Source organism: Lepisma saccharinum, chromosome 2 (genome assembly GCF_977018435.1).
Source record: "Lepisma saccharinum chromosome 2, izLepSacc3.1, whole genome shotgun sequence".
NCBI lineage: Eukaryota > Metazoa > Arthropoda > Insecta > Zygentoma > Lepismatidae > Lepisma > Lepisma saccharinum.
The window spans coordinates 177,303,913-177,427,670 of record NC_139230.1 but is presented as its reverse complement, the minus strand read 5'-3'; the positions used below and the strand labels follow the sequence as shown (position 1 = coordinate 177,427,670).

The 123,758-nt window shown below is 38.4% G+C and overlaps 2 protein-coding genes across 2 annotated transcripts; both read left to right on the top strand.

Moving 5' to 3' along the window:
• The first annotated feature begins 5,357 nt into the window (after positions 1 to 5,357).
• LOC145980654 (uncharacterized) lies at positions 5,358 to 82,043 on the top strand. The gene is made up of 6 exons (XM_083113708.1): positions 5,358 to 6,376; positions 19,581 to 19,697; positions 48,220 to 48,296; positions 65,876 to 65,994; positions 75,460 to 75,597; positions 81,835 to 82,043. The coding sequence occupies exons 1-6, from the start codon at positions 5,592 to 5,594 to the stop codon at positions 82,009 to 82,011; spliced, it is 1,413 nt and encodes a 470-aa protein (XP_082969834.1). The 5' UTR covers positions 5,358 to 5,591; the 3' UTR covers positions 82,012 to 82,043.
• A 15,578-nt stretch (positions 82,044 to 97,621) lies between these two features.
• On the top strand, positions 97,622 to 98,746 carry LOC145983768 (zinc finger MYM-type protein 1-like). Its single transcript, XM_083116818.1, has one exon. The coding sequence runs from the start codon at positions 97,622 to 97,624 to the stop codon at positions 98,744 to 98,746; it is 1,125 nt and encodes a 374-aa protein (XP_082972944.1).
• The last annotated feature ends 25,012 nt before the right edge of the window (positions 98,747 to 123,758 follow it).

The following is a 123,758-nucleotide window of genomic DNA, read 5'->3' as shown; positions in this document are numbered from 1 at the left end:
ATTTCTCTCACTTTGAGTACGTAAACTACAGACTGACAAAATCCTGATACACTTGTAGCCAGATAATTATTATCTGGAGTTCAGAGATCTGCTCCCTTCGGAACAGATACTAGATAATATGGAAACCGGATATTCTTCATTCGAATTTGCTGACCATGCTTACAACGATGTTTGGATTTTTTATTTGATTTGATTTATTCGCTTTTTTGTGCCACTTTTGGCTAATTTGCGAAGATGAGGATGAGTGATGACATGATAAAATTGATGAATGGACACTCACAAACATCCATGCCCAGGCCAGGATTCGAGCCCGGGGACTCCTGGCGTCGTACCGCGATGAGCTAACCACTCCGCCACGGGGGCCGGTCCTACAACGATGTGACGTGATGGTAAGACACATTTCATCATAAATGCATTCGCCAAAAAAACATGCGCCGATTGTGAGGAAGGATCATCGACCAGAAAAATACAAGGAAATTAGTGTAAAAAGAGCCATTTTTGACTAAGGAATGGTAAGATAATAGCCACAGGTTGCGAGTGAGACTCGTTTTCCAAATATTATCCACATTTCCTGTGTAATTTACATGTTCTAATTCTACATTTATTCATATATTTAATATTCATATTTGTTTTTAGCCGATAGCTGCGTAAATACTCTATTCCGACAAAATTAGTGTTGCTCACGGGACGAGACGGGACAGGCTTTTAAAAATTCGAGACGAGACGAGATTGATCATGTGTCCCGAGACAAGCGAATATTTTCGAGACGAGACAGCATTTCACAGCATTTCCACGAGACGAGACAGGCCAAAGTCTCGTCTCGTGGGCAACACTAGACAAAATGTTCGTAGGAACTTCAATCACTGTTTTTAAGAGCAGTGAAGTGGATCCTCCTTGTTTTATTACATCAATTGTAAACGTAATTACATTCTCTCTAGTTTTTGCAAGTTGTAATCTGTTCTAGTCATTGTCATTACTTATTATTGTCGTACACTACACGATTTATTTATTTTTCTTATTTTTTCTGAATTTACGTTGTTTTCTTTCTCGCCTAATCGCGACGATGGGAATGCATGATAGATGTTACTGATTGAAGGACTCTCACCAAGATTCCCACGCCAGGATTCGTATCTGGAACATGAGATCGCGAGACGGTGAGCTGAGGTTCTACGATTGATGCTTAACACTCAACTGCCGAGCGTGTTCACATAGACGTGAAATTAATTGAGATAAGGTATAATTTTGGTTGATTTATATGATACATATTATGTGAAATATAACATTAACAATCAAAATTAATATAGTAGAATTTATCTTGAAGAAATAAGAATATTGAATAGCTACAAACCCAATAACAAAAACATAAAGGTTGCGACGACTGTATAAATACCAGCACACTAATCAAAATCATTAGATTATTATTGACTGATTTATGGATTTGGTATTTTAAGTCCACTTTATGCACAGTAAGGCTAATCGGGACTGGATTAGTGTTGCCCACGGGACGAGACGGGACAGGCTTTTAAAAATTCGAGACGAGACGAGATTGATCATGTGTCCCTTTGACAAACGAATATTTTCGAGACTATACAGCATTTCACACCATTTCCACGAGACGAAACAGGCCAAAGTCTCGTCCCGTGGGCAACACTAGACTGGACCTACAATTTAAAGTGGGATCCAAACCACTGTGTGCCTCCACTGGGTATCGAACCCGGGACCCCATTAGATTATTGCATATAATTTATAATTATATTGTAAATCACACTTTAAACTGTAGATCCAGTCCCGATTAGCCTTACTGTGCATAAAGTAAACTTAATCAATCATTATAATCGTATTTTAAAAATAATATATTATTTATAATATATTGCTATTACAAACGAATATAATAGATTATTCATAATATTATACTAGTATATGTGAAATGTCTGTTTAGTTCATGGAAATTAAAGAATGAAAGTCATCATTTATTTGCTGAATCAAACCCGAAAGACCTTTAAACTCCATCTCTAAAATTGTTAGCAACAGATGTTTCAATGCTTGTTTCAATCAAACCTCCGCCTGTTGGCGACATATGCTCCATTCATGCATTTCAAAAAGGCAAAGTTCATCCAAAGTGTACATTTATGTAGAGAGAATCGATATAAAATAACTTGTTGAAGTGCAAAGCATCGTTGCAAGTTTAAATCTTGTTTTGATTTGAATTGAGTTTTGTTATTTAGTGTCGATTTTCTGTCACTATTGGCTAATCGCAACGATGAGGATGAGTGATGATATGATGAAAATGATGAACGGACACTCACAAAGAACACTCAGGTAAAGCCTAGGATTCGAACCCGGGACTTCTGGCATCACAGCGCGCTGTGTTACCTGGTCCTCCACGGAAGTCAACTTCAGTAGCAAATTATTTACATCATATATTAACTGTGTAGTTAAACGTTCGTTTATTCTGTGACAGGAAATTTTCCACCTATTTTTCTCGGAGTATGAGAAACGATATTTGGAGAAAGGCCAAACCATTAATAAGCACCGCTCATCCATATTTACATTGATTACGACTCAGACAGGTGGTTAGGGATGTTTCGAACCGATTCCAGCCATTGAGATTTTATGCCAACAGATGGCAGCACAGCAGTTGAGTAAACTAGTTAGTTTACAGTACTGCAAAAAACATCTGGCTACAAACCTATGTATATAACTTGTTTCAATCGATTACAGGAATAAAATATACTTTCTAAAAGTGTTTCAAGCTTTATCCAGAACTTGTTTCAATGAATGTGCAATACATTACAATCCACGCATAACTAATTCACGAATAAAAAATGAAAGTACTTGTAATATAAACAAACACATAAATAACTCATCAGTACTAATTCTTCACTTACTAACTTCTAATTAATTATATGATACTAATTGCAATTAAGCAGTATTAACCAACTTCTAATTAATCATATTCTCATATCAACAAAATTAATCACCGTTCTGGCTCCAAGAGTATAAATTCAAATGTGTAAAATCTCACAAACAATATTGTATTACCATGTTTATTATTATAATTATTATTGTATAGTGTGTTGTATATTTTGAATAATAAACAGAAAAGAATAGAGAAAAAGGCGGGGGAATCGTTTAAATTCAGAGAAACTGACATCCTGGTTTATTTAAAGGCACCAGGACAGTAAGCGCTTACCCTCCAATGTATGCGGGCTTACTTCGGGGGTTCTACCCCCCTTGTAATGAATGAAATACTTAAAATATATTGGTTATTACTGAAGTGTTTTTCTTTCTTTCATAAAACAAGATTAAGCTGTTAACTGTGGATGAATCCCATGTACGTACCGTACACTTGCCCGGTGATTGATTTCATACTCAAGTAGTATATACCAAAATAGTACTTATAGCATTTTATACGAGTGTCAAGACAAAACACGTGCATGCGTACATTAAGAAGTCGCACACTCATAGATTACTAGACGTCCTCATCTCCAGTCTCCTACAATTTAGCATCCTGCATCGGGAGGAATTTGGAATTTTAAATATCCTAGATTTGAGCATCACATAATTCGCATTAAGAAAACGCGTCATTCAGTTAGAAAAAACAAACGTATTGAGAAAAAAAAAGCTCTTCGGAGAAGTACCTTTGAAAATACGTATAGTGATGTTCTTGATTTTACGTTTGGAAGTTGTTTACTCAAGAATTCTTTCAAAATTCTTCATTTTAAAACTGAAAATGTGTCAATGTTACATTATTTGCTAGCATTTCCCATTATATTTGCTGTGAATGATTGAATTAGATGGCGAGACAAGCAAGGTATTTTTCCAGGGGGGGGGGGGGTAGTCAAACGAAGCATATTTCCACCCACAGTAGCGTAGCATAAAAAAAAAACATTCCTTCAGTTTGAAGTTATCATGTTTCTGTAATGTCCCTATAATAATTAACATAAATTACTGTAAATTTTATGATATACGTGTGAAATGTATGATTTTACGTTGACATTCATTTTCCATGGAGGGCGTGACATCCGCCCCCCCCCCCCCCTTTACCCTTCCGAACGTCCATGTTGATTTACATGTTTTACATTTTGGAAAAGTATGTCCTACTTTGCTTATAGTGATCCAGTTGCCGCCTTACATATTCACTCGTTGATTCGATTCCCACCAAAATATTTCAAGCTGTTTAGGGCCTCTCCGATGGCGGGTGATAACGCTGTTGCCTTGTAATTAAGGGATTCGGTTCCCAGTGGTTCACATTCCAAAAAGTAGGTCCAGTCCCAATTAGCCCATCTGAACAGATAGTATGATACAAAGAAAAACATATTCTTGTAGTCTATACTGGGGCCCAGAACTTTCTAGAAATTTCAGTGCACTACTCTTGGTAACCAAGGGCAACAGAATTAATGCTCGCTAAACAAATTTGTGGAAAGTTATATGTCGCCAGCCCCTGGTCCAATGAATAATACTGCGAAATTAGATCTTATTGTCACAAAAGACATTCATGTTAACGCATGTTCTGACATCCTAATTTAGGTTGTACTTAGCCAGATGTTTTTTACAGTAATAGTTCCCCTTATTCGTCGCTAGCTTTCATGGACGAACATTTTATTGAAACCCAAAGTGCTAAAATATTTAGATTAATTTATGGTGTTCGAGAGCCGCGGTGGTCTAGTCGGTAGGGCGTCCACTCGGGAGACCGGGGTTCGATTCCCGGGGTGGGTGGTCCAAGGTCGGAAGCAGCTCTGGGGCTCACCCAGCCTCAAATCAATGGGTACATGGGAGAGGGGGGCAAAGGCGGCGGGAGCGTGGCGCTGATCACGTCACCTCCGAAATGGCCGAGATCGAGAATGTGGGGCCTACCCCCACATCCCCTGATGGCACGGTGCTGTAGGCAGGAGGAACGTTACTTTTTCTGGTGTTCCCAGTGCTGTAGAAAGCAAGCATGCTTAAAGAATCAAAATAGCGGTGCACTTAATGTGTTGGCAAAATGATCACATAAGCAGATAAATCAGGTTTGTTCTTTATATTGATGACCCCGTCCCTTGATCTTCCATCAGCCCAGCTCTTCACTGCAACAAAGTGGCACGCAACGGTGACGTAATGTTAAACGTTTCTGCACTCGCGTAACTTTTTCTGAACATGTGTATTTCTAATTTCGAGAGACACGCAGCCATTTTTACAGTTGCCGACGTGTTTGTGTTGGCTGCAACTTTTTTTTCTTTCTCTCTCTGTCTCTGGGGTGCCGCGATGTGTTCTTGCTCTGATGGAGGTGTGGCGTGGGGGCGTTAGCGAGAGAGAGAGAGACTTCTGCTAGATCTTTCTCCCGACTTCATTTCCTTGCGGGAACTCGCGCGCAGCACATCTCGGCGACCGAGGGGGAACCCGTCTGACAACTAACGATCGAGTTCCGCAACACCCTGGGTGTGAAACGAGGTAAACAACGGAGGCGTTTGCTTGCGCCCCGGCAGAAGAGACCAGATTCGACAAACGTTCGCGAATTAAGCCGTTGCCTATCGGAATACTTAGCGTCGACCGTCGGCAAGACCAACTTAATCCACCCCCTGCCGGATCGCGCCGCCAGGACCCAACGTTTTATGCAAACCGTCCTCAAAGTGTCGCGCCGGTACAACGCCCTGGACAATCTCGCTCGCCGGGACGGAACCGTAATCTCACGTACCATCCCGAGAAGGGATGGATCGAACGCGGAAGAAGATGGTGCGAAGGAGGTCGATAACGACTCGGGAACCGTTGCAGACATGAGTGCTTCGAGAATAAAGGACTTGGAAGACAAGGTGTCGGCGCAGGAACAACAGATCCACTGCCTCAATGAGGTGATCCAAGATCTGAGGAAGTCACTGCAGCAGACGAGTGTGCAGAATCTAGCCCTTCAAGTCATGTTGAAGAAGATGAGTTGCGTCAACTCTGAAGACGAACCTCAACAAACCGAGAACGGGAGCGGCGAAACTGACAACCCCGTGGACGACGAGGTGTTGAGTTCACTCCCTCTGAAATTCAACCCAGAGCTGAGTCTTGAAGACGAGCTGCAGCAGACTTTCGAGGCGCTGAAAAGAGCACAGAGAGATTTTCAATCAACCCAACGGAAACTTCGTCAGACGATTCTCAAGCTGAAGAACAATGAACGCGAGCTGCGGAAAAGCCAAGAGTCCTTGCACGAAGCCCACGACGCGCTCGACAGGTACCACCTGGAAACCCATCTTCTCCAGTGCGAACTGGAAGACACTCATGTAACGCTCGAGGGCACTCGCTCCGAACTCGAATGCAAGTCGGAGCAGCTGGAAGAAACTCGGGTCCAACTCAAAACCAAGGAGCACCAGTTGATATCCTCTGAACAACAGCTGTTGTCCCTCAAACAAAATAGGTAAGTGTCTCATTCCAATTCATTCTTTGCCCTATATATAAGTGTGGTGCTTGTAATTTGATCTTAAAAAACAAAAAGGGTTTTCAGTGTTGAAGTGAACCTTAGTGTGCGATGAGCACCAGTCAGGGGCTTCTCCATAATTTTCCATCTGGGGAGGTGCAAATTCGTGTTTATAGGTGTAATCGCAAATTTTGAGCAAAAATAACCATAAACTGGGCCTTTGTGAACATTTTATGGGGTGTTGAGGAAATTTGGAGGAATAATAAGGGGGTGTGGCACCATCAACACATGTTTGCCCTTGATCTCATAAGATTGGGAGACTGTAGGGTGGCTTAATTTTATTTTCAATGTAGCGGCCATAATAATAATCATTGGTTTCATCGATTTGTTATTTTACGTCGCATTTCTTCCAATTTTGGCTAATCGGGACAATGAGGATTAGTGATTATATGATGAAATTGACGAAGGACACGCACAAAGAACACCCATGCCCTGGCCATTCAAACCCGGGACCCTTGGTGTCGTAGCGCGCTGTGATAACCACTCCGCCATCGTGGTCGGCTAAAACTCATTAGGATCCAATCAATGTCGCCCACAATAATTTCGATCACTACATTGAATTCATGTATTTTAATATGTTTAAGCCTAAACCAGTACGACAGAAAGAGAAAACTATCAATTCGTTCAAACTTGGCGATGAAGTGTTTGGAATAACGTGGTGTGATCAAAGGTGGCATAGTAAGTCATGTGCCCCATCCATTCCATCACTCCCAGTTCATTGTTATTATTAACTTAAAGATATGAAAACAACGTGGTATATAATATAAATGCAACTATCAGTTCCTTAGTAACAGGAAAGTTTCGTCTCGCTATTATGCGTGCTTTTCTGCCACTTCTGGCTAATCGCGATGCTGAAGATGAAACTTATGAAGGAACAGTAACAAAGAAATACCCAGCCCGGATCCTCTGGTAACGAGAGCGTCGTGAGTTGACTGCTCAACGCGTTCGGCCACCAAAGTGGCACCGAAGAAAGTGTTGAATCTTTGGTTCTTTCACATTCGAATTTTAGAGCATCCGTTGGCCGTCTGTTTTATTTAACAATATTAAATATTTTACTAAATTATGGCTATTATATCTTTATTACACAAGCAACAGTTGTAGTAGATGCGTCGAGTGGTCCACTCACGAAATTGTCATCTAAAGTTTCTCGTTCGAATCCAGGTCATTGATTTCATCTAACCATCACTCATCATGATTGGCGCGATTAACTTACACGGGCAGAAAAGCGACATTAAAGAAACGCCAAAATTTAAAAATAAATTAACAATAGATACACTGATGACTGAAAAATTGTAACAACTTCAAAATGCCCTGCAATAAAAATAATTAAATAATATTTTATATCGTACTAAGCTTTACTACTACAAACTGGAAGATACTAATGCGAGAAATTTTCCCAAGACTTTAAAATGTCACAGTTCGATGTCTACAAGCCTTTCATAATGTTTATTCTCGCTCGTTTTCTCTTGTTGACTTTACAATTCTCAAACCGTGCCGTTCACCATGTGTACGCATACAGCATAGTCATGGACACTTCTGAACAGGGCCAGACTAACCCACAGGGGCACTGGACAAAATCCCAGCGCGCCCACTTGTCTTGGCGCCATGCCACGATGAGAGGGCTGAGAAGATGCACACATACGTCATATAAATATATGTAGGAAGCCTACATGTTGTTAATTCTTTTAACAGTCAGTTCCAGACGAGGTCTGTCCGAAAAATTTCTGAACTTTGTACATGTGCCCACTTGCCTTAGAAGTAGTGACAACCAGAGAGGGAGGGCAGGGTGGACACCCCCAGTCGAGCAGTCTGCCCTCTCCAGCAAGCTAGAAAAACTACGACAATAAATTTTTTTTTAGCCAAAATGTATAATAATTAGTACTATATTAAAATTATCTGCCCCCCACACTGTTGGAAGTTACCGCCAAAATCTTACAATATTCTACCGTTAAAATTTAACAGTCTGCCTATTAATTTACAAAATCGAGGAACCGTTGTTTCCCATTTACATGTGAATATTTTATCACGCATGTAGATAGTCATAAATTGCAGCTGAGTTCTCATTAAAATTTCACTAATTAGGTTAATTACGTCATGGGCGTTAAGACTTTAAAAACTGTCATGGTCATTTTTACAGTATCTGAATGACAGTAATTTTTCTGATCAAAGTTTACAGTGCACTGTTTTCTTCCCCTGGCGCTGCACTGCTTAGAAGATTCGGCCTTGTTGCATTCAAAATATACCTACATATTTCACTCCTCTGTGTATACACCACTGTCAGCCGTTGCTTTCATTCATCAAAACATTTCTGGAACGCTTCTTTCGACACACTGTCTAGTATCGCTAGTGAATATACAGAGTCAATCAACTCCAAGTCTAGACCAGTCAACCTTATTTTATTTTGACGAATAAAATAAAAAATGTTGGTGATAGATCAGGCGAGTGGGCAGGTTGTGGAATTTCTCTAATATTTGCAACAATTTCATCAGATTTGGATGTTGATTGTCATCCTGAACGACGATCATCATCAACTGAAATTCGGGCATATTTTGAAAACATTTCCGTAGCTTGCATGTTTGAGTTCGGCTTAAAGCCTCATTTCCAAATACTCTTTGTAATACTTCAAATGTCTCTCTATAATATTTTACTAATTTCATAGAAACCTTCACAGAAATTCGTTGCTTTTAAAGATAACTAATTTTTTATTGAAACGAAAATCTCCATATGTACAGTCACCGGCAATAAAAATGGGACACCTAGATCCTGAAATACTCACTTCCCTGCTTAGTGTTATGTGTGGTGCCCATCATTACGACTATGGTAGAACTTGTCATTGAAAATTTCTTATCAAAATCTACTCATCGCCGTCGAGTTAGGCAGCACGTATAACGCACTGTAGGAAAACGAGTATTTCACATTTTTATTGCCAGTGACTGTACCTCACATGTGTTAACACAAACTGAGGACGTACGAAGACTAAGAACACCATCACGTTGCTGTTTTTGCTTGGCTACTTGTCATCAACGTTGGCCTCTAGATTGGAACAATCATGTAGGGCCTTCCGGATGGCGTAGTGGTAACGCTGTCATCTGAGAATCAAGGTGTTACTAATTCGTTCTCCAGTGGAGGAACATTTCACAGTGGTTCGGACCCCACGTCTCGATCCCAGGGCCAGTCTCGATTAGCCTATCTGAGCACAAAATAGATTTAAAACAAACTCTATCTCCTTGTGGCGTGTTGGTTCAAATGTTCGGGACCCGACCTTCGTGGTAAAGTGGTTATCACAACGCACTACGACGCCAGGGGCCTGGGTTCGAATCCCGGCCTGGGCATGGGTGTTCTTTGTGAGTCTCGCTTCATAAATTTCATCATAATTATCATCACTCATCCTCATCGTGTCGCCTTGTAATCAAGGGGTCCCGGGTTCGATACCCGGTGAAGGCACATTGCACAGTGGTTCAGATCTTACTTTAAACTGTAGGTTCAGTCCCGATTAGCCTATATGTGCATAAAGTGTACTTAAAAAACAACTCAGTTCAACTCAACTAATCCTCGTCGTCGCGATTAGCAGAAAAGCTACGTAAAATAACCTAATTCAATCAATCAATTAATTAATCAAATGTTCAGAAACTTTGTGGAAAAACTTTAAAAAAAAACCTTCTCAGATTTCACTTTAAAATTCAATCTTAATTTATCATATAATATTTTTTTTTTAGTAAAACTGAGTCACTGGGTGTGAATAATGTCTGAGAACAATGTTGTTTATTATCCAGTTAACTAACTAGGAACGAAACTGGAAGTATTATACTGATACAAATCTGTTGCCATGATTTACCAATTTGGTAGTCTATCGTCGACCATAATGCGTCTGCATCCTTTCTTGAATCCTGCTTATAGTCTTTAGTAACATCTCATTTCCTATTGTCATTGTTCATATTTATGCTGCAGAACAAAACAAGCCGGTTCACCCGTATATTACGAGCGAAGATGAAAGAAATGCAGATGAGACACCAAAGCCTCTGAATAGTTCTTTGTATCGCACCTCGTAAGACTCAACGCGTCGGTTGACATCTTTATGATCATTCCTTCACATTTTCGAGTTTATCGTGTCTCAATGGAGGAACGAAGTCAATGGGAGACGCAAGGAAAGGCAAAGGGGCACGACAAGGCGCAAACTCTTGAGCAACGGGTCATATGAAACGAAACTTGAATATGTCTGTCAAGCAGAGACTCCTAAATCAGAACGTTATGCTCCTGCGAGCTTTACGTCGGTCGTAAGAGAGTGCTACGCGGAAAGCCAAAGCATGTTTTCAATACGAATCGTTTGTGGTGATGAAAAACACTTGAGCCTTCGCCAACCATAAGGTACGGGTCTTCCTCACCGAGACTTTTGATTCTTCTTCGCTCCAAAGTTTTTTGACTTGCGGTAGGTAGCTCGCTGCTAATAAACTCATCTGGATAGTGTCGACCGGATTTTACTTGCCGAGGACAGGGGCATGTGGAGAGGTTATGTTGCAAACGGCAATGCACGTTGGGCTTCGGGATGCCAGAGTGAGAGGCTATTTAAAAATGAGGACGTCAAGCCAAACGGTTCGGATGTAACACTTTCAGAATGCGAGATTTTCCAGCTGGCTGTGGTGTTTGTTATGCTTTTGTGTCAGTATATTTTGATACATGTCGGAAGGATCCAAACGACGAGAATTTTTCTTTATCATAATCATCATAATCTATCTTCTTAATTGCTAACGTACACAAAGAACCCCCCAAGTGTCAAATGACACAAAGCTATTGACCCCAGTAACGCATTATGACCGCTTTAGTCGGAAGCTAAGCCTTTAACATTTTGGTAGCATAAATGCTTCCAAGAATTTACCATCTTTTTTATAGCAGACAGTACAAGCATTTCAAGTAACATTCCTGTTAGCATTTCCAGTTGCAATGTGAAGCGTGCAGAAACATTGGATAATATATACAACACAAAGGGTACATTGCACCAATGAAATTTAATAATTAATACATTTAAAGAGGAAGGAGTGTAATTTAAGAGAGGGAATGGTTATTTAATTAATGAGATATCGTGTAAATATTTTCTTGTAATCTTAATTAACCACCAAGCTCACCTATATGATGAGATATTTCTGCCCATGAGCCAGTGCCCAGTGTTTACAATTGAAATATCTAATGCATTCTTCCATACTTGTATTGTATGCGCTATGAAGTATGTATCTAAGTAGCGGCATTGATTTGTACCTAAAAATCTTTCAAAGAAAACATTTTCCCTCTTGGTTAAGCAGTTAACGGCTTTTAAAAATGTGAAGTGATATATTGTTTACATCGCACTCGGCCGCTATTACATATATGCACTTGTGAAATTGTAACATTTACACTGAACTTTACACGGTAGAGTTCAATCGTAGCAGAAATGTTAATGAAAATACTAAGAAAAATGCATATGTCTAAAGTGGGCCTTACTGCTAATGGTGTTCTTTGGTACGCTCCTGTTCACATAAAGTGGCAATTTTTCTAGGGTTGAACAGTTGAAGTACGTACCACTTTATCTGACCAGGAGTGTACAACAAAATGCACAGAGAAATGCATCTGTTCCGTATGGTGCACTAAAATTCATTAATTGAGAAGATCAGACACGATCATTTCGAATAAATCAAAATTACACGCTACGTCAACTGGAGCACTAAAAGTTACAGGCGCACCCAGGAGTTTTCTATGGGGGAGGGGTTCAACCAAATAATAATAATAATAATAAATAAAAAAAACTGATGAATTGTAAGCCCTACAAAAGGGTGCAACGATTGATAAATGCTGCTGTGTCTTTCCAAATAGTGATTCCTGTTATTTGAATATGATATAAGGATGAGAAATTTTCCATTATAAAATTGTTGGGAAAAAGTAATTTGCTGTATTACATGATGGCCCAATGGGAAAGGGGGTTGGGTTCTGACCTCCATAATCCCTCCTTCTGTGCGCCCATTTTAAAAGTGTAGAGCCTTGATTTGATGTACTTCGAGTTTTGTGTGCAGCGTCCTTTCAGACCAAAAACATATTCGGATCTCATTTCCACCAGAGGCGGATATAAATTGACACCAGCCCTGGGGCAGTGTATAAATGTCACCCCTCCGACACTTTGGTTGATTGTGCATATGCTACGTTATTGTAAAGATAAACGCGCATATATAAAAAATGAACCAAACACAATTTCCATAACTGTTAGCCGGTATCCGTGCCGAAGTGGTAAGCACTGAGTGCTACGACGCAAGGGGTCTCGGGTTCGAATCCCGGCCTTGGTATGGGTGTTTGAGTGTGTCCCTTCACCAATTCCATTGTATCATCACTCACCTTCATCTTCGCGATTAGCCCAAAGTGGCAGAAAAGCGAAGTAAAATAAACGAAGTCAATCAATCAACCACAAGTGTTAGAATTTACAAATACTCCTAAATCAGGCTTTGATTTACACCTCATATTTCGAGTGCAATTTTAAGAGAGATTTGCACAAATATTTACAAGAGATGGGTAATTGTCACGTAAAAACAATCTGCGATTTAAGAAATATGCTCATATGTAGACCTGGAAAAGTCTCATCCTCATTTCCAGAAATATATGGCTCATTATCTGACAACTTGGTAGGTTTATATATATACAGAGGATATTCTGGGCTGATGTATAATTTTACGAATAGTTCGACCACGTAATTTCGAGCTGGTTTACAAACTTACTAGAAATTACCTGGTTACTTTCGAGTTTCGTAAATTAAATAATATTTTTAACTTCAACCAAAAGTAATGACTTATTTTTACACATTCACATTATGTTATTTGATACATCACTTCAACTATACATCATTCATGTCGCAAGGACTCTTAAAATTCCGTAATATATGTTATATAAGTGGGGCAATTCCTGAAATATGAATGAGACTTTGTGTGCTGTACGCGTAAGTTGTCAATGTTGATAAAAAAATTCTTACACAATTTATCTGCGATTTGAGGGCAATGATATCCTTTGTAACGACGTCATTATATTGCATAACAATTTGACTGCTGATTCATCTTTTTCAAAGCACGAGGGAATGAAAACAAATTTTCTTCTTCTATGAAGGCGTTTCCTGGTCTACACAGTCATTAGTTGAGTCTTGATGGTGTTTTTTATTATTTAAAAGTGAAATCATCATCTTGCTGAATAACTCATGATTCATCGTTTTTGATTGGTATGCCATTATTCTGAATGTGAAAAGCTTACTTCATAATATCTCTTAAATGTTGACAAAAACACGCAGCTGGGCCTTTTCGATGGCGCAGTGGCATCGTCGTCGCTTTGTAATCAAGGAGTTCCAGGTTCGATACCAGGTGGAGGCACATAGTGTTTTGGATCCCTCTTTCAACTGTAGGTCCAGTCCCGATTAGCCTTCCTGTGCATAAGTGGACTTAAAACACCAAATCAACCAGCCAAAAGCAGGAAACTAAACTCCTTGTCTAAAGTCAATAAATCGTATAAACTCTATTATGAGTGTTCTTTTCTTAATGCTCTGACAAATGTGTTAGACACACATTTTTTTTATCAAATAGGGGTTATGACGGTATGAGACTTAACAGGTTCGTCAATCTCTCAGCAGAAGCAAAGGCAAATTATTATTATTATTATCATTGTTATTAATAATAATAATTTTGTACTTACTGAGTATATGAGTGAAAAAAGTTTGATTCGATGTTAACTGTTCTGGACCTAGAGTATAAAACGTTATCCTCAACACTTAAATGCAGTTTTAAGGGGTGACCTTCTCTGAAGGCACAAAAATGTCACAGTTTCTTCCACGTTGTACACTGTCATTCATATGCGTTTGTGATTGTCCCATCATCCAGCTTACCGTCGCGATTAGCCAAAATAAAAGAAAAGCGGCGTTAAATAATCTAATTTAATCAATCAGTACTGTAACGTGCCCTCCTAGAATGGAATCCTGGATACTTTAATTTAAAGCCGACAACGTTATCCTTAACGCTATCGGGAAAACGGTGAGGAGATTATAGCAGCAGATACTGCCACAGACAGGTTGGTTTAAGTCCTTGGGTTGTGTGCCTCTCCGAAGAAGTGATGTAACGGTTGATGATAACATTTATGTCACCGAGCCGCATTATCACTCAGTTCACGTGCGCAGTGACTCACTATAGTTTCAAAAACCATTTCTCACCCATTTGCCTCGGAAGCGCAGCGGGTTGTTTCCGTAGCTTTGGAGCTCTAACAAGATCCACTCCAAGATGACCAAAACGAGAAGTGTGGCCGTAAACACTGTCACGCGAACAAACATTCCTCCACTCCCACTAACTGCTTAGTAATCTAGTCCTTAAAGACACAATTACGTGTCTCTATGGAAACATGATGCTTATCCCGCCGGAGAAATCTTCGTCCCACTTCTTTCTCAAGAGTCTTCTGTGTTTTCAATGACAGACAATGGACAGCTAAGCTGGGAGTGAACTGGAGATACTAAAATATTCTGATTAAACTTAAAACATTATGTCAATTTAAATTCTGGTCCTTTACGTCACTTTTCTGCCTTTCTAGGTTAATCACGACGCTTCATGTATTTCATAAATTCCTCTAACACAATGAAACATCCATGCCTTTCGCAGGATTCGAACCTAGAACCCTTGGACACGAGGCCCCCTTAACAAAAAAAGAATACCGTCATACATACAATGAATTAAAACAAGTATTTATGAACTATTTTCTTTTTTTACATGCTCAACATAAAATCTTTGAACTGTGAAATTAAATCGCCTAGCTGAATAAACTTATTTTCTCCTTGAGTGTAGATTTTGGCACAATTTTCACTGTTAAATGTCAACTTTGCATTATGTTCGAATGTGCCCTGAATAACACAGTTGAATAAATTATTTGCAAGCAGTATTAACTTGCACGTACCTGCTTGAAAATACATAATTTGACTATATTTATTTTTATGTTTCTGAGTTTTAAATAATTGAGAAGAGAGTTTTGGAAAAGATATGTGGACTCGAACTAAGCCCAATATCCTCGTGGACATACCTGAAGTGCAGTACATGAACAACATAATGAAGAACTTTTTATGGCAAAAACAAATGTATCTTACCTGTTGTTGCTTCCAAAGCTTGCAAGTGTGAATCTTAAGTTGACACCTGATTTATTACTGCAATGGTTACAAGGAACGCAGGCTCCCCTTTCTTTAACTGAGCCTGCACCTGTCTCCACACTCATTGAAGGGAATTGCCTCATAATGCAAGTCTGTTCTGTACACACGCACATTAACTAGGATTGCACCTGCAATTTCAAGTGAGATTCGTTCTATAATTAGATTGATCGTTTACCTCCCTCCCTCCACCTTTGCTTACAAGGTGTGGAAAACCCTTATGATATGTTAATTTGGTTATTTGAGTTGGTGTTTTAAGTCCACTTTATGCACAGTAAGGCTAATCGGGACTGGACCTACAGTTTAAAGAGGGATTCGAACCACTATGTGCCTCCACCGGGTATCGAACCTGGGACACCTTGATTTATGATATGTTGAATTACAATTAAATGAGCTTAAAAATATAATCAAAATTAACAAAACCATACCCGGAATTTAAATTAAGGTCCTCTGTCTTTGCAGTTGGTGCTCTAACTTCCAGATCATGGTCATGACCACAAACAGATCAGATCAAACCCTGTTCAGAATTTGGTATATGTTCATTATGTGAAATCTATATTGTAAGTAAATGTTTTAGCCGGCCCCCGTGGCAGAGTGGTTAGCACATCGTGCTACAACGCCAGAGGTCTCGGGTTCGAATCCTGACCTGGGCATGGATGTTTGTGAGTGTCCATTCATCAATTTCATCATATCATCACTCATCCTCATCTTCGCAAATTAGCCAAAAGTGGCACAAAAAGCGAAGTAAAATAAAGGAATTCAATTAATCAATCAATTAAGTAAATATTTTAACGAATTGCTTTTCTTTAATTCAGTGTTTCTGGTACCCAGCGGTTAATGGTCATTGCTTCAAGTCTAAGGATTCCCGGTAAAGTCTTGTTTTTTTGGTATCAGGCAAAACTGAGGATTCACTTCATACTATCTCTCTTTTGTAAGAGATTGCCATCATTTATTCAATCAGCATTCAATTGAAAAACAATTTTTGTTGTCTACCCCGCCCGTTAGTTAAAAACAAAGCCTAATCAACTCACTTAATAGTGAAATTGGTGACTTCCGTTATGATGTTTTCTGAATTGACATTTTGGTTCCTCGGTCTTGCTTGTGACTTACGTTTCCCTACTTTCAATTAAAATCATCGGTAAAAAAAAAGAGTAGAAAGAAACGTCTGATTGAGTATCTCATAACGTGCACAGCTTTGAAGTACCGATACGTTGTTGTTATGCAGCGCAGTTTCATTTGTATGTGCCCATAAGTGGAAAGGTATACACTAAGGATTCATGCTGCATTCAGAAAGTATGTCGAGAGCCTTATGCTTTGTGCTTTGCAGGTGAATGTTGGTGAAGCAAAGCACGTCGTTAGCATTATAAACTGTAGGAACGCAAGCTTCCTGGCACATCTTGCGGATGTTTGGGTCGATGGCCTCTTGGACAGTGTCCCCAAAACAATAACCCATCGATAGATCAAAACTGTATGGATGATATTGATTAATTAATTAGGCTTTTTTTCACTTTGCCTTTCTGCCGCTTTTGGCTAATCGCGAAGCTAAGAATGAGTGATGATGTGATAAAATTTATGAAGGGACACTCACAAACAACACCCATGCCCAGGCCGGGATTCGAACCCGAGACCCCTGGCGTATTATATTCAATTGTTATGTGGTAACATTTTAATAATTATAATTTATTATGTGTGATTATTAATAATTATCATCAGATGATATTTTTTCTATACAATTTATATGAAAATTTGTATTGATGTATATTAACCTTCTAGCTGGCGCGTTCATAATCGTGTCACCAGCGGGCGCGTGACGCATTTTTTACGTCATTTAGTATCATTCATTATGAGCAAGGATTTTTATAATATAAACGTAAATTGTTTTGGGTCTACATTTATTTATATCATATCTGAGGTTAATATAAATGAGACATATTGAAATACAAGTTAGAATGCTGAAAAAAATTTAAAAAATACAGCACGTAACGTATTACATATTTATAGCGCACCACGCTTTTCATGAGCAGGCGCGTGTCGTACTTTTTACGACAGATATTCCTGCTGAAAACCTAAATGTTACAAGTGTTTTTTTAATTTTTTTCAGCATTCTAACTTGTATTTCAATATGTTTCATTTATATTAACATCAGATATGATATAAATAAATGTAGACCCAAAAAAATTTACATTTATATTATAAAAATCCTTGCTCATAATGAATGATACTAAATGATTCACTGTCATATTGATTGACTTCTATATATTCGTCACTTAAGTCACTATCACTGTCCAATTCATGTGATCTCTCTTCATCAGAAGAAAGTTGAAGGATACGCTGAATTTCGCTCGCGTCTAGGTTTTGTCGACTCATTTTCAACAATGACCTGACGAAAAAATTACAGAACAGGAGCAGGCGCGCAGCGCAAACTTTACGACACGGTGTTCTGATCTGAAATAAACAACAATTGACAGAGTATAACATATGGATTAGTAACAATGACTGCTAATATGCAACACAAAATACCTCTTTGAGGAATACATAAAAAGCATAGGTCAACGAATTCAAAGGAAACACAAGAAAATTAAAGAAAATTAGTTTTGGCGTAAATTTTGCGCAGGCGCGCCCGCTCGAAGGTTAATTATATCATCCATTATATTGTTATTTTACACAGAAAAAAATGAGTGGTCAGCAGAAGGTATGAGCGGGAATATCTTTGGAAGAGCACCAACTGTAATACAACTCTACACATGGACGTCCGCGGGATTTTTTCCAGGGAGGGGCAAGGAAGGTATTTTTTTCCAGGGGGGTAAACAAGGCACATTTTCCCCAATAATAGTGTTGTTCCCTCAAAAAACATTGCTTAAATTTCAATTTAGCATGTTTGTGCAATAATTATCACATATTATTGTGGCTGAAATGAAATTATATGTGTGAAATATATATAATTTTTTGTTGACTTCCATTTTCCAGGGGGGGGGACATGCCCCCCTTCCAGATGCCCATGATTCCGCATACTATAAAATACTAAAAGAGCATGTATTTTTCTAGTTTTTCTTTCTTGCTGTAGCGATGGGGAAGGAAGGCGGGTAGGGAAGGAAGGCGGGAAGGTGAACTGATTGTGTTCGCCCCATTGCCTCCCTCCCTCTGGTGTCGTCACAGTTTTTACATTTATGTTATAATTATGCTCTTGATTAAAATTTTACAAATTATCATTGTGCATTTGTTCCAAAACGATACGGTTAATTAAATGGATATACCTATCATATACATAGGCTTAAATTATGAAATAGTTAAATTAAATTGGAATTGACGAAAAACGACTAATTCATGTGATATCCATGGGCCATCTAGGTAAGTAAAGCTATCCCATGTGCATTCACAAGGCCATATGGAGAGTGTGGAAGTAAGGCTCTACACATTCTCGATCTCAGTCAAGGACCATCTAGTAAGTCGTAAATGAACACTCCATAAAATCTGTTGGAATCTCGTCTTTTGACTAGTGTGGCATCTTGTTGACTTGACTGTATAATGAAACCAATGGGAGAAAGTTTAGGCCGGTTAACCTTCAACCCCCTTATTTACGACCACGTGTGAGGTGATTAAATTAATATAAGTGACATGCTCTCGTGTTTGTTCTTCGCATATAGGCTTATTTTTAGTGTTGCCCACGGGACGAGACGGGACAGGCTTTTAAAAATTCGAGACGAGACGAGATTGACCATGTGTCATAAGACAAACGAATATTTTCGAGACGAGACAGCGTTTCCACGAGGCTCCACGAGACGAGACAGGCCAAAATCTCGTCTCGTGGGCAACACTACTTATTTTCCCTAAATTAGTGTGATCTCATTTCTTATGGCTGCTTGTTGCTTTAGTATACATTAAGATATATGGCATTATTGAGAGTAACATTGAAGTTTACTTGCACTTGGAGAATGTGTTTCTTTACTTACAGCCGAATATTTGTTGCAGGTGGAGGTTGTTAGGTGGGCTAAGATCCACAAGAGGTCTTCTGGCTGTAGGAGTAGAGAGAGTGCGAGGATTAGAAAAGAGATTGGACAACCTCGAAAGATTGCAAACCAAAGACAGGTAGGTTAATTTTCTTGTCTTTTAGTCACCGGTACTCGTCTTGGAACATCAAACGCAAAGAGTAACCTAACACAAGTATCGCGTTATTGAAGTTACATAATATTCACTTTATTTGAATTGTCTTGTTAAATTCAAAATTGACCAATTTCTTTTCTGGACCAAAACCTCATAACGTTAAGTGCTTGGTGGTGGTTTTACTCTTCTCAGATACAGATACCATTTCCTGACTGACTGACAATTTTTTTTCTCGTGGGTCAAGGGTATAGCGTATGTATATATGTGGTTTGTTTACTTGAAATTTCTTATATATTTATCAAAATTGTATGACAAAGTAAGGCGTTACTTTGGGTACAGTAGAGACAACATGTTGCTTTCAGAAGAGAAATAAAATAACGATCTACTTTTCTCGATTAAACTCTCTATGATGTATACATATTTTAGTTAATTTTTTGCATAGTTTGATTGCCAAAAGAGAGAAATCCCTTTATTTATGGGTCATATGACTCACAAGGTTTTTAAGATCCACTGAAAATGGAGCAAATGTGATACCTCAAATAAAGAGAAACAACAAAAACCAAATTTACAATTTCACTATTACAATACTTAACGATTCCATGTAAGCGATTTAAATTGCTAAGGGATCTAGTTAGTATTATCTGATCTAGCATTGCCAAGATTGTGTATGAGTAGACCCTAATTCAAAAATAGCAATAATAAAACATTAAAAAATCCACACACACTGGTCCACCGTTGAGAATAAAGTTCTGATTTTTATTTGTGGACAACAACTGAATCACTTAATGATAACATCAAGGGTCCTAGGTGCGAATCTTGGCTATGGGATTGATGCATTGTGTTTGACACCTTATTAATTTCATCATATCTACATTCATCCTCGCCATCGCGATTAACTCGGAGTTAGAAATGGCGTAAAATGACTTTTAAAACGGGAAAGACACAAGAGTCGAGAGAGCTACACATTCTCGACGGAGTTCAGAAATTCAAATGCTGTTTCATTCAAGGTATCTAGACTGGACAGTGAATTATTCCCAGCAAAAATTTCCAAATATTACAGGATACGAACTATTTTTTCTCACAAAGTCCTAATTTATGGTCATTTTTCTTTACAGCCCCCTACAAATCGTGTTCGCACACTTCTCAGACTGAAATTCTAAATAAATGAAAGAGCCTGTCTTGGACTTATTGGACATGGGATTATCGTGCCCGGGCTCATCCCGAAATTGTGCCAAATTACACTATTCTACAAAGTTTTTTTTTTTTACAGAAACAAAGGTGGTCATAATTTATTCATAGATTTTTGTGTGCTGAATTAAGAAAAGACATGAACTGTTGTTGATTGGCCATTGCTTGTTTCATGTTATGCAAGAGAACGTACCTGACACCGCCCTCAAATGTATCGTATGTTCTATACATAAAGAAAGGTAAAGTGCTCCTCTGTGCTTTGCACCACGCCATGAAGGCGTATAGGGGTGTGGAGTTAGGGCCCCACACTTTCTTGATCACGGCCGAAGGTGGGCTCTATACATAGAGACCTTATTTTCAAAATCATGATAATACGAAAAATATTAATATTTGCCTAAAACTGCTTATAACGGGATAAAATGGCATGGTAACGCATTGTTTATTCATAATTAAGTCATGAAATGATGTAAATTTAGAATTGTGCGTTATTTATGGCGTTTCTCGCGAATTTAACATTTTGCACATGTTCTGAGAAGAAAACCGCCAAAATTGACAGTTTCATGCTATGTAAGTTAAATGTGTTTGAAAACCTTTTGATACAGTAATTGCAATTTATATACATAGTCATGAATACGTTGCAAATTGCAGTGGTCGAGCACGTGAAGTGGTAAACTTTCGATCTGGCCACCGAAGTTTCCGGATTCAATTAGTCCAAAGTGGAAGTAAAGCGACACTAAATAACAAATAGAAATACATTACAAGTTGCTATATCAGTATGATTTTACCCCAAGCAATTCCCCAACACAATTTATCGAAGGAAGGTCACCACCCCGAAAAAAAAATCCTAGCTACGCCCCTGCTTACACTGTTGTTTCCTGACAATTATCACGTCTTCCTAATCAAGGCCCTCTTTGATAAGATAATGATAATGTAATCAAGGAGTCCCGGATTCGATACCAGGCGGAGGCACATGGAGGTTCGGATCCCCCAATACCGATTAGACTATCTGTGCATAAAGTGGACGAACTCAGATCTTCCCAATCAAGTATTTTTTTAAAAAATCAAGACAATACCACTGCGTATTAACTGGATTTTTTCAAGGACATCAAACACTAAAGAACACGTCGAATTTGTAAATAGAAAATTCTGGAAACGTATTCAAGTCAGTCTGATTCAGCTCAAAGAGTCAATCATACCTGTCCAAAACTCTTGCGCTAAACAATGTTGTTTTTTCACCCCACAATCGAGCATGAATTTGGCATCGAGCGGTTCCAGCATTTTACGTCCAAGAAGAAAATAAGTCTGCCTCATCTTCCCAAACGATCTAACCGTTTCCGCCACGCTGCATTTTGGGTGTGCCAAACAATTTGACGTCACAAGGTCGCACCGGCGTCGTCCCACAACTCTTTCATCGGCTGTAATCATCTGGCAGCCAGAGAAGGAAATGCTGGGAGTAGGATCTTCCCCAGCAAGGTCAGCTACTTATACATTGATCACGGATTATCTAACTTTCTTGTGGCGTTTTTTCTTCCCTCCGCTGACCTCCCAGTTGGATGGTGGTATCATTATACACAAACTGGACAACTGCGTAGGTTTTTTTAAGAAAGGGGGAAGGGAAGAAGACATTACCTTTTCGGAAGACACTCAAAATTCAATCTTTCTTCTTAGTACACCCTGGAAAGTGCATTGTTGTAGGCTGACGGTTACATGGTGCCTGGAAAAGCAGCCAGCCAGAAATATTTGTTGGGATGTTGTTCTTGTGTATGCAGTGGCCCAATATCTCACAAATATAAAAAATAAAGTTCTATTGCTTGTGAGCTCATCTACGTTAGTTTTGGTCAAGACAGAAGTTATTTCAGTTCGCTCATCTGTGGTAGTTTCGCGCTGATCAAAGCTTCAACTCGAAACGGATAGTTTTATCTCAGCACATCTGGGGATGTACTACGTGTAAATTTGAGCGAAAATGCAGGCTCTACCAGGACTCGAATCCAAGTCTCTGGCATACCCTGCCATTGCTCTACATATAGTTTTCAATGTATTCTGTTGTTAAGAAAACATTTTCTACTTACGTCTAAAATATATTTCTATATTTCAGTGTAGTAAATATATCCAACGTTTGATAAAATTCTCATACTGACAGCTACTGATAGTCCTCCACCACCTGGACGTATTTTTCATTCCAAAGTACTTGGCGGTTTCTATACGCTTACTCCAAATTGCTAGTAAGTTAATAAACATAGAAACTGATGGGGAAGGGAAGCATCCGGGCCGCACTATAATTTCCCGCCTCAACTTCATGCACCCTTTAGATTATTTTCAACCGCCACAAGTAAACCAACCTAGGCACTGACCATGTGTGGGAAGTGATATGAAAACAAGACATGTTTAGAACAAACGACGATACTATAATCTGTCCCGGGAATCTGTGGAGCAAAGTCGCGCATAACTGTAGAGAAGGTGAGAAAGTGAGTGGGCGGAGGAAACCAGTACGCGCTGCTGCTAAATGCTGGTAGCTGCAGGCGCATTTTCCTCTTCATGCACTCACTTCCCCTCTAACGCGTTCATTGGTCGAAATCTCTCTAGTCACTACTTGCCCAGAGACTTGTTTTCCTTCGCTAGCTTCAGAGATTTCCGAGAGTATAGTCGAGGTACAGTCACGGACACTTCTGGGTTGTAACAACCGGTGTCAAGAGAGGGAGAAAAAATTGACTTTACTTATTGCGATAATTATCACTTCTAATGCATACATGGGAAATCGCCAGCCTTGTGAAATTCTCTCTTAGACACCTCAACGACAGTGTGTTGAGTGGTCGCACCACGGTCTTACCAACGAAGTCCGCGACAGACTGCGGAACTTTGCCCTCAGCTGAGAGCTTGAAGTTGCGTGAGAAATCACGCTCCCTGTATGTTGGTGACAATTGCTTTAGCATTCTGGAACACACAATTGCTAGAATTAGACTCGTCTATGTAGTGCATGTTGGACGAGTAAATGCCACCGTGTTAGGAATCTATATAGTAGGGCAGCTTATCATGAAAATGTGGACACATCGGACAAAAGCACCAATTTTTTTCCAGGTTCTACTTAGGTGCTTAGCTTTCAATTTTTGATAGGAACCAACTCCTCCGTCGGCCATCTTGGATTTTATAGCGGCCATTTTGAAATATATGTATATTATCAATATCTCTGCTTCTAAATCACTTAGGACCACAAACTTGGTGTCTAAGTATACATATTTGGGGTCAGGGAATACGACTACACAATTTTTAAATGTATCAGACTATATATTTATTCACTAATATATGTACCAATTACAAACTATTCACCGATTAACAGTTTGGAAAATTAACAAATTTATACAATCGTATGAAAGAAGTTTAAATGCGGCATTCACTACACATATTACTAATGATATGCTACCATTTACAAACTATTCACCAATTGAAATAATACATGAAAAATTACATAAAATACATAATTATACAATTAAAATACAATAAATCGTATTACGAAATCGTATATGAAAGATTTTGAATTATATGAAGGATTGCTGTTATATGAATTGCTTATGTCGTATTCAAACATTTGCTCAGTTTAGTACAATTGCAAAGAGCAGTTTTGCAAGCACACCTACCAGTGCAGCCTCTTTGACTCTTACAATTACATTTAACCAATTCAGTACATGCCTTTGAAGCAATAGGTAATGTGTTCCATACAGGAAACCATGATGCACTGTCTACTTTCTGAGTCCAGCCCCAGCCTTCCGGATTAGGAGCATGCTGTTGACTGTGCTCACTGGTACACCATACTCCTGACTGATATACAGCCCGCTTGGAGTGTTGGAGTAGTGCGTCCTTCGTTGGTGGAAGTTTCTCCATTGATTTACTCTTCTGACAAAACAACTCCTTCCTGGATTCATTCACATTGTCTAAATCACAGTCCTTATCATACAATATCACGGTGAAGGGTTCTAGTAGTTTAAAATTTTCATTATCAATATCAAGTTCTGTGTGAGGGTGGAGTGCAATGTAGGTAAAGGCATGTGTCACTTGAAGATAACAGTTCCATGCCTCCGATGCAGATTTCTTGCCTCGTCCAAAAAATGATGTGGTATCGCATCCAGTGAAACTGTGGAATACAGAGGGCAAAGGATTTCTCTACACCCAGCTTCTCGTAGATAGCATTAATGTCAATTTAAGTAAATGTTTTGCCTATACCAAAAGCAACACAAATCTTCAAATCTGCACACAAGGTCATCAGGTGATGGAACTTGCCAATGAGGATCACCACTACGTCCGTGTCAACAGTACGCACTATACAATTACTACAACCATTCAAAAGTGCAACCTGTAAGTGGATAATCAGTCTGGTGTCCGCTTCCTCATGCTCACATGATGGCATGGACCTATCAGTCCCTCGGAGAATAACTATGGCATCACATGTGACAACAATTACCTTGCTTTCGGCACATTCAACATTTGCCAATTTGTTTTAAAGGAATGCAAAAAGTTCCTGTTTGTTGGTGGGGTCTTTTAAGAAATCGGTCCACTTAATTGGGAGCTTGTTCCTTCCTTCACACTTTCTCCTAACAACCTTACCTCGCTTTTCTCTAGTGTCTTCTTTGAGGCTTGTCGGAATGTATTTGTCCCACACAACATCAACTCGTTTGCAGCTTTCTAATTGTTTATTGATGTGTGGAATGAATACGTGATCAGCATAATCATCAAATGTGACAATGTTGGTAGTTGGGGGAGGAAATGCACAACAGCGTCTAGAAGTTTCACATAAACATAATAAAGAGGATTATTTGGGGAATTCTTGTTCAGAATGTTCATAAAATCTGACTTCTTTCCGAAGCGCAGACTTCCATCGTCAGATAGTGAAGGGGAAAATTATGATTCTCATGGCTGAAGAATGTAGACATGTCACTCTCCCTATGCTGCTTCACTATGTACAGTTGAGAGAACAGAGAAACATCTGTCTTAAGTAATGATATGTTTCTCTTATATTTTGTCTTTATCTTTTGTATAGGAGTTCTGAATAAAGGAAGTGATTTTTTTTATTGGTTCATGAATGGAGCGAGTACAATCACTGATAACGGATTTGCAATACTTGTCATACTGATCCTGGCCTACACTCTGAACTGTCCGCACCGTATTTACTACACTTTCAACTAAAACATTTCGTGTGGCAAGAGTCAATAACTCGTCATTGTCATCCATAAAGGGATTTCCAAAGTCTTCTATGACTGTATATAGACTCAATGATTGTTCCTTAAATGTTTTCTGTATGGCAAATCCCTCTTCATGATGATGATAACTTTTGTCTTGATAGGGATGTAGTTATCTTGAACCTCCTTCAATAACCTAGCTTCTTCAGGCCCTGAAACCATCCATTTTCTGAAGGCTGAAGGATTTTCGGTCAGACCAACAGCACCTCCTAAACCCTTGACGACCTTATTATTTTGCTCATGTGCTTGGTCGATTGATATACTTGAGAATCGGTTCTTGGTTTTGTGGATAACCCAGTGACCCTGATGCGTAAACTCCTCAAGAATGGAAAGTGGAAGATTCTCCAAATCTCGGATGTGTATTGGGATCCATCGTGCATAATTCTGATGGTCGAGAGCGAAGAACCAAGGTGCCAGGGCCTTGAGGCTTTCCACATACAGATTAAAAATCCCCTTACCCTACGATCTGATGAAAATGAGGCCCAGGAGCTAGTAGTGCTATTGGGTTGTTTCAAAATAGTACTTAGTAGGTATCCTCTTTTTTTATCAATCGAATATCACTTTTTGACATACTTTGACAATTTTTTGTCCATGTTTTAGCGTTTAGCGATGTTTTAGTACAAATTTTCACTATACTCATTTTTTCCCCACTCGTACTTGGTAGGTATATCATGATGTTACGTGATACAACTTAACCTATCTTTTTTTTACGATTATTTAATTTTTTTATGATCCTAAGTGATATAACTTAACCTATCATTTTTTTTATTTATGCACTGTTTGAACGTCATTATTTGAGGATCATATTTTGTAGGTATTTTTTTTTATCAATCGAATATAAGTTTTTGACATATTTTGACAATTTTTTTGTCGATGTTATAGCGTTTAGCGATGTTTTAGTACAAATTTTCACTGCACTCATTTTTTCCCCCACTCGTACTTGGTAGGTATATCACGATCTTACGTGATACAACTTAACCTATCTTTTTTTTTTACGATTTTTTAATTTTTTTTACGATCCTAAGTGATATAACTTAACCTATCATTTTTTTATTTACGCACCGAACTAACCTACAAGGGGGACTCTGTTTGTTTTAATATTTCAGTATTATAAGGTTTTCACAAATTTTATATAACCTAAAATGTGTTGCATGTTGATTTTTAGTATGTGGCAATTTTTTATGAATTTTAAAACTGTTCCGTGACCCTCTCGTTCTTCACGTCGTAGGCGAAGGACTTCTCCGCAATCAGGATGACACTGCATAGGGTATCCTCGGGCAAGGCATCGTGGAACTTGCAAACACCCACTCTACAAAAATTCTACTATATGATCTTTCACTGGCTAAGCTAACCTACAAATAGGAATTGGCAGCACTGACTTATAAACCCACTGGGTCTTCTTGGCATGTTTTTTCATGATGTGTTGCCAGGCTATTGGGCATCTTGGCGTATACAATGTATATATTTTGAGAGGGGGGTTATAGCTTTTTATGCTGTACGAATACTAAAAACTTGACAGTGACAACCAACAGAGTAAATAAACCTACATGCAGAAACTAACAACACTAGTTTCTGACAGTGAATTTGAAATAAAATATTAAACAAAATACATGAGTAAGCACTGTGATTACAAATAATACCAGTGTTATGCCCTCCCAACTCCAACTGGACAACTGGGGAAAATAATTGTACAACAATTTGTACCTAATTGTACAATACTTGTACCTAATTGTACAACATATACACAGACATAAAAGAGAGAGCCTTCTCGCAACTTACTTCATGCACAATTTATATGATTTTACAACTGTGAAAAGAAAGCATATGTGTTCTGTATGCACACATTCATTCTTATTTTTCGAAGTTGAATGAAGCATGTGTTTTTACGTTCTCGTAATACTGACCTTGCCCCAGTGATTTTAAATTGCTTCCATCCGGTTTTTTTTTCTGTGCTATTTCCGCGTGCACGCAACATTCGCTTTCAATAGTTTAATGAAATACAGAAGGAGTTTTAGTATAGCAGGCTCCGAGTTTTACAATTTATTAAATTAAACAATAATTTATGTAAGAATATACTTGTACTTACCGAACACAAAATAATAAAAGCACATGTGAATCTTTGCGTGCGTTCATGTTATATGACGGCTGAGTAAAAAATAATGTTGACTCCCCGAAAGATAAAAGTTCCCGGTTCGACACCAGATGCATACAAATTTTATGTTTTGCTCTCCAAAATCTTGATTTTTATGTTTGTGCTATTTGTCATACAGCAGAGGAGAAGAGGGGAGAGGGGAGGGGAGGGCGTACTATTAGCGCCATCTATTAGCAAACAATAGAAATAAAAAAGTAGGGTCAAACTTTTTCAACACCCAAAAATTTTAAACGTCCTCGTTTAGTAATACGATCAGCAGAAGACGTTTGAAAGAGTACTCTTAGTCGAGAAAGCTAATTGCTAGGGCCCATATATTGCTAAAATGTTCTTTGATTTGCATATTTCTCATACCGCCATATGTTGTTCTAGTTGACTTCTTCCAAAAAAATGCTAATTAGCGAGAGTTAATTAAGCCAGGCAAGTAAAAGAAGCAAATAGGGCAACATGTGGCGGCGTGGAAATATGTAAAAATTCGAATTAAAATTGGAGGATATTTTGCATTTTTTTCCTATAATGTACAAAACATTTACCATACATAATCTTTTCTATTTACAACAGTATAAAATAAGAGGAATGTGCGACAATATCCATATTAATTAGGAAGGTGTGTTGTATGCCAGGTTAGCTAATTGTGTCTTCTACAGCTTCACTCTATAGAGGAAAAATGGAAAAAGAGAGCTCTACAAAAATTAACGCTCTTAACAATATTGTACGCCCCGTGAAAATTATATATAAATAAGGCATAAGCGTATTATCTGCTTTCATGTCAGATTTTCCCGACCTGTGAGCTGTAGTGTTTAGGCGACAAGCGGCTCGCTCAAATATTATACCGTTGACAATATTGAACGCCCCGTGAAAATTATATATAAATAAGGCATAAGCGTATTATCTGCTTTCATGTCAGATTTTACCGACCTGTGAGCTGTAGTGTTTAGGCGACAAGCGACGTGCTCTAATATGATACCGTTGACAATATTGAACGCCCCGTGAAAATTATATATAAATAAGGCATAAGCGCATTATCTGCTTTCATGTCAGATTTTCCCGACCTGTGAGCTGTAGTGTTTAGGCGACAAGCGACGTGCTCTAATATGATACCGTTGACAATATTGAACGCCCCGTGAAAATTATATATAAATAAGGCATAAGCGTATTATCTGCTTTCATGTCAGATTTTCCCGACCTGTGAGCTGTAGTGTTTAGGTGACAAGCAACGCACTCAAATATGATACCGTTGACAATATTGAACGCCCCGTGAAAATTATATATAAATAAGGCATAAGCGTATTATCTGCTTTCATGTCAGATTTTCCCGACCTGTGAGTTGTAGTGTTTAGGTGACAAGCAACGCACTCAAATATGATACCGTTGACAATATTGAACGCCCCGTGAAAATTATATATAAATAAGGCATAAGCGTATTATCTGCTTTCATGTCAGATTTTCCCGACCTGTGAGCTGTAGTGTTTAGGCGACAAGCGACGTGCTCTAATATGATACCGTTGACAATATTGAACGCCCCGAGAAAATTATATATAAATAAGGCATAAGCGTATTATCTGCTTTCATGTCAGATTTTCCCGACCTGTGAGCTGTAGTGTTTAGGCGACAAGCGGCTCGCTCAAATATGATACCGTTGACAATATTGAACGCCCCGTGAAAATTATATATAAATAAGGCATAAGCGTATTATCTGCTTTCATGTCAGATTTTCCCGACCTGTGAGCTGTAGTGTTTAGGCGACAAGCGGCCCGCTCAAATATGATACCGTTGACAATATTGAACGCCCCGTGAAAATTATATATAAATAAGGCATAAGCGTATTATCTGCTTTCATGTCAGATTTTCCCGACCTGTGAGCTGTAGTGTTTAGGCGACAAGCGGCCCGCTCAAATATGATACCGTTGACAATATTGTACGCCCCGTGAAAATTATATATAAATAAGGCATAAGCGTATTATCTGCTTTCATGTCAGATTTTCCCGACCTGTGAGCTGTAGTGTTTAGGCGACAAGCGACGCGCTCAAATATGATACCGTTGACAATATTGTACGCCCCGTGAAAATTATATATAAATAAGGCATAAGCGTATTATCTGCTTTCATGTCAGATTTTACCGACCTGTGAGCTGTAGTGTTTAGGCGACAAGCGGCCCGCTCAAATATAATACCGTTGACAATATTGAACGCCCCGTGAAAATTATATATAAAATAACATACCTGAAAATTATATTCACAGTAGATTTATTTTTTGAGTTTTGTAATTACCCCAAGAAATTCTATATAAAATAACATACCTGAAAATTGTATTTACAGTAGATTGAATTCTTGAGTTTTTGTATTCGCACACAAGAAATTCTATATAAATAACATACCTGAAATTCTATTTACAGTAGATTGAATTTTTGAGTTTTGTAATCACTCCAAGAAATTCTATATAAAATAACATACCTGAAAATTGTGTCGCTATATACTAGACTTTTTGATTTCTGTGATTTTGGAGAAAGTAATGGCATCCACCACCAGTTTCAATCGTAAAAATGATAAAACTGAATGTGTTACTTGTGGGAAGCTAATCTCAAGAAACAATTTATCGGTACACAGGGCAAGATGTAGCGAAACAGGTTCGAGAATTAATCGTTCGTTACCTTCTAAGCCATGTGCTCGATGCGGAAAGATGATTAGCATTACAAATTTAAGTAAACATCTCAAAATTTGCAAACCATCGACCGAACAAGGAACATCGAAAAGGAAAATCGATAATTCAGAAACGGAAGCTTCCACTTCCAAGCAAATTAAATTATCTAATGAATGCAAACCAATTAGATCTGCATTTAACGACCAACTCCAGGATTTTTCAATTAAGTCAGAACCAGGTCGTGACATTCTTAGTTTCTTGGATGAAACGAAAACATCTGTACTAAATATTTTAAAAGATAAACTTGAAAACAACTCTATAAAAGTATACGTTGTTCTGTTTTCTGAATACAAGAAAGTTGATGGCACAACGAGTATTTTTTATCATCGTATAAAAAACCAGACTCTTTATTTGGCAGACGTCGAAAATTTGGACAACTTCTATTATAAAGTTTCCAACGAGCTGGTTAAGAAACATGACGATTTCGAGGCTAAAGGGTCGGGATGGTCTCTATGTGGAAGTCCTCACACGTTAACTGTTTACGTGAACCGATTCTCGCCTCTTCGCGCTTCCAGCTACGTTCCTCTTCCACCGAACATTCAACACAAGAGGGCTGTGTTAAATATACAGAACAGCGATAACAAGTGTTTCCTTTGGTGTATATTGGCTGCACTGCATCCTGTTCATTGCAAAAATAATCCACAGTGGGTTGGACATTACAAACAATACGAGACCGACTTTCAAAGTGTAATGTCTGACATTGAATACCCGGTGACATTGTCGGATATAACAAAATTCGAAAATCGTGCAGGAAAACGCATCGCTATTAATGTGTATTCCTTCACGTCAGATAAATATCTTGTACATCCCGTCAGGATAAGCGATATCGACGATGACGATGCTCGTGTGATTAATCTCCTTCTAATTTCAAACGAGGATGTTCATCATTACACGCTAATTCGTTCACTATCACGTTTGGTCAGAAGTCAATCAACCAAGCATGCAAACAACATCGAAGTTTGCCCGAGATGCCTAACCATGTTCGACGATCGTGACCGACGTGATCATCAAAATCTTCATAGTCGTCAAATTGCTATCGAGAAACTTGCCGAACATAAAATTTACTGCGGTGACAACAGACCAACTTGCATGTTGATGCCGAAATCAAAAGAGGTCGAAGAATTTAGGATGCATAAGGCATTGTTCGAACATCCTGCAATCATCATTGCTGATTTTGAGTCTTTTCTCAAACCGTTGTCGTACTGCGAACCAGACCCCGAGCTTTCATCCACAACACCGTATCAGTTGCACGAAGCCTCGAGTTTCGGATATGTTGTCGTGCGACAGGATAGGATAGATGAACCGTATGTTTATCGAGGACCAGACGTAATCAAACATTTTTTTGAAAAGATGGTTGAAGAGGTTGAGACCATTGGCAGCCTCTTACGCGAATCGAAACCAATGCTTCCATTATCCAGCGATGAACTTCAATCTCACAATAACATTGAAACGTGTCCGGTGTGCGATCAACGTTTCACCGACGAGAACCGGAAAGTATTTCACCACAATCACTTCACCGGAAACTACATCGGTGGAATCTGTAACACGTGTAATCTAAAAATCCAAAAACCTACGTTTGTCCCCATATACCTTCATAATGGCAGCGGTTACGACTTCCATATCTTAATTCGGAATCTTGGATATGATAGACAAAAGATAAATATTCTAGCAGAGAATGAAGAAAGGTACATCAGTGTCAGCAAGCGAGTATTGATTCCGGGAACAAACGAAACTGTGGAGATGAGATTTTTAGATTCTTACAGATTTTTATCTGCGAGCTTGGACGCTCTTGCAAGCAAACTTTCGGCTGAACAATTTAGAATAACGAGAGCTAATTTTCCCACCGTAGACATAGAAATGATTAGACGTAAAGGGATTTATCCTTACGAATATGTTAGCGATAATTCTAAATTTAACGACGACACTCTTCCACCTCAAAAAGAATTTTACAGTCGACTCAGAGAGAAAGGAATCACGGATGATGAATACGAACACGCGCAACGGATGTGGGACAAATTAGGATGTAGGACACTCGGCGATTATCACGATGCCTACTTGAAACTGGACGTGACAATACTCGCGGATGTTTTTCAAGCATTCAGGAAAACGTCGGCGAATATTTACAAATTAGATCCTGCATATTTTTACGGTCTCTCGGGCTTAGCGTGGTCTGCCATGTTATTACAGACAAAAATAAAACTCGAATTGATACCGGACGTGGACATGTTATATTTTATCGAGAGGGGGATACGAGGTGGAATGGTGCAATGCGTACAGAGACATGCAAAAGCAAATAACGTTCACATGACAGAAGAATACGATCCTAACGAACAATCGAAATACATATTTTATGTGGATGCAAATAATTTATACGGACATGCTATGATACAAAAACTTCCTTACGGCGGGTTCGAATGGGTGGATACCACTTCCATTAACATTAATAATTTCAACGACTGTGAATTTGGCTTGTTTATAGAGGCGGACCTCGGATTCCCCGACCATCTACACGATTACTTCAAAGATCTACCTCCTGCACCCGAACTAAAATGTTCGCCTGATTCAAATCAACGTAAGCTTCTGTTAACATTGGATAGGAAAGAGAGATACGTTCTCCATTACAAAAATCTTCAATTCTTAATTGAGAAGGGAGTTCAAGTAATAAATGTGAGAAGAATAATGAAATTCAAACATTCCGAGTGGTTAAAACCTTACATTGAAAAAAATACGTATCATAGAACACGCGCCACGTCAGATTTAGATAAAGATTTTTTTAAACTCATGAATAATGCTGTTTACGGAAAAACAATGGAGAATGTCAGGAAGCACGTGGACGTGAGATTAGTTCCCGATTCAAATAAATGTAGAAAATTGATAGCATCGCCGACATTCAAATCACGAAATATATATGATGAAAACCTGGCCCTGTTTGTGATGGATAAAAAAATAATCAAGTTCAACAAACCAATCTACGTGGGGGCGACGGTTTTGGATTTATCTAAACTGCATATGTTTGAATTTCATTATAATGTCATGAAACCCTTCTATAACGAAAATATAACACTTTTGTACACGGACACGGACAGTTTTATTTATTCCGTACAGACATCTGACCTCTACAACAATTTGAAACAACCGAAAATGATTGATCATTTCGACACATCTTCCTTCCCTCAACCAAACAGATTTGATCTCCCTTCTCGCAATAAAAAAGTGCTTGGTAAAATGAAGGATGAATGCAACGGAGAAATCATTCTGGAGTTCGCCGGCTTACGTTCCAAAATGTATGTGGTGAAAACAGAAACCAGCATCACCAAAAAAGCCAAAGGTGTTGGTAAAAATACCGTGAAAAACAAGCTTGTGTTCGAGGATTACATCAATTGCCTCTATTCACAGTCGAGGATTCTACGTTTGGAGACAAGGATACAAAGCGTAGACCACGTGCTTACCACAAACAAAGTTAAGAAAATTGCGCTGGATCCGCATGACGATAAAAGATGTATTTTGTCTTGCGGAATCCACACGTTGCCTTGGGGGCACTGTCGTTTAGAAATTAGTAAAAATTGTAGGCAATGCAATTGAAAAAAAAAATAAACTTTAGCTGTCTCACATACACGATAAATAACTAGCAAAGGACAATGAATCTTTTTGGTTTCCGAAAGCAAACAATGGAGGCTGTACACCGCACGACGACAGATCATGAATTTCTACCTTCCGTGTTACCTAAACTCAACGGTCTGTTGATCATTCACCTCAACAGCATTTGGACGAAACTGAATGACGATGTGGGCAAGATGTTTTATGTTTTTAATAACAATTTACATTTCTACGAAATTCCGATCGACGGGAAACTTCAAATCACCGTGAATCCGGAAAACGCAGGCGAAATCAAAATTTCTACCGGCAAGAACATTTTTCGAATCAAGCACGACAAGATGCTTTCTAACATTACGTACGATGTGTCCGCAGGAGATTATCTTTACATGGAACTCCTCGGAGATTACGACAAACTTATTCCTCTCTTCGTAGAATTACGAATCGTCTATCCTATTATAAATAACCGTTAACCAAAAATGCCTAACGACATTTTCGGCAACACCAAGCGTGTGGACCACGCAGAAGAGATTCTCATGTTGGACATTCGAGTTAAGAAGTTGAGGACCGATTTGATCGCTTTGCAGGAAACCTTAAACAAAAGTTTAGAGTCGGAAATCGCTACGCTCCAAACGCAATGTCTTGACCCCATTCTGAAAATCGATTCCGAACTGAAAACGCTCATAAAAAATTATGTCGACGTACCTTCTTACGACAACGTTCAAAATATACAGTTGAGCGTGGATTCGCTTCAAAATGATTTGGCCAAATTACAGCAATTTCAATCGAAAAATGAAGATTTGGAAAAATTGAAACTCGAAATCGAAGAACGAACTTCCGCAATAGAAAAGAATTTCTCTGAACTTCAAACCGTCGTGAACGATATAGACGCAGAACGCTTGCATGTCGTCGTTTCCAAATTACAAGAAGAATTCACCAGCACGTTGGAAGAAATTAAATCCAAGTTGCAGACTTTGGAAGATACAATGACGAACCTACCATCGTCGGACGAACTGCAGGTCATCGGTAAAAGCGTCGCGAACATAAAAATTCAATTGGAGGCCTATCAAGATTTCGAACACATTCAAACCACCATCGCTACGCTTCAGGCGTCCTTGGAATTGATCAACGAAGAAATTAAAAATATTCACGCTGAAGCGAGAGCGTTGACGAGCATTCAAGACACGTTGAGCACGGTTCAGCATAAAATCGAATATTTAGAAAATTTGAACGTCGAAACGAATCTCGCTCATTTTCATCACGTACTGGACAACATACAGGGTGACTTGGAATCGTTACGGACGAGCGTGCCTTCGAGCGAAGATTTGGAAAAATTGAAAACGGCGGTGACGGCACTATCCGATTCGAGCGACATCAAAAGTTCATTGAGCGATCTCGAGAGTAAAGTGGCCAATCTCCCCACCTCCAAAGAATTGCACGCTTTGAAAAGGAACATATCTCGAATGCTGAAACGACTGGAAACGGAAACGGCGAACGTGGAACAGATTCGAGACGAAATTAGTTCGCTGGTGTCGACGCTGCCCACTTCGCAGAGCGTCGCCGACCTTCACGCGCAGTTTACAGAGATGCGAAGCATCGTGAACGATCTTACCGAGAAGAGCTCGAAATTGAATCAAGTCGAGAACCTTCAGAACATCGTCGTCAACATCAGAGATCAAGTCGGAGTGCTGGAATCCACGCAGGAATCGACGCTGGCCTCTTTCGGTGCCAAGTTGCAAGAACTCAACGAAAACTACAAGCAGTTGAACGTGGAAGTGAAAATCAAACCGTCGTTTTCTGCCGTAACGGATGCCATAATCGAGCATTTGCTGCCCATCGAAAATAAACTCGGACAAGTTCACAGTAATCTGCTCGGTGTCGACACTAAATTCGCTAAACTGCATTCTCTGCAAGCCATCGAAATCAACAGCGTACCCAATCAACAGAGAATCTCCACGTTCGTCGAAGGTAACAAACTGTACATGTTGCATCCTTATCATCCGTACTACAAGTTTCTCCTCGATGGCACGATTCAGATAAACGAATTTTCGTACTGGTCTCACGGTAGAAAAGCTAGCGTTCCCACCATGACTTTGATATCGAATCGTGGTGTCCAGAAAGCAGGAAACATTCCTCTGGCACGTTGGAACGAAACGCGCAACATATATGAAATACACGAAGACGAAGATCTCACCGTTTTCGACGTGAGTGCCGGCGATAAGCTGATCATTCAAAACACGAGCGAAGTGCCGCCGTCTTTGAATCCCATCACGCTGGTGCTTCTCTTGAAACGTAATCTCTAAGAAAATGTCTAGGCAAGCCATCGTCGAAGAATTGCATAAACCTGCACGCCGTAACTACGAACGTTTGGCTGTGGTAACCAAGGGCATCGACGACCTCTGGCAAAGCGACCTCGTGGAGATGAGTAGCGGCAATTTGAAAAACGTACATAAATTGAACAAGGGCAACAAGTACCTCCTCACCGTCATAGACACGTTTTCGAAATTCGCATGGGCTCTACCTTTGAAGGCGAAAACGGGAACGTGCGTCACGGAAGCATTCAAATTAATTTTTCGCGAAAGCGGTGGCAGACGACCACGGTTTCTGCAAACGGACAACGGTAAAGAATTTTACAATGCCGTATTCCAAAAGTTTATTCAAAAACACAAGATTCGACATTATTCGAGCTTCAGTCACATCAAAGCCAGCATCGTGGAAAGATTCAATCGAACCTTGAAAACACACATGTGGAAACGATTCACGCTTCGGGGAAATTACAAATGGGTCGACATCCTGCCGGAACTCGTCGACACCTATAATCACACGGCACACAGAACGATAGGCATGAAGCCAGCCGACGTTACCAAGTCCGACGAGCAGCGTTTAATTTCTACAGTTTACTGTCCAAAGTACACACCCACGACAAAAAAAGCTAAATACAAAATTGGAGACCAGGTGAGGATCAGCAAATTCAAACGCACCTTCGAGAAGGGGTTCACAAAAAATTGGAGCACGGAACTCTTTACGGTGGTTCGAGTTCTACCTGGAAACCGACACACGTATATAATAAAAGATAGTAGCGGCGAGATTTTGAAAGGAAGATTTTACGAAGAGGAACTCTCTAAAACGAAACACCCCGACACGTACCTCATCGAGAAAGTATTGCGTAGGAAAGGTGACAAACTGTTTGTCAAATGGCTGGGACTTCCGGAAAAGAGTTGGATCGACGCGGACGAAGTGATCTTGTGAGTACGTGGAACGTGGTGAAGCGTCTACCGGATCCGGAAAGTCAAACGAAGAAAAAGAACGGCGAGTTGCTTCCCGACAGCATCCGCTGTCTGATCGTAGGTCCTTCGGGGTGTGGGAAAACGACACTGCTCGTGGACAATTTTCTCCTCGCACCGAATTGGTTAAATTGGAAGAACAGGCACCTGTACGTGTTCTCGAAAAGTTTGGAGCAATCCAAATACCAGCAACTGATGAAACTGTACGATGGTCTGGACATTGCAACGTTCGCCTCGGAAATAAAACCACTCGACGATTGTCGTGAAAATTCAGTTGTTGTGTTCGACGACGCCATCCTGGAAAATCAAAATGAAATTCGCAACTTTTTCACGCAAGGTCGTCACAAAGGAATGGATTGTTTTTACCTAGCTCAAACGTTTTCCAAAATTCCAAAACAGTTAGTACGCGACAACGCCAATTTCATATGTTTGTTTCGTCAAGATCACACCAACCTCAAGCATGCGTACGATGACTACGTAGGCGGAGACATGAACTACAATCAATTTTCGGAAGGCTGCTCTACTTGCTGGAACGGTGACGATTTCGGATTTGTGACGATCGACATGACGAGAAAACCCAACGACGGAAAATACAGAAACAAAATCAACGATTTTCTAAACGTTGCAACGTTGTGAGAAACGACGTATATAAATAACGTCATGACGAAACGAAAAATCGAAGACGAAAATCTCAAGCTTCGCGATTACCTCGCGAAACGCTTCAAAGGTTGGAAATCCGAGAATCGCGGATTCTACGAAGAGAAGAAACGTCAGGATCAACCTGTGATCGATGCCATCAGCAGTCTAGGTAAAGAAATTAAAAGTGTCACGGAACAAAATAAAAATTTGATTAATGAACTCGTACCGCTCGCAGCTAAAAGTTACGCCGTACCCACACCCATTTCGAGCATTCCTTCGACACCGTTCGAACTGAAGGATGCACCGACACGACGTCGAGCCATAGGTAGCACGTCTTCGGATAAAATCGAGTTGGGACCTTTGGCACGAGACTACCTGAGCACGGGGAAATTCGACAAGGATGAAGTGTTCGGATTGTATCCCAGCATGGAAACCAGCGAAGGCGGCGGTGTGGTGTGGAAGATTGGGAAATCGAAGGTGACCTTCGAAGGCAACGACATTAAAGTCAATTTAGGCGACAAGGATAGTTGGAACAGGTATCCGGGTACGGTGGGACTGTGGGAACTCGTCGCCAAAAAGCAGCCGAAAGATTACACCGACGAAGATTACCAAAGTTACAAGGAAATTCTGATCATGACGGATGCCTTGTACCAGAACAACGACGCCTCGCAGAATAGGGTGAAATCGAGCAGCGGCGAGAAGTACAGGAATCTCATCAAACCGATTTGGAACCAGGTCAAAACAGGCAGCGGCGTCAAACGCTACAACACGTTACCCAAAGAATTCGTTTGGGTGGACGACGTGAGGAAACTCGTGGACCGATTGTTGGTGATAGCCGGCGAAGAGAATGCAGGCAACCGTAATTTCTACAACGAGAAGGTTGGCATCGTGGACATGATCAGCACGAAACTTTCCAACTTCATCGTGAACGACGACAAGGGCATAGGTTACCTGATCAAAATCATCAACACGCTGCCTCCGAAATTTTGGAACGTGGCCGAAGGAAAAGGACTCGTGAACGACATCATCAACAAGTTACCTTTCGAGATGCATCTACCTGGCTACCAGTACTGCGGGCCGGGTACCAAACTCGAGAAAAGATTGGAGAGAGGAGACAAGGGTGTGAATCCGTTGGACGCCGCATGCAAAGATCACGACATCGCTTACAACACTACGCAGACGGATCTGGATGCACGTCACGAAGCAGACAAAAAATTGGAACATGCAGCTTTCGAAAGATTCGTGAGCAGAGATGCATCGTTGGGTGAACGGGTCGCCGCACTGGGCACCACCATCGCCATGAACACGAAACAAAAATTGGGGTGGGGTATATAAATAACATACAGTAAAAAAAAACAACATGGCTTGCATAACTGATTTGCCACCCGAGCTACTATCTAAAATATTCAAGAAAGTAGTAAACGGAGATGTTAATAAACTTGTAATCATAGCAAGAACAATGCCGGAATTTCGCATCCCTTGTGAAATGGTTCTCAAGGACCTTCTTCGGGAGATCAGCGGCTTGAGGTGCAGTGATCTCAACATTCTGCTTTCGGCTGCAGGGGAAAAATTGAACGATAGGTCGGACGAACTGTACGAGGCGATGCAGGGAAGAAGATGGTATACTGATGATTGGTACAAGTCTATGCAGGAGAAGGAAGATATCCTTACGCACATCCTCGCGTTTTCGGAAGCACGGACTTTCTTCCTCTGTTAAAAAATCTTCGATACAAATCGTGAAAAAAAAAAAACTTGATATATAAATAACACACATCGTGAAAAAAAAATAATCTTCGGTATATATAAATAACACACATCGTGAAAAACAATTAAATTTCTCTCTAACACTTTGAAATTTTTCTTGATATGACGACCGAAAAAATAAGTGATCTCCAAGCATTAAAACAAATGCTAAATTTGTCAGTCGAGTATGTAAAAATTCAGGAATTGGAAGTCGACAAACCTTACACGATAACTTCCGGTTCAATCGTTTCTACCCAGTATGGTCCCAAGGTACGCCTGTTGCTCAACGCACAATACAGTCTATTTTTACCAGATCGATACGCTAACATGTTATCCGACGAGAAGCTATCTATTTTAATCGAGAACAAAACTCGAATCGTGTACAAGGGGACAAAGGAACTTCTTGGCAAGAAAACAAAGCACGTAATAGAATTTGTGTAACGACTGCGAGGCCTTGAAAATATATAAATAACATACCGTAAAAAACTACACAAGAAAAAATCTCAGAATATATATATAAATAACATACCGTGAAAATAACACATAGAGCATCAACATGAAGCCCAAGGGTGTCGTGTACCAGATACCATACTCCAATCTTAAAAATCTAGGTGCTCTCGATGGGTTACTCACCAAGAAACAACGCGAGAAGAAACGTTCTTGCTTGTCGAAAGGACACGGAATGAAATTGCTGCTCAGCACACCTCAATTGAAAAGATTGCAGCGTTCGCGGAAACAGCAAAAGATCGGAGGTTTCATATTCAGCATCCCGGCCATCCTGGCAGCATTGGGGGCCGTTGGAAGTTTGGCCGGCGGAAGTGCTGCCATCGCGAAAACCGTCATCGACTCGAAGAAGAACAAGGCGGAATTGGAAGAACAGAAACGTCACAACCTGGCCATGGAGAAGAAAAAGGGGAAGGGCGTGATGAGAAAGTTTAAAAAAAAGAAACAGAAGCACTCACCAACCGAGACATTGAATCTCTGATCGAACCGTTACAAATCAAACACTTCAGAGGAGTTTTCATGTCCGACTCGTTACCTTCAACCGTGAAAAAAAAAGAATGCGGGGTAGTCAACTTGGACGGTCAAGAAAATCCAGGCACGCATTGGATATGTTACCACAAAAATGATGATAAAGCATTCGTTTTCGATTCTTTCGGAGGTGTTCCACCTACAAATTTAGTCTATTATCTGAAAACGAACAAAACCTCTATATACTACAACGACGAACGCATTCAAGATTTCGGAGACGTGAACTGCGGTCATCTCTGCCTCTCCGTGCTCGCGTTTCTCTCTAAAATAAATAACCCTACGGTCGAGGATTTCCAGAAAGCATTGTGGAACCTCAAACAGCATCACTAGGATGGGCGTGTTCCATCTCACGAGCGAATCTTCAATCTTGAAACTCACGCTGCACGACGACATCGTCTATCCTAAATCCGTGGCTCTGCGTGCATTCTACAGCATGTACCTCATACCTAACGTCACCCAGCACAACAACAAAATTAGCGTCGGAAGCGAACACATCGTCGTCACGCCAGGACAATACAATCTTTCCACTTTGCAAGCTCAATTACCCAAAGGCACATATCTTTCTCAAAATTCGGTCACGCACAGAGTGGAAATCCTATCCGCGACGGAGACCGTGGACCTGGGCACCATAGGAGAACTTTTAGGTTTCGAGAACGACACCAAACTCGAAGCTGGTATCAAGCACGTAGCAACCAACATTCCTAAATTCTTGGCCATAGAGACTCTGAACGTACACTGTAACGTGGCCGAAGGTATGATCACGAAATCCTCGGACGGATTGTTAGGAAGTCACAAGCAGACGGGAATCATAGCCACTTTCAAACCAAGTTCCGAGTTCATGGAACCGATCATCTACACGCCCTCTTCGCCGATCTATTTTCCGGTATGTCGCAACCGCATAGACGACATAGAGTTGGTGGTGACGAACGAGAAAGGAGACGTGGTGGATTTTGCAGGTGCCACTACGACGGCCATCGTGGAGATCAACGTATAATAAATAACCATACATGTAAAATGGAGCAAATCGAAAGTTACGAATTGCAATCTTTCCCTCCCAACCGTCGCACGTTCGCCAATCTCAACGAGGCGAACAGGGAGATCGAATACGATGTGGACGTAGGCGATGGGTTCATTCATCCTCACAGAGCGGACCTCTACCTTCAATTCGACGTGGTGAAGAAGGAAAGCGGAGACGCGTTTCCCGCAGCAGCAAACTTGATACTCGTGGACAACTTCGTGCCTTACCTGTTCTCGCAGGTGGAGGTGAGGAAACACAACACCGTCATCGACAGAATAGATTATCCAGGCATCACGTCGACGGCAGTGGGAACGTTGAAATTATCCAAAACGGACGCAGCGTACTACCAGGCCGGGGGATTCGAAGCCGGGTCCAAAATATCGACGAAAAGTCACACGGTGCTCTTTCCCATGCGTCTGCTGCCTGGTTTCTTCTCGGACTACAAGGAGATCATGTGGAAGGGAGGACTGAGGGTCACGTTTCGAAGAGCGGCCAACGACAACGACGCACTGATGCGATACGCTACTTTGGGTCCGGACGGCACCACGCCGATAGCCAACACTTTACCCGAAGCGGCGAAATGCGTCATCCGGAGCATGGAATTGAGAATGCCGGTGGTGGAATACGAAACGAACTACGCCCTCAAGTACAAAGCGGGGATCTTGAAAAGTCCGCAGGTGTTGATTCACTTTCACGGTTACCAGTGCGTGCAGAAGATGGCGTCGGGAAGTCACATGGAATTCGACGTGACGACGCAGTTCAACAACATACAGTTCGACATGCCAGATTTCGTCGTAGTGCTTTTTCAGACCGGGCGCGATAACAATCAGGAGAAAGATTCCAGCAAGTTCGACGACTGCAAGATCAAGAACGTTTATCTGAAGAATGGACGCAACGAAGTGTTCCCGCGCGAGAATTACAACCTCGACGTGACCAAAAACGATTACCTCAAACTTTACGAAGCTTACACGGCTTACAAACGCGTGACCGAGGGAAGCGTGGACATGTACTACACGCCCAGCGAATTCAAAGCCCGGAGACCCATGACCGTCATCAACACATCTAAGAGGAAGAAGGTTGTGGTCAACGATCGAACCAACATCAAGGTCGTCTGCGAGTTCCACGACGCCTTGCCCGAGGATACCCTATGCAGTGTCATCCTGATTGCGGAGAAGTCCTTCGCCTACGACGTGAAGAACGAGAGGGTCACGGAACAGTTTTAAAATTCATAAAAAATTGCCACATACTAAAAATCAACATGCAACACATTTTAGGTTATATAAAATTTGTGAAAACCTTATAATACTGAAATATTAAAACAAACAGAGTCCCCCTTGTAGGTTAGTTCGGTGCGTAAATAAAAAAATGATAGGTTAAGTTATATCACTTAGGATCGTAAAAAAAATTAAAAAATCGTAAAAAAAAAAGATAGGTTAAGTTGTATCACGTAAGATCGTGATATACCTACCAAGTACGAGTGGGGGAAAAAATGAGTGCAGTGAAAATTTGTACTAAAACATCGCTAAACGCTATAACATCGACAAAAAAATTGTCAAAATATGTCAAAAACTTATATTCGATTGATAAAAAAAAATACCTACAAAATATGATCCTCAAATAATGACGTTCAAACAGTGCATAAATAAAAAAAATGATAGGTTAAGTTATATCACTTAGGATCATAAAAAAATTAAATAATCGTAAAAAAAAGATAGGTTAAGTTGTATCACGTAACATCATGATATACCTACCAAGTACGAGTGGGGAAAAAATGAGTATAGTGAAAATTTGTACTAAAACATCGCTAAACGCTAAAACATGGACAAAAAATTGTCAAAGTATGTCAAAAAGTGATATTCGATTGATAAAAAAAAAGGATACCTACTAAGTACTATTTTGAAACAACCCAATAGCACTACTGGAGCTCCATGTTAAGAATAGTGTTCCAGTACAGGAATGTAGGACTCTTTTCTACCATTACTTTTCTTCATGAAACCTTGGTTTCATCATCGTGTGGTCCTTCAGTGAGTAAGAAAGCATCCTCCTGCAGTTTTTCCAAAGCCAATGCTGTCACTTGGTGAGAATGTCTTGTTCTAATCACATGCGAGGCTGAAAGGAAAGAGTTGGTTGTGCCTGATGAAGCAATACCAGCTTCAGCCAATGCGCAAGTCCATCCTGATCCCTCCAAGTAGTCACCAAACGTTTCCCACATCGCCATCTCAATATGCAAGCCACCCATCATTACTATGAACGTTTCCTCTCCACGAGTATGAGGCCACTTCCACTGTGTGAATTTGGCTAGGGCATACAATGGTGCATCAACTGCCAAAACGGGTGTCTGTCCAGAGTGTAGATATTCTGTAGCCCAACGCACGACATTCATCCCGTGGTTCATCATGGTGGCCGTACCTGCCTTCTCATAGAAAAGATGAATAGTTTGTAATTGGTACATATATTAGTGAATAAATATATAGTCTGATATATTTAAAATTTGTGTAGTTGTATTCCCTGACCCCAAATATGTATACTTAGACACCAAGTTTGTGTTCCCAAGTGATTTAGAAGCCAAGATATTGATAATATACCTATATTTCAAAATGGCCGCTATAAAATCCAAGATGGCCGACGGAGGAGTTGGTTCCTATCAAAAATTGAAAGCTAAGCACCTAAGTAGTACCTGGAAAAAATTTGGTGCTTTTGTCCGGTGTGTCCACATTAACGCGAAATTCGATTTTAAGCTGCCGAACTAATACCATTTTAACAAAATAAGATTAATTTATAAGTTGGTTAGGTTCTGTTAAAAATATATATATATATATATATATATAAAATAATATCTGTATTTCACATGCATAGTTTCACAGTTTAACTCCTGTATAATAGTTATTAATTAGACAACAAACCAGACACGAAGCCATGGAGGAGCTCGGGGGGGGGCTCAAGCCCCTCCCTGAAATTCTACAAATGTGTCGTTCGGTAATTAGTTTTACTTCCATCTTGCATTATAAGTTGTAGTATACTAAGAAATTCATCTTCAGGGCTTCTACTATTCAATTTTTTGCCTTTAGATTGCGACTGCTGATAAGGGATGAGGTTCTCTCCCGAAATAAAGTTCTGGCTACGGGCCTGCAATAAACAATGGCACACACATCATAACGTGGTAATGAAATATATGTAGGCTCTATATATATGCTTAGATTATATTAAAAACTACTAGAATTGAAGCTCGTATTTCCAAGCTAAACAGGTGCATGCATAAGCAGTGAGTCAAATATCAGGGAGCATATGTGGGGAACTTTAACAAGTTAATTGCAGGATAGGACAATTCTAATATGGGCATGTAGAGAAGAAGGTTGATCCCTTGTGGCAACCTCAGAAGCATTGCCCCTGCGAAGGTGAAGGACGATAATGATATATATTTGAAACAGTTTCATGTTACGTGGAGGATCTAGCACAGCGCTGAAATGGACGAAATATGCCCTTGCCCACGATGGCGGCAGAAAGTGGACGGAAAATTGCTAGTCTGTCCCACACGAAAGGCGGTGTTCGCTTAGAGCGTGCAAATCAACAAGGCTCAAGCTTCCAGCGTTCGAATGGACATGACATGGTCAGCGATAAAATGGTCGAGGCAGAGGAGTATGGTCGTAGGCAGCTGATTGTATATCGGTCGATCAGTTTTCCTTGTTGGCAGAAAATGAAGATGTAAACGTTTGTAACGCATTAAATTTTTACTCCGATACGACCGTACCCAAAGACCAACAAATGGAGAGGTTCAATTTACACTAACCGAAAGATGTCTAAAATTTAATAGTTATTATCAGGGTGGTATTTGTAGGGAGTTAGGAGAAATTCCCACTCTGACGCTTGAGGGAAGGGGGGGTGTGTGCTACATATGTAATTTATATCTTATTCCGATGCTTCGAAAGACGTTGCTTGAAATTCTCGTCACTGGAAATTTTTCCAATAATACACTGGTTGTTATTATTCACAGTAAGCACGTCCCATTAAAAATAAAATATTTTTCTTCACGCTTTGAATCCAAGTATTACTACATAAATACATTGCTCGCAAAATTTCTACTTTTATATTCAATTTTATGATTCTGTTGTGATTTTATTTTAAAATGTAGGCCTACAACTTTACAACTTATCAAAATGTAAATGTTCATGACATCACAATAATCCTTGCATTTCACAATTTATCTCCTCCATTTTCATTTATTGGTGTTATTAGTATGCAACAAACATTGGCACACACAGTATAGGCCTAACGTGTAATGAAATTTTATACATATTTTATACTCAGGTTATATTAAAAATTACTGGAATTGAAGAAACTATTTCCAAGCTAAATTATAAATAAATTTTGAAAACATTTTAAAACACTAAATTTTTGACAAGTTTACAACTATTAATGTAAAGTATTGACTATACCAACGCTGGTTTCAAATATGCAGTATTTAACATGTTGGAAAGAAATGACTAACTTCAGAGTTTTCTTTGAAACATTAATTCACAGAAGTATCCAAAAAGCAAGCGCAAAACTCAACATATGTAGGATTGCGCCAAATAAACCAGCAGTCAAAATTATTGTTCGTTGGGCGTATTAGCACGCAAGAAGACGGCTAATGTCAAGATGCTCAGTGGTAGGATATATTACAGATATAGCACAGTATTTGCTTATTTTAAGTAAGGATCTTGACCTTCTAGTGCAAAACTATTTCATCCCGGAAGATGCATGCGCTGAGAAACTACGTCATTGCTCTTTAACTACGATTTTCCCGGATAAAGTTCGTTGGCGCATAATGTACTGTTTTTCAAATTTTGAATACATTTATATATAACTCATATTTGGCTATTTTACGTCACTTTCTAACTGATTACAAATTAAATAAGGTATTTCTAGCGCAGCGATAGATAGAAATGGGAATATGGCAAACTCGTCACACATTCTCCCTCAGAGCAATGACCTTAATATTATATGCCTGCACCATGTTTTTCAAATATCATAAACAATTAGATCTAAACGTTTTATTTTTCTGCTGCCAAAAACCTACCGTTTGTTTGACAACACCAGTGTCAAAGTTTGTCCGTTTTTTCGTTAACGGTTCTTTTGCAAACAAAGCTTCACATTTCCCCCTCCGAACAGAAGACTAAGAACGTCTGTCGGTTATTTCTTCCTAACTGATAAAAATAGCTAATGATGAGAGCACCTCTGTGCCTTTTGCTTGCAAGTTCCACCGTGTAGGAACGGGGAGAAAAGAATGCGGAATCAAAGAGTTCTTGCTTTATTATTCCCCCACTGGAATTATTATTTTTATGAGTGCTAGGACATAAAAATCACCAAAATATACAAATTAAAAATGCATTTATGCATAAAATTTCCATAAAAATGCTCTGAAACATAAACAAATGAGCCTTCCCAATAGCGTAATGGTAACATTATCGCCTTGTAATCAAGGGGTTTCGGGTTAGAATTCAAAACAAACGAAACCACAATGGATTTCAATTCTGGACTTATAAATAATTTCATAGCTTAGTTTTAATGTTACGTGAAGATGCTTAATCACGTGGATAAATTTGAGTCAATTATATTTTTTCGCTCTTAAAGTACGTGCCATAAATTTGAGAATGTCGAATCTCCGAATTAAGGGTGCCTAAATCAAAGCATGCATACAATATAATGAAGGTTCCATCGTCCGAAATATATTAGATGAATAGAGGGAATTTTGCACAATTTTGAATACTTAAAGTTTTGAATAGCGTTAGCTATCAGCATTTTGGTCGAGGATTTTGCACAATAGCGTTAATATATAACAATTATCATTTAAGTGCTTTCAATATTTTGGTTGACATAACTTAGTGATGATTGTTTTGGCTTAGTTGTAGTACATAAAAATTTGAGAACTTTATATTTACGATTTTAATTTCAGATCCTCAACAGATAATTCGATTGCATTGCCGAATAACGAAAATGAATGGGAAAAATACTCACTCGATAAGGAGCCAGGTAAGACATTTTATATATCAAGAGAGTTCATTTGCTTATTTTCATACTGTCACTTCTGTTATATTGTGGAATTGAAATTGTGCATATGTAACTAGATACCACAAAATAATCTCCTGAATGTGTGTGTATATATAAAGATAGCTGTTGTAACTTACACCGCCACCCCTTCCGGATGTCCACCGTTGAGTCGAATGTTGATAATTTTGATAACTCGCGATTTAGAACTGAACGAAATGCATGGAAATTTTAAAAGAATGAAACTTGTAACTTGCTTACTCATTTTAAAATTAAATTATAGAACTGAAAATTATTCAAGAATATTATTTAAAAAATCGCTAAGATAGTACCTATAATCTCAGAGGAGAGGAAAGTGTAGTTTCCCGGATGGGAACAAATGTAGGAAGTAGAGTATGGAATATATATATATATATATATATATATATATATATATATATAATGAGGGGCTTAATTCGAACACTGCTTCAGATTAATTGCAAACCTAATTACAGTAACCTTAGCTTTTGCTTTGCGCTGACTGATTTCTTAGTTGGCAATTTGGCAATTCGAGACGTGTTACGCCTACAAGAGAGAGTAACTAACTTCTCCGATAACATATTGCAAAGTTTGTATGCTTTTCCTAGCCGGTGCTGAAAGCAGGCAGCATGATGGAGACGACATTCCAAGCAGACGCTTGCCAAAGAGAAATTGCCTGACTCACCCTCCGGGTCATGAAACTTCAAGCTTCGCTGTTTATTTTACTGTCACAGACAACATGTGTTCCTCGAGAATTCCATGTAGCTGAAAGTGGCTGCTTCTCGTCGAAAGAAACCATTATATCGTCTCCACAACACTGGAGCGTTGAACTTGGTGGCAACCTCACCGCAGATTTTCAATATAACCTATCATTTAAGTTCATGTGTTAGCGTATGTAGGCATGATAATAAAGACGTTCGATACCTGGTGGAGACACATTGTACAGTGCTTCAGATCCCACTTTAAACTGTAGGTCCAGTCCCGATTGGCCTACATGTTCATAAGGTGGACTCAAATAACTTTTAAAAAATCAAAAACCTCAAAACTCATCTATATTCTATCCCGGAAATCTCTGGAGCAAGGCCACCCATAAGGGCAGAGGGCAGGGAAGGGAAGAAAGCGAGTGAGTGGAGCGAAGCAGTACACGCTGCTGCAGAGGCTGGTAACTGCAGTCGCTTTTACCCCTCCACTCAATCCCGTTCCCTCACACTAGTTCGATATGGTCGAGTCCTCTCGAGTCAATACTTTTGCAGAGACTTGATTTCTTTCACTCGCTCCAGAGATTCCCGGGACAGAGTATAGGCATGAACCTCACGAAAGGATTACTCGACCCGCTCTTGGAAATTAGCATTGTTAATTGTAATTTATGGAGAAAAAGACAGAAATCTTATTACTTTGGTAATCGAAAACGGAAACTGGACCACATGGTTGCCACTGACATTCAAGAAAATACAAGCTTGAACTGAATAAACTAAGGAAAGAGTATTGTGCCAGCAGAAACACAATGGATGAGGCTGCAGGGTACATCGTTTCCTCCCCTTAAATCATACATGGTAATATTTGGTATTATCCTTATTTTATGATGCTTATCTGTTAGGGATATACATGCTGAGACTCCAGTTCTGTTCACGTGCAGTTTTAATTTCATTTTTTTCAAATACATTGAGGCATTAGACTAGTACAAACTATAAACTGATTAATTTCGGATACAGTGCGCAGATACAGAATAAAAATAAAATGTTTCCTTATCCAAATATTGAATAATTGAAAACAACATATTTACTCTGCGTAGAGTTGTTTTTTAAAGCCAATAATACTTTCTGCAATAGATAAATACAAAAATGATATTGACCTAATACTAGGTAGTCTACAATCACTTGACTAATAAAATAATAGTTTCATCTAATCGTCATTCAATGTCATTGTAGCGAATAGCCTGAAGAAAAATAGCGTTGCAAACCTAGAAAAATACACATACAATGCATTTTTAAATGAACTGATAAAATGAACTTTGCGGAAAACCACTACAAACAGCCACTTATTTTAAATCCCTTGTATAGCTCTTTTAAAGTTAATCGCGACAATAAGAATGAATGATAATTAAATGAAATTGACATCGATATATTGTTTCGTTATTTTACGTCGGTTTTTTTAATTTCGTAATCGTTGTCGGGATAAGCAGAAATGAACAGAACACCCACACTCAGCCGAATCTCTGCTAGCCTGTTTCATCAGTTTAGAAGTCGCAATTGACCTACAGGTGTAAAAGAAAAAAGTCAAAACAGAACTAGTAGAGGCAGAAGCTTTGGAATAACCAAAAAAATAGTTTATCGGAACCAAATAATATAATCAACAAATGAGCGAAAACAAATGATTGTTCGCCAGAAACAAATTCTTATTATTAGTAATTTGCAAAAAGGCATTCAAAAATGTAGACAAAAATATGAAATTTACTAAAGGCTACTAAATTTTCTTTTTGCGTTCACCAAAAAGATTAACCATTAATTCAAACACAAATTCCGTCTTTTCTGTGTAATAAATTTCTAACACAATACTGCAATTATGTAGGGGAGGGTGGAGCAAGTGAGACAGGTTGGTCAAGTGCGTCCACCGTAGCTAAATTGTAGACCACGACAGGAAATGACTCCGCGAGAAACTAGTTGGTTTCATGGAAGCTGGAGAGGCTGTGTGTGAAGTTGTATGCTCACTTGAAAATTGACGATTTTATAGGTATATATTTATTTTCGGTGTTATCTTTATAAGGATTAAGGTGTATACAGAAGCCTGCATTGCGTAAATATATATTTTTATATTAATATATTTATTGCATAATATATCTCTTTACGAACCTCATGCTGACACACGGTGAATGTAACATTATTATACTCGCATACAGGGGTCGAGTGAATGAAACATGTGGGGTGGGGTAAGAGCGTCCACCTAGAATCTTAGACGTTCGCACTAGTCCCAGGTTGATTGATTCACTGGTAGGCTATTTTTCGTTGCTTTACTACCGTTAGTTTAATTTTAACGACAATGTCCCCATGTGTATTGAGCAATATGAGTGCTACATTTTTCGTTCTGGGGAATGTCCACTCATTCCTTTTGTCAGTTAATTTTGCTGTCCGAAGGACTCCCCAGCACATTCCATTAATCTGGACATGATTTAAGTGATTTAGAACGTTTGTCTGGTGAAAGTTATTTGCCAAGTTTCAGTGTTCAATTTTTGTATCTGACTGGTCTCATTTGCCTCACCCGGTGGGGCAAGTGAGTACACATGCAGACTTGACTTATTTCAATTTTTTAACAGAGAAGTTAATTATTTTTTGTATTTGAACTACATAGAAATATTCATAACTGTTCTACGTGTAGCCTGGTAAAAGTTTGTTTCTTCTCAAACAAATAATGTGCACACTGTGACCTTTTTTTTCTTATAGGGTCTCACTTGCCCCACTCTCCCCTATATAGCACGATTAAGACTTGCTTATTTGTCTTTTAAAACCATGTCATTGCCACATGCTGAAAACACAATTTTTAAAATTCGACACGTAAAAACTTCCTCCCTTCTACATTATACTGAACTGAGCAGTGTACTCCCCACCCCTCACCCTCATTATATATCTCTCTCACACACAAATGCTACACATATTTTCACGTAAAGCAAGCCAAACCGCCTTCATTCCCCACTGTCTGCGATGCTGGTATGCTAATTAACGGTAACCAGTTGCTAGAAATAGCAAACCTTCTTGGTGCCTATCCATGCATCTATGCTCGCAACAATAATCACCAGCTATTTTTCACGGTCTCGAAGGGGGAGGTTAGCAATTGCTGCTACACTGCTGAAAGAGCAGTTCTAAACTGGCGAGGCTCCTTTCTTCCCTGTTTCACACTTGTGACGTCTTCATCAGTTGAGAGGTCGTTTTCCAAGCTAATATTTATCAAAAATTACTTGAGAAGCACAATGACAAGAGTGGACTGACCCTGTTAACCATGGAAAGCGATCGGGCTCGAAAACTGCACTTGACCAAACTTGCACAAGAATTTGTTCCCATAAAAAACGCAGAAGATGGGTAATCGGCATTTAACAATATCGTAATTTTTGTAGTAACAGTGTATTTTCATCTATAACTATATATTTGTATATACAGTACCTAAGTGTAGGCGGGAGTTAATATTTTAGATTTTTTTTATCTTTAGGGGCGCACAACTGAAAGTTGAGGTGGGGGGCGCAGAGCATGTTAGTTACGCTTACTGTTTAAGAATCAAAGGTGCAGGCCCGTAGCCAGGCAGGGACCAGGGAGGGGCTCAGCCCCCCTGGCAGGGCTGCCGGCCCCCTTGACGTTAGGTAAAACTATGTTGTATTCTAATTTCTTTGAGGTGAAGAGTGAAAATATAGATAGCATATATTATTTTGTTCACAAGTTCGCGAGAAAAAAATCACATAACATGAACAGCAGCTATTAGATTTGTTCATCTTGTTTGTGAGCAGAAGTCTAAGTTGCGGCAAGTGTTTAGAAGATTCTCTAGACTTTAGAAAGTTATTTCATAAGGGAGCTTCTTTATCTGTAACTTCCCTGCTCCTGTTGCAGCCTCTCGTTTGACAAATATCTGTGACTTTCAACGTCATCATCCACACTTCTTCCACAGCTGCATCAAATCAGAGCAGATCCAAAGTTTTGGGAACGAAGGGGAGTGTTATTGTTTCGTCCGGGGTACGGTAGGCACTACGATTGAAGTGAATATTGTACATTTTTACTTGTATGATATAAAAACCTGTATCATCGGAAATAGTATGGAGTGTGTATTAAGGGATGGTGTCAGTAGTAGGGATGGCCAGATCCGAATCCGGTTGTTTCCGGATCCTTGGGATCCGGATCCTAAACTTTTCGGATCCGGATCCGTTTGGCCATCCCACATGAGAGCTTCTTTGGCAAGTAATGGAAACAGAAATGGAAACACACATAAATGTGAGACATTCCTTTCCAGGATGAAACCTTTAACACATTTAACAAGATAGTAATGTTTATACAAAATTATACAATTGTTCTACAGTTACAGTTTTAAAAATTAAAATATAACATTATAATATATGCAGTGTTATATAATTACAAAGTTTAAGACTAACAAGGGAGGTTATCTAAGTGTCCCCCTCCGATTTCCATGAAACTTGTCAGGTGTTTAAGAGGGGCCCAAAGGAAGAAATACGTGTTGTTTTTATGTTTCAGCTAAAAAACTGTTTTAGGGGGCAAACCCCCCCCCCCCTCAAATGTCAAGATGAGGAGAAATTGAAGTGGGGATCTGACCCCGAAACCACGTAAATATGGCATAGGAAGAAACAGGGGGTATAGGGCTCTTCTATACACCTGCCACATTTCATGGAAATCGGAGGGGGACACAGGGGTCAGATCCTTACTTCAATTTGTCCTCATCTTGACATTTGAGGGGGTTTTGCCCCCTAAAACAGTTTTTTAGCTGAAACAAAAAAACACCTGCCAATTTTCATGGAAATCGGATGGGGACACAGGGGTCAGATCCCCACTTCAATTTGTCCTCGTCTTGACTTTTGACGGCGGGGGTTGCCTCCTAGAACAGTTTTTTAGCCGAAACAAAAAAACACGAATTTCTTCCTTTTGGCCCCTCTAAACACCTGACAAGTTTAATGGAAATCGGAGGGGGGCACTTAGATAACCTCCCTTGTTAGTCTTATACTTTGTAATTATATAACACTGCATATATTATAATGTTATATTTTAATTTTTAAAACTGTAACTGTAGAACAATTGTATAATTTTTGTATAAACATTACTATCTTGTTAAATGTGTTAAAGGTTTCATCCTGGAAAGGAATGTCTCACATTTATGTGTGTTTCCATTTCCAATATATTCGAATGAATACATATTCGTTTCAATGCCATTTACAAAATCACCTCTGACATTTTATGTTAAACAAGTAAGATTATTTTTGTGCACGAGTGTGTTAGCCGATGCGTAGCAAAGTACTTTAGGAGCAACACTTGAAAAATCTTGTAGAACTAACTAATGAAAAATTTCTTTGTAATCGAAGATTATAATACCTTTTAAGGTGTGGTAATATTATAATGGGATTGAGATACGAAACTCTCGGATCCGGATCCAGATCCGGAACTTTCGGATTCGGATCCGTTTGGCCATCCCTAGAGTATTTGCATGACATTTCTAAATTTTTTGTTTTATAATAATATAACGACCCCCTCCCCCACACAATTTACCTTCATTTAATACTTCTAAACTTTTGAAAAATGGACTTGATTTACAAAGCTCCCCCTGATAACCCGTGAACCCTCCCTGGAGATCAATTCTAGCTACGGGCCTGCAAAGGTGCCCCTCAGAAATTGGCACATAAAATAGGCACAACCGTCGTTAACAACTCTGCTCTATATTTGATCTCATTAATATTGCCAGCCGGAAACAATAAGAAAGAGAATCATTTAGTATTTTGCTGCTCGAAAAGATTGTTTTTATTTGCACTAATGGTAATATTTAATATATCTTGCGCCGTAGATAAAATTCTATGTCATATTTTTTTAATCAAAATTACGGTAGCTTACTCCTTTGTTGCGTGTAGCATAGGTATGGGACGTTTCTCTCATCTCTCACTTGAGTATAACTTATTATTGTGATATGGACTTAATGGTGAAAACTAATGAAATTCTGTTTCAGTCAATTATATATTCAGGTCACCTCAGGTGTGTCTGCTCTTAAGTGGAAACGCAGTTCATGATAGCCAAGTCTCTGATTGCTTATCGCTACCTCGGTTCGTGTCAGTAGCTCAGATGAAGCACACAAGGAAAGGGGTTTAAAAGAAAGCCAGACATCTAAGAAGAAAACGCTGTTGTCCTGAACGCCTGTTAAAAAAAATCCATATAGTTCGCCGAGACCCTTTGATTCTTTATCTATATGTTTCTAGCGGCTGCACTTTCTTCTTTAAATTAAAGGGATGTGGAGTTAGGGCTTCACAAATTCTCGATCTCTGTTAGAGTGCATCAACAATCACAATCCGGTTGTCTTGTTCCTTCTTCCCAGGGTACTCTTGACGAGCGGCTGGGTGAGTTCTAGGAATGGTAACGAGACGAGACTTGACAGAGCCTCGGTTCCGTTCTTGGTATTGTCTTTGATTTATAGCCGGCTCCGTGGATTCGATCTCGCCACCGAAGTTCTCGGGCTCGATCCCCGACCTGGGTTTGAACATGAGTGTTCTTTGCGAGTTTTCCTCTATCAATTTCCCTAATCATCACTCATCTTCAACGTCGTGATTAGTAAAAACAAATACGACGAGAAATACCAAAAATACATCCTGATTTACAAACATTGTTCGTCTCGTCTCGAATTACATAAGATAAACAACATCTACAGCATGCCACCGCACAAACTTTCACAGCGTAGAAGGCAAAATTTTTTTTTTTCGTTTTGATGCCTCGTTTCGGAACTACGAATCCTCGTAAACCTGAATTTATCCTGCATATATACAACCGCGCAACACAGACTCACAATTACCACTAATTGCCTTTACTTTGTAATTACTATAAATAAAATATGAGACTTATCAATAAAGAATCAGATAGATATTCGCTTTGTAAAGAGGTCGCTCAGTAAAATAAATTTCGTTTAAGTAAATCTCTCAAATATCATACAAAGGTCTCGAAAGAGATTGAGAGTCTCGGACACTAAGTTTCGGTTCGCCTCGAACTGTCTCGAATGGCCTGGTCCTCTTCTCGTCTCGAGTTTGACAAGGCTGTCTCGGTCTCGTAGAAAATTTAGTGAATGTAGTCATGAAACAGCTAGACTATTCTTCTGTTCTGAAAAAAAAATCTTTCAAAATTTAGAATTTGATAGGGTGAAAATGTCAATTTAGCAAAAATAGATTAACCAAAACTGTAAGAATCAATATCCATCTCTCTATATCGGTAACTTCGTAGATCTGATCGATTTTGGGCTCTTGCTAATTTGAAAATCCCGCTGAACCAATGGGTGGGGGTTGAGCCCTCCTAACTCTCCCTTATATAAAACTATGCCGCCAAGACACAGAGAAACCAGTGAAGCAATTGCAAGTCAGCCCAGTGAGTCATTAAAATTTAATTTGTCATAAGGTGAACACACCAACTGATTTAAAAATGAAGAAAAAAGTCTGATACGTAATTAGTAATTACATTCCCCAACCGAAGACCAGAACCTACGAAAGCTAAGGTGTGGCTATTAAGAGGAGGAGGCAAAGATGACCTTCAGTGATATGTTTCATGGCATCTGCTATAACCGACAATTTTGAGGTTGCGAGGATCCAAAGGCCCACAATGAAGCGACTCATCCTCTGTGACGTAACAAAGAAGGGCGTGATCAGCATTCTGCTCTTAGATACTGAGAAGAACAAGGGACGAGGGGCAAGTCTGGCAGATTTACGAGTTAATTCAGTCAAAGACAAAGCACATACATTCCTTTGCAAATGCCATAAATCACAGTTCCTCTCAAGCGGTGACTGCTTACTAACCAACAATGCCTGACCGTAGCTGCTCTGGTGATTAGTATTGAAATTTACGTCCTCGAAAAATAGTTGTTGTTTGTACTTTATACAGTCTAATCAGGGGAGAAGAGGAAGTGAATATAGTCATTGGCAACTCTCACCAGATGTCAAATCAGATAACTGCAATTGCGAATAGAATATTTGAACAAAGGTCAACGATCAAATTAATCTCAAACAATCCGTTTGAAGGTAGCGACGTGACGTAAAGAATTCCGGGTAGAAATGTGGCATAGATGCAACGTCGTGGCCTTGTTATCAAGGGGTCGATACCCGGTGGAGGCACATTAGCGGTTATGGTCCCACTTTAAACTGTATGTTCAGTCCCAATTAGCCTATCTGTGCATAAAGTGGACTAAAAACTCAGACTCATAAGGGGGGGGCAGAATAGAGTCTCAGAGGACAGGTGCACTGGTGCCACCCTTTAGCTACGGACGACGTCAGAACACACGTCATTTTACATCTTGCATCCAAAGTTAACAATCATTTAACACACTAACACTCCTGTGATATTATCTGTAACTGCAACGTAATTGCCCAAGAGGCATCAATTTTATAATTTTTTATTATATTTTGGGTATAAATAATAATTATATTTTGGGTAAAATTACGCGAGAAACATTGATAGTTCATATAAAAATGTTAAAATGTATTCCTCACTAGCAGAAAGTAGTGTTGCCAACCTTTTGCAAGTTTGTTATAGGTTCTAGAAATGTGGCTATGTAATCTAGGGGTTTTAAGTTACGTACCACAAAATATAACTCTTTGAGAAAATAATACTCTTTTTGGATCTTTTTATGAACTCCAATGCAAATTAAAAAATAAAATTTTTACAGTAGTATTTTTTAAAAATTTCGTGTGCCCCTGTTTGACACGTATTTAATGTATGCTGAAGAAAATGGTGTGAGACTGTAGGACATATATATCTGCAATGGACATCTACAATGCAACAATACTTGCCTAGCATTCTTGTAAACTAGTTATGGGCACCAATCCTGCTGTCTTCTAGTATTGCATAATACAATAACACTTTGAATGACTTTCGAAACAACTTCACATGGTTGTAGGACCATAACAGTACTATGGCCTGGAATTTTGTATTCACTTTGGTTTATCTTGGGGCCACAGCAACTCTCCAATAGTAATTTTTGTGTAAAATTTAAATTTGTTGCTCTTCTTCTTCTTCTAATTGAATTTGTTGGAAAAGTGATATCAAAATCATAATGTGCCATCTGACAAGGCTCCAATTCTTTTTCAAAGAAATCTAACCAACTGTCCATGAATTTGTTTTGTACATCACTACATACTGAAAAGCACACACTTGGAAACCTCCCATCCTGAGAGAATTGCAGTTATGTAGATTAAAACTGACTGAAAATATTTGAGACTTCTGGGAACAACAGTAAAACACCAGCAATCTTAGGACCAGGCCCATACCCAGAATTTTTTCAGGGGGAAGCAAGCCCGAAAATGTGTGTGTGTGTGTGTATATATATACACATAGCATTGTCATGATATAGTATATATGTCAATATACTAGCAAATTAATTATTTTAACAACTGGTTCAAAATGGCAAGAAATCAGAAGATAGATTAACTGTTTCTGTTAGATATTATTTAATTATTGCTTTTTATTAATAATGATCAATAAAATTTCATACTTTTATTGTGTTATGTTTCTATAATGGTATAAATCTGTTAATGATCTCTCGAAAGGAAATATTTTCTTATGAGAGCTGTAGCTAGAGATTTCATCACCCAGGACGAGAATAGATTTTCGCACAACCTGCACCGAATTTGCAATCCCTTGCCTAGATATTGCTGGAATACTTATCTGTATTGTTCTAGGAAGAAATAGTATGTACCTACTCTTTTCCGTTGAATCTGATGAAAGAAAACTTAGCATTCAAGAAATGTGGCTAATAAAAGGACAGTCTGTTGTGCATCCCACACCATCTTGTTTCAAGCAGTGTGTGGTTGTGTTCACATATGCATAGCACATCGCGCTGCGACGCCAAGGGTCCCGGGTACGAATCCCGGTCGGGCTTGGTTGTTTGTGAATGTCCATTCATCAATTTCATCATTTCATCACTCATCCCCATCTTCGCAAACTAACCAAGAGGCACAAAACGCGAAGTAAAATAAACTAAATCAATCAATCAAAGCATATTCGTTTGCAAATTAAAGATCTGATATAGTAATACCATGAACAATGTTTTACGTAACTAGGTGTATGGGCAAAAATAAAAGACTTTGAGAAGACATTAGTTTCCTATTAAATTAACATGAAAGTGCTGTTTTATTTATATGTTTATATACTTTGCGGTAGCCGACGAAAGGAAGTAAGAAATAGAGAAGAAATAACAGGTCGGTCTAATTACTATGCTTCAGGGATAGTTTATTTCAGATTCCTTACCTATACGTATCTCTCTGTCTCAGCGCCTAGCGTGACAATCCCCTTCGCAGCTATGGCTCCGTTCCTTACTAATCTAATTTGATATAATTATAAAATCCTATTTATGACTGTAGTAGTACGCTCTAACCCCCATGTTCTTGCCAGCTCTAAAGAAATATAAGAGAGAGAGAGAGAGAGGAGAGAGAGAGAGAGAGAGAGAGAGAGAGAACAAGAATATGCAACATTCACACACAGACATACGTCAGTCTTTGTATGTGTTCCTGATATTATGCTTGGTAAAGTATGTTTGAAGTCAAAACTAATTGCTTATCTTTATTGTTATAACACAAACTCTTCCCCTCGGAAAATTTTGATTGGGGAGGGGGGTTAGAACAAAATTGTTGGTGGGAAGGTGGGAGATCCCCTCTCCCCCATGGGAGTTCCTAAACTGGACGCTATGGTAGTATTGTAGCTGGACGTATAATTGTAGTATTGCAATACGTATTATGATCCAAAATAACGGGAAAAAATTCAACTCAGCAATAGCCCTTAAAAATACAGTCGCTTACAGAGAAAGGCTGTCACATGGCATACAGCTTAGTGCTTATTGCTTACATTCCATTCTCAAAAGTATTCGAATAATACAATATTTCAAAATTGACAATGTTTCCAATTTACGTTTACTTGTCTTATCAACACCACTTAACACCCATGATTTGATTTGATTTATAATAAAGATAATTTATGTTTACAAAATAATATATTTATGAGTTAAATTATACGTATTATGAATGATTATTGTAATGAAGATGTCTGAATGTGAATTAACAAAACAAGGACATTTTCTCATCAAGCCTGCAGTTCGAAGAAAGTCAGGGCAGGGATTAAAAATGGCGAACTGTCCCTACCAAATTGGGACGTTTGGTAGCTTTGTATAAATTGTTATAAAACAAAAATTACTAAATATAGTAGACTGCAGACTTCTGGAGTCTGTCTCTCTTCAGAAACAACCCATTCATTTATACAAGAAGAAAATCGAAATTCTTGCAAAATCTGAAATATCGTCCATGCTCTATTTTTGTAGGTTTTCATTGGTTCGCTTTAAAATATTTCATGCCTCGAGGAGGGACATGCCCCGCCCCCCCCCCCCTTGGGTATGGGCCTGTCTACGACCATCCCAGACCAACTTGTAGCAGTTATTTGGACTAACTGGCGTGGAATATGCTATTATATGTCTCGCGCCACAACTTGAGCTCTGGGAGAAAGTATTCGAGTTGACCGCAGAGGCAGTGACACCCCTCATAATGAGTTCTCCGCCCTTCAAAAGCAGTGTTTGAAACCGCACGAATTCCTTACTATTCTCAATATATGTTACCAGAATGCCTGTGATAACCAAGAGTATTTCTTAGCAAAGCTGTATATACCCTACGTTCTTTTAATTGCAAAAAGAAAGGTACATCGACCTTCTAACCTCTTACGGCCATATTTGCTTTGTACGCTATGCCGAGAGCTCCTCTTTCCCCCATTTCCTTCTCTCTCCTTTTCGTAATGGAAGTTATTGGGTTAAAACGTCTGTCCACCCCTCTGACATCATCAATACGTATATACACACGTCTCTTATATATATATATATATATATATATATATATATATATATATATATATATATATATATATATATAAGTAAGGGTCCCAAATATTTTACTTGCAAACTGTGCTGCGTCGATGGTTGCCATTAGAAGCCTCTCCTTCCTTTTCCAATTGGTGGTAAAGGCCTTACAACGTCCTTGTCACACTGCCACGTTTTGGCACCGTATGATGTACGTTATGTATGTTTCGTCTAAACAGTACACGGCTCTTCCAGTGTTTGGGCAGTCATGAATATCTCTAAAGAAACCGGCGCGCACAACAATAATATATGGTTTCTCCATCAAAACTTCCTATTGGATTGAGTTCTTTAATAAGGAAAACAAAGATCAAGTAAACATTTCCATAATGTGACCCCAAATCGAAAATTGATTTTTTGTATTTTTGTATTTTTTTTGTTTAGCATTTGTTGTATAATTTCCTCTGAACTTATTGGAAGACAAGAATTATATTGGGATCATACGACTTTGAAAGACACGAAGGACGTATTTAAGGGGGTCCAGGGGCCCGGACCCCCCGAAAGACTTACCATTAAGTAATGAAAATATTAGCATTTTTTGCATAATCTATGGTTATTAATTTCCTCTGGACTTTTTAGAAGGCAAGGATTATATTAGGATCATACGGCTTTGAATGACATTACAAAGAAGATTTATGTACACTACTACTCAAAATAATATGCATAAAACTTTAATCAGAAACTTACTTTTCTCCAACTACATGTAACATCATTCTTGTTATTCGATAAATATTCAATTATTCATCTATTTGACATTAATTTCATTGCCAGGAGACTTGTTTTTATGTAAGTTATTCCGTTCTTAACTACAGGTAAGCTACGTAAAGAATATGCGCTGTTATATCTCTATTCTTATATAGTCTTTTTACCTATTCGTGTAATAATAATATAATATTAATTTATGTATTGTAATTAGTATTAACTTGATTTAATATAATTATTTTAAATTAAACATTATTATTATTATTATTATTATTATTATTATTATTATTATTATTATTATTCCTGAGACACTTGGTTCGGACCCCCCCCCTGAAACATATTTCTAGATACGTGTCTGGTGCAGGTACAGTATTGGTTGATTTGATATTTTAAGTCCACTTTATGCACAGTAAGGCTAATCGGGTATGGACCTACAGTTTTTAAAGTGGAATCCGAACCACTATGTACCTCCACCGGGTATCGAACCCGGGACCCCTTGATGACAAGGTGCCGACGCTACCACTGCGCCATCGGGGAGGTACAGGTACAGTATTGTCCATAACGTAAGAATCTCTTACAAGCCTTCTAATAACCCCTTTTTTATGGTTTGTAGCGGAGTGGTTAGCACAGTGCGCTTCGACGTCATAGGTCCCGGGTTCGAATCCCGGCCTAGGCATGAGTGTTCTTTGTGATTGTTCCTTCATCAGTTTCGTCTTATCATCAGTCATCCTGATCTTTGCGATTAGCCAAAAGTGGCAGAAAAGCGAAGTAAAATCAATAAAGTCAATCAATGAATTAATAACCCCTTTATCCAAATTGGATTGATTGATTTGGTTTATTTTACTTCGCTTTTCTGCCACTTTTGGCTAATCCCGAAGATGACGATGAGTGATGATATGATGATATTGATGAAGGGACACGCACAAAAACATTACCATCCACAGGCCGGAATTCAAACATGGGGCTCCTCGCGTCGTAGCGCGCTGTGCTAACCACTCCCCCACGGATATCGGCGAGTATCTTGGGAAACGAGGTTTCTCCCACATTTCTTGCCTGGCTTTGCAATGCACACCCCCTTTTTCCGAATTATGCAAATCTACATATAAACTGAGTGACCAGTTAATTGTTTCCATCTGTAGATGGCAACATTGGAATTTTGCTCCACAAGTTTTTGAATTTTTTCTTGACAAAACCCATATGGCACTCTCGGATTTCCACTTTCCCCATAGCTCAAGTTGTCGCGCGAGACCTATAGGAATTGAGGACTTAAAGTGGTAAACGTTGTAAGTGCCAAAAGCGAAAGTGTTGGGAAATCGCATCGTTTCGCACATCAGCCCGTAAGAACGTGCACACTAGTGACCTCTTTACACACCCTTTGAACTACTTAGAGGGGGGCTACCAGCCACATTTCACGTTTTCCACATTATAAAGCATGGCACATTTCACAGTTTAACGTGGAAAACTGTGTTTGAATTATTGTGGCACTTACAGCGTTTACCAATTTTAGTCTTCAATTTTTCAGTCATAGATGCTCAATTGTTTGTGTCTGGTAACCTCATTTACTTACTTAAAATCTGCTCGATGAAATACATATACAAATGTTGTTCGATTTGATGTACAACTATTTTATGTGTGTGAAATGTTGACATTGTTACCATGGTGGTTTGCACTGCATGAGTGCATGGCATGCAGTCCTGTATTATATCCAGTGATCAGAACGCTACATTTTAAAAGTAGTTTCGCTACAGCTACAGCTGCTCTTCCAAAATGTAGCTTCGCTACAGCTACAACTACATTTACCAAAAAGTAGCTCTCTACGCTAATCGCTACTTTTTGCGCTACATCTGCATAAAAAACCTAAAAACAACCATATGGATATTTAAAAAAAAAACCTACTACTGGTAAATATATTCTGTTATTTATTATCATGATTCCCGTCATTCTATAATTTTGATAGCAGTGTTACTTCAGTTACTTATTTTTACTATAGCTTTTGAGAATAACGTACCTATGCAAGTGGCATATCAATTCAAATTTGATATATGAATATTGAAATTAGGGTGTTACCCAAATGAATGATTACAACTATACACAAATAAATTTGGTAGGATTACGTATTTATGCTCACATCAAAATATTTTTCTTGAGAATAAATATTTCATTTTTTAATAGACTGATATGAAGGCAGCATTTTGAATGAAAAGTACCTGGGGCCCTTTGATTACAAAAGGGTCCCAGGTTCGATACCCAGTGGAGGCACATAGTGGTTTGGATCCAGTCTCGATCAGCTTGTCTATGCATAAAATGGACTCAGAACAAAAACTAGGAATCCTCCTGCTCCTCCATTCCCCACACTGCTCATCAATCTTCCTCATTCTCACAATTAGCCGAAAGTGGCAGAAATCGACTATAGATAAGAGAATAATTAAATAAACCATTCATTCTCATTCTCTTGATTAGAAAAAGTTACAGAAAGCGACGCAAAAGTAGAAAAAATACATAAATTTGAAAACCATGTATATTAACTAAAGAAAATTGTCATTTCTGCAGGAAAGTCAATAACTCGTACATACTTTTTGCAATATGATAAAATATAGTGAGGAAACTGTTGTGTAAACCCGAGTGTTCTAAAGGTATTATAATTTTAAAATTTGTAAACAAATATTATCGCGAAAATAATTGAAATTCCAGAAACTTTATCGTTCTTGTAACAACAATTTCTTGCTGGTGGGATCGTATATACAGACAATGATCAATGCTGTTAACGTACTGAGCCATTTATTGCTGGCACTATTCCTTTGTCAGTGCAGTGAAAAATCCATCGCTAGTTTTTGCACTGCAAGTTGTGTTTTACACAGCAATTAATGATATTTTGATGTCTCTTACACCATGGATATCCACAGGATTTGTTCCGAGAGTGACGCAAACGAGGCATTTTGATTTTCCAGGGGTGCAGCAAACGAGGCATGTTGCTCTCCAAAATAGCGATGCAGCTAAAAAAAACCGTAGCTGTTAGCTAGAATATATTCAGTGGCGTAGCAAGGGGTGCGCGATCGCCCGGGGCCTCACTGTCTATGAGATTGATACAAAAAATGAAATAAAAATTAAAAAAAGGATGGAAAAGGCTAATTTTCGTGGGTAATAATATTAGAACCTTTTTAAATTAAATTCTAATTAAACGTTATAATTTGAATAAATGCCTCAAATCAGGGGCGTAACATGCAGGTGGGTGGACCCTAAACCTAAGGAGACAGAAAAAAGTAAAATTTATTGTTCTCATGTGAAACATTTACGCAAAAATTCAAGATAACTTGCTTGGACAATGGACATTTTACCCATTTATTCTTTTATTGGATAAAAAGTAATTGGTCTTGCCTTCCCTTGCACTCCCGATTTTAATATGTTAACAATAAAGCAATTCCAACTGCCACGGAGCAAGGAACGAGGCATTTAAATATTTGAGTTGTTTTCAACTCAAGGATAATATTAGTAGTTTCTCCTCACTTCTTACAGCTTCAGATTTCAGCTCCCGGAAAACAGAGAAATACATTTTTAAGTTGAATAAAATTATTAAATATCATTTTCGTCAGTAAATTACTATTAGCCAATTATTATTTAAATGTAATAGTTTGCTGATGTATCTATGAAGATCTTGTTCAATTGACATTGAGATTTCTAATTTTAAAAAAACAAGAAACAAATGCGGGCCTCTCGTTCTAATCTCGCCCAGGGCCTCACGATATGTTGCTACGCCACTGAATAATTCAGATATCCAGAGCTGGATATTTGAATTATTCAGATACTAATTAAATCAATTAAGCAGATGTCTATAATCTACAATATCAAGATATTTGTAATGTAGATAATTTGTATATCCATGTCTACTGTCATTATGAACCTGCTGCAAAGTAAGGGTTATTGTCGATTTTTATGACGCTGTTGCCACATTCAAAATTCACCTCAAAATGCTGAGAAAAATGTAGCTGTGGCGAAATTTTTGCTACAACTACAGGAATTTTGTAGCTTCGCTACAGTTACAACTACAATTTTCAAAATGTAGCGTCGCTACAGCTACAGCTACAAATATTGTAGCTAGCTACAGTAGAGACTCTACAAGTGGCGCACTACTTCTGACCCACTGACTATATCATACTATCAACAACAATAACTTGCTTTATGCTCAACAGTTTCCTTTCATACACATATTATATTATATTATATGTATTTTGCAGAACATGAAAACTTCACGAAAGGATATTTGTCTGAAGATAATGATGCAGAAAGCAGATTGAAACAGCAAGTAATGTGGCTTGAAAACCAACTTTCAGAAGCAGAACTGGAAAGACAGGAGGTATATAAATACTTCTTATACTCTTCTGAGAAGATTAATATAATCATCTGCATGTAATTATATAGTTTGTAATCACTTGACACAAAGTTAACTGTAAGAAATAAAATGCTGTGCCCAGTGGCAATGACAAAGAGGCCATGGCTCTCTGCTATCCTCCCCTAACCCCAGTTATTAGAAAATATATTTTGACTTTTAATATGCAATGACATCTTTATAACCGTACACATATTATGCATTAAAATTTTTAAGTTCTGGGAAATTTTGAAAACAGAAGTATGACGTGCCCAAGTTGAAATTTGCAAACAGGACTTCTTTTTAATGAATTGCTGTTTAAGTTTGTTTCTTTCAATAACACAAGTTGCTAATCTTAATAGTTTCAGAAAATTGTCAGTGCACTATTGTTCTGTTATAAATTAGGAGCTTGCAATCCAATATTATTCATTAAAAATCAGACAAACCTCTCTTTCCCCAACTTGCCGTGGGGAGAGGAGCAGTTTTGGGTCCTCGCGACTCCTAGAAGTGGAAACTGTTCCTCATGCCCTTAAAGCATCTACAAAAAGTCAAGAAGCCTGACAAGCAGTGGCGGCGCCAGGATTATTCATCTAGGGGTGCTGCGGGGGTGGGGAAAGAAATTTAGAGAGTGCAATTCTGAAAATAAGGAAAACATGAAACATGCATGCAACCTTTCAAAACTGGGGGAGCAAGGTGCTAAAACGGGGGAAGGGGGGAGCAAGGACAGTTTACTTTTCCTTGGTAGATAAGTTTTAGCATAGTGCGGGGATAAAAATAGCAAAAAGCAGGGGGCAACTGCATCCCTAATCCCTAATTTATGTTAATCACTGATTAACATAAATTACTGACTGAAAAATAAATATATGTGTGAAATATATAACTATAGGTTGACATTCATTTTTACAGGGATGCTGTCCCCCCTGGGCGTCCATGATGATATGTATTAAGTCTTATACTCCAAGAAAATGGTCATACAGTGTAAACATTCAGATACACGTTGCAGTCATATTGAACTATGTAGTCATCCTGCTCTTAAAAACACAATTTTTGAACCTTTTCAATGTAACCAATGGAGGTACAAAATACATAGTACATTATACCTTGCGTCTCCCATAAGACAAAACGCGAAGAGCACAGCAACTGTGTCATCTTTAAAATCCCATCTGCCACACCATCCCCAACAACGAACTGTAAAATTTCTTCGTGAACATTGGGCCTCTTCCTAACAGTTTTTGAAAAAGCTTGAAATGGTACATTTACTAGACATGTTACATGGAACAAATACATAGAACGTATTAACAAAAACTACCATTCATGTTACAACTTTCATTAAATAAGTTCCCGAGCATGACCTGGTGATACCTTGAAAGCAGCTGAAATTCTTGCTCCAGTGCGAGGAAGAACAAGCAGGTGGAAAATAAACTGTTCATCAACAATGCAAAAAATAAAAAAATAAAAACATAACTCATATTAAGCTATAGGAAATTATCAAAAACCACGAACAGACCACTTGAAGAAACAAAAGAAGAAAAAAATTATAACAACAATCCTGACAAACGAAAAAAAGCAGCCGCTGATCTTTATAGAGGTTGCCGCCAGTGCAGAAAAGTATGGATATCAGCACCTTTTTCAGTGCTTGCCTCTTGCATACAATACTAATGGTCTTACTTCAGTACCTAACATTCGGCTCTCAATATGACAACATGACATAATATTTACATATTAATGTTAGCGTTTTCAGTTGAATGTAGGGGGTGCAGAAGAAAATTAAGGGGCACACAAGCACCCCCTCGTGCCCCCTGGTGCCACCCCTGCTGACAAGTTTGTTGTGCAACTATGACATATACTATTTTGCACTCAATTCTCAATCAGAAAGAACTAAAATGCCTACCTGCAATATTGATCTATGCACCATTGCTGTCAGGTATATGTTAAATACTATGCACATGCTCCTTGCCAGAGTGTGTAGGCATCAAGTGCAATGTGTGTGAAACACTTTAATTTCTTCCTTGCCATCCACAGTGAGGAACTTCTTGAGCTGAGCATGAGTGTTGCTGTGATTTAACAGACAAGTAGAACCATCTGACTTGGCTCGTCCCCAGCAACACGGTCTCACATATCTGGAAGGTAAAACTTCCCTGCTAGCTGAGATTTAAAATGATTCTCACCGTACAACATAGTGATCCCAGTTCGATTCTGTTATGGAGCTAACTGATTTCTTCGTCATATTCTGACCACTGTTCTTTGCACTTTAACTGCATTATAGGTAACACATTGCTTTCTCTTTACATCGACTACTGTTCCCCACAGAAGTTCTTCAAGCACTGATGAATTTTGGTCAGTGGAATGTGTTCACAATATATTATGCATTGCTGTTTCATACACATGCTGATATCAAGTGCAATTTTTATATGCTGCTATAACAAGAACATCTATTGAACTTTTAGTGAAATGTACATTGAATTGGTACGAAAGTTCACATTTTTATATCACTTACCTGCACAAAATATGATTTCATGAAAAATGATGAAAAGAAAACATATACTTGTACACTTACCCATAATTCATTTTCACTGCCACACTGAAAAGAAAAAATACGAGGCATTAGATTCAAAGTGCAAAGTGGTAGATTAATTCTTACTTAGTTCCTACAATGTGAGGATCACCATTACCACACAAAGAAGTTGAATAAGGTCCATTAGAAGGACCACAACTTTTGTGGCCTAAAATTCACCAAATAGGCAAAATAAGAAGTGCATTTATGGCCCAAAGTTTCCAAAAATATGCCCTAGCAGCAATATAATTGTCTAAATAATAAATTGTGTTTTCTCATACAGCTTACTTTATGGGGTAGAACTATTTTATGTAATGAATCCAGAAGATTGTCATGCCATGTGCAGAAATCCTATTTCTTACCTTTAAAATGTCAAAGTCAACAAGACAAAAATGAACACTGCACAAACACATCACACACTAAAATGATTACATCAGATACCACCAAGCTCCCGGACGTCAAATGAGTTGGCTTCCGAACCATTCTCCTACTTCATCTCAACATAGCTCCTGCCTTTTACCTGTCTCAAGTGTTTTACCATTATGATGCACAAGTGTCATGTGAAACATTGTTTTGGTGCATGATGTGATTGTGCAGTGTTCGTTTTTGTCCTGTAAACTTTTACACACTTTGTAAGGTAAGAAAAATAAAAAAAAGTATGATCATTTGACAGTGTGTAGGCCTAGTAAGTCTTGAAGTTTTTCTGGTGACGAGTGATGAATAGATTCTCTTGGAATCTTGCCATTTTCATCTTCAAGGTAGAAGTAACTTCTACCCTGAGTTCATGTCACTCATCTTCAGGGTGGCTTCTACCCTCAAGATGAGAGTGATATTAGCTCGAAAGTTTTTTTTAAACCTTTCCAGAACTCACCTGGTCAATAGGCCAAGATAATTTATCTATCCATCAGTACGTAGGTCTATTTATTTTATTCCAAATATCAATACCATATACCAGGATATTTCTACATATTTCTAGAAAGTTCACTTTATGAGCCTGCAATGTATATTAACTATTTTACTTTGCACAAACAAATTCTTACACTAGTAAAGCTTCTTTCCACTTCGAAGGACAAAAGAAGTAAAGAACTGAATGAACTTTTGTATTTTTTAGTGTATTTTTCTTATTTTACTTCACTTGGATATCATTCAGTTTTCCAGAAAGACAAATTTCAATTTTAGAATTCATAGGGAATCTTTTAACTGCACATGGATAACATAGTTTTTCCAGTTTCTTTTTGCATCTCACTCTTCTATACTTTTTTTAATTTAGTATTTGTCTAATAGTGTTTACTGCATATGGCTATCATTCATAGTTAGCCAGAATGGTGTATGTAAGACGTTTTGGGCATCTCACTTTACTGCAGGTTTCATTGATTTAAATCAGGTGATTTTTTTAAAAAAAATCACTGATTTAATCACTCTAAATAAATAATTTATAGAATAATGTACATAAGGATTTTGTAGATATCAGAAACACTTTTGGTGAAGGTACATTACTCTCGTAATCATTTAATGGTGATTATTAGGTTCTAAGATAGGACAATAAAGGAAATAAAACATATGCACTGATGGTGTGAAGCTCATACAAAAGGAAATGTAAACATAGGATTTCTCTTGATTTATAATTTAATAATTTTGTGGGCAAAAATAGCTAACATTTTGTGTAGAAAAATATACAAAATACTAATCATCCATAAATAGTGTCAACATCATTAAACTGCAAATAAACGTGGCATCTGATATATTTCGAAATATCATTAAAAAATTCTCCAAAATTGAGGTACAAAACTATAAAAAATATTTAAGTTAATAAAGTTACAATTATAGAGTACATCTAGACAGTGGCGGCTTGTGGTCTGGCTCTATGGGTGTGCACTTCAGTCTATCGTCCAGAAGTGTTATACCACCCTTGTGAAATACTCACACCCGTTTTTGCATACATAATGAAGCTTAATATATTTGCAACCCAAGTTTTGATCATCTTTCAGTGAAAATGAGGCTATGACAGAGTTATACGTATTTTATGATTTTTTTAACACGGATTTTTTTACAAATTTCAAATATTTCGGAAATTATCCAGCCAATCACGAGAAGAGCAATGTTATTGTGCAGTATGTGATTCAGCATTCGATAACTTGACAAAATCACTCAAAACATAGAAATTCCTATCTACAATATCAATACTATTGTCGATTTGCAAAATATTTCATAAAAACTTTCTCCCCGATTTGCTGATATTAATGAACAAGGAGAATAATAACATTGGCGTACACCAATCCAACTACCACATGGAGGAAATCAGTTGTAATCTATCTAGCTGTTTTTTATTTCTAATGACAGACTGATCAAACCAAGCAAATCAAGCGAAATCAAGAGAATAATAAATGTTAAAGCAAATAACAGTACTCACTAAGTTCACACTGTCCTGCTTCGTAATCGTACTTTAGAATTTTCCTTCCTCTCTGGCGTATCCATATATTCCTGCAGTTGCTATAGGCTTTGTAGCTAACTTCCCTCCAAAAATTCAATAACGTTAAATGTTAAGTCTGCTTTTGCTATGTACAGTTTTTCTATTCATCATGAAATCGAACACTTTGCACTGAAACAGGAACGACCTTTTGACAGCGTTAAACAATTTTGTAATGCAGGAACAGCCACACAATGCAAAACACAATGACTATTTGATGCACGCTCCCTCCTCATGGGTTGATAATTCGGCTACTGTGGCACAGAGACAGTTTATTTTGACCAAGATGCACGAAGCAAAGGCATGCTTAATGCACCAATTTTGGTTTCAGTTGCCCTCCCCCCTCTCCTCCTTTTCTTCCCCTGTTATGCTAGGGACAATATATGATCAACATTTCCCTTTCATAAAAAAAAAAATCCCTCAATTTGCGATGATGTATGGGTTGCATCGACTCCGTCACACGATCTCCAATGGAATGGGTTTGCAACACTACATTTCTTCCCACACAGATCGCTGTGTTCACAGCCTTCCTAAGTGATGCAACCTCCCCTAACACGGTGCTCAAGCCAAAACACCCAATCAGCGTCTTCTACGCGACTGCTGCAACAGCGTCATACGGAGCGAAACTACCATTGTGTTCAACCCCGATCGTGGCCTGGTGTACGAGGGTTGATATCACGGATCGCAGACTTCTCCACTATCTGTCTTGGTGGAGTGGCATGGGAACACTTGATGTTTCGAAGGAGATAGAGTTCAATAAATAAGTATAATAATAATGATTTGCATTACAGATTTATTTGGGTGTGCACGTTCGAAAGTGCGAATAGGCAGAAGCCGCTACTGCATCTAGAATATTTTAGTTTCACTGGAAGAAAAGTTACAAAAACAAAGGTAAAGTGCTCCCCTGTGCATAGCACCACGCCATGAAGGTGTATAGGGGTGTGGGAGTAAAGCTACACACTTTCTTGATCCGGTCGTGAGTGGGGGTGATGTGATCAGCATCACGCCCCTGACCGCCTTTACCCCCCAGGGTTTCCCCCAGGTACCCATGTTATTCGACACTGGGTGGGTGCCGGGGCCGCTTTAAACATTAGAAAAATTCCCGGAAATAATTATCATAACAGGAATTAAATAATATTTGTGAAATGTATAATCTTCTTAGGTTGACATTCATTTTCCAGAGGTGCGGCCCTCTTGCCCTCACATATATTGGATATCCATGACATTTACATAGTTCGGCAGCAGAATTCTTTCGTGCTCAAGCGGAAAAGCATGTTTTTTTAAAAAAATTAAAAAAAAAAAAAAACGATTTAAATAAAAAAAATCAACTAAAATGATTTTTTAAATAAAAATCATGATTTTTATCCACCCTGCTGTATTGTACACTTATAACATTTGCAGATAACCATAGTAGTCAATACTGCACATGAATATCATCTATGATTAACCACAACAAAGAATTTCAGGTCTTTTGTGCTCCTTAGTACTCTGTAAGTACTCGCAGAAATGGCCAATCTCTTAATTACTAGTCACTTATTCATAATTATGCAGAACTATGATTTCTGATTTTTCCAGCAGGTCATTCATTATAACATCAGAATGATACAGATTTTTTTGACAACTTTCATTTCCATCTAAAAACAGCTCAAACTTAGCATTGCATAAATGGAAGACAACAACAATGAATGCTTACTCAAGCCCTGGATCCTCAAACCGAGAACCTAGATCTGGATCCACAAACTGGGATACTGAAAATGGATCCACAGAACCAGGAAACTGGATTCAGATCCGCATAACCACATGGAAACTGGATTCAGATCCTCAGAACCACATGTGAACTGGATCCAGATCCTCAGAACCACATGGAAACTGGATCCAGATCCTCAGAACTTTGAAACTAAATCTGAATCCTCAGCACCAGGAGCCCAGATCCATATCCTCAGCACCAACAATGTAGATCTAGATTCTTGGAACTGAGAACTTGGACTTGGATCCACAGCACCAGGAAATTGGATCTGCACCCTTGGCACCAGGAATCAATGTTGACGTTTGCAATTGATTAGGTGCAGTATCAAACTGTGTGTTCAAAACAGACATATGGTTCTCAATATCCATTTCCTCATCCTATTCCTTATGATTTTATCAAATACAGCAGCTCAAAGGTCTTGTTGAAGATCATTGGCTGTGGCAGTGTGTTGATGCAAAGTGGAGGTGACCAGAAAGTGTGAGTCCTGATTTTAGGTTCTTGTGCATCTATAATCCTGTCTCTCCATAGACACAACAACCATCGAGTGACTGAAGATGAGATGTAGGGACCATCCAGATCTACTGCATTCATGTGATGGAGGCCTTTCTAATGGCATAGTGGTCACATTGTAACCTTGCAATCAAGGAGTTGCAGATTCAATACTCGTTGGAGGCAAATAGTGATTTGGATCCCACTTTAAACTGTAGTCCTAGTTGAAATTTAAGTTAAGGGGACTTAAATTTCAATTTCAACTTCAATTATGTGATGGCTCGGACATTCACTGAGATGTCTCATTGTATGTTTTGAAGGGTCTCCTAGCATTGACCTGAAGTTTTAAGATTACAGAAGCAACACATGACAAATGTTATTTGTTTCAAAGATTAAATATCATTGGTTGTATGAAGTGCCCACTGGAAACAATTGTGTCCAAAAAATTAGGACACATCAAATATTTAAAACACAAAACTGACAATAACTAAACAATTCAGATTTCATTTGCAAAATCAATAGTTGTAATAAGTAGCATCATATTAACTAGAGATAGGCAAATCCAAGTTTGAAGATTCATAAATTGGATCCAAATTGATTCAGATAATAAAGATGCAATTGGATCCAGGATTTGAACTCTAATATCCAACCATAATTCTCAAGACTTGACCTATCTCAACATGTTATTTATGTTGGATATGCAATAAATGAAACTCTCACATTGCAGACAATTTTTAATGTCAATGGCCAGATTGATATCCTAATAGTAGTTCCATCACCACATACACAAATTGTCATGAAATAACTCACATCTCCAACTAATTCAGCCCAATTGAATTCTTATCTTGATCATGCACATAATAAACTTCATATTTTGGCTGGAATAAATAATGGTAAGATCTGCTCTCGTAGCAGAAGCAAGTAGCCCTCTGCATTTAAGTTGCCCTCAATGAAAAATGGACCAACAAGTCGGGAACCACAAGTAGAACACCACACCATTAGCTTCCAGCCTCCCGTCACCTTGCTGGGATCTGTCCAATGTGGATTTTTGGGTGACCAGTACCACAGATTTTGCTTATTCACCTCCCCCGACACATAAAAATTAGCCTCATCACTGAACAGAATCTTGCTACTGACGGCAGGGTCACGTTGCAGTTGTGCTATAGCCCACTCACAAAACTGCAAACGCCTGTCTGGATCGTCCTCACTAAGGTGCTGCTGCAGCTGTATCTTATACGGATGCCAGTGGTGGTCACATACAATCCTCTGAACTGAACCGCCGCTGACACCGCTTTCCAGTGCCAGTCTCCGTGTGCTACGGGTTGGGGACTTTGCAAATCATGCCAACACCGCTACAGCAGTACCCTCATCCGTGGCTGTTTTCGAATGTCCATGTCGCGGCTTGTCGTCCACAGATCAAGTATCTTGAAACTTTGCCAGCAACTGGCTGACGGCCACATGTGACACCGGTTGTCTTGCAGGATTGCAATTAAATATAAATTTCTGAAGTTGATTTCAAGATGGCGGACATCAAGATGGCTGCCGACCATGTTGGCCAGGCAACGATTGGTCATCGCCATTTTCACGTTGCATGATGCAGTGGCCTTGTACTGGGGGTGTTAAGTGACGTATTGAGCCATAACTTTGTGGTATTGTTAACTCTGCAACAATAAAAGTTAGGTGAAAACAAATGCCACAGTTGTTTTCCTGGTGAAATTGTAGCCCATTTTGATATGTCGCACGACCCCCTTCCCATTTAAATTTCTGAAGTTGATTTCAAGATCGCGCACTTCAAGATGGCTGCCGACCATGCAGGTAATGTCAATGTGGTTCCCCCTTGGCCAGCCAAGGATTGGTCATCGCCATTTTCACGTTCCATGCTGCAGTGGCCTTGTACTGGGGGTGTTAAGTGACTTATTGAGCCAGCTTGTATATTTAAAAGAAAATAGAAAGTTACATTTTCTCTCTCTTTTGTTAGCCTCTGTACACTATCATCTCATTGAGAATGAAACTGACAAAAGCTGCAATGATGAGATTGTGAGTCAACCACTCATGCACTTCACCACTGAGCTTGCTAAAAATAAGAAATTTTGAATGTAGTTATAATTATTCTAATGAGTTCTGTAAAATGAATGCATAGAAGCCATATTAATGTGGTATTAAGTAACATATCTATTTTTTATTTTCTTTGACCAGGAGCGAAATGAATTGGGAGAAGAACTGAAAGCACTTGAAGTTGAACTTCGTGAACTAAGAGCAGAACGAGCAAGATTTGAACTTTTGGAAGACCGGCTACTACGTGTTTTGCGATTACTTCGTGCCCTTTCAGCATTGGTAAATTATTTTGTTAAAGTAATTTAAGATGACTAGATAAAAAATAGCAGGTGTGCATAGTGATTTAAAAGTCATACAACCAAAATATAAGACTTGATAATCTCAGGTTTGGCTCAAGCCAAATCAAGGTGTTCCAGGTTCGGTCCCCCAGAGAAGACACATTGTAGAGTGGTTTGGACCATAATTTAAACTGTGGATCCAGACACGATCATCTTATCTATTCATAAAGAGGAAAGAGGACTTAAAGCAAAATTTGAATCCTGAAGGGTTTTAGTTTTAAAGTGTTATAAACATTATTTATTAATAATAATAATAATAGTAAAGCAAATATTTAGAAAGAATGGTTGGTCTTCCGTAATATGGAAACTGTATGATATATTTGTTTTCAACCATTATCCATTAAGATAATTTCTGTTATTTCATGCACAAGAAATGTTGATAACTTAATATATGGCATAGGTAGAAAAGATCATTTGGTTGTTGACACAGTTTGAAAAGATGTAACCGCAATCACTTCCCACTTTAATGGAAACATTTTCCTTCATATTTCTTCTGAGCATACAATATGCCACCATGTAAAGTGAAAAATCTTACAGCTTTTTATAGTTCTTCATCACAAGTAAATTGATTGATTGATTTGCTTTATTTTACTTCGCTTCTTGTGCCACTTTTGGCTAATTTGCGAAGATGAGGATGAGTGATGATATGATAAAATTGATGAACCGACACACACAAACATCCAAGCCCAGGTCAGGATTCGAACCCGAGACCTCTGGCATCATAGCACGATGTACTAACCACTCTGCCATGGAGGCTGGCGCATCACAAGTTAAGATGTCAGGTTGTAGGTGTGTGATCTGTGGCAAACACTTCCTTCAAAGCAAGGCTAGTGGGAGCAGCTGCCATGCCTTCAAATTTCAAGTTTCAAGTGTATGACACTTTATTTTCATTTGCACTCACTATATTGACAAAAACTATTTAATACCAACTGATCACCCATTCCCTAGACAGGGGTAGCATGCTCTAGCCTTGGATATATGAATCATTTACCACTATGTGGATGCAAACAATGTTTCCCTTTACATTTTTAAAGAGCAATAAATATTTTGTTTGTTAAGAGGATAAATTGTTGGTTATGATTAAAGAAAGCTAGAATTTTATATATACTTGTGAAATATATAGGAGCATGCCCCTAGTAGGTGTACAACATAAATAATGAAAATAATCATTAGAAATGTCTTTTTGAAATACATTGTAATTCAAATTACTAATTTAAGTGCCTTGGTGACAATAAACTTCTTACATTCTTGACTGCTGTACACTTAAAACCAATTTTAAGCAAGTGTACATTCATTATTTATGTGAGAAGCAAAAGTGTTGTGTGAAATAGTACTTAGTCCATAGCTACTGATGCTTCTCTCAGAAATAGATAGGAGAAATTGTTACATTGTAGTTTATACCACATTTGTAAAAATAAGTAATTTCAAGATCAATCTTCTGTAAATCAACTGGTTGCAACTGAATATAGTACAGTTTGGGAGAGACACAAACAGCTAGATCCATCAATATAATCAAGGTTCATGTTTGATAGAGTGCCTGTCACAATAGTCTATTGTTGCAGTTTCTTGAAGGAACAAACAATCCCATTGCATACACCACAAACTTGGAAGCTGCCACTAATGGTTTAAGGATTGAGTTCCAGCTAGGGCAGCTATGTTTCTTTGTTTCTATTTTGGTTATTTTGCCTACCTTCCTAACTCTCTAGCTTAATCATAAATGATGTGAAGCATGGACATTTGTGCTCTGAAAATTCACTTGTTTTGAGGTTGTGTGGCTGCTGGCATGTTCATTTTGATTGTGATGTGGACTCAACATATTGTAAGAAGTTAAATACTCGATAACTGCAAGTGTCGAGCCCTGGTAATTTCTTTACAAGCAACGTTTTTCCTTGGCGTTGTGTTTAGATTGGAGTTTCATGTAGACAGCTTCTGGAAGCTTCATAACAATGGTTTCTGCTTTCTGCATGTCTCGGTTAGCACATTGTGCTGCAACGTCAAGGTTCCCAGGTTCGAATCCCGCTCGGGCATGGTTGTTTGTGAATGTCCATTCATCAATTTCATCATTTCATCACTCATCCCCATGGTCGCAAATTAACCAAGAGGCACAAAACGCGAAGTATAATAAAATGAATCAAATAAAAAAATAATAATAAATTCTGCATGTCTCAACCACACACTGCCTCTAAGTTGTTGTTGTCAGGGCCTCCCCCATGGTGCAGTGGTAGCATCATTGCCTTGTAATCAAGGGGTCCCGGGTTCGATACCCGGTGGAGGAACAAGTGGTTTGGATCCCACTTTAAACTGTAGGTCCAGTCCCGATTAGCCTTACTGTGCATAAAAAGTGGACTTAAAACACCAACTCAAAGCCTCTAAGTTGTTGCCTACACTCTTTTGCTGGCAGCCGACATTCATCTCTACTCTGTTTCCCATGTAGGTTGTCTGATGAAAAGATATTATCAAGATGTGCAAAGTCTAAGCAACAAACTGTAATCTCTACAAGCGATTTGAATTAATTTTATGAGCTCAACGTGATGGTGTCAGTGAACTGTGGTTCAGTGGTTTGATTGAATGAATTAGATTATTTTATGTCACTTTTCTGCCACTTTTGGCTAATTGGGATGAGTGTGAAATGATAAGTAAAGTGGAATCTCGATTTTATGTTTTTCAGGGGACCAAGTAGGAAAACTTACAAGGCAGGAGAATGTAAATTTGAGGAAAATTTTATAACATTTTGCTATGCTTGGACCAACAAGATTGAATGTATAATGTAGGAAAATGTAAAATCTGGGAACATGAAACTGGGGTTTCACTGTAGTAGTTAATTGGTTGTGAACGAATCTCAGGTATTCTGCAATGAAGGAGGTATTCATAGAGATGGAGTTCTCTGATAAACAACAAGAGTTCACACGAGTCTTTAATTGGATGTGTTTATTGACCAACATTTCTGGATTCTGTGTTAAGCAGCAGCAGCTGGTGGCTCTGAATTATGTGCTAGCCCTTCACCTAATTCAGAGCCACCAGCCAGCCGCCACTGGTGTTAAGTGATACAAAATATCTTAGAAAAGTCCCTGACCACTGGACATTTGTGAAGTGGGAGGAACAGTTCCAAAATAGTGCATCAAGCAGTTGTGGAGATGGTTGTCAAAGAACACCAACAAAAACCTGGGAGTGTAAATTATATGTGCCTTGCCACTAGATATATCTTCAACAAGTGAATTTAATTTTCACTATACTGCAAATGGTATATTAATGTAAAATACCTTTGTCCATGTACCAGCATTATTTTTCAGTAAATTCCACATTTCCATTCAAATCCTACTATTTTGCCCATCCTATAAATTATGCAACCCACACATTCTTTTCATACAATAACACAAAGATTTTGGAGTAATTTTTGACAGCAAGCTGATCTTTAGGCACCACATAGATTTCATCACTTCTAAAACCATGAAAACTGCTGTATTACTTCACAGACATCAACCATTTGTCTTCCCTCATAACTTACTTTACAACATGTGTTCCACTAATTACTGAGTAGACTCCTGTATTTGGTCTAATGTAACTCCACCAGCAATTTAGCTCAAGACCCATCTATTAAAAGGTGACAATTAGCAACTATGCTATCAGGGAGGCCAGAAATTTGTAAGATGATCAGGTTTTTGATGGCAATCGCATTTCCATATATGTGTACGTATTATCTATAGTACATATTACATAAGGCCTTAGCATTACCCAACACCTTATTACTCTCCAAATCCACACAGAAAGCTTTGTTGCTGTCCATTCTGCCAGGTGCCTTTAAAGACTACAGATTGACTTTGCCCCTAGTATACTCAAGGTAATTAAGGTTGCTTATCACACCTGCTCCTGTGCAACTATAGAAGAAACACCTTCAGAATACCTAGTCCAACTTGGCATGGAGATTGGTTACTTAAACAACCAACGTCATTTTGAGAACATTGCCCAGTCAGGGTGGCTACTCTCCGGGAATTATGCATGAATTATTGGCTCCGGGAATTAAGCATGAATTCTGCATGAATTTTTATGCTACAGGTGGAAAATTGCAACTTTAATTTATCCAAATTACATTGAATTTATACATATTTATAATGCCCTCTAAGTTAGTTTTTCACAGTTTAGCATTTGTTTTTTCAAGGAGGGAAAAGAAAGACTATGTGATAAAAACAACATAATTCTCTTGATCCGATTACTTTGTTAGTGTCCTTTGCAGAAAAATCTCTCTGACAGATGAAAGATTATTGCAAGATAAGATACCTTCAAATTGATTAGAAAATGTTTATGCAATTAACAATTTTTTGTAGATTAGAATATTCTGTAACATTCGTGATTTGTGTTTGTGGATGTATCTCGAAATGGAAAATGTGGAATGGAAAATGTGAACTCCGCACCTTAAATTAAACATTTTAAATATACCATTAAACTTGAATTTGAATTTGAATATTTTGGGTGCGTCAGCACTTAAAGGCTATTTTGCACCCATCACATTATATGGGGTCCAGCCCCTTACCTTACTTAAATTGACTGTAAAGTCGTTTACTAAAATATTAAAAAAAACATTCTGACTTCGGGTTAAAAGCTGAGGCTGTAAAGGGGCACCCAGCACATATGTGGACAAAACACAGACGCCAGAGCCTTGTTAGTCTGCAAAATGCAGTCCAGGGTGTACTATGTGGAAGTGAGGTTGACAATTGGGTGTCCTATGTGGAAGGATCACCCCTTTCACACCATTATTAAACTGAATTAAATTATAATTATTTTTTTATATTGGAATCACACAGACCCTTTATATTGTTAATATATTTGTGTGTGTGTGTGCGTGTGTGTGTGTGGCTGGTGAGAGATGCTAATGAGAAAAGTTGAAGTAGAGAAAACATCAGTTTGTACTCTTGAATTTTTGGAAAGTTCGCCTTGAAAATCGGGAATTATACTTGAATTTTTTCATTGTCCTAGAGTGGCCACTCTGCCAGTGCTCTGATTAAGAGTGATGATTCTTGATGAAGGAGGAGGAATATTTTGGGAATAAAAGGTTGTAGTAAGCGAGGATGGGGATGTAGAGCAGATACAATGATGGAGTTTGGAACCATGTCACTGCGCATATCAGCTGAGGAGGAGGAGGAAAATCAAGTGGTGAAAGTGCAGCGTTGCCAACCATACGGTCCTGACTGAACATGCACGAAAATTTCATGGCATGTACGAACATTTGCTCTTGCAAATATCCCTAATATTTCCCTAAGAAATTCTTAAACCAATCTTACAGACCTGGAGATAAAAATATGGTCTGTTTGCCATGTGCCTTCAGTATTACCCTTTTCAAAAGTTTGCAACACTTACAGGAAATCAGGTAACTCCCATCGCTCATTACACAATCTTGTTTCTCTCACTGTTCATTGGTGGAGCCTGGCCTCCCCCATGGCTCAGTGGTAGCGTCATTGCCTTGTATTCAAGGGGTCCTGGGTTCGATACCTGGTGGAGGCACAAGTGGTTTGGATCCCACTTTAAACTGTAGGTCCAGTCCCGATTAGCCTTACTGTGCATAAAGTGGACTCAAAACACCAAATCAAAGCATTGGTGGAGCCGTCTCACGTCGCTACTTGTGCAGAGACTTGTTCTCGTTTGCCTGGTCTACAGTTAGCTGGTACAGAGTTTAAATACCTGTAGGGTACCCTACCACTACATGAAGTCCCATCCCAAACTCAGTTTCTCAAGCTGTGCCCTCTCCTTCTCAGATAAGACAAGAGTTGCAAAGTTTTAGTCTCGTTTTGATTTTACCAATATTTCTCATTCACCATCTTGTCTCAACAAGTCTTAAGAGTGTGGTGTTTTTCTCATTTCTATTTTGAAATAATGGTCTTAGTGTCATTCCTACATTTGAGAGACAGGCTCTGCCAAACTGCCTTTCATTGGGTGATACATGCTCAGTGTATTGAGTTGTCTCAACACTGTTACCTGGCACCTTGACTATTTCTTCTTTGTTTCAAGTCACAATGTTTGGTCAGCACCAAAAGTTTGGGATTCCAACCAGCTATCAAACTTGGGACCCCTCATACCAAAAAACAGAGCACTAACAATTAGGCTACACAGCTACTATAGTCCTTATTTGTAATAATAACATTAAGTTGACCATAAATTTTGAGATTTATTTTCTATCTACTTTCAGAATTTATCACGTCGAACAGTTGGACGATTGGTTGTGGATGCATTGGAAACTAGCATCGACCCTAGTACATCAGAGTGCAGTATTTTAAAATTTTTAAATAACTTGTATCATAGTGCTTTGGATTATGAACGATTAAGTACAGAGTCATTGATTAGACTTGCACTACAGGCAGTGTAATTTTTATTTAATTGCTCCAAGACCAATATTATAGACTACACTGGTCTACATATGAAATATTTTTTTCTGCTGACTTAGATATTTTAACTGATTCTATATAATTTGAGGTCGCTGATTCCAAATATGTAATCAGAAAAAGTGTATCAGGTCACAATTTTTCACAAATCACATTTGAAAATTTTCACAATATTATAATACTGGGCTAAACTCTAACAATTTTCCATATAGATATCTGTACATAATGAAATTTCTTTTTCTGCTGACTTAGATATTTTAACTGACTCTATATAATTTGAGGTCGCTGATTCCAAATATGTAGTCAGAAAAAGTGTATCACGTCACAATTTTTCACAAATCACATTTGAAAATTTTCACAATATTATAATACTGGGCTAAACTCCAACAATTTTCCATATAGATATCTGCACATAATGAAATTATAGGACTACAAACATAGGTGGCGTAGCTGATAACAGATATTAAGTTGCATTGTCTCACAAGTCACATTTCCAAATTTTCAGAAAATTATATCCGACTACATTCCAACAGCACTTGCAAAGAGATTGCGTCGTAGTCAGATGTCCATGCAGAGTATCACGTCACGTTGTTTACAAACATACGTTTCTGTTTTCTCAATAGGGAGTTGTTAATGGACAAAAAGTTTTAGGCAATTCCGGCAAATTCATCAATTTGTTTCACGAGCACATACGGTCAACACCTGATGGCTGTGCTTATGCTAAACTTAACATACACCACAGAATAGCACAACATGCATACCTACTTAGGCAAAAGTTTTCGTTCCTTTGATTTTCTGGAGTAGGTGGCCTCAGGAACGTCACGCTGCAAGCACCAGCAATAGTCGGCCATCATGTTTTCGTTCCATCTCCCCTGATACCGGTGCTCCATGGTTTTTATGTCTTGGTGGAAGCGTTCGCCCTGTTCTTCACTTACGGCACCAAGATTGGACGGAAATACATCTAAGTGGCAGTGCATGAAGTGAAGCTTGACACTCATATTTACTCCTAACTTTTGAAACGTCACCAACAAATTTTCAACTAGAACCTCGTAGTTGTGCGCCCTGAAGTTTCCAAGAAAGTTTGTAATGACATCAGAAAATTCACACATGCATTTTTCTCTGTGCGGTTCATTATTTGTAAGAATTCTTCATCTTTTATTAGCATCCTTATCTGAGGACCATCAAAAATACCTGCTTTTACTTTCTCATGCGTCAATGCAGGAAATTTTGAGCAAATGTATTTAAAGCAAGCCCCATTCTTATCCAGAGCTTTTACATACTGCTTCATTAATCCCAACTTAATGTGCAGTGGAGGAAGTAACACTTTCTTAGGATCAACAAGCGGCTTGTTCTGTATGTTTTTCGCCCCGACTTCAAAGCTTTTCCTAGCAGGCCACAGTCTTCGTACCCAATGTTCGTTCCTTGCTCGACCGTCCCATAAACACAAAAAGCATGGATATTTCGTGAAACCTGCTTGTTGAGCAAGTAACATTGAAATAACCTTGAGATCTCCGCACACAAGCCAACTGTCATTTGCATACTTTATCTTTCGAAGCAGTTCTTTCATTGTTTCGTAGCTTTCCTTCAAATGTACGGAGTGGACAACAGGAATGGATGCTAACTTATTGCCATTATGCAGCAACACACACTTCAAACTCCTCTTCGAGCTATCAATAAAAAGCCTCCATTCTTCTGCATTATACGTACATCCCATAGCTTCAATTAGTCCCTTCACATCGTACAATAGACAAGTTCTTCGTCCCTTTAAAAATATATTAATAGATGCCTCTCTCTGTCCCGATACATGTTCCAGACGCTAACATATTTCTTTCCTTTAGTCTACACAGGTCCTGCATACTTTATGAGGTGCCCAGGATTTATCTTGGTCACCCAATTTAATTCTGAAATATGCACTATATGCTTTCCTTACAAAGTCAGTAACATTTGTCCTTTGTTTTGGGGTTAACAATGCTCGAATAACTGATTGAAATAATATTCATTATAATATTCCATGTGCTGCCATCTTGTGACCTCTTTGCGGACTACATTGTTTCATTGCTCTAAATATACATCCCTAATCTTATATAATTTTCTATTTTCCTCCGAAACCTGACGTGATAGAAAAAAACGGATTTCGGTTTTGGATTTACCACCCCCGAATTACTAAAGAACAACCATCAGCCTCCAGTCAGCAAAATGGACGTAGACCAGTGCTATCATTGAATCACCATTGTAATGTAGGTTTAATAACTCATTTATGTGTGCTTTGCAGATCATGTATGCTTCACAGTTGTAAATCTTATTCTTACATAAAATCATAATAATCTTGAGTTTTGGATAACATGTACCACTTTTGATCATAATATTTAGATTAGAAGCGTACATTTGTAATATGAACATGGCGAATTAGAGCTTAGTCTTAAATGTAAAACCTTAGACTTAACCTGATTTTGATTGAAAACATTTAATTTTGTGGAGAGTATGGGTACATGAAGTATGGTACAAGCACAATGAGTGATTGCGTTTAAAATGTTATGACTGGTTAATAATAGACATGTAAATCAGAATACAAGGAAATATTTTTTTAAAAAAATAATATTGAAAAATTTCCACAAATAATTTCAAATTATGCAATGATTTTTGATCTTGCAATGACAAGAAAAGATTATCACTGCTGGAGTTGAAAGGTATTTCCAGTGTTTGAAGTGGAAATTCCTAGTTGGAGTGATACTTTGTCAAGTTTGAGGATATGAGGGAGAATGCTTGTATGAATTAACATCGAGATTAGGTGGGGAGATGCTTATGCAACTTATCCCAGCTGGGGGAATGTTTTACAAACATTTTCTTAACCTTGCAGAAAGCATCCCCCACTTCGAGCAGTGTCTATTTCTAAAATTATGAGTAAACTATTAAATTCATTGTAAAAAGTATGTTCTCTGTTAGTATAGAGTTATTTCTGTTTTTGGTCATAACCACGAAGTGCCATTCAGAAGTATCTGGATATGAATTAAATATGCATGTCTACAGAAACTCACTAAATGTATTTTTCATAATTTCACCCCAAATGTATTTTGCTAAAATTCCTGCTGTGCATTTATCCATCACACATAGCAAATTTCAAGTCTCTCTCAGTTAATTTGCCCAATACCCATTTTTAATGCAATTTTAAAACATGTAGGGATAAAAATTTGCATTATGTCCCTTAAACCTGGAAGCAAAATATTGGTTTAAAATGGTCAGTAGACAAAATGCAATATTTGTAAGTTTTAATAAATTTTACTAACTTGTTAAAAATAGAACTAATTACTTTTTTGCAACATTCAAGCATAAGAAAACTTACATGCACTAAAAGTTGCTGTACTATATTATGATCACAAAAATAATATTACATTTAATTTAATTTTAAACAAAGCAAATTTACCTTCAATATCTGTTAGATTTATTCAGCAGATTGTAGCAAAATATATATTTACAAATTTTGACAAAGTAAATGATGAAAAAATAGCCTATAAATCTTTAGGCTACAATACCCACCTGGGCCTCCCTGATGGTGCAGTGGTAGCATCATTGGCTTGTAATCAAGGACTCCTGGCTTTGATACCCGGTGGAGGCACACAGTGGATCCCACTTTAAACTGTAGCTCCAGTCCCTATTAGGCTTTCTGTGCATAAAGTGGACTTAAAACATCAATTCAATCACAATCAATCAATCAATACAACACCCACCGGGAATGTGCTTATTACTGAATTCCATCCCATCCAGATCTTTTAATATGTTAGGTAGCAGGTGGCCACAATTTGAGTTGCCCTATTCAGAGTCCACTGGAGTCCTTCTGAAACAGCATATTGCACTGGAACTTGATATAGTGGCTATGGAGACCATGGAGAAATGAATGGTGATGAAAAAAATAAATAGTTCAAATTTTCACCACAAGGTGGAAGTGTGGCTCTACAATCTGGTGCGCAGTGAACATCTCGGGAAATGCTTCATATTACCATTTATCACACTGTCTTTCACTTCCAAAGGGTCATTCATGTTGACAAGGAGCATAGTGTACAGACATAAACTAAAATCACTGGTTGTTGCTTCTGCTCCACATTTGCACCTCATGGTAAAATTTTGAACTTTTTATCATCAGCAATCACTTTTCCATGGTCTCAATAGCCTCCACACCAAGTTTCATCACAACCCATTGCTTTGAATGGGCTCCAGAGGGCTCTGGGTAGGGCAACTTGTGGCCTGGTACATGATTTAGTCCATATTATACAAAGGTTAATTATTATTATTTTGCAAATTATTGGAGATTTTTTTTAATAAATATTTTGTAGTTAACATTTGCTTCTTGCTTAGTCTCTGTACACCACAGAAGGTTCATCCACAATTATCACCCTATTTTCCACCATCTGTGTGCGGCATGGAAATTGTTTTGACTACAAATGAACAAATAACTTCCAAGCACCTATGGCACATTACAACAAACATTTGAATTTTGTGTCCAATACACTTTGTAAGTTGTAAGTGCTAATGCAACTTGTGAGTGAAGGTAAAGCTCAGTGGCATATCTTGAGAATCTGACTGTTTACTGCAACATTTCACATTCATTATCACTCTTTACACAATGTGAGTGGTCAGGAGCCCCATTCAAGAACCGGAAAAATGATGAAGAGAAAACTACAGAATTCATCACATTTCGTGGAAGATGAAACCAGTTTTATAAAACAGTTCTGAATTTTGTATACCTGCTTATAACAAAATATGTGTCTATTATTCTTTTAAATTACAAAATGAGTTTGTAACATAAATTTGTAACTTCAAATTTGTTTCCCCTATGATGTTAAAAAAACACAAAACTTTTCATGGCATATCCATAAAAGCGTGTATTTAAACTGGTGGTTTGTGAGAAAGAGAGAACAAAAATGAATCTCTGATTACAAATGTGCTAGAGAAGCATTTGATTATTAAGCCTAAACAAGTATGACAGATACAAGCAAACAGCTATGCCTGCTTGTATCTGTCATACTTGATATGACTTGTCAGTGCAAGTGACTGTGTCTGCTAAAATATTACATTGGATCTTCTAAGCTATAAGTCCCATGATCTTATACTGAAAAGTATTATAATATTCATTATTATAGGGCAATTCTCACAGCAATGAATCCATATTTTTTTAAAAAAACTTACTGAATTTCTGCAACCTTTCACCTGCATCTTGATTTGTGCCACAAAATCTATTTGTAGATAAATTCCACTCTTCTAGCAATTTTTTGTATCTGTTCAGATGATGCGTCAGCAGTAATGTTGCTGAAACCTTCCAAAAAGCAAAACTTGATTCTGTGTGAAAAGTATACATTTGAAGACCTCTCATTCTGAGAGGGTTTATAGTGTAATAATCTGCTAGAGGTTAATGTACTGCTGTAGTAAGATATTCATATTTTTTTTATTAATTAAATGTATTTTTTATAGTTGTTAATTCAATGTCATATACTTAAGACAAGGTACGGTGAGCATATTTGTAAACTGTAAGTTTGAATAATGTCTTGTTTATTTCTACATGCAAATGTAGAGAATGATAGAAACACATTAATATTAAACCAAGGATCATATTGGAATGGATGCAACATATATTTTGTTCTTAAAATGTAATATGTGTTCTACATTTATATTTAAATGAAACAGATTTTATGGAAATTCCCAGTTTATTTTAATGATTCCAGAGTAAACAAGGTATCTAAATTTTATGAATGGAAATTGGAGACTATATATATACACTTTCTCTGTGTTGTATTAACCCAACCTCTGTGGCCTACCTTTTAGTGTCCCAGTGTCATTATTCCAAATTTGAAGTTCATGAATAGGTAAAAGTAGAAGTACTAGTTAATGCAAAATATCCTCCAGTTAACATTGCATGCTTTTACAGAACCATTGTCACTAGCTTGCAGAGATGCCCTGCCCTGCTTTCTTCATTTTTGTCTTTTAGTTTTTATTTAGTCTTGCTTTCTTTTTTAATTGAGGTTTCATATTGTTGAACTACCTATTGGCAGCCTGGGGATTGAAGCCCCGGACCTCAGATTGAAAATTATGAGATATGTTTTGCCAGCGATCTTGAGTTGTGCTGTTGGATGATAAGTTATTATCCCGCGTGTTTGTGTACTCATGGAGGAAAAGGCTCTTTGCATCTCATCGATGTTAGTTGCGTGTTGCTGCGGTAAAGGTTGTTGGAATCCATATGCAGATACTTTTTGACTACTAGGACCTTCCTGTTCCATTGAAGTGTGTGTGGGTGTCTTTACCATGTTTTGAAATTGCAGTGCTAGCTTGTTTACATCGAAATGAAGCACGTGCCATTGCACGTCAGTGGGAACAGCTGACGGGGGCACACTTTGCTCGCCTGAGGGTGTCGTACTACTCGAAGTACATCCTTGCAGATTCACCTGTGGATCTGGAGTTTGGTCGTTCTTGTAATGCGGTGATGGAAGTCCGTACAGCTGCTTCTGGGAACGATGAATAGTTTGGAATGTGTCCTGGCAAAATTTGCTGCAGTGTTGCCGGATCTGATGAATACCACCAAGCCAGCTGCAATTTGGCAACCTCTTCTGCTTCCTGTCTTCTTCTAGTTTCCATTAACAATTCCTTTCTATTTATGCTGCTCAAGAGCGAAGCCAACTCCTGAACTGCATCGACTTTTCTGTCTGCCACTACTTCGAGATATTTGGTTCGAAGCCCTTGCACAATATAATATATGACATGAGATAATGGTAACTCTGGGAGAAATCGGTGTATCATCGCTTCCTTGCAAATAAGATATGTTTGTGGAGATAGGTCTATTTTCTGTACTTCTTTTCAAATCACATCTTCTATAAGAAGGCACTGGTTGTTATCATGAAATGTTGAATACATGCTGTTCTTAATCTCTGCATACGTCTTCTCTGCACATCCCGGTTGCGATTTCTGTGTCATGATCCAATCGAGAGCAACCTGTTAATGCTAATGGCAACATGGCTTTCTATTTAGCATCTGTACAATTATGGGCATCACCAATTTCTTTTTAGCATCTGTCCAATTATGGGCATCACCAATATTTTCGAATTGGAGAAAAAAATAGTTAATCTGTTGTGGGCTTCTTCCCAAAAAAGTTGGAGGTCTTATGAAAGGTGAGATATTTTCAGCCATGTCTGTGGTAGGGTTAGGATGTTCTAAATTTTCTGAATTAAGAATGGATGTGATGGCCTGCTGAATCTCTCGTTGTCTCCGTGCTTGCAGACATGTGATGGGCGTACTTGTGACGATGGCATTTGCTAATCATCTATCAAATTTAGAGAATCATTTAGTTCTTGCTCGAGGTGCACAAGGGACTCGTTCTGCATTAGGCATTAGGCATTACGAGAGAAAGAGAAAGAAGAAAACGCACTGAAAACCTACACCTGACACCATGTTGAACTACATATTGGCATCCCGGGGATGTAACAGTAGAGATACTCGCTTTTGATCCTTTTTAATATCTATGAGAACACCTTGACCATGCGGACCCGAATGTGGACTAGAAGTAGACCCCTCTCACTTACCTAATTCCTCTTTTCTCTGGTCCTGGTACCTCCTCACTTCCAGCATGCCACTATCTCCTCAACACCACCTTTTCCTCACGTTTCACCTAACGCTACCCCCGATCAGCCACAACTTCCTCCCGGCCAATGTCTTTCAGTTTCCATTACTCAGCAATGACATTGCCCAATCAGAAGTCACACCTGCATTCCTACTTTAAGATCTCCCTCTCTGTCCACAATATATGCACCATGAACACTTCTCCAAGGTCAACACCAATCAATAAAAAGTAAAGAAATTATAATGAATAACTTCTCTCGGGCTATCGACCAGGTCAATTCTGGAAAGGTTTCCAAGCTTTCGAGAGCTAATGTCACTCTCATCTTCAGGGTAGAAGTGCAGTGATGGATAATAAACCTTTTCGAGCAAGGCCTCATCTCCAGGAAGCTATCAACTTGCAGCAAGCCACGGCACCTAGCGACCTGTTGAGTGAGATGAGTCACACAAAAATAGGCTGGAGAGTTCAATGAACTAACCGATCTCTAACTATGAACTGGTAATGATCAGGTTGGAAAGTGCATACAAACTAACCAATCAGAGTTGATCGTTCCTCCACGGAAATCTAGTAAAAGAAGTGCAGTGTTGAGCGTCAACCTGGTTTATATGTATCTGCATGTGACTGTTCTCGTTGTAGATGGCGGACCAATCAGGAGCCATGTCTGCTGCTAAAGCTAGCCAGACCAGATCCAGTTTGAGCCCTGTCATGTGATTCAGATTCTCCTTTCCCCTGTGGATGGCTATTGCTTCTTTCATAATTCTGTCCCAATAGTTTGATGATTTAGTGATAATTTCAGTGTTGCTAAAGTCTATTCTGTGGCCATAGAAAGCTCGGAAACCTTTCCAGAATTGACTTGGTCGATGGCCCGAGAAAATGTATTCATCATTTGTCGCCAGGAAAGCTTCAAGACTTACTTCAAAGAAATTATACTTGTGGTCAAGTATTTTTGCTATCACAATGACTGACTGAATTCATGGCTGTAGGCAGGAAAAATTTTCGGGTGGTTTCACTCATAACTATTCCCATGGGCGTCGCATGAAATTAGAATAATGGAAATAACAATAATAATTAATTGTTAATATAATAATAATAAATTTTAAATTTCATAAACTAATTAATTCCAAGCGTATTATTGTTAGGAGTGTGCAGGACAGAATTCTTTTGGTCGGGAAGGGAAATTTTTTTAATCCCGACATTCGGGATGGGGAAAAATCGCCATTTCCCAAAGCTCTGAAAATCTCAAATTCTACACGTCATTTTCAACTTAAATTATTGTTTTTTTCATTTCCGGAATAAAAACAAACAATTCCCGATAAGTTCCAGACACTTGCAATGCAGAAAACGTCAAGAATTAACAACTTTTTAAAATGACCATTCGGTATTTCCCGACTGCTCGGGATCCTGAAAAGTCGGAAAGTCATTTCCCGAAGTCCGGATCCCGCACACACCTAATTGTTTTTATTATTATTAATATTATTATTATTATTCCTGTCTATATATCCTTGAGGAGACTTTTCTACTCTATCCATCAGAATTGTGGATATGCAGCACAACAGTTTTAATTTATTTATTTTATGTTTCATGCAGTGCATACTCAGGCCCGTAGCTAGAGGGGGGCAGGGGGGGCAGTTGCCCCCCCTGAGACCCTGCTCTGCCCCCCCTGTGAAAAATCAAGGAAATGTTTTTCGCGATAACAATTACGAATTAGCATAATGAACCAAGATTGAATGAAGAAGAAAATTACAGAAACTATTATGCATGGACAAAGCATGTTGCTTTGAACTAATGGGAAAAGTTCAACCTTTACTAAAAACCAAGCTTTGGTGTCCGCGACTTGACCAGAGTGTAGCGAAACTTCCAAATGTTTGGAATGCCAGAATCTTGAGGTCAAACTGAAGGCATCTTGTAACTTGAACCAACTTGCAACGCCCCATCCACTTCGACATCTGGTTCCGATGCCGGACGAGAGCCGTTGTGGTGTTTAGGGAGAGAAAGAGTCGCATTCCTCTTGTCACATGGATGTGCTACGGATGTGTTAGAGAAACTTGGAGATATTTCAGAAACGAGTTGCAAGGTAAGTTTGAGTTTATTTACCTCATCTAACATTAAATAAAACTCTGTCATATCACGTCAGACGGTCAGACTGACTTTCCAATTCACAGTGACATGTTGGGGCCTCGACCGAAAGGAAGTAATTCATGTTATACAGATTTGAAAATGCCCACATATACATTCGTATATACACAAAAGAACACCATTACAATTATTGCTTCTATAGTACATATTGGTTTGAAACACTGTTCCTCCCCTACACACACAAAATACATGGATTCGAGCATTGCATCGAAAACAAGAAAGGCTTTCATTCAAGATTTTATTGAAAGTAATAATTTGATTCATTGGTTGATTTCATTCAATTGACTTCGCTTTCTGCCACTTTTGGCTAATTGCGAAGATGAGGATGAGTGATAATATGATGAAACTGGTGGTTAAATAATTTAAATGAAATATTGGAGAACAAAAAATAATTAAAAAATTTAATGGAAATAAGTATAGGGACGCTCACAAGGAACATTCATCCCCAAAACGGGATTCGAACCAGGAAACTCTCGCGTTGCTAACCACTCTGCCAAGGAGGTCGGCAAGTGATAATTTGGGCAAACCTAAATATTATTTATCCGTGTGCCCCTCTGTATTTTTTTTTTAAATGTAATAAGTGCCTATAGATCTTGTTCATTCTTAACGGCGGGCAATCTACATGCTGGCAAGGGAAGTGGGGAGCGGGGAAGCGAATAATCCAGCACAAGAAACACAACAGCCTGTAGAACGAGGTGTGCGTAGTACTTCCTCCTGCCACATCGTAACTCTCGGCGCCACCGCTGTTGTCTGGTTGGTCTTCTGTGTATACCTCGCTCCCCACTTTCGTTGCCAGCATGTAGAGTGCCCGCCGTAAGAGTAGACAACACCTATAATGTTATATCAGATAGTACTCAGGATTGATTTTAATGCAAAGGAAGAACCTTCCTTCTTGCTTGAGCGGTACGGGAGTAAAAGTACACACGGATAACAATATAATCCACTGTGAATGGATGTTATAGATATAATGATTTCCACTTATTGGACGTCATTGACTTCGTTTCATTACCGAAGGGGTTATAGAAATATTTCTCCAAAACAAGGGCTAGTTTGACACCCACGAATTACTTCAAAAATCATTTTTAGTGTTTTATAACTGTGCATGCACACGCGCGTGTCTCTATTCCTCAATTTTTATTTTTTTGCTTATGTAAAAGTATTTTTATTTCTTTTATTATTTTTTGCATTTATGTATATTTGCCATGGTTTTCTGATCTTGCATATAATTTTTTATTTTACCATTCATTTAAAACATATTCGTAGTAAATGTGTGTACCTTGTATACCTCTGGTTCTCATACTTTTTTGATCACGCCACATCCGTCCAGTATAATGCATTTTAAAATTTCAATCCTTCCTACCTAATCTCTTTTGAATATATTCACGCTTTCCCATTTTAATAAACGTTTTTCGTGGATTTTTACGCACACCCATATACCAAAGCCATCCCACACATTTTACACATTTTTGGTGCAAAATAACGTTCATTTTCATCACTGAGAGGTGTCTAAAGAAAAGGTTCTTTCGTTGTTTTTTATTCTTGTTTTTTTTTTGTGCTTGTTAATAAGTTAAGCAGTCAGAACCAATGGCTTTCTCTGTAAAAATATTCAGCAATGAAATTGTACGCGAGTTCAGAGATGTTTACCATCCAGAAGGCAACCCTCATGAGGGCGGACCTCATCCTCACCCCCTGTGGCCAAGCACGTAGCCAGGGGGTGGGCTCTAGGGGCAGTAGCCCCCCGAAATCGTACATTTGACGAAAATACTGTATAGCGGTAATCAGGTCCGTAGTCAGAATTTTATTTCTGCGGGGGGGGGGGGGCAGTCACTATCAGCACCTCCCATCTAAAATTAAAAAAGTTGGAGGGGGTACATATTAGTGAATTGAATGTTTAGAACCAATATAGAAAAGAATAAATATGCTATGCGAATGCATAATTTCATTTCGGAGGAGCTTCAAAGCGGTAGGTGTATAAGCCAACGAAACATTTGTAGGATTTCGTGGGGACTTCAGCCGTCCGAGCCCTCCCCCTAGCTACGTGCCTGGTGGTAATTAACTTTACTTCCTTAGTAAGATTAAACATCTTGTATAATAAGTTACAATATACTGATAAATTCATCATCAGTGCTATCCCCACACTTTATTGCCTTTAGATGACGGCTGTTGATAAGGGATGACCCCCCCCCTACCCGAAATAAAATTCTGGCTACGGGCCTGCCTCCGGAAAACTTGTAAGGATGAGGAAAGATGAAGTCTTGGGTTACGTGACTCGTGAGGGTGTGGGCGAGGTGATTCCCAAGGATGAGGACGTCTGAGGATGAGTTGAGTTGGTGTTTTAAGTCCACTTTATGCACAGTAAGGCTAATCGGGACTGGACCTACAGTTTAAAGTGGAATCCGAACCACTTGTGCCTCCACCGGGTATCGAACCTGGGACCCCTTGACTACAAGGCAATGACGCTACCACTGCGCCATGGGTGAGGCCCGTCTGAGGATGAGTAACGAAGGGAGGGCGGTCCGTAGGGATGATGGTGAGGGCAAACCTGATTGCCGTCCGCTTTGGAAAGTCTGTTATAACGGCCGTGTTTGGTAAGCCGAGACAAATGTAAAATCGTGACGTCATAGGGATGAAAAAGATCATGGGAAAAACCATCAGAAGTTCTTTTATATATTTGCAGGCAGATATTTGAAAATTCAAGTACGCTATTGTATTTAAACGAGACCCCTTTCAAGCAATCAGAAAAAATAACTATTTTCACTATGATTCACACTATGATTCGTGCGACTCAAGAGAGTGGCCAGGGCTCTGTCCTCGGGGGGAGGGGGTGGGTCGCATGGACGTCGACAGGATATTTTCCAGGGAGGGGCAAGGAAGATATTTTTCCAGGGGGGCAAAAAAGTCACATTTTCCCCCAAAAGAGTGTAGTTCCCTAAAAAAAACATTGCTTAAATTTGAATTTATGGTGTTAATGCAATAATTAACCCATATTATTGTGGCTAAAATGAAATTATGTGTGTGAAATACATAATTTTTGGTTGACTTTCATTTTCCAGGGGGGGCATGACCTCGCCTTGTCCCCCCCTTCCGGACGCCCATGGATGGGTGACAAACTGTGCATCCCCCTTGAATAATGTCGGAACCTTATTTCTGATCATATGTGGTGTAAGCGTGACTATTTGTTTGAAAGAGAATTGGATTTGTGTAGATGAAAAATTAATGTAAGCTACTGTGGCATATCATAATTTATTGCAAACTTATGTAGAAATTTAACCCAATAAATTATTGTTATTTATATATTATTATGTAGGTATTAAATAATAAATACATACCTGCAACGAACGTGTTCTTTAACAGTAACATTTAAAGTTTGTAAGAAATAAGGCTATTACTTTTCGTCATTAAAAACTTAAATATACAACACGGCCATGTTTCTCATTGGATAAAGGTGGAAAGTAGAGACACCAGGGTATAAAATTGTGGGGGAGGGTGAAAAGTACGAGGGGCGCCAATAATCCACCTCGCCTGGGTGAAAATTTTACGTTGAGCTGGTCCTGCACACGGTTGTTTTCAAAACTGTATCAAATACATTTTGGGAGTGTAAGGAATTAAACTTGTAATTCAGAACATTTATTGTACAAGACTTTATATTTTTTTTAAATAGTTCTCTCCAGTCTTCTCTCTTTCTCATCCCCTCCCCCCTTTCTCTCACTATAATGCATAGTTCAGGAGGTGAATGGAGGCACTCATCCGGCTTGGTGATCCAGTGCTTTTAGTGGTCCAATTTCAATCTTGCCACCGGACACCGAAGTTCCTCGATTCGAGTCTCGGCCTGGGTATGAGTGTTCTTTAATCAAATTGTTCCGGATTCGATACCTAGTGGAGGCAGATTGGTTCAAATCCGGTGTTAAACTGTAGGTTCAGTCTCACAGTAGCGTTTCTGTGCACAAATTTGCACAAAGTTGAACTCATGTGTTCTTTGTGTGTGTCCCTTCATCGATTAAATCTAATCACGAATCATCCTCTTCGGCGCGATTAACCAAAACTGGCAAAAAAATCTAATTTGTGAAGATGCGGATGAGTGATGATATGACGAAATTGATGAATGGACACTCACAAACAACCATGCCCAGGACGGGACTCGAACCCGGGACCCCTGATGTCGTAGCGTGATGTGATAACCACTCCGCCACGGGGGCCGGCTTTTTAAGGATGAGGGAAGGCGATGGCTTGGGCAAGTCACGAGGGTGAGGTTAAGTTGCAAAGATGAGAGAGGTTGATTTGAAATGAATACCTCTGGGGTAGATTAAGTAGATAGATTCCGGCTCTTAAAATATTAAATTTCATAATTTCAGTTCTGATATCATCTTAAAATATGTTTATTTTTTTCTGGAAATTCTACAGAGTAGTTTGGTACACTTCACCCCTCATTTTGTAGATTGCAAAATGCATTCAAAACAAGAGAAATGGGCACTAAAATACACAAACTAGAAATAAATTTTTACAAAGTTTTATTTTAATCTATGTAGTATTCAACTTTAACATAGACAATGAGAATAATAATAAGCTGAATGGAAAGTCTAAGAGACTGGCAAGAACATACTATGCCTACCATTTGTCCATTGAGAAGCTATGACTACATACGCGTACAATCAATACAAAACGAAGGATTTTATTTGTAGTTCTATTTATAACGCTATAGTTTAAATAAGATAAATTGAAACGTGATTAAACACAGTTTGTTAATTGTCGAACTTGTGAATAGACAACTATATCTTCTGATTGGCAATAAGTGCAGCATGATCTTTGTTCTTTTATTTTTACATCTTTGGATATGGTTTGTCGAACATTCTGTGTAATGTTATAAAACTGCCTGTTTGAACTTTAAAAAAAAAATGGTATTTGCGGGACAATTAATTTTGGTTGCCATCTAAAAGAAGTTTTCACTGCTGACTTTCTGCATCCATGAGCTGCAGCTTCTTCCACCAACTACTTCTGGACAAGAGCAAACTGTTCTACATAAATGACATGAATTCTCCATGATGACAGTTTCATTGAGTATCGATGTGAGTGCCAATTAAGTTCAACTGTGTGTTAATGGACTGATTTTTCAGAGAAAGATGGATAAATTCATAGTGAGGAGCAAGAAGTTCACAAACTCAGGTACAGTGTCTAATGATTTTCCCCCAGCCTCGCCATCATCTGAAAACGAGTATCTCCTTGCTGAGGTGAAAGTATTTTCGACACGCAACAATAACACGTCAGTACCCAGTGATATTTCAACATTAGGTGAAGATATAAAACAAGTAAAGTTAAAAGTCTATCCGAGAAAAGATGGAAGAGGATTTAGAGAGGACTGGTTCAAGCAGTATATATGGCTAGAATATTCACCTTCCAGGGATGCTGCATTTTGCTATGCATGTAGGCAGTTTAACTCGTGCGGTTCAAAAGAGAATGTTTTTACAGTTAGAGGATTTACGAACTGGAAAAATGCTCTTAGCAAAGAGAAAGGTTTTCCAAAGCATTCCACTTCAGATTCCCATCTTGAAGCAATGCAGAAGTGGAAAGAAAAAAGAAACAGGGAATCTAAAGGTTGCTCTGTCTCGATACTTTTATAAGACAATGTGTTAGAACAAAGAATATATTATGTAAAATCCATTGCAGAGGTTATTCAGTTTCTAGTGGTAAATGAATTACCATTACGAGGCGATTACAGCTTGGAGGAAAGTGAAGAACGCAGTTTATTTATGAACTTATTTAGTTTGTTTTTGAAAAAAGATGAAAAGCTCAAAGAAGCTAGTAAAATTATGCCAGGAAATGCAACATACACATCCCCAGAAATTCAAAATGAAGTTATAAGCATTATGGCTGAAATGGTTAAACAAGATATTGTAAGTGATGTTCTTTCAGCTGATGTACCATGGTTTAGCCTGCTTGAGGATGGAACAAAAGACAAAAACAATCGTGAGCAGATAGCTATTGGAATTCGTTACGTCAAGGATGGCAAGCCAAATGAATCTCTTCTTTGCATGAAGTCTTCTGAAAAATTGGATGCACGAACATTTGCAGACTTAACTCTGAAAGAACTTGAAGACTCTGGACTCTCAACTGAAAATGTGTTAAGTCAATGCTATGACGGAGCATCGGTTATGAGTGGCCGTGAAGGCGGAGTTCAAGCATTAATAAAGAAAAGTGCAGGGCGAAATATTCCTTACATACATTGTGCCAATCACCGTCTTCACCTTGTTGTAATGAAAGCTACAGACTTTCAGGACAGTGTTCAACACTTTTTTCAGCAGTGTGGTACACTTTATTGTTTCCTGAAATGTCATAAGGTGAACAGATTATACAATGGACAGCAGTTGGTGCGATTATTGCCTCAGAGGTGGTCTGGACACTTGCAAATGATCAGAATAATTTACAATAACTTTGACCTTATTCTAGCTGCGCTTGAAGAAGTAAAATCCCAGCGAACACAGTTTGATGGAGAAGACATTGTTCAAAGTGTAGGTCTTTTGAATGTCCTGAAGAAGTTTGAGTTCAGATTTATATTAGTCCTTATGAAAATGGTACTTGAAGCCCTTGAACCTGCAAATAAAAGTCTTCAATCACGCACTACAAGTTTAGTAGATAGTTCTAATATTATCAAGGCAACTACTGATTTCATATCTGGCAAACGTAATGAAGAGACACTAGAAGTGCTTCTAGAAGAATCTAGAACTCTAATAAAGGTAGAAAATAGGAAATATGAGAATGCTCATGATGGTACTGCCGAAAGTTTCTCATCTCTGCTTCCATGCAAGAGACGAAAAGCAAATACGTCATTTTCAGATTTTGTCATCACTGAAAAAATAGGATCAAGTTTCTCTTCAGAAAATTTAAAGAGAATATTTTATTCGGTGATTGATGTTATTGTATGTGAACTTGCTCGCAGATTTTCCAGCAATGAAAAACTGTTAACAGGACTTGAGGCAGCGGAGAAATTATGATAATTTAAAATATCTTCGAGAATTGGGTGTGTGTGTACCTTCCAAAGAAGAGGTAAAAGTTGTGAAGAACTACTTGCAAAAATTTGATGATCCGTGCATATTTCAGGAAGTTTACAAGCAGAGAACAGCTTTTGAGGACACATACAAGTTGCTAGCAACAGTGAGAACATTTCCTTGTAGTACAGCAATGTGTGAATCTACATTTTCTGTTTTAACCCATATAGATAGCCCAAGAAGGAGGTCAATGTCTACTACCCGACAATCAAAACTCACTTTTCTCGCCTTCGAAAAGAAGAGAACTGAAAACCTTGACCTGGATAAATTTTTACACTGCTTTAACAAAAATAGAACAAGAAGGTTGCAGCTGTTTTGATTATGTATTCTGGAGAACAAACTAAGGCATGATGTAATAAGGAACACAAGAAACTATTGTTTGTATTCGTGTTGAAAATAATACTATATTCGTTGGATGTGTTTAGTGCAGAATGAATTAATATTAAAGTGATGAACATGTTGCACGAGTTAAATGCAAATTTATTACATAAAGAGCTGAACATTTTTTCCCCCAAGAAAATGTGAAACTGACAAAACACAACAGACTGTTGATGTTGATGGAGTTGCTTGTAAAGAAAATTTCAATAGACAAGTGTATAATTAAAGTTGAAAGTGTTGCTGTTGAGATGCTCAATTTTTGTTTCCTTCATATGTCTACTTTTTGGATACATTGATGCATGGTGCATAGAGAACTTATTGGGTTAATTAGGAAACAATGTGAGAATGTGATTAGTGTCAAGTGTGATAGTTCAGGAATTCAGGAAGCAGGAGCATAGGAATTCTATTTTTCAAGAATGGGTGAGTACTGTAGCTTTTCTAAATTTTGTTCTTGCTATGTTTCAGTTCATTTGTTAAAAATATTGTTAATATGAAATAAGTCATTGCATGGTAGAATATCCATGCACATAATAATTTCATCCACGAGCCGTTACTGAATGCGACTGGCAGCTTCCATTGAAATAAAAAAAAAGTATCATCTCTGCAAAATAATAATTATTGTTAATGGTGAAAATTGTCTACACATTTGACTCAGTATTATTTTATTTATGCATTTGTGTGTGATATATTTTTAGATAAGTGTGCACTTTCCTTGAACACTACTGTAACTAAGAGCAACACCATGTATTAAAAATTTGCCCCCTCATGGATTAATTTTGCCCCCCCTAGTAACAAATCCTGGCTACGGGCCTGATTATTACTACCATTACCACCACTATATTACTATTATTATTATTGGCACGTTTGCCCTGGTACTTGACCCCCCTCTCCAGATAAAAAATTGTGGTTTCGCCTCTGCTCACAAAGAAGACTCATGCCCAGGCTCGAACCTGGAACCCCTGGCTTCGCAGTGTGTTATGTAACCATCTTACCATGTAGGTCGGCTAGTGAAAGATGTAGGACAGCTTACTGGCTCAAATTATTATCAAACACGATGGAAATGTGATAGTGTTTCACAATTATTATTTCGGTTAGAAAGCGATAAAATTTGTAGTTCGATAGGATTACACTAAGCATCTTATGGAGTGTAAATATCAATTTCAAATCTTATGAATCATTTCTCTATGCAAACGCATCAAATATGGTAAGCAACATAGGTGTGTGTTATGATATCCATTTTATAAAGGAAAAGTTAAGTTTTAACCCTGACTGTTTGCATGATATCGTTTCAATAGCATGTTATATATTGCTCTCAGAATTTTAAACGGCAGTAAAAATAAATGACATTTTCAACTACGAAGCTTACAATGGGATTGCATCCATTAAGGACAGAAGATGCCTATTTTGATTGCTTGTAACATCGAAAGATGAATTAGAGGCGCAAATAGTGACTGAGAAAAGTTGCTTGCCTTGATGTCCTGCACACACTGTGAAAGTTGTCAATGTTATCAGGCGGCACCTTATGCATATAGGTTCAAGAAAATGACAAATAGAAAAAAGCTGCAGTGAAATAAATACGATTGAAAATCTCTCAAATTACATTCTATTTATTTTCTTATATTTATAATAATAAATTGTGTCTGTAGCAGAAGTTGTCTGTTAAACCTACCTCAGGCACAACCTAATTTTTTGACAAATAATTATGTCAACTCTTCTGCTATGTAGTGGATTCTCCTAATTTTATTCATACATCTTAAGCCATTGTGTGACTGGTAAAAATTAGTATCAGAATAAAAATCCCTGATATTTGGGGTTTGTACTCTTCTGCTCAAAAAGTGGTGACGATAAGCTGCTCAGAGACTTCGTGCCGCGGAAATGGGGTAAAGCGAAGGAGGTCCCTTATATCTTTCGGTTTCGTACCATAGTCATTAAGGAAGGTATTTTTCAAAATGTAAAGAGGATACAGCCAGCGGTAGGAGCTCAGATGAGTTTTTTTTTCCGAGGCGAGCCTCAGCAACTGGGCGGGTCGCAGGTGGCGGATAGCGAACGGCCATCAGATATGATGGTTAGCTGCGAATAAGGCAGTGCCGAATAAGCAGTCCCGGACCGAGGCGGCAGTGCTATCAGGGTCTGGGAGAGGTTGGTTTTTGGCAGGACCATCCTCAATAAAAACCCAGAAAAGCCCTTTTGATAGCACTGTGTCATGGCGAGAAAGTGCCGCCATTAAATAAGCACTGCCCCTGCTGCCTTGCAGGGAGGGGAGGGATCCCCAAAGGCTAAGGGAAGGAAACCCTAACAGAAAACCAAGGGTAGGGAGGACTCTTCAGGCATGGTGAAGCCAGCCTCCCTAGGGGAGTAAACCCCAAAAAAATCCTGGTCCTCCAAGCTTGGGGGTTTGGCGTGGGACTGACCATTCTACCCAGTAAAAGCACCTATTGTTGAGAAGCCTTCAAATCAGAGAGCCGGACTGGAATATGTAAGACGAACTGGCAAGAATAAGGATATGAGAGTAGGAACATGGAACGTATTATCTCTATACAGAACTGGAGCCCTAAGAAACCTTACCGAAGAGTTTAATAAATACAAGCTTGATATTCTTGCATTACAGGAAATTAGGTGGACTGGGAAGGATGTGTTGGAGCAGAAAGACACAGTAATATATTATAGCTGTGGAGAAAAACATGAGTTTGGAACAGGTTTTTTAATAAAGAAAAAGATGAAAAATCTTGTAATGGATTTTAAGGCAATAGATGATAGAACCTGCATTTTAAGAGTTAGGGGAAAGTTCCATAACTACAGCTTGATAACAACCCACGCACCAACAGAGGATAAATCTGAGGAAGAAAAGGATGCTTTCTATGATAAATTGGAGAGGGTTTACGATTCATGCCCCCAATATGATATCAAAATAATGCTTGGAGATTTTAATGCAAAGGTAGGCAGGGAAATCTGGGCTAAACCTGTGATAGGATCTCATAGCCTGCACCATGAGAGTAACAATAATGGAATAAAACTGATTGATTTTGCAAATAGGCATCAAATGATCATAGCAGGCACCTTTTATCCTCACAAAGATATACATAAAGCAACATGGAGAACTCCAGATGGGAGATCAAGTAACCAGATAGACCATGTAATTTTAGATAGTAAACACAAATCAAGCATTTTAGATGTACGTAGTTTTAGGGGAGCAAATGTGGACACAGATCACTACCTGGTGATTGCTAAGATCAAGAACAGAATATCATGTATACACAAAAGGCAAGAAAGTAAAATCACAAAATATGATATATATAAATTGAAGGAAAGAGACAGAAAGAAAACATATCAGCAAAAGATTACTGACAGACTGAAAAACCTGGAAGATGGCGTGAACAACACCAATCCCAATGAAGAGTGGTGCAAAATACGAGATGTAATAATAAAAGTAGCAGATGAGGAAATAGGGGAAATGAAGAAACAAAACCGCAATGAATGGTTTGACGAGGAGTGCAAGGAGATAACCAAGCAGAAAAATGAAGCATACAGAAATATGATACAAAGTTATTTTACAAGAGCAAAGCTAGAAGTATATAGAGAACTGAGAAGGAAGGAAAAGAAAATACATAAGAGAAAGAAAAAAGAGAGTGTGGAAAGTAAAATGAGACAAGTGGAATCATTTAATGGAAAACGAGAGAGTAGAAGATTCTATAGAACTGTCAATGAAATGCGAGGATTCCAAACTGGAGCATATATATGTAAGGATAAAGACGGACGACTGTTAAGTAATGACCAGGATATTTTAATTAGATGGCAGGAACATTTTAATGAACTTTTGAATGAACAAAACCAGAATGGATGTGGAATGGAGCAAGAACAGAATCAGCATACGGAAGAAGATCAGAATGTAACAAATCCCCAGCTTAATGAACAGGAAAAGCAGGGACCTAGCCCTGAAGAAGTTAAGAGTGCCATTGAGAAGCTGAAAAACAATAGAGCGCCAGGATCTGACAAAATAACAGCAGAGATGATGAAACTTCACGGAAGGGATTTCTTGAGAAGCATTCAAAATCTACTAGATAAAATATGGAAGGATGAAGAAATCCCATCACAATGGGAAGAAGGTATAATATACCCCATATATAAGAAGGGGGATCGCCTACAAACAGAAAACTATAGAGGCATCAGCAAACTTAACACCGGATACAAAATTCTCTCTAATATACTTTTCCGAAGGCTCTCCCCGTATGTAAACAAAATAATAGGTGACTACCAATGTGGCTTTAGAGAGGGAAAATCGACCTCAGACCACATACATACAATTAGACAGATATGCGCAAAGACAAAAGAATTTGGAATAAATACATATCACCTCTATATAGATTTTAAATCTGCGTATGATACCATACGAAGGAACGAGCTGATTGAAGCCATGAGGGAATTCAACATCCCACAGAAATTAGTAAATCTAGTAGAAGAGACTCTAAAAAACGTGCGATGTAGAGTACAAATAAGAAATCAGCTATCTCAAGAATTCGAAACAAAACAAGGATTGCGTCAAGGAGATGCCCTGTCATGTATGCTATTCAATATTGCACTAGAAAAGGCTGTCAGAGAATCAGGCATAGACACTAGAGGAACTATAATAAACAAGTCAGTGCAAATGATGGCATATGCAGATGATGTGGTTATAATAGCTAGAACAACAAGAGCATTGCGTGAAGCTGTAACTAATCTCCTTACAGCAGCACAAAAAATGGGGCTTGCAGTAAATGCTGCTAAAACAAAATATATGGAAATAACCAAGGTGCATACTAGTACTACACATCTTGAAGTTAACGGGCTCTCCTTCGAGAGAGTACAGGAATTTAAATATCTTGGTGTGTATATAACAGAAAAAGTAGATTCTCTGACAGAGATTCAACACAGAATTAGTATGGCAAATAGAAGTTACTTTGGACTTGGAAAACATATGAAGTCCCGGTATATCAGAAGGAAAACAAAAGTTAAGCTATACAAAACGTTAATAAGACCTATTTTAATGTATGGATGTGAATCATGGATTATAACTAAGAATGCTGAGACAATGATCGGAAGTTTTGAAAGGAAGATCCTGCGCAGGATCTATGGTCCTATATGTGAAAACGGATTTTGGAGAAGAAGATACAATAATGAACTATATCAACTCTACCAAGATATAGATATTGTGAAGGAAATTAAACTAATACGGTTAAGGTGGCTAGGACATATATACCGAATGCCAGATAACTCGATGTGCAAAAAGATAACGTTTATGCATATGGAGGGCAGGAGAAAAGTAGGAAGACCACCTTTAAGGTGGGTTGATTCGGTAGAAGAGGACCTAAGTATGCTGGGAGTTAGGAGTTGGAGAAGGAAGGCGCTGGATAGAGATGGATGGCGGAAGATTCTGAAGGAGGCCAAGGCCTGTGATGGGCTGTAGTGCCAGAAAAGAAGAAGAAGAAGAAGAAAGAGGATACAGCATTTCCCTCGATAAAACTTGATAAAACATGAAATATTAATGATGACAGTGTAATCCAAGAAGTCGCTGATCAATCAAGGGATTCCTATTTGTTTGTCAGGTGTCAACACAATATTTTGCAAAATGGTTAACGTAGGCAAAGATTGTCTGAAGTGATGCAAGAGTCTTTCATTTGAAGCAAATAGAATCCATGGTGGAGTAAGGGACCCATTTTAATGTTTTAGCAAGTAGGCCTAAAAAAATGTAAATGTTTACACAATTCATCAAAGTGTAGATAATATATAACCATTATTATTTAATTAATTCTATTTTTCTTGCCTAACACAACACAATGGTGTTCTTGGATTCTCGTTAGATTCCTTTGTGCGTAAAAATCTTGCATACTGGAAACTAGAGGAAAACATTATGAAGCACGATTTATAAACGTCTTCCTTAATCAGTTCTGCAGAGAAGCCCAAAGCTGTTGGTACATATTAATCGTCTATTAACATTATTGACCTGTAAATATAACGTAGATACAGTCCCGATTAGCCTAATTATGTTAAACTTTATCTTTGTATTCTTTGGTAGTCCGAAAAGGTCATTATCGAAATATTGTTATTTGATGTTGCTCGAACTTTTTTTGTTCGTTGGAGTTTCAAGATATCATCCCTTTCCTGTTACTTATCACTTTTGGAAGAGGGAGAGGGGGGCATCTTCCAATGCAACACAATACATTAAAAATTTGCCCCCTCTAGGATTGACTTCGCCCCCGTACTGAAAATTCCTGGCCACGGGCCTGTGCATACTGAAATGAACAGTTATTATATTTTGTTATTAAGTTTTACGTACCTCAAGGAAAACTTTAAAAGTAGGAGAGAAATTTGAGTCATAAAGTTTATGTTGTTTGACCATTCACATAAAACTTAATTTTTGAAAACTGTGGAACCAGTTACTCTTTGGATTAAATAGTAAAACATAACCTGGTGCCTGTCTTGTACCCTCAATTTTTCGATCTAACTCCGTTTTTCTTTGGTTATTCTGTTGGAATATACAACCACTATGCACTATACAAGTGTGTGTTTTATAGGGCCGCATATAGGTTAAATGTATGTACTACCGCTGGGTGAAGGATAGTGAATGTAACGTGCTACGAAGCTGGATATCCTAGGTTTGAACTCTTATAAAAAGGGAGTTTAAATATTTAAAAGTTGGAACGGGAATTTTGGGACTATCACAAGGGAATTTTCAGTCTCATCCAGGAAGAGCACTGGAAAGAGGACAGCAGAAGTGAAAATGAAGGGATCGCAGGTTGGCTGTGATTGTGAGAATTAAATCAGTTTCGCTCAAATTTCAGAATTCAAAATGTTTGGAAATTCTAGCTCGATCATTCCAGGATTTTCTCCCTGTTGTATTTATGTGAAACTGTGAATACATTTTCGAAGAAGGGTTACAAATTTTTGTTTCTGAACTTCCATTAATCCAACATGCCGGAAGTTTCGGGGGGAGGGGTTGAACCCTAAACCCCCCTCTAAATACAGCCATGACTGAATTAGTTTATTTTACTTCACTTTTCTACCTCTTTGGCTAATTGCAAATATGAAAATGGTAAGATGGTAAGTTAATGGATGAAAGGACAATCACAAAAGAATTCTGTCCTGCACACCCCTAACAATAATACGCTTGGAATTAATTAGTTTATGAAATTTAAAATTTATTATTATTATATTAACTAAATTTGAATAATGGATCCGAACCACTATGTGCCTCTACCCGGTATCGAACCTGGGACCCCTTGATTACAAGGCGACGATGCTAGCATTATTAGATATAGAACGTCCAATTTTCTTGTTAAATGCAGTTTCAGTTTTCATCTTAACTATCCTTTTGGTAGGGACTTTTCATTAAATAAAGATGTATTTTCTTAATTACTGATTTCCAACTTTACCTAACAAACAAAGGTGAAGAAAAGTCAAGAATTTTGGATTTGTTATTTCGGTAGACACCCTGTTCTGGGTCGTAAAGATCCAGGGGCATGTGGTTACATTTGGGGTCAGGGAAGCAACTGAATATACTAGGTATTTCCATTTTGCCATTATCATTATGCTCGAAATTTTGTGACTATTCATAATTCTTTGTCCTTTTTAAGATGGTATGTAGAAATCTACAAAATATAATCTCTTTCTGTGAAATTTCATGTTATACCCCTAGAACAGCAGGAGAGGTAAATTTGACCCCTGTAAAGTTTCATTTATGCATTATGCAATATCAGAGTTAGGTTATGGTTCCTGTGTCATCCTGTATTTAGCATGTTTGCACTTGTCACACTACTTATATGCCGTCATGTAAGTAATGTTCTTGGATGGGGAAGGATGTCTCGGAACATGTCACGTTAAGTGGCAGTTTCTCGTGGTGAAATGTTGCGTATTCTGGAGTGTTCAGTTGTTGATTATTGGCGGAATTTATCTCCAGACAGGCAGAGGGGTGGGAACCATCGTCTCTGACTTTCCTGAAATTTTAATATGTAAAACTGTGAGACAATCTGAGAAATACATATTTTTTATTTTAATTTTTACTCCAGATATAGCTGTTCAAAGTTGACTGTGCGGCAGCCATTTTATATCTGTCATTTTTTTTAAATTGCAATATCTTCTCAACAAATAGAGATAAATGGATGAATCTTTTTTTTTGTTTTGAATTATTTATGTTTCTACATATTATAAACAAATAATATCTCCAAAACCAACATTAGAACAGCAATTAAAAAATAAATAAATTTCTTTAAAAAAATGTTTATCTCAAAAACACCATTCTCAAAAATTCTAAAAATATTACAGGAGTTGTACATCTAAGGGTACTACATATCCTGAAAGGGGAGCATGCCATTTTGCTTCTCGAATTTTTAATGATTTTTTTAAAATCCATTTTCAGACAAATTTGGAACTGTGGAAATGTTACATTAATACACTTATAAATTGTTTTATGCAATATATATTATGCATCCATGCTATAAGACACTGTTTGCTGAAGCAATTAAAAAAACAGTTCTAATATAAGAAAGATGGTGCACCTATTACCCTAGTCCATTATAAACACTGAACAGTTGCTGAATAGTTTTATTGTCAGCATCTAGTATGGAATGAACTCTTGTTGATGCACCAACAGGGACAGGAGGATCAATTGTCTTTAGAATATCATGCAACTGGATAGAACATGTGTGATAAGCTTGCTGTTTCTTGTCAGGAAAGCGGTACCCACTGGATAGGCCATGAGGCAGCATGAAGTTATCAGTAACTTCCTGTAACTCATTGCTGACCTGTGTAACTGCTGCCACCCACCATTCACCTTCATACAGGCCACAAACATTCCAGTCTTTAAACTTTGGAGATCATGCAGTTTAACAGCTATTATATCCTCACTGTTGTCAAATGAAACATATTCCATGATGCTTCCCGCTGAGCATGCTCACCACTTTGAGCATGAAAACTACTAGTATTAACAATTCAAATGCTGAAGTATGTAAAAGTGTTTACGGATTGTTCTATTACTGCTGAGACTTTTATCTGAAGAAGATATTTAATTTATTCTTGAGTTTATACACATGGAAAACTTCCGTCATCTGCCAGAGCTTCTATCAGAGACAAATAGACTGCCTCCTTTCTTTTTTATCATAATATTTCTCTAGGGTCCCACACCTTGACCATGTGGTCTAAGGCATCATGCTTTGGGCTCCAGCTATGGGATGCGTGCAGGTTCGAGTCCCCTGGGGGAAGCGTAACAACTTTTCACCTGATATTGTTTGGCCTGTGTATGGGACCGGTGACCACTCACCATTGTGAAGAAATTTGGGAGTTATGAATGAGTAGCGTAACATGGTCATGGAAACCTACAACAACAACTGAGGGTTTGTTGTGCTGACCATACGTTACCCCATAGCTGGTTGCATGATCTGGTGAGAGTGAGGCTCTCAGTCTGTAGGTAGGACCTGGCTCTCACAGGTTGTTTTGCCATGGGTAATTATTATTATTTGCCTAGGAATTTTATATCCCCCCCCCCCACTGAAAATTGTGTGCTTTATACATGTCAACTGTATTTGTGTCGGATATTGAGTGCCAAGTTGTATTTTCTGCTGTGCTATGCTGCTCAGTGAAGTGTGGTTCATGCTTATTGGGTTGGTGGTTGTGTACAGTGCAATGGATTTGCATTTCTTCTTGTCCAGGATCTTTCAAATTGCAGGCTGCCAGGTGGGATGAAATGAGAGACCAGCACATGCTGATACTTGACCACTAGATAAAAATGTCATTATTATTATTTCTTGGGGTGCTTTATCTCCAGCAAAAGAATTCCAGGACCCCTTGATTACAAGGTGACAATGCTACCAGTGGCATAGCGTTAATGAACGCCCATACGCCCGGCATTCCCTTTATTTAAAATGAGGAAAAAATGCGTGCATCCTGTAAATAAAAAGTAAAACATTACTAATAGTACATATGTTTGACCTATGTAGCATTATAATAGCTACTTATCTCTGTTCGCCTACAACGCTCCGCTAACAGCTCTCTAACTAGCATTTTTCCAATGCCTTTGCTGGCTGGACGCCGAGTAGGTTTGGCGTACAGGACTCTGCCTTACAGATTAGAAAGACTCTGCTGCCTGGAGGGAAAGCTTGTATCTCTACAGCATGTGCGAAATGCTCCCTTTTACGCTGGCATACGGAGCACCTGATTGGTTCTAGGGTTCATGCGGCCCTTCCAGCAATGCCACACTAGCAGAAGATGAAAACAGATTTCCTGCTGTTTTTTTCTCGTGCGGGGAAGCAGGGAGAAGTTGGCCTGTGTTGTTTTTCTTTCTTTGTGTGTTTGTGTGGTGCTACAAAAAGCAATATGACTGATGTAAGTTTACCACACTTAAACATACTAAATTTCTTAATGATATCTTCATTGGGTAATTTATCATATGAACAGCGATGTGTATTAAAATCTAAAAGACCAACACCACTTTTGTCAATTAAAGAAGTCGGTAAAAATCGCATTCGTAGTTTTCAGTACTCGTGGTATGAAAGATTTCCTTGGTTAGCTGGGTGCGCTGAAAAAAACAACAAAATGTTCTGCTACACATGTATTATGTTTGGGTTCAAAGACTCCGAATGGTGTAAGGAAGGTATTTCTGACTTGACTAACCTAATTAAAAAAAACTATGAAACACCAGTCTTCCAAACATCATTTGTTGCATAGTGAGGCATTTCATTTGCTGGGCAAAACACGCATAGATCATGATTTATCGGAAGCTGTCCGACTTTAGGCAAAAAAACACAATGAGATTGTGTTTTCAAATAGACAATACTTACGGCGACTCATTCAGTCTGTAATATATTTAATCAAACAGGAGCTAGCCTTCCGCGGGCACCAAGAGGTCGGGAGTGCTGCCAACAAAGGAAACTATTTGGAATTGTTGGATCTGCTAGCTCAAAATGAATCAATTGTTAGAAATCATTTGCAGTCAACTTCATTATTAAAAGGAACATCGCCAGACATTCAAAATGACCTGATTGAAGTAATAACCGATTCTTTAAATGAACGAATCAAAGATGAAATAAATGAGTTTCTTTTCGTTGCTATTCAAGACGACGAGACCCTAGACGTATCTTGTAAGAGCCAAATGAGCATAATATTTAGATATTGCGTGAATGACAGGGTAGAAGAAAGGTTCGTTGGTTTTTACGACGTTTTGAAGGACAAATCTGCTTCTGGATTATCAGAAATAATACGTCAAGTTTTACTTGAGTGGGATGTGGACGGAAAAAAAGTTGTAAGTCAGACATATGATAGCGCCTCTGTAATGTTAGGTAGACAAGGAGGAGTTCAAAAACTGGTGAAACACTTTTGCCCATATGCTCTTTTCATCCATTTCTATGGCCATCAATTAAATTTGGTACTTTTACATGGATCGAAAACTATAAAACAAGTTCATTTATTTGTATGTGCCTTGACTGCTTTTCACAATTTCTTCAGTAAGTCTTCAAAAAGAACAGTTTTGTTAACTGAAAAAGGATGTAAGCTCCCACAAGCCAGCAGTTTTCACCATTAAAAAGCATTTCACAGAACTGTGTTGCACTTTCAATGAAATTATCGATGATGATGGCGGTGTATGGGACAATGAAACTGTGAACTGTGCAGTAGGACTCAAAAGATACATGGATGATCCAATTTTTGTGTATCTGCTCTGTGTTTTCGAAGCTTGTTTTGTACACATTGAACCTCTTTTCAAACTCCTACAGTCATCTATAGTGAGTATATTAACTTGTCATAAGGAAATAAATGCTGTCATCAAAAATATAGAAAACCTAAGGAACGAAGATTTTGTTGAGAGCTGCATTGAGAACAGCATGGTCTTGAATGGAAATCTGATACATGATGCTAAGAAGAAAGACACTTTGAGAGTACTGTGTTTTGAAATTATAGATTCTCAAACTACTCAAATGAAATGCCGATTTGAAGATCTTCCTCATATAAATTTCATGGAATTGGTGTATGAAAATAAATTTAAAGACTATAGCGAAACATTTCCCCAGGACAAAGTAGATAACTTAGTAAAGCATTATAAATTCTTTGATAGCAACCAACTACAAAATGAACTTCATAATGTGTATGCAGATGAAACAAAATAATTGGCTCCTAAAGATCTGAAATATTTTGTTGCAAATGGTCTAGATTCAGTTTATCAGGAAGTAACAAAACTACTCCGCTTAGTGCTGACCATACCAACCACTACAGCCAGCAGTGAACGAAGTATGAGCACCCTGAAGAGGATCAAAACCTATCTTAGGAATTCCATGAATAACAATCGCCTGTCATGCTTGAATTCTTTGGCAATTGAGAAGGCCTTATTAGGTGAATTTTCATCAGAGTGAACATTTCTTGATAGGGTTATAGACATTTTTGCAGAAAAGAAGAAAAGAACGTTGGATCTAGTGAACAAGGTTGTGTAAGGTAAGTTATTTTCATTTATTTCATATGTAATATATTTTTATGCTTCTAAAAACGTTATTTTGTACAAAAAATTATAATATAGACATGTACGGTACTTATACTTGCATGTGCCACAAGTTTGTGATTTGTATTATTCGTATTATGCCCACAAAAGATCTTGGCATTACCACCCGAAATGGTCATGCTACGCCACTGAATGCTACCACTGTGCCATCAGGGAAATAAGTACTTGGATTTACAATTGGATTATGTAATAATCCAATTATAGACAATGTGCTCATAGAAACTGTATCCTCAGTAAAGTTTTTGGGAATAACACTAGATCAAAAATTAACGTGGGAAGAACAAATGAACAACATCTGCAGTAAACTATCATCTAATCTATACCTGCTAAAACAAATGGCTAAATATAATTCAACAGAAATTAAAAAATGCATATATTATGGACTAATTTACCCCTATGTTGAATATGGCATAATAGCTTGGGGTGGATCATTTTATAATAATACTGTCAGAATACTGAGACTTCAAAAGAGAGCACTTAGAATAATGTACAAACTAGGCTGTAGGGAATCTTGTAAAGATTTATTCAGGGAGAAACAAATAATGACAATATACTCCCTATACATCTATAAGGCTATAACGTTTGTTCTAAATACTGGAAGCATGACTAAAAATAACCAATTACACAACCACAATACAAGGGGGAAAGATAATTATTACCAGAACCAACACAGACTCAATATCTCAAAACAATCACCAATGAATGCCAGGAAAATATTCTACAACCAGCTGCCTCATGACATAAAACTGATATATCCAAAAAATAAACAAATACAAACCATAAAAAAAAAAATGTTTGACAGAGAGAACTCTCTACAGTATCAGAGAATTCATGGAACAAGACAATACAAGGCCAATGTACTAAACAATATGTATTTTAATTGTATTCTTATTTCAATCATGCAACAATGATAATGTGTTTTTATTTTTATTGTAGTGTAATGAAGTGTATTTTTCAATTTTTATTGTAGTGATGTAATGTACTACACAATGTTTCTTCTTTTTTGTTATAATGTACTAAACTAATTATTATTTCATTGTGTATCTTGACGTTTTCAATGCCCTTTTAATCAAGGGTCAACAGAAGAAAATAAAATTAAAATATATATTCCAGCAGTTAAAAAAATAATAATTCACGGTAAATAGCCTTGTTATTATTATTGGTTTCTATTCCATTCAAGGACACCGAATCAGCAACTCTGAGGCCAACCTCTAATTCAAGAATATCAAGAGCTCAAGATCCCCAAACCATGCTGTGTCAATAGAGCCAAGATCAAGAATGTGCGAAACCAGACCTTCACACTGTTGCTTTATGACATGGTGCAATGCATACTTTTTCACTCTTTCTTAACAACTTTTGAATCAGCAGGTAGAAGAATGAGCTACCTCTCTTATTACAGCTTTGATTAACTCAACTTCCAGCATGATGGAGCTCCTCCCAATCATTGCCAAGATGTTCATGTGTGCTTGGAACAAGTTTTTAACCATAGAGTAATAGATTGATTGATTTGTTTTATTTCACTTCGCTCTTCTGCCACTTTTGGTCAATTGCGAAGATGGAATGAATGATATGATGAAATTGATGAATGGATACTCACAAACATGAATGCCCAGGCCAGGATTTGAACCAAGGACCTTAACCATGGAGTGATAGGATGACATGTAGCCATTGACATGCCACTACATTCACTGGATCTCACTCCAATGGACGTTTTTCTTGTGGGGTGTGCTGAAAGATTCAGTGTGGGGAAGGAAACTGCAAACAGTCAAGAAGTTGAGTTGAAGTTTTAGACTGGAATACTTAGCTGTGTCTTCATGTGTGCCAGAGCGTTCCACACAGACTCCAGCTATGAGTTAATGCATGTACAAGTAAAACATTTTGAAGACACATAAAAGTGAAATAATTTAATAATTTAAGTAAGTATCACAGTAAAATAATATGGTTTTGTAAAATTTTCTAGTATGAAATGACTTTTGTGCCACTCTGTTTATGCAAATACATTTGCCAAATACCAATGCAAAATAAGTTCATAAAACTGGCTTACTTTATTAAGTCATTTTATTAATGACTCATTATACAATATTAACTGCATGGGCGAAACATGGGGCCTAACTTTGCGGGGCAAAATCGAACTTGGGACTTAACTTTGGAGGGGGAGAATCAAACATGGGACTTAACTTTTGGGGGCAGAATCAAACTTTCGAGGCAGAATCAAAATTTCGAGGGCAGAATTAAACTTGGGACTTAACTTCCTGGGGCAGAATCAAACTTGGGACTTCGGGAGGCAGAATGGACAAGTTTTCCATCCACAAGAAGTCCAGATCAATCTGCTAAATAACTTACATTTGAGCAACCATAAAAAATACTTGTCAAAACCTTGCCTTTCTTGTCCAAGGAGGTTAACAAAAGTTACACCTATGATGAGCTGATTAGCTGCACTGTATTCCGAAAATTTGACTTTGTTTACTGCAACAATTCTTATTTATTGTGTATATTTATTATATATTAATTATACATAATAGAAATAAATCACCAATGCAGGCATGCAAGTAAAACAAAAACAGAAGTGAGACAAGTGCAAAATTGTCTGGCAATTTCTACATACGACATGATATTAGTATAAATAAGAGAGTAGCTTAAAATTGTTGTTACTTACTTACTTTCAAGCATTCTTAAATCTGCAGGTTTATGGCTGCAGCAACACAAGCTTTCGATCTGTCCCTTTCCAGGGCAAGGTCAATCCTATCTATCCCATCAATGTTTCCCAACAAGAATCCTGTAAACTCTTCTTTCCTCTCCCATTCGTGCCACATGGCCTGCCCATTTAAGTCTTCTTGATTTAATTATGCTAATCATATCTGGACATGAATACATATTATTCACTTCTAAATTATGTAACCTTCTCCACTTCCCTGTCTCCTCATCACTTTTATGTCCAAATATTTTTCTAAGGGCTCTATTTCCATATAGGGGCTATCCATTGGAAGGAAGTGTCTTCGCGCGGATGCCATACTTGTAGCACAACAACTTCCGGTTTCTTAGGCTCACAACATGCCGCTAGATGGAGTATAGATTGAGTCATATAGGAAAGGAACGAGTTGGTGTGTGGCAGTTGGATGTAAACTACGATCAATGCTAATTAATCTTTCACGGATCTCTCTTCATCCATTTCCACGAGATCTATACTCTGTCCCAATTAACTGTGGAGCAGGCAAACCAAAACAAGTCTCTGCGCAAGTAGTGACGCGAGACGGCTCCACCAATGAAGACGTGAGAGAGACGGAATTGCGTGGAGTGGGGGAAAGCGACTGCAGTTACCAGCGTTCCCAGCAGCGTGTACTCCTTCGCTCTGGCCACTCAATTTGCCTCGCTTCTCTGACGGACTTGCTCCACAGTTAGCTGGGACAGGGTATAGGGCACCAAAATTATTGCATTCAAGCCGTCATGCGTGAAAATTGGAAGTCCATTAGCAACAGTAGACTCCGCAGTAACCACAACGGATTTGCAGGATCCCAAAAATTCGGGACTGGGAAAAAAATTCCGTCCCGATCCAGACTTCCGGAAAATCTAAATAAAAGGAGTTTATTCAATACATATTTTTTTGTACTATAAGAGTCCGAAATTTATTTAAATTGGAGGTTTTTATTCCAGAAATGCAAAATCAATCATCGCCTGAGGGTGAAATTGTGCGTATAATTAAAAATTTTCAGTGTCGGGTAACTTTTAATATTTTCCGTCTGGAAAATATTAATTTAGTAGGGAAATAACATATTTTCCCGTCTTGAACGTCAGGATTTTATAAATTTCTCGACCTGACCAAAAATATTGCATCCCGCACCCCCTAGTAACCACTTCATTACAGGTAAAAGTGAAATCATTCAAACCTGATTTTTCTCTTTCTGTTTTAGTGATAAGAGCAAAAATTACATTTTTGTACAACCAGACAAAATAATTTTGTGTGTAGTCAGAAAAAATAAATTCTTGTCTAGCGAGAAAACTACGTGGGAGCATTATTATTAATTTTTGTATTTTGCGTATGGTAATCTCTGCAACATTGATAAAGGTGTCCTAAGTTTGAACACTGGACAGGCAATGGTGTATCATCGTGTTTGTCCATCATGAATTTGTCGAGTTTATTATTCATTTTCATCGTTTTAATAAACACAAATAGCAGAAAATTGACCTAAAATAACAATCAGCGTTTTGTATTTCTGCGTTCAAACGGGAACGAAACCAGGATCTGTGCATTACCGCATCTCGCTAACTCGCCCTGACTGGAGAGAAAAAACAACAACTTCTTTTTCCGCTTTTTTATGTGTCCGCACATCTCGCAATTTTTCACTTAAAACATGAATGCGCCCCCCTGAGATTGCTACCAGGAGGACAAGGACCGACGTGCACAATCGCAACTCAAGTCAAATGGTGAAGGAGGCACGTAGTTACATGTACAATGTCAACTGAAGACAAATGTGGGTGGGGGAGGTAGTTACAAGATGTTACAACACGTACACCATTGAAAGTCAAATTGAGCTTACCTACTATTTACAGAAGATGTTCGAAATGAGCCCTATTCACTTCTTGGGAGTAGAACAGACGAGTATGAAATGCACGTCGCACTTTGCTGAACGTGTCTGCTGAAATGTCTCTACAGCCTGCTATTATTCTTTGTTGCAGATCAGCAAGACTACGAGGTTCTGTTTTGTACACAACAGATTTAAGGTGTCCGCAAAGGAAAAGATCGTTAGGAGACAAATCAGGCGAACTCGCAGGCAATTCGATGGTACCACGACGCCCTATTCACCTATTGGGATAATGTTCGTTCAAGTACTCACGTACCTCCCGGCTGTAGTGTGCAGGAAATCCATCTTGCTGAAAAACGATATTGTCCGCATCAAATTCAGGCACACCGTTGACATTGACTGAGTTTTCTACAAGGTTCGTTACCAAGGGATCCACTATGTCACGTAGAATTCGCAGGTACAGATTACCGTTTAAATTGTCATTAAGAAATAGGGGTCCTATTATGTGGTTTTCTAAAATACCTGCTCACACATTAACCTTCTCAGGTCCTTGCGTATGGTCTTCCGTCTCAACATGGGAATTAACATCTGCCCATACTTGAACATTGTGTTTATTAACACAGACATTTAGGAAATAAGAACTTTCGTCACTGAAACAGATGTTGTGTAAGAAGTTCTCGTTGTTAGCAATCCTGTCGCACATAATTTCGCAAAACTCAATTCGTCTATCGAAATCGTCATCTCCTAGTTCTTGCTTTATCTGCATTTCGTAAGGATGAAATGTGTGTAATTATAACATCTTACTGATAGAACTCCGTGGAATGTTACTTACAGGGGCGACGTAGGAAGTGAGGAACTTCCTACAATTCATTTATACTTGCTTCCAGTTCTCTACTTTTTAGGAGTTTAATAATAATGCGCATTATAAAATTATGAGCGCAATGTATGTACAATTGACTAGGTTAGCTTCTTAGCTACTGTCAAGAGTTGACTGGTGCCGCTCGTTCCAGCCCAGCGCCAAAGACGATGGACACACACGCTTTGCTGCCCCGCCTGATGGATGAGGAGTGGAAAAGGGGCAGGGGGGGAAGTTGCTGTTTTAAAGCATCCAGCGAGGAACCATAGAGGTGTTCCTACAATCAGTGGTGCCAAACCCATCAAAATGGTACTAAATCTTGCACAGTTTGATCTTCGTTGGCACCTAGCATCCTGCTTTTGGTATAATGGTAAAATCTAGCATAATCTGCAAACGGAAGTTTCTGGGAGATAGAAATTGAATTCAAAGGAATATGTTTTCAGGAAATAGAAATAAAATTACGTCCAAATCTTATTTATACTTCACCAGCGGACTTGTTTTAATAAACAACCTTTTGTTTAAACATTTACGTGAATTTAGGTCATTAGTCTGCCCGCTCCTGAGCTCATTTAAATCAAATATGCGCCAGCCCTCGGAAAGCAATTATCTGAAACAATAGGTCGGCGTAGTTAAACCTCTCGTTCGAATGAACGTACGCATCAAAATCGTAAGCACGACATTTACCAAGTTTCTCGCTCACGGTACGCAAGAAAGACAATGTCCACGGAAACAAAACAGTAGTCACGCGGGAGTGTAAAGCGGAGATGCTCTCTACAAAATCCGGATAAAACTGTGTGGTGAACTCGAAGTCCTGCAGATTTATATCAGATTCAAAATTGTCCGTTGAAACGACGTTAGGATGGCTTGGCTTGGGTATCCGAAGAAATGAAAATGACCCCGGCTCATTGTCTCGAAACGCGGTCACAGGGCGTGTATTCGGTTCTTGCTAGCTTGAATTCTAGCTGAGTATCCTGGTCATTAGTGTAGTTTGCCCTCCCGCGGCGAATCGTCTGTTGGTCCTGACGAAAATAAGTCCATCCTTTCTCCGTGACGAGCCGCTTCGGTTGCAAATATGCCATGTACTTTGCCGTGTTGAAAGTTCGTGCTGTCACTCAGAAAACCCGTCTCGCTCGGATATCAATTTTACCACATATGCATTGGAAATATTCAGAATAAAATAAACCATACTTTACATTTAACCATAATATGATTAAATAAACAAATTGCTTAATATCGAACGGTGATTGTTGCCATGTCACTGGATACCGTGACACTGCTAGGATATCTCCGAATCATGCTACAGTGTAGGAACATTTCTCCAGCTCCCACTGTTGTCTAGGATTACTACTGTAGGAGCTGGAGTCCTGTCCAATGCTGGTCATGTTCCACATTTGATTTCACGCCATTGTGAATTGGAGCTACGTAGAGACCCCGGATTTGCTGTATTATTGTTGTTATGATAAGACCTTTCAAACGTCATATTCTTCGACCCACCCTTGCTATTTGAAAAAAATGAGTCGACCCCAGGCCTCCCCCTTGTGGGGGGTCCGGGTAGGGAATGGTTGGCCTCGAAACGTTTCCCCTGAACATCATTACTACGTGTTTCGCTGTGTTCTTTGCGTGTGTGGTTAAAGACGTGTTACAACAGTGCCGTAATAGTGCTTCAGTTCAATTTGATTCATGTGATTCAAAATGCCTCGCAAATGCGTAAACTATGCTGACAATTTTTGCTACATTTGTGGACAGGTAACTTTGAAATCACAAAAGCGACCAATAACGTCAATGATTACTGTACTTTTTTTTTGCGAAATCTGAAACCAGGACAATCCCTGGCCCCTAATATATATTGCATATCTTGTGCCTCAAGTCTTCGTTCCTAGTTGAATCATAAAAGATCATCAATGGGCTTTGCCTACGCATGAAACACTTCAACCTGGAAAAGCTAAAGTTATTAACGAAGCACTTGTCGAATCCAGCAAAGTTATACTCCCTGCTCTTCATGTAAAACTGGGCTTCATGAAAAACTTTGTAAAGGCCATGGATGAGACTGGGGAAGCACTTTTGTATTTTCGTAAGACATTTCCACGTCTCAGTGAAGCCAAAATAAAGGAGGGGTTTCTCGTTGGTCCGCAGATACGCAAACTGTTCAAGGATAAACATTTCAATAATATTCTCGCAGGTGATGAGAAGTTAGCCTGGGTTTCCTTTGTTCAAGTGTCCACCAACTTCCTTGGAGGTAAAAAGGCAGAAAACTATAAGGAACTTGTGGAAACTCTTCTATAGTGCTACGATAGACTGGGGTGTAACATGTCCTTAAAGTTACACTTCTTACATTCTCACTTGGACTTCTTCCCCGAAAACTGTAGTGTTGTTAGCAACAAATATGGGGAATGCTTCCACCAAGAAATTTCGGACATGGAAGAAAAAGTGGAGTGAATCAATGTTAGCCGATCAGTGCTGGACACTCATCAGAAAATCACCAGCAACAGAATACAAACGGCAGGCAAAGCGATTGCGCCTTCAGTGACCTTCTTCCGAGGGAGAACAACAACGAATGCAAACATCAAAGCCCTGGGCTCCTATTTACATGCAGTTTGGAGTCAGTGAGCAGTGGCTCAGGCCAGGGACCTGTAACGTAACGCAATTCATTGGTATTTGTCACCGTTCCGCGTTATTTCCGTACCGGGTACCGCGTACCGGCCCAAGTGCTGTGGACCGTTCCAAGGAAAATACCAGAACCTCTTGGTAAGGCGAACAGTAACGCTTCTGCTATACCGTTCCGTTCGTACCCGAGAGTGCTTCGGGGACGACAGCTTTGGCTACACAGAGTGGAACGTTAAAATACCCGTACCAGAAAGCATGGAACTTGTTCCTTATCTGAATGCCGGTTCCGTTACGGTACGTACCTCTCCTTAGAATCACACCGGTACAAATTCATGATGGGTATACCTGAAACTTTGGGATCGGGTACAATTGTAACAAAACCTATTTTCAACAAATCAAATGGGTATTGAATGGATCAGAAAATATATGTCACGTAACTCTTCATTTTAAAACTTTCATTGTTCAATTCTTGAAAAATCGATAAGAACTAATATTAATTGAGGTTGTAGGCAATAAAATATAAATTATATATATATATATATAAATAAATATGAAATCGTGAGATTTGTTATTAATAATGTTACTTTTATATAACCAATACACGTAATATTGGGTGCAAGGTGAACATATTTTAAAAAAAATATTTTCAAGCAAGATATTGAAAGTTCGACATGATGATAGTTTATGTAATTAGAATATTACCAACTAATAATACATGTGGAAAAAAGGGAAAGTTAATGTACGCCATATTGAGAAATGTTACCATCTAAGTTACAGATCTGAAATTCGGGTTGACCTGGCATTGCAAATCAAAATTATTTTGGTAAAACTGGAAATTAGACGCCATATTGAAAAACGTCACTTCTTAAGATAGAGAAGTGAAATTCGGTTTGGTGGTAGATCTTGCTAATTAGTGCATGTTAAATCAACATGATTGTGGAAAACCGGAAGTTGATGGACGCCATATTGAAAAATGTTACTTCTTAAGATAGAGAAATGAAATTCGGTTTGACGGTAGCTTATGTGAATTAGAGCATGGCAAACTGACATGATTGTGGAAAACCGGAAGTTCAAGGACGCCATATTGAAAAACGTTACTTCTTAAGATAGAGAAGTGAAATTCGATTTGGTGGTAGATCTTGCTAATTAGTGCATGTTAAATCAACATGATTGTGGAAAACCGGAAGTTGATGGACGCCATATTGAAAAGCGTTACTTCTTAAGATAGAGAAGTGAAATTCGGTTTGACGGTAGCTTATGTGAATTAGAGCATGGCAAATTGACATGATTGTGGAAAACCGGAAGTTCATGGACGCCATATTGAAAAGCGTTACTTCTTAAGATAGAGAAGTGAAATTCGATTTGGTGGTAGATCTTGCTAATTAGTGCATGTTAAATCAACATGATTGTGGAAAACCGGAAGTTGATGGACGCCATATTGAAAATGTTACTTTTAAAGAAAGAGACGTGAAATTCGGTTTGACGGTAGCTTATGTGAATTAGAGCATGGCAAATTGACATGATTGTGGAAAACCGGAAGTTCATGGACGCCATATTGAAAAACGTTACTTCTTAAGATAGAGAAGAGAAATTCGATTTGGTGGTAGATCTTGCTAATTAGTGCATGTTAAATCAACATGATTGTGGAAAACCGGAAGTTGATGGACGCCATATTGAAAAATGCTATTCCTTAAGATATACGAGTGAAATTCGGTTTAATGGTAACTTATGGTAATTAGTGCATGGCAAATAAACATGACTGTGGAAAACCGGAAGTTGGTGGACGCCATATTGAAAAATGTGAAATTTGGTTTGATGGTAGATTAAGGAAATTACAGCATGGAAAATCAACATGATTGTGGAAAACCGGAATTTGGTGGACGCCATATTGAAAAACGTTACTTCTTAAGACAGAGGAGTGAAATTTGGTTTAATGGTAGCTTATGCGAATTAGAGCATGACAAATGAACATGATTCTGGAAAACCTGAGTTTGATGGAATTCATATTTAATTTTTAATAAATAAAAACTAAACCGACACTCAAATGTATTTATTTTTCAACATGGCGTCTATCAACTTCCAGTTTTACAGACAGCATATGCATTGTCCATGTTCGAATTAGTAAGCGCAATAATCTAACCGAATTTCACTTCTTCATTTTAATAAATTGCATTTTTCATTATGCCGTCGACTTTCGGTTTTATAATATCATATAAATTGACCATGTTCTAATTAACATAAGCAATCACCAAAAGAAAGAGGAATATTAAAGTAAATTTTTCCGTTAACGTCCGGTTTTCCCTAATCATGTTGATTTCCAATGCAGTAATATCCATAATATCATAAAACCGAATTTCACTCCTCTATCTTAAGAATTAACGTATTTCAATATGGCGTCCATCAACTTCCGGTTTTCCACAGTCATGTTGATTTGCCATGCTCTAATTCCCATAACCTACCTTCAAGCCGAATTTCACTTCTCTATCTTAAGAAGTAACATTTTTCAATATGGCGTCCACCAACTTCCGGTTTTCCGGAATCACGTCGATTTGCCATGCTCTAATTCCCATAAGCTACCTTCAAGCCGAATTTCACTTCTCTATCTTAAGAAGTAACATTTTTCAATATGGCGACCATCAACTTCCGGTTTTCCGGAATCATGTTGATTTGCCATGCTCTAATTCCCATAAGCTACCTTCAAGCCGAATTTCATTTCTGTCTTAGAAAATAACATTTTTCAATATGGCGTCCACCAACTTCCGGTTTTCCGGAATCATGTTGATTTGCCATGCTCTAATTCCCATAAGCTACCTTCAAGCAGAATTTCACTTCTCTATCTTAAGAAGTAACATTTTTCAATATGGCGTCCATCAACTTCCGGTTTTCCACAATCATGTTTATTTGCCATGCTCTAATTCCCATAAGCTACCTTCAAGCCGAATTTCACTTCTCTATTTAAGAAGTAACATTTTTCAATATGGCGTCCACCAACTTCCGGTTTTCCGGAATCACGTTGATTTGCCATGCTCTAATTCCCATAAGCTACCTTTAAGCCGAATTTCACTTCTCTATCTTAAGAAGTAACGCTTTTCAATATGGCGTCCATGAACTTCCGGTTTTCCACAATCATGTCAATTTGCCATGCTCTAATTCACATAAGCTACCGTCAAACCGAATTTCACTTCTCTATCTTAAGAAGTAACGCTTTTCAATATGGCGTCCATCAACTTCCGGTTTTCCACAATCATGTTGATTTAACATGCACTAATTAGCAAGATCTACCACCAAATCGAATTTCACTTCTCTATCTTAAGAAGTAACGTTTTTCAATATGGCGTCCTTGAACTTCCGGTTTTCCACAATCATGTCAGTTTGCCATGCTCTAATTCACATAAGCTACCGTCAAACCGAATTTCATTTCTCTATCTTAAGAAGTAACATTTTTCAATATGGCGTCCATCAACTTCCGGTTTTCCACAATCATGTTTATTTGCCATGGTTTAATTAGTATAAGCTATCGTTGAACAGAGTTTCACTCCTCTATCTTAAGAAGTAACATTTTTCAATATGGTGTCCATCAACTTCCGGTTTTCCACAATCATGTTGATTTGCCGTGCTCTAATTAGCATAATCTACCTTCAAACTCAATTTCACTTCTCTACCTATTTTAAACGTAATGGGGCCTACTGCACATGCCTCCTAGTAACAGGTTGCCTGAATGACGAATATCGACCTTCTGCGCAGGTCGTTGTAATTAGTATAATATACATGAGCTTGTTGAAACTAATTGTTTCTATTGTTAATAGTTTGCCAGAGTGACGGTTTTCAAAATTTTTGCATAGCTGATACCATTATTAACAAATTAATGAAAGATAACTAGATAGCATTTATACATATTTTTCGGATAAATAAAATCCAGAAAGATGACGAATTACTTTTTTCTAAAGTTATTATAATTAGTTTTAAACAAAGAAGTGTATATTTATCGGTATTCCATTTGCTGCTGTGGAATGTTGATTGACAGTAAACTGTTATGATACGTACTGTAAGTTCCTGTTACAAATGTTACCCGCTTCATCCATTTCTATC

Bases quoted from the DNA above. Each gene is read 5' to 3' on its own strand.
- LOC145983768 (XM_083116818.1), top strand. From the start codon at position 97,622: ATGGCTGAAATGGTTAAACAAGATATTGTAAGTGATGTTCTTTCAGCT.
- LOC145980654 (XM_083113708.1), top strand. From the start codon at position 5,592: ATGCAAACCGTCCTCAAAGTGTCGCGCCGGTACAACGCCCTGGACAAT. The intron at 19,698-48,219 runs GTAGGTTAATTT...TTTTAATTTCAG, and splicing joins AGATTGCAAACCAAAGACAG to ATCCTCAACAGATAATTCGA. The intron at 65,995-75,459 runs GTATATAAATAC...TTCTTTGACCAG, and splicing joins CAGAACTGGAAAGACAGGAG to GAGCGAAATGAATTGGGAGA.